The sequence below is a fragment of the Parasteatoda tepidariorum genome, chromosome 11 (assembly GCF_982258835.1).
Source record: "Parasteatoda tepidariorum strain Cologne lab strain chromosome 11, Ptep-v5.0, whole genome shotgun sequence".
Taxonomy (NCBI): domain Eukaryota; kingdom Metazoa; phylum Arthropoda; class Arachnida; order Araneae; family Theridiidae; genus Parasteatoda; species Parasteatoda tepidariorum.
In genome coordinates, this window is record NC_141765.1 from 62,199,739 (window position 1) to 62,332,488 (window position 132,750).

At 28.9% G+C, this 132,750-nt stretch overlaps 3 protein-coding genes across 5 annotated transcripts in view; 1 reads left to right on the forward strand and 2 right to left on the reverse strand.

Moving 5' to 3' along the window:
- Hr83 (nuclear hormone receptor 83) overlaps window positions 1–20,028 on the reverse strand; it is a 21,174-nt gene extending 1,146 nt beyond the window's left edge. The window contains exons 1-6 of the mRNA XM_087154500.1: window positions 20,025–20,028; window positions 16,971–17,111; window positions 12,179–12,274; window positions 8,395–8,613; window positions 6,527–6,753; window positions 3,667–3,769 (exon numbers count right to left, since the gene is read on the reverse strand). Of these exons, the coding sequence (XP_087010626.1) occupies window positions 3,667–3,769; window positions 6,527–6,753; window positions 8,395–8,613; window positions 12,179–12,274; window positions 16,971–17,111; window positions 20,025–20,028 (790 nt within the window). The remainder of the gene's footprint in view (window positions 1–3,666; window positions 3,770–6,526; window positions 6,754–8,394; window positions 8,614–12,178; window positions 12,275–16,970; window positions 17,112–20,024) is intronic.
- Window positions 20,029–47,275: 27,247 nt separating this feature from the next.
- On the reverse strand, window positions 47,276–97,984 carry LOC107440620 (tubulin epsilon chain). 2 transcript variants are annotated; one of them, XM_087154845.1, is made up of 13 exons: window positions 97,335–97,984; window positions 87,066–87,134; window positions 86,725–86,801; window positions 75,212–75,295; window positions 72,096–72,211; window positions 69,907–70,028; window positions 69,439–69,505; window positions 65,077–65,197; window positions 56,381–56,544; window positions 51,152–51,280; window positions 50,218–50,361; window positions 48,697–48,871; window positions 47,276–47,680 (listed from the first exon to the last, which is right to left on the reverse strand). In XM_087154845.1, the coding sequence occupies exons 2-13, from the start codon at window positions 87,088–87,090 to the stop codon at window positions 47,528–47,530; spliced, it is 1,377 nt and encodes a 458-aa protein (XP_087010971.1). In that variant the 5' UTR covers window positions 87,091–87,134; window positions 97,335–97,984; the 3' UTR covers window positions 47,276–47,527. The 2 variants fall into 2 exon arrangements, with proteins under 2 accessions (XP_087010971.1, XP_087010972.1); XM_087154846.1 differs by lacking the exon at window positions 97,335–97,984 and adding an exon at window positions 94,433–94,456.
- A 134-nt stretch (window positions 97,985–98,118) lies between these two features.
- LOC107440618 (protein neuralized) lies at window positions 98,119–120,588 on the forward strand. Of its 2 annotated transcripts, none has more exons than XM_087154844.1 (7): window positions 98,119–98,154; window positions 101,515–102,027; window positions 104,705–104,867; window positions 112,215–112,501; window positions 115,175–115,291; window positions 116,979–117,083; window positions 118,548–120,588. In XM_087154844.1, the coding sequence occupies exons 2-7, from the start codon at window positions 101,550–101,552 to the stop codon at window positions 118,733–118,735; spliced, it is 1,338 nt and encodes a 445-aa protein (XP_087010970.1). In that variant the 5' UTR covers window positions 98,119–98,154; window positions 101,515–101,549; the 3' UTR covers window positions 118,736–120,588. The 2 variants fall into 2 exon arrangements, with proteins under 2 accessions (XP_087010970.1, XP_087010969.1); XM_087154843.1 differs by lacking the exon at window positions 98,119–98,154 and adding an exon at window positions 98,220–98,546.
- Window positions 120,589–132,750: the final 12,162 nt, after the last annotated feature.

Here is a 132,750-nt window from a genome sequence, read left to right on the forward strand (position 1 = left end):
AGTGCCCGACGACCTTTTTCTTTGATAGCGTGTGGACGTCCAACACCATGTCGTCTACTGCTGGTTTCACCGTCATTCGTCCACTTTGCATAAGTATTAACAACTGTAGATCGCGAACAACCCACGAGTCGTGCAGTTTCGGAAATACTTGTTCCGAGCCTTCGAGTCATTACAATCTGCCCTCTATCAAAGTCGCTTAGATCCGCAGCCTTTCCCATCACACACAAAAGTAAGTGAAAGAATGATTCTTCAAACACTCCAGCAGCAGTTAAATACCACTTCCACCTGATCACCTGCCTTCCACGTCATCCAGGAGAGTTCATTGCAAAATGTAGGGGTGGTCATAATGTTTTGGCTCTTAAGTGTATATGTAATCGTATTTTCCATACCATGTGTGCAAACACGATTTAAACACATTTTTTTAAAAAGTTTAACTTTACTATTTAGTAAGTGAATAAGTTTAGTAACTGAGTAAGTTCATTAAGTAAGTCAAACCCTTCTCTAACTGGTACGCTTAAAAAAATTTCGGGATCTTTTATTTAAAAAAAAAATTTGTATCAAAATTATAAAAAAAAATTGTGTTTAGGAGTTAAAGTAATGATTTTCCTTAATCAAGGTTTAAACATTTTTCGGGCTTAATTTTTCGCGCTTTTATATGTCTACAACACATTTTTTAATCTTATAATTTTATAAATCAGAACGCGCGTATCAGTCTGTACTGATCGAATCCCATCCCGGCATTTAATTAATAAAAAAAATTATTGACACAGGATTTTAAAAAAAAAAAATAAATAAATACATTCTACAGGCAATGAAAACTATATTTAAATACTTCAATGTTTAATTTTGAAAAAGGTTGGATGAAAGTTAAAAAAGTTATATCTGTGAGCCTTTCGAAATTTATGTTATAAAATTAATTCCTATTTTTAATAAAATGAAATTTTAAAGATGAAATATATCAATGCCTCCCAAGAGCTATCACATTTTTCAATGGCTAAAAATACATTTATTCAGATTACTTACATCCACAAAATTAAAGTTTTGATAATTTCTGTAAAGTATAAAATGACATATAATTTTTTGTAAGAGGATGAAATAATTTCAGAGAAATTTCTTTAAAATAAATTCAAAATTTTTTGCCAATTTAGCTAGAAGTAATAAGTCAGGAAAACAGGCCACAGGCCAGGTTGAATGCGATTCCGTAGTGAATGAGAACAAACAACACAAGGACAAAAATTACGCAATTTTGTTCGCAAATGAGAGATGACGCAAATGAGAATTTATTTCGGAAATCAATATTTAAATGAGGGAAAACAAAAACGCTTTCAAATCTAATTAAAAGTAGTAGTAGTACAGGAACTGCACAGTGGGTAGTTGGCACGGTCTGGGAAAAATCCCTGAGGATGAACCGAAGACATGATATCACAATTTTGATCCTCTTCAGAGGGAATGTCTCTCACGCTTTGGTAGCTCGAACCACATTTTCTCGGTTCCTTCGCAGGCTGATCAAAGCGGTAAATATGAGCAGTAGTAGAACTTTACTATTAATAGTAGTCGCTAGAGCTGCAGGATGGGCTATTCGTGACGGTCAAGGAAACATTCCTGATCCTGAGGAATAATACTAGAAAGAATTTGCAATGAACAAAAAAGTAAAAACTGGAAATTGGAAACTCGTATTCTTCTAAATAGAAAGTAGTATTGTTGTACTATATTTATGTCACTCTAAACCTGCATAATGAGCTATTGACGACGATCTAGGAAACATTCCTAAGGATGATCCAAAAACATACCATCACAGTTTTTGCAGAGGGTATGGAGGGTAGCCCTATGACCTGGGAGCGAAGTTGAGCACTTTACGGTAGATCAGTTTTACTTGTGGGCCAGTGTTATCGACAATGTTAATCTTGTTTACAGTTGCAGCACTTGGTTGGCGTTTCTTTGGTCTTTTTGCAGTCATATGAAAAGCGGCTACCGGTACACTTAACACATATTGGCTAGTAGTTGCAAGTTCGCAGCGTGTGGCCGAAGCCTTGGCAGCGGTAACACCGAATCTGTAGTCTCCCTCCATGGAACCTAACGACTCTAATCTGATGATCTTTGAAGTGAGTCGACCGGCGGATCGTTTTGTTGTCCTCCATGTCGATGTCGGGGAGAATTTAACAACAAGAAAAAGAGGGAGGAGCTTATAAAGCGCTTCCACTCTCTCCTTAAATTGCGTGATCTTATTGGCCGAAATGAACGTAGAAGATGAAAATGAATACGTAGAAGATGGTCCATGGTTTTTTTTATAACAAAAAGATGCTGATGGCAAATTTATAATGATTCAAATTCCATAAACTTTAGAATCTCGAAAATGTTTTGAATATTAATACCGTAAACCGGGGCGAGTCTACCCATCCAGGGGCGAGTCTACCCATTTTAGTTTTATTTAATTTTCACTATTTTAAATTGCAAATAAAAAATTTTTTACCGGAGGACTTAGTTCAGACTCTAAGGAAGATGGCGCTGTAGTAGTTTGATCTGTTTTTATTTATTTGGTGTCTTTTTAACCGACCTGTTCAAACGTCTTTTGTGAGATTTGTATTGAAAATCAGCAAACTTTTAGTTGGTGCTTCGTAAGTATATTATTATTATTACTATATTCACTTTGGTTAAGTGATAAACTTATCTAAGACTAAGATTACATTAATTTTATATGAAAAAAAAACAAAAAGAATGTAAGTTTTGCTGTTGTAAACAAAAAGCCAGAATTCGCGGGGCGAGTCTACCCATTCGTATTTAGTTTTAATAAAGCATAATAATATAATTTAGAACTTTATTTATATTAAAATGATGTCATTTTAAATGAATTTGAGTATATTATTTTAATTCTGCATTGATAAATTTATCATTAATAAGAAAATTTATAGGTTAAATATAAATGTAAATATAAAATATGTTTATTTTACCTATTTTTTAAATTTTTATATTACAAAATTAACTTTTTTATTTAATGCAAGTTAAATAAATTATTATTTATAAATTATTATTACCTCCCAAAAGAATGGGAAAGGATTTTTCATGATTCCCAATGTTTGAATTTCGATTTTGTTAATAATCTTTAATTATTATTATTTATTATTTATTTAATTGTAAATTTATATTAATTTTAATTTATTTTTATCAACAATAATCAGAAATTTTCTTTATTTTATAATGTTAATGATTATAAAAACAAAACTGTGATCAAAATGTGATAATCGATCAAATACTCAATTTGTGTTATTTTATGAATAAAAAAATGGAATTTGTAATAAAGTTATGAATTTTACTTCATAAATATCCTATATAGTAACTAAAATAACAATTTAATAGTAAAATTTGATTATTTACAATGTTAACATTCATTTTAGTAGAATGGGTAGACTCGCCCCATACGAGAGATTTGTCAGCAGTTCTATAAAAATATACAGTAACAGCGTAACTGTTAATATTTTCTAAAATCGATTTCACAGCTTTAAAGAGGGATAAATAGCGATTCCGAAACACCTATTAAAAGCCTTTTTTCTTTAATATTTACAAAAGTTTGACCACTTTAAAGTTGACAAACTGAAAAAATGGGTAGACTCGCCCCGGTTTACGGTAATCATTTAAAATTTTGATGAAATAGGTTTGTAACTTACATACCTTTTCTGGCTAAAATAATTGTTTCCAGTAAAGATCTTTCCAAAAGATCCAACTGCAACTGTCGACATTCTATTATTGCTGACACCATTCTCCTTGGTAGCATCTGAAAAAAAGAAAGAGAGAGAGAAAGAAACGATATTAACATTTGATTTAACATATATGTCATAAGTTAATTAAATAACCCGGTTCTTTGCAAACTACCACAGTCATTTTGTAATTTGTCACGTTAATTAGAGAAGTCTCCAATGCTTTCTAATCAGCCCGACACTTTTTTAGGTTTTTTGCAAAGAGACATACATATTTAGGCTAATTAGGAAAAAATAAAATATATTTTAAGAAAGCAATTTTTTACACAATCTTATTAATTAAAAATCTTGTATATTATTTTAAGCATTTTTACAAAATCGCTTAATATAATCGTTACTAAGGTTCAACATCACTCCAAAATTTCAATAAATTATATCATTACTATTTTTTACATAGTTTGAGACAGTGGCCCCCATCCCCCCAAGTTCTTGGGCGCATTCACAATTCGTGTCTAAATTCCCCCCCAAACTATTCGTTTTATTTAGTGTAAAAATTCCCCCCCCCCAAGCTTGAAGTGGGCGCATCGTGCGCCCACCTTCCCCCCTGATGGGGGCCCCTGGTTTGAGAGTAGCTAACGTGAGAACATTGATTTAAATGTAAAAGTCTGAAATCACAATATAGGCTTTACAACGGTTTTCTCACTGTCGCACGTAGTATGGACCAAATAAGCTTTGACAAACTTTAAATGGCGTTTTTCAAGCTCGCTGACATAAATATCTCGTTTTAAATTTTCATCTAATTTACTTAAAAATTTCTCAGCGTGTTTATGTCGCAAGCTAATTGTATAATCCAATTCCTTGGGAATTACAACTCGCCAGTAATTTTACAATCGCCAGGCTAAATGGAAAAGCCTCCTGTATTTTATTTTAACTAATCTAACACTTTTTAGCTTATTGCACTTAGCCTACGCCTACATACCTTTAGACTTTTTAGAAAACATATCGTTCACAGTTCGATTAGCCTGATTTATTTCGGGCAGTTTGCAGCAAATCCAGAGTAGTGAAAGCTTGTCAAAAACCTTATTAAAGGTTTATTACAATGATCATAAGTAAATATCGGTGTGACTGAGTAATTCTTCGGACATTTCTTAAGCTCTAAGGCATATAAGCTGATTGAAAAATTGCCTAGAAGCTTTTAGGCAGATTAGAAAATACTGAAGATTTTTCAATCAGCCTGGTGCGTTGCAAAATGTCAGCAACATTTGTAACGAGTCATATTTTTCTATTTGCCTTCATACATTAAATATTACATACATGACGTAAATCGGAAATTTTCGAGGAAGAAAAAACGAAATTGAATAGAAACAAACTCAATTGATATATTATGAGTGTTAATGCGGAGAATGATTAGTGTAAGACATAAATGAATGAGAATGTTTGAGCTGTTGAAGATGTTTTTTGAAACGCAGAAAAAATATCAGTATTTTGGCTAAAGAAAAGAAGTCATATGAGAGTACAATTGTGGTAAAAAAATGCAAAAACTAATTTAGAAAGAGTAAAAACTGGTCCCCTCGAATTACGCTTACAGAGAGTAATAACCACTTTCAATAGATATTTTTAGAATGATTTTTAAAGCGAAGTCTTTAGAATTTGCATACCAGTTAATCTACAGTCAATTGTTCCACATTCAGAATAAATTTATTAATTTCTTGAAAAAAGAACTTTTTGTTTAAAATAACATAAAGATTTTGGTATCAAGCCCAAAATGATTCGATTAAGCATTCCTTCTGAAGATCGGGAGAAATACTAAAGTCTTAGTATCTAACATCTACCGAAATCATTGACTACAAAGCCGTATTGGGTTAGAGGCATGACTTATAGCTTCTTAACTTTGCTTGCTCTGTTTTCTTCTGAATATCTACTTCTCTGTGGGTACTTTTTTCCTACTGCTGCTCGAGCAACACCTTTTAGAAGAAAGGCCTCCACGCGGATCAATTATCAATTTAGTAGTCCGACGTAATGAACATAAACTGCACAGTTGGGGTTAATAAAAAAGATGTCGCTACTAAAAAAAAAGATTTCACGTTTATAGCAACCAGTGCGAAGGGCTTCTCTCTTCTAGAAGATGTTGGTTCAAGCCAGTGTTCAATTCCTCATACTAAGAGCTGGCTGATTGAATTTAACTTTCTCCAATCATATCATAGTAGCTCGGAATATTCTATAGTAATGACCCCAGAAGTAATGACCCAGAAGTAATTCTATAGTAATGACCCCTTTTTTCGCCAGAAAAGTCCTTGCACAGTGGTGAAACTTGGGGAGCATATTGGAAAGTTTGGGTGTTTATTGCCAACTTCTGATCTAAATTGCAGTAGTGAAGTGTGCGCATGCATTTCATGACATCATAAATGCTAACTCTCAGACCGTCACCAATATCTCATAAGTGTGGATCCAATGTGACGATAACAACTTAAAACATTTTTTTACAAAATTTTGAAGTAACGATAGATGCATAACTAAAATCAAGAAAACATTTTTATTCAAAGTTCATTCATAAAAGTATGCTATTTATAATTTTACGGCGAGTAGTATCTTTACTCCTTATTGGTGACATCAAATAGATGCAACGTGCAAAATTTCTTGTTACGCTACTCCATCCTGTATTAATTAAGTGTAATTAGAAGCTAATAAAAAGAGTTCTAATATTTTTCTTTTTTTCTTTTTTATTTTTAATCAGTGCTTACAAACGTTAAAATATCATAAAGATGCATTCCAAGAATATGTTTATGAACTAATGAGCGATACGATAAATGTTATTGAAATTCAAATATCAATACCTTTCCATAGTTCTCTACGTGCTTTGCTACAGTTAATATATCTACTGGCCAATATGCTGCTTGTAAGAGAAATAATTCACCCCAAACATCTTGTAAAATCACTGACTGATCCACAGGAGGTAAAGAAGAAAACATTTCATTACTTCGAGCTCTTCGGAAGCTTACCAGAAGTATATGAGCGGCTATCTGCCTGAAAACTACACTGGCTTCTGGGAATACTTCAGAACCTAGAATATATATGAAAAAAGAAAGGAAATGGTAAAAAATTCTTATGAAAATTTTCTCACCTTGCTGTTCATAAATGAAGTCGCACCTTTTTTTTCCTCAATATTTTTGGCCTTCTCCTGCCTTATTACTCTGACACATATTACTCTATATTACAAAAACATATAGTTCAAAAACTAAGTAATTCGTAATCGATAAGTTTTCAAATAATTTCTAAACTTTAAATAAGTGTTTTATGCTATTTGTGAGCAAAAAATAAATAAATAAATAATAAAATAAGAAAATAAATAGCAATGATTTCATCATTAAACAAATTTTTGTTCGAAGTACTTGGTGGAATAAGGTAAAAATAATCAGGTAATTCATGTAACATGAAGTGAGCGAGACTTTATTTAAATTTGATCGATAAAAAGTATAATACGTTCTAAGTGAACGACATGTCATTTTTTTTCTGCAATTGTCCAAAGTATTACTAAACATTAAATACGAAACATTACAAACGTTTGTAACCTCATCATATTATGCTGTACCTTTGTAACTCTCGTTTTTGAATCAATCTTCCATTTTAAAATGTAACAAGTTATTTTTCTTTATATTTCACATGTGTTGGATCACGTTTACCATATAAATATCTTGGCAAACATTTTTGCGATTACTTTTACACATAATTTTTGCATGCATGAATGTATTAAGTTTGTGTTACCTTGACATTAATTTTTATTCCGTTCAAAAGAAAAATCACGTGAAGCGAATCACGCGTGATACGTGTTGAGATGATTCTCCCTTCGCGATTCACGGTATCATATACGAAACGAGCCTCTCTAACACTAGCAACCCATCATCATACGGACGTGATTTCAATTTGGAACGTTTTATTTCAATTTTTAAACGACACTGAATTGTGGTTGAAATCTATAATAATTCAATATGCCCTTTGGGTTTCGAGTTTTATTTAATTTTTTTTCATTTGATTTGATTCGGAATATTTAAACATGCAAACAACTGCGTATGTTCGGGCACTTGAATTACGCTCTGGTTTCTGTTTACATTTTGATAGAGGGGGAAAAAGAATACTTATTCGTTTATATGGGTGTAGACTTGTTAACAGTTTGGGGTTTGCTAGATAGTATTTTGTATGTTTTGATTTGAGACAGTTTTTGAAATAACGTGTACATTTTATTACAGTATATTCAGGGACTACCACTTATAAAATTTTTTTAAATTTTAGCGTATTCAATTACGGTAAGGATTTTATAAGATTTTCTGAGAGAAATTAGGCTTAGCGGGAAAAATCACCCGGTCCCGTACGTGCGTGTGTTCTTCGGCTTTTGGAGGAAGCTAGGAAACACTTATTTTCCCCTTCGCTGATCCTGAACCAATGAATATTTCAACCCAACAATGATTATATGTATACTAATTTTGATGAAAAAAATTTAAAAAATATGAAAATATTTGGTCTGTTGGATTTGAATGTTCTAAATTTAACCAAAATTTGTGATGTCTCATTTCTGACATTCGTGGAGGGCTCAAAATTGATTATTATTGTTATTCGTTTATTTATTTATTACAACTTTTGATTTGTATTATAATTTATCATATCATTACTTCTAAGAAACTTCGACATCAAATGTATGGCCTCTTACCAATCATGAATCTAGTTTGAAGAGGAGTGTGAGTCATTTCTAAAAACCTAGGACCTGGTAAAACTGGTCGAAATGCACTCATTGGAGCATCACATCCGTTCGAAATGCTTGATGTCTTGTTTACTATTTGTGTAGAATCTGGTTCAGAATGACGTCTTACTACTGAGCTATCCTTCGATGTTTTCTTGTTGCTGCGTGGTCCTCTCTCTTCTTGCACCGCTGAAATTAATTTTAAATTGTCAAAAATCAACATTTGGCAAAATATTAACATAATTTTTTTTATAAAAAAAATCACTTTTTTCAAGTAGACTGACTAATATGCAGAAAATAGTGTCACATAACTTCATCCATGATTAATGTTACTTAACTGTAACCAATACGCAGACAAACACAAAATATGTAAACAGAAAGACGGATTAAAGAAAGTTCCCAGTATAGCGATTCAAAATGAAATGCAATGCATTTTCAATAAATTCGGAGAAAGAAATAATTTTAAAAAAGTTATTCGAAGTGTTTCAGTGGTCTAGAGTTTTGATCACTGTGGAAATCGCAAAAGATATTTAAAAAATATTTTACAAAAACTTTTATAAAAGGAATCAAAACGTAAATTTTGTTTTGTGCAAAGTTATAAGTAGGGGGAAAATGAGAGCTACACTCCACCTTTAAGGTTGATAACCCCTCTTACTATAGTGCTATAGGATGAGCGCTTCACCCACTTCGGATCGATGACTTCTCGTCTATAGGATGAGCGCTTCTCCCCACTCACTCAGTATGGATGAGAGTTCAACTCCACTGATAAACTTAGTAGGGATGACGCACCATGGCTTTTTACGTAGCACTAAGCAAATGCTTCTTAAAAATTTTGGGTATCTATTTCCACAAAACTATGGGCATATTTAAAAAAATTGGCACTAACTATTAAATCTGAAACAAGTTTCAAATGATTTCCTCTTTGCAATTAATTATAAAACTAAGCAAAGTGTCCTCAATTATGTTAACCACATATTCGCTCTTAACGTCGCATGGTTCTTAACAAATGCTTCTTAAAAAGTTTCAGTGTTTATTTTTTCACTTCTATTGGTGTTTTTGAAACATTTGACACTTATTTTCTAATGTGAAACAAGTTTCAAGTGAATTCCTCATTGCAAAAATTATAAAAAATTTGCAAATTATCCTTTTTTATGTTTATTATATTAGTACTTTTAACGTAGCATGACTTGGAGTAAATAAATTCTTCTTAAGAATTTTGGGTATTTATTTTTTCACATCTATGTGCATTTTTGAAAAACTTGACGCTTACTTTGCAATCTGAAATAAGTTTCTCATTGCAAAAAATTATAAAAAAATTCGCAAAGTGTCTTCCATTATGGTATCGATAAATATGCTCATACTGTGAGTAAAAAATTTCTAAAAATTCTGAGTACTTATTTTTTGAAACATATTGGCATTTTTGAAAAAAAAATGACGCTTACTTTGAAATCTGAAACAAGTTTCAAATGAATTACTCATTAAAAAAATTTATATTATATATACTGTATATTATATTATATATTATATTATATATTATATTACATATTATATTATATATTATATTACATATTATATTATATATTATATTACATATTATATTATATATTATATTATATATTATATTATATATTATATAATATATTATATTATATATTATATTATATATTATATTATATATTATATTATATATTATATTATATATTATATTATATATTATATTATATATTATATTATATTAGCCATATATATGTTCGTAACGATGCATGGTTTAGTTGCTGGCAAGCTCCAGAAAGCGTCTAATGCTTAAAAAATACTCATAGATGTGTAAAAAATGAATACCCAAAATTTTAAAGAGGCATTTGCTTAGTCTAAACCATGCTACGTAAAGTACTTTTATATAGTTAAAAAAATGGAAGACATTTCGCAAATTTTTTGAATTCCTTTAAAGTCACATTAAAAATTGAGCGTTAACTTTCTCAAAAATACCCATTGATCGGAAGAAATATGTACCCTAAATTTTTAAGAAGCAATTTTGAGTTCAAACAATGCTACGTTAAGAGCATGTATATAACTAACATAATGGAGTACATTTTGCGAATTTTTTGTAACTTTTCCTATGAGAAATTAATTTGAAATTTTGCATCAGATTACAAAGTAAGCATTAAAATTTTTCAAAAATACCCATATATGTGAAGAAATATAAATACTAATACTATAATAATGAATATAATATAAGTATAATAAAAATAATAAATATAATGATAAATATAGATATTGTTTGGATTAAACCATGTCACGTTAAGTATATTGTTAACATAATGGAGAGCACTTTGTTAAAATTTTATAATTTCTTACAATGAGAAATTCATTTAAAACTTGTTTCAGATAAAAAGAAAGTGTAAATTTTTTAAAGAAATACCCATAGCTGTGAAGAAATAAGCACTGAAAATTTTTAAGAAACATTTGTTTATTCCAAGCCATGCTATTGAATGAGCCTAAATTTATTAATTTATTAATCATAATAAAATTTATTTTGGGAATTTTAAAATTTTTGCAATGCGAAAATTTTTTGAAACTTTTTCAGATTAGAAAGTGAGCGTCAATTCTTTCAAAGATACCCATATTTGAGAAGAAATAAGTACTCAAAGTTTTAAGAAGGATTTGTTTACTCCAAACAATATTACACGTTAAAAGCATATTTATTGTTAACATAGTGAAGGATGGTTTGTGAATTTTTTATAACTTTTGCCAATAAGGAATTAATTTGAAAGAGGTTTCAGATTACAAAGTAAGTGTCAAATTTTTCAAAAATATTCATGAATATGAAGAAATAAAAAAACTAAAATTTTTAAGAAGCGTTTGTTTAGTCCAAATCATGCTACGTAAAGAGCATTAATATGGTTGAAACAATGAGGGATAAATTGCTAACATTTTATATTTTTTACTGTCAGATTTTTACCAAGCTGTACAAAGCAAAAGTATTGAATTACAAATTAAAATAAGAAGTAGATTTTTAAAAATATTTAATTGTTATTAATAATATTTTTAAAAATATTAAATAAATAATAAAAATTCAGGCTACAATAACTTTAATGTGCACCGATGTATTAAACAATTAATGTGCAACAGATATCAAATTGTTAAGATAGAAAACTTTAAAAAGGTTGATATTAAAACTTATATAGTAGCACACAAAATATTCAATGTAAAAATTGAGGTTTATCTGCTGCAACCACCAGAAAATAGGTATTTACATTTTAAATTTAAAATTTGCAAATGTGTGTGTAAATATTTTTGTCCAAAGTGAATGGTTTCAAAAAGTTAAATCGGAGAATTTCTTCGAGAAAATTTCTGATACGCACATGTTATATTATATTCACAAAATACGAAAAAAAATTAAATAGAAAAGAGCAACATACGCGATTATTTTTGCATTTGAATAAGTATTTTCTTGGATGCAAAACCTGAGAAATAAATTTTTTTGTACCGTTGGTATGTTAAATTTCACAGAGTTAAAATTTAACGAAGAAATTAGGTTTTTATTAACGAGAAAAGTATTTTAAACCCATGTAGATTTTTTACGAAAATTGTCCGCAAAAAAATGACAACTAATATATTTTAGTTCGCGGGTTACAAAAAAAGGCTTCGTGGGCCGGAGGCGGCTCCCGGGAAGCCAGTTGGTAACCCCTGGTCTAAAAGAATCATGATTTCTCATTTCATTGCCTTTTATTAAATTATAAAGTATAATAATTACCATTTCTGTTCATACTGACACGGAAACATTTTTGGAGGCGACAAAATGGACACCAGTTTCGTCGTGCTTTGTCAACGACACAATTTCCCGTCCCAGCTGTAAAAATTGGAAAAGTTAGTTTTCAAATATTAAATAGCATTCTTATCAATACAGAAAAAGTTTAAATACAAAATGCATATAAGACTTTAGGGTGCTCAAATAAAAACGAAAACTTTAAGTTCTAAATAAAGATTTTTTTCTATATATTAAATGTACCCGTATACACCTCTGGAAAATATGCATTTCGGACTTCCTACATTATGCATTATTTTAATGGAATTTCTAATTATAGTTTAACATAATTTTGACCGGATCTCCATGATACAGTATAACATTCTTCTAGATTCCAGGTGATCACGTGTTCGTTAACAGAGAATTTTTAATTTTTTTTAAAACTAAAATATTGGAAAATGTCCGTAAACACACTTGCCCACTTCAGATTTGTACTCATTTGCTACATATTATCATTCTTCATTCTTATCATTGAAATTTCAATCACATCAGAATTGTGACTAATAAGACTTTCTAGACTTTTAAGTGATCGCGAGTTCATTAGCATAAACGTTTGACTTTTTCTTAAATTAAAATTAGCTTCACCATGTTCGAATTCAAACTAAATTTTGGTTAAATGGTCACATTAAAAAATTGCAATGAGTTTTTTTATAACTAAATATAACCTATTTATAAAGAGTTAAATTTTCTACTCTTAATGAAACATACGGTTATAATCTAATCGTATTTTTTTGAAAAAATAGGAGTCGGAAGAATGTTGAGATTCATGTCGCAAGAACTGGAAGCTATATTTAATTGCTCCATATACAAACGATATTCTATGCAACAAAATAATGGTGTTATATACCACGTGTGACTCAAAAACATGCTGTGATATTGAATCGTCCTAGTGGTTTTCTAAAGCATACTCAATTGCGCTTCGAATATCTAATCCATTCTTGACATGAGTTTTAGAATTACGCTCAAAACCTCGCGCCCATCCCTCTCTCTTTAAATCATCAGGTAGAACGTTTTCAGATAAATGTTCTACCTGATTATTTATGATCACATTCTCATTCATGATCGTGATCAGGATCACTTATTATCATTTTCTGATCACTTATTCACATTTGCGATTACATGATTACGTGATTTACGATCACATTCGCACCAAGAATATTCGCCAGAAATGAAAGAAACTTTTGTTTATTACGGTCTTTCAAGAAAAATACTAAAATAAATTCAAATTATCTTGTTTACTTTTCTTATTTTTCGTCAGAAATATTTTTTTAAAAATTTATTTCTTCATTGCGTTATAGTCTTATACAAATTTCTTTTTTTTTTCTTCCAATTTCTTTTTACTGTTTTTTGCATGCTCATTATGTCAAAGCTTTATTTATACCACCGAGCTACCAAAATAAAAAAAAAAAAAAATAAAAATTAACGTTTCCGCTGCACCATTTTATATTAATAATATTTATTAAAAGTAATATGTTTATGATATACTGTAGTGTACAAAATCCGTACGAATTTAACTAAGTTGGCAATAAAATTACGTTCTTCTGGAAAACAAAATATTAGAGCTGGTTGAGGTATGTCGAACGTTTTTCGAACAGTTCATTTTTGAAGCCTTATAAGAAAATTTTGAATGAAAAAATTTATTTATTAACTTATTTTACTTTAGACTTCATTAATAAACTAAATTTTATCATTTTTTCTTAAAATAACGCTTAAATATTTTTAATTATTATTTTTTAAGAAAAAAAATCAGATGGAAGTCCCACTTACTACACAAGAAGGGGTAAGAGGGCGGTTAACTCTTTATTTAAATTAAAGAAGCATATCTAAAAAAAGGATACGTGAGTTTTACTTGATAAAGTTTATAAATTTTTAGTGTGAAAAATTTATTTGTAAATATATTCATTTATTAGTTATCTATGGACATTAAATCTGAATGACGGGTATTTATAGAATAAAAAACAAAACAATTGCGTGTATGAAATTTATTGAAAGCTATAGTAATTTTGCATTATAGTAATTTAAGGCACCTTATTTAAGCCATAATGGAAAAATTTATTCAAATTTACTTCTTGGGGTAACTGGGATTCCTTAAACCCGTTTGCTTCTGGTACTGAAAAATTACGGCCTAAGTGGAACCCCTACTTTTAAACACTTAATAATGCTTCGAAAAAAAATTACAGTATGTACTTTAGGTTAAACTATATTTAAAAGTATAATAAACATTAAAAAGATAATAAGAACTAACCAGGAAAAATGTTGCCTGAAATCTTTCCAAAAAAATATTTTTCTGGAAATTTATCTTACATTGATTTTACAATCAGGAATAAAAATACATGAAGCAAAACCAATCACTTTAGTAAAATGTGACATGATTAACAGAAAAAATTTACATGCATATTTCAATTTGGGGGGTTTAATCCACTTACCCCAGTGGTCCACTTCTCTCAACCAATCCTACTTTAAATAGGTTTTTCTTCAACACTTTATCTTAAATTGATAGTTTTAATTAACATTAATACAATAAAAAAATTTTATTAGACGTTACTTTTAAAAGAAAATTTAAAATGCTAAACCATATTTACTACATATTAGAGTTTATCTCAGAATATATTTGTCATCCGATTGATTAAAGGGCTTTTTCAAATGTCTCCCTCCAAAATATAATTGACATGTTCTTTCGATTTTTTTTAAAAATTGTACTAACTAAAAAGTTGTTCAAGGTAGCAAGTTTTCGGAGGAATAATGCTCTTAATGAAATTTTTTTATTTATCATTGCTAAAGAAGGAAAAAAAGGAAAAGTCAAATGAGAATTGTAATTAATTAAAGTTTACTTAATAATTAAGATAAGTTCGTAAAGATTTTTTCGAGAACAGCTGTGCGGCAGTGACTGGTCTAAGAAGCATTTTTTAAAATTTTTTTTAGTTTTTTATTTTTTTTATTGGAGCTATAAATTTTTAAACTTAGACTGAAAGTTTATATTTAATATTTTATGGAATATTAATTTGGTGTTCCTCATTTTCTATGATTATGGTCAGCTATGCAGTTAAATTTATTTAAGTTAAAGTAGATAGAATTTAGCAGACTAGCTTAGTTTCCAAACTTCGCATTTAGTTTCAAAGAAAGCAAAAAAGATAAAAAAATTAAGTCGACCAAGTTTCGTACCGTTGTCCTTACTCTGTTGTAATTGATATTTTCTACACGCGAGACGATAGCATTGTTATAGAATTTAGCTACTAAATCATGGATGATCAGGCTATGGCACGGTATGCTTTTAGCAGCGGAACGCAACGTTGTTTTATCGTATCATTGTACTGGCGTCAGCACCGCTTTCTGCCACGGCTGTATTCAGTAGCTCATGAGTAACGTTTTTACAGATTTTAAAAAAGTTCTTGAAGAAATTTTTTTTCTTCAATTTTTTAAACTTTTTCTTTAGGTCTTCGCGTGGCACTGCTGAAACTCCACCATGCTATACTATGGTGCGTGCCGTAGCTTGGCCATCCATGATTTAGTAGCTAAATTCTGTATCAATGCTCTTATCTCGTAAGTAGAAAATATGAATTACAACAGAGTAAGGATAGCGGAAGAAAACTTGGTCTACTAAACTTTATTCTATTTATTTATTATTTTTTTTTATTTGCTATCTTTGAAACTAAATTTGCTATCTTTGAAACTAAGAAAACTTAGTAGACTTAATTTTTTTTTGTTGCTATCTTTAAGACGATTCTAAGGTGAGCCCGATATTTTGTGTTGATTTTCTGTTATGACCATAATAAAATCAAAATATAGTTCAATAAAATCAAATAACGTTAATTGATATTTGTCTAAAACACCTAATTTTGTTAACATTTTCAAGAACTAATTCTGATGCAGTTCTAATAAATTAACTGTTTAAAATTTAATTTTCAAGATATCAAGATATTAATTTTTGTTTTTTACATAACCAACGTTCAACGTTTTAAAATGTTTATTAACGTTAAACCCAAAATTTAAACAGTTGTTTTATTTATTATATTAGTTTTTAAATTTCTATTACTCTGAATAATTTAAACAAAATGTACTATTTGTGCGAAAATCATATGATCAGATTATAAAGAGCATTTTTCACTTTATTTTATTTTTATAACCGTCGTTGAACAGCCAATTTTTTGGGTTTACGACTGCTAATGTTCAACTCCGTCACTTTGTAATTTCGAACCCAATGCAGAAAACAAGGGATTTCTTGAATCACGTTTTGGGAGAAATTTACTTTCATGGAGGACTTCTTGATGAAACTAAACCACATTTGCGTTACATAGAGAGGAAAACCTCGAAAACCTCCCACGATTAGCTTGACAACAAGGGGACTCTAACCCATGATCTGTCTACCACTGAGGATAATTTACGTCAGCACTGTGGTTTGTGCCAGCCAGATGCGGAATTCGTATCCGCCAGCCATCGTTGGGATTCGAACCCAGTTCACCTCATTGGAAGGCGAACGCTCTATCCCTCAGCTTTCACAGCTCTTTCACTCTATTTCTAAAAAAAAATTTGGCTCCTTAAAAAAGTTTAAAATGGCACCCATATTTTTCCTTTTTTTCATTTTAGATAAGTTACTTTCCTCCAATAATATTGGCCACCTCAGCACCAGATGAGGGTCGTAAGTGGTTATATTGCTTTTACTACTATTATTTTTATTATTACAGCTTGACTATGTTAAAGCATTATTAAAATTTTTTGCAAGTGGTAAAGAATGTCTATTTACCAATACAGCTATAAACAATGCCTCTTCTTATACTGCGTTTAAAGAAGCAACTGCACCCATCGCAGCAAAATACACCATAATGTTTTCCATAAGATTTATCTCCACACACTAAACAAGATACAGGAACAGGTAATGTTCGCCCTGAAAAAGTAATTATATTAATTAATCACTAAATGGTGTTTCAGATGCGGGTAAGACGTAATCACTGTCTTTAATGTATATATTCAGAATTTTCGTAAAAATTGAAGTAACGAAATACACAAGGGAGTCGCAAGTTATTATTTAGGACAGAGAAAAACAAAAAAAGCCATAACAGAGGACAAATCATTAACGAGAAAGGCGAGATTGAAAACAACCAAATCTATTTATAACAGTCAGTGAGTTGAGATTAATTGTGAAAAGCAATTAATGAAAAGTTTCATGCTTAAACAGGTATTTCAACTATTTTTTTTTCTCTTCTGCTTATTTCACTCTTAATTCGTCAAATTTTGAAAGTGTTTTTCCTCGTTAAAATATTAATTTAATAACCTTCATGTGTAGGTTTTTTTAACTTAATTTCTGACAAAAATTTTGTATATATTTTCCATTTAAATACTGAATTAAAAAGGGATCATTTAATTAGCTTAGAATTTGATAAGTGCACTATTAAAGAATATCTCAAGACAATAAAACAAAAAGAAAAAAATTAACGAAATTTTTTTTGAATGTGTTTAATGATGTTCTATTTTTGGAACATGGGTGTTTGATAAGATTATTTTTTATTTATTTTCAAAGAAGAAACGAAGTAGTCAATGAATTAAATAAATTCACAAATTTTTATTACTCTAAAAATATCGATGATACATAGCTGAACTAAGGTGGTATTAATGGTGATTAAAACATGGAGATTTTCTAATTCTAATTTATTTTCACACCAGCCCACCGTGGGCCAAAAGACCATGGATAACGGGATTCCTAAAATAACAAAAGAATTTTTCTTTTCTCAGGATTAAGATAACTTGATAGACTTGAAGGATAAACAATGCACGTTTGTTTCATTAACATTAAAGATTAAGATTGTAATAACGAAATAAGGGGTAACTATATCTTTGTTTTTCCCCTTTCAGTATTCCCGAACGACATTGCAGCAGAAAAAAGAACTTCCCTCATAAAAGGGGGGGGGGGAAATATCGTAATAGAGGAAGGCTAGTAATTTTAACTTGTTAATGCATGCGATTTTTTTCTTTCGTCTTTATCATTAGCATTTTGAAGATGACTTAGAAGCTTGTCGTAATAGCGGACTTCACTCTCAGAAATAAAACTCTCACTTTTGACGATACAGCAATCCTTGAACTGTATTACGTTAATTTTAGGAATAATTTCGTCATGAAATCAATCGATTTGTGACATAATGTGAATTTTCAAATCTATGACAAAAATGTTTCCTTTTTTCGGAACCTCATCGCAGTGCATTAGAGAGATTGCTAACTAAAATGACGAAACTGGAATGAAGACTACTACATCATCAAAAATAAAGTGATGAAATAAACCGACCGTCTGTATGGTGATCAAGGAGTTTGCCTCATACCAAGAAAATCCCAGGTTCGAATCCCGCTTCGAGCAGTCTTCTAGCTGTACTTCTTGTGTTGTTTTGGGTGTCATTGGTCCACCTATATGGTGCCCACGATCAAGTGATTATTGGAAAAATTAGATACATAAGGCACTGCGACGTTTTTTCTTCTTCTTTTTTTGGAAATAATAGATTGAGGAAATGTTTCTTTGACGTCACTTTGACGAAATTTTTGGTCGCAGCATATACCAGGAAACGGTTTCGTCAGAAACAAAAAAAGTTTCGTGAACTTTGAAAATTCATATTTTACAGTGTTTTCGTTAGATGCCGAACTCGATAAATCGAGCATTTACTGCAACAATTAACGTAAATCAATTGTTCCAAATTGAATCAACGCACTTTTGTTTGAGATCGTCGATTTGTTACTTTCTTGAACTAAAATATTTATTTATTATGTCATTTTTGTTTCGTTTTACATCTTTGAAAATGATTGAACTGTAAAAATCCGAATAACCTAATTTTTAGATAATCTTATTTGTTTCAATTCTGGAAAATTTAAAATTCAAAAGCTAAGGACTTTGTTAAATTTATTTAAGTAGATATTCATTCAAAAAGTAAATTTAAGATATGGATAGAATAAACTTTAATTTATAAATTTAAAAAAAATATTGAAGAACTATAAATTGTGTGGGCTTTATTAGCACGAATCATTTCCAAAAAAGGGGTCTGAAATTAATATGTAAGTGATAAGAAAACAAATATGTTATCAAAATATGAAGAAGCATTACTAACGCCAATTACAGAAAAGATGAAATTTATTTAACGAAACAAGTTTATTTGATTAGTGAAACTAAAATGATATTTCCTAATAATTGTCCACCAGGTTAATAAAACTTATTAGGAACCTCTTCCACTTTCCTCCGACAAATAAACTGATTTCTTATTATTTCATTTTTACATTTCATATGATATGCCTTGATGCTTCGTCAGATATGAATACTTTTTTGTATTTTTTTCCTTTAAATATTTAATTGACACCCTCTAATTTTTCATCGAATAATCTAATTAATCATAAACAAGCTGAAAAAACATTACATCAATGAAACAAAGGAAAATTTGCATAGTTTATGGAATGTAAAATAGTCGAATTTAATAACTTACAATTTTTTAAACATGATACTGAATTTAAAAGCACACACACAATTCGAGAAAATTTATAATTTGACTAACTGTAATCAACAATAATTCAACAATAACAGTTAATTGTGCTCGTTTTTAGTTACGTCATTATTTATAGTAATAATTTTCTACCATTTTTAGCAAAAAATTCTTTTAAAAATGGAACATAATTTTAGTTTTGAATTTAATCATTACAATTAGCTATGAAGTAAAAGATTATTCGACATTTAACGATATTCCTGCGAGGATCATGTAGTAAATATCTATTTTTGGAATATATATTTGACTAATAGATCATAATCAAATTAAACGACTAGAAAACTTACCCATTTTAGGCGGAAAGCTGATTTATTTGATTATAGAACCACTTTTGCCGTGAGCAAGTAACTTTCCTACAGGTGGGACTTCCTGAGTTACCCCGCCCACGGCATTTACCATTGGTTGATCTCAGAAAGGTAAGATCATATGAACTAGCGAATCAGAGGTCGAAATATTTACACCTTTCCTATGAAGACAGTCTATCATTTATTTGTCGAAAGATTTTTTATGTGATTATAAAGATATTTTTTACTGCTTTTATTTTTTTTTTAAATTTTCTTTTCTTTTCTTAACCAGCAAACAGCACAATCAACAATAATAAATTCACAGTAAGAGTTAAAAAATAAGTAATTTTTAAAGATAATTTATTTCTTCTTTTAACCTACTCACAACGTAATCCAAAATAAGGAAAAATTGTGTTTCATTAAAAACAACGCTTAAAAAAAACAAATACAAATTTTTTTTTAATTAAAACCCATGTACATTTCGGTTTCACATTGATACACCATCATCAGTATGATAAGTGATAGTGGTGATAAAACAGAGTTGATATCATTCGCCAAAGGCTACGACATATTAAAAAGAAAAATATACAGTCAAAGGTAACAATAATAAATGGACACCAAGAGTTAAAAAATAAATGATTTCCAACTATTTGACATATATGGTATAGCAGTAAGATCATTAACACTATATTTTTTTATTTTTGATAAATTTGAAACTCTCCCAGAAATCTAGATCAATATATGAAATCCAGTTATGAATGATATAAGGTGAGGAAAAATCGAACCTATAGCCCTTCGTCTAGAAGTGTTTTGCAATAGTTGAGCAGTGGAGTTCTTTATTCTTAAAGTAGCTTTGATGTTAGCTCAGACTATATTTGAGGGCACTTTTAGTTTCCTTACGCATAAAAGTTCACATTGACATGAAATTTTGTAAATTTTCTCTGTTGAAGCATTCAGTTGATTGTTTGAAATACGAGAAAGCAGTTTTATTGTTCGAAGAAAAGATAACTTGAAATTTATGTTTTGAATGAATTTTTGATATTCGAACGCTAATTTTCGGAAAAAGTGGAGGCAGAACCCTATTATTTGTGTCAGACTTGACATATTCATAATTAGGATTATAAACATATTTTTTAACAATTTTATCGATTATCTTGGAATAGAAACCTTTATCTTTGGTCGTAATGAGCTCTCAGATGAATGTATCAGATTTACAATTATCTTCATTGTAAAACAAAACATGGAATATTTTCCGCAAATTCTCTCTGTTATAGGTAAAGAACTGTGATTCATGTTTTCTTTCATTTAACATGGGAAATAAATCTTCTTTTCAAATTAAATAAAATAAAAAAAAGTTCAAAATGTATTGTAATTTCAGTTCACCTTAAAAGATATTTTACGTCAAGCGTGAATTAAAAGTATTTAATGCTAATGTACTTTTATACGTTCAAGTAAGCATTCGCCCGTTTGCTATTTGCTAACGATTTGACAATAAGTTCACGTTAAATGAAATTCACGTTAAGCGTGTTTATGTAAGCGAGGTTGTTCATGAGTATAAGGATTAAGGATAATAATAATTAATAGTTCTTTTGTTAACTAAATTTAACACAGAACATCGATTCTAAAACTTCAAAAAGTAATATTTCGATTTTTTTTGTTAGTTATTTCAAGAGTTTTAAAATGATATTTTTTTATATGTTCGAATAAAAGAAGATGGAAAATTATAATAACTCAATGTATTTTTGTTTCTTTACAACTTATAAATCACAAGTAGGAAAAAAAACCAAAGAAAAAGAGGAAAGGCTAATGGAATCAAGGATCAAAGAAAAAAAAATCAGTATTTTTCTAAAATTTCAAAATGAAGAAAATTAAATTTCTTGGCATAATATATCACATGAAGAAACAAATAAATGATTCAAAAGGTAGGAATGGAAATATATGCACGTGACAGAACGCAAATTTAGCACTTTATACCCAAAGAAAGTGTGTGTGTGTTAGAGAGAGAGAAACACACATATTTTGAATAGTCAATTCTTACTCAAACTATGTGAGCCAACTGCATATGTAGTTTGGGGGTAGATGAATAATAATTTAAAGCATAATCAATAGCATGACAAAATGATAGAATATTAACATCAATCATGAAACATTTCAAACATCAAAAGAGCTCTACAAGGCCGGGATAGTATGATTGGCAGGGCGCTGGACTCGCGTTTGTGAGGACGGGAGTTTGAATCCAACGGGCCAAAGATTCTTCGCTCAGTAAATGGTGACTGGTGCAAGTTAAATCTGTCGAGTCACTAAGTCCTCCATGTTCCCATAACAAATCAATACCTCTGGGGATACGGAGTTGGAGATTGATGGTTCTCTGGTTCAGGTCAAACTTACGATCTTTGGACGAATGAATGGATGTATGAATGGGACCTTAATGGGTCATTCTCACAAAAAAGTGATTCTTTAAGTCCCTTAGTAATAAATATTAGGAAATACAGAAGATTTCTAAATATTTTTCTTCATCATTTTGCGTAAAGTTCTGACTAACAAATCATATGTATTTCTGCTAAATGTATTTAATATTTCATTCTTATTTTTTAATAAACATGTCTTCAAAATCCCCTCCGTGGACGTCCCTACGTCTGTGGCACAAAATAATTTTTAATGGCTGTTAAACAATTTAAATGTTATTTTAATGATTTTTGTAGTTTTACCTAGTTAAATGTTTATAGTAACTTTATATTTAATATTTTTTTTAAAAAAATTTATTTTTATAAAATAAATGACTAGTAAACTTTGTCCATCAAAAATGAAATCTCCCTCCGTGGACAATTAATATAGTTGGTAAATATGCAATAAAGGGCAGCATATGCGAAATCCCTATAAGACAGCTGGTGGGAAAGGTAACCATTCCATTTTCTAATGTTAACTATCAGTTGTTTTTGTTCTCTTTGGTGTCAGTTTTGGATTGTTGTGTTCAACTGGGGTTTGGCAAAGTTCTCACCGTATACTCCGTGAACATCATAAAGAAGGTACGAGAAAATTATTTTATTTTTGATAGATGAATTTTAGATTGCAAAAATAGTATATTTAATAAAAAGAACTGCCCATTTTTGTAACTTTAAAATTAAAAATCAGTAAAATTCAAGAACTAGTCTTTGTCTCCTCCGTGGACGTCCCCTCCATGGACATGACAAGTCCACTGAGGAGAAGACACAGTCAATGGAAGAGACAATGTGTTAGATAACCATAATACAATTTTAATAATGAAAAAACTATTTTCTTTTAATTGATATTTTTTAAAATGGAACAAATGTGGTAATTAGTTTGTATTTTTAAAGAAAATCAATTAAGTTTAACTTTTTCTTATATGAGAAGTAAGTATTGGCAACTTTTCTAAATAATTTCTGTGATGTTTAAAATTTTTTTTCTCTTCAAATTTTAGGAAAAAAAATGGTAAAACCAAAATGTAAAAAAAGAAAGCAATCAAATGTTCAAATGCAAAAGAGAAGGGAACAGAAAAAGCTTAGAATGAGACAAGCTAGACAGAAATTAAAAGAAAACCCTATATTGTTTGAAGAAAGTAAAAAAAAAAGGAGCAAAAAACTTTAAAATCTGTATCAGAGGAAGATTTTACAGAAAAATCGTGATTAAATGTACCTACATTTCTAGAAATTGATAGAGCAAGCCGTTTGTGCCCAGGAAAAAAAGAAACAATAACAAGAAGAAAAGAGAAAAAACAAAAACGTTATTTGGATGACAGTATGTTTAACTTGCATGAAATGTTAATAAAAGAGTACTCGCAACCAGGGCTAAAGAGAATAGAAGGGCTGGTTTACTCCTTTGAAGTAGCTCTCGCCGCGCCAATCCTCCGATTTTCTCTAGTGACGTCACTTTGGCGTAAAGCTCGCACTTTTACTTCAAGAACCGAGCGTTCGGCCTTACTAGCTTTAACTAATATTGGAGCATTTCTTTTTGCGAGATATTCTAAGACATTTGTTATTTTCTATAACGACTTTCCTCAGTTTTTGCAGTGAATTTACAAGAATTTCAAACTATTATCGAAATGCCAGTTTGCGCGATTGCAACTTGAAAAAATTTTGATAGAAAAACAAAAGGAAAAAATATAATATATTCCGCGTGTAATATATTCCGAATAAATATATTCCGCGTGTTCCCTAAAGTAAATGAACAACTATGTAAAGAATGGATTCCGAAATGACACAGTTAATATAAAACAGCAATACGTTTATTCTGCCGTTAAGAACTTTTATAAAAATTCATTATCTAAATAGAAACCGCCTCGTTACTTCAAAAAGAAAGGCAGGTGAAAAAAATTAAAAAATGGATAAAGCCAAAGAAAATTAAAATGTAAATAAAAAGTATAAATAAAATATATAGTATATAGTTGGAATTCTCCTAATTTCATAACATATTTTTTAATGTAGTTATTCTAAATATTTATGATTTTTTGGTGTAGAACTACAACTCTGCTATTTATGGTAGCAGATTATTTTTCTTTTTTTTAAAAAAAAGTCTGCACCCAACTCACGTAATTTGCATGGATATTTATACCAAATGTACAGACAAGATACTTTATTATATTTAATTCCTATACGATTAGGTTTTTATAAATAACTACTTAGACAAAAGAAGAAGATATAAGACAAAAAAAGAAGATATCATGGGCTGATTGACCTTGATCGAAGCGTAAGTACAAGTTGATAAGAAAATTATTTTATCTACTGATAAAGGAAATCTTACTACAAGGAATTTTACTGCAAAGGTAGATGGAAAGACATTGCTACATCATACCAAAGAGGTGATCCTGGCCAAAATATGGAACACCTCATTCGACTTAAAAAGATCACACAAAATGGATCACACAAAAGATCACACAAATGATTTCCAACTGAATAGTTGTAATTTAGTTGGAAAGAGATTTTGCAGAATTACCATATACTCATGTGAAAAATTAAAAAAAGTATTTTTCTAGTTGAGAAATAAATTGAAAATTAAATTCAAATGTAAGGGGGATGACAGAATTAAATCATACCGAAATAAAGTTATTCATTATGAAGTGGGACAACGATTAAATTCATTGTAATTTAAATGTCGTTTTAATGATACCGAAATAATTACCAATGGTAAAAGAATAATCCATCAAAATGGAGGTAAATTTTTTATTGTTTTTAATTATTTTGGAAAATAATACGTATAAAAAGTTCAGATATCGTGCAAGTATCAATACATTAAATAGTACATCTGGAATTTATAAATGACGACGTATCACACTTGAAACAAATGATTACAAAAAAAAAGAAAAAAAAAAAAATCCGCTCTGATATATGACAATAACCGCTATTAATTCAGATTTAAGGAAAAAATATATGGTAACTCTTGGGGAAGAACTTTGGTTTTACTTTTTTGTTTCATATTGCATTGAAACAAGGAATAAATATTGACTTGTGCTATCTTTATTTAATAAGTTACCGTTAAAAATAATTTTAATGTTGAAATGTTTTGATACGATGTAAACCTTTACTATGAAGATCTACAATGAGCTCAAATAAGTTTAAAGTTGACTCCTTATGAACTGTCCCATGCGGGACACTGCCTGTTTTTCCTCCGTGTCACACCTATGACGAACCAATGACAAATTTAATAAATAATTGCAATATTACAATGACTTATAATATTATTAAAACGACTGCAAAGCAGCGAAGCAATTGCAAATGTTTATATTTTATGAAAAAAAATAATAATAATTATTATTATTATTATTTTTAGTTAGCTTAATTAATGTATTTATTACCAAAAATACACTTATTAATTTTCAGCTCCATTCCGCATGTATCACTTGCTTTAATTGCTATATATATTTTACTTTTAGTCTTTTAAAAAAGACATTACTCTTAAAAATTAAAGAATGAAACGCAATTCATAAAAACAAAAAATTTATATTTTTTAAAAATTAAAAATTCTTTAAAACTTATTTTATAAGTGAATGCACTAAAAAATGTCTTGCACGTAACCTTGCACGTATTCATAAAAAAAGAAAGAAAGAGTTCTTAAATAGTTGAATACGGACTAGAATAGTTGAATACAGAATAGCTGAACATGGAATAGTTGAATACTCCAGGAACTATCATTGTTTCCTGCTGTAGTGGAACACCACTTAGTGAAAAGTAGTTGCTACCATTTTTTGTGAATATTTGAGAGCGAAAATTTGGAGGGAAAAAATTACAACTTGCTGAATATTTTTGAAACTGATGTTCTGAAAAACATCTCGACTGAATTCTTTGTCAATGTTGTCTTGCCTTTTTTTTTCTTGCGTACTTTCTGAAGTCAGTTGATGACTAGTTTGAATTCACTTGTTAGCTACAGATTTTGGACAAAGTTAAATCTATTTTTAAAATATTTGTGGCAAACTTAAAATGTAAAAAAGCTATGTAAACGTGTTTCGAACAAATAAAAGCTACCCCTTAAGGGTGGATCAGGAGAATAAATTCGTTAAATAAACTCTGTAAACACTGAATAACGATAATTAAACGTTAAAATTCCTAATATGCGCAGTTGTCACAATTCGTCCCAAGTTATTCATATTATTTACTTTATTATTTAAATTTTAAATAACCTAATTAGTTCGGAGCAAGCTTTATCATATTGTTTAAGCTTGTTCATTAACTATTGCCACTATGGTACTGTGGTTTAGGTAATAGGCTGTCATTGTGAAGAACTGGGGTTCTGTTCCTTGTGGTGATCTAAAGCCCACTCAGCTTTCGATCAATAGGTACCAGCAAGCTGTGGCGGCATCAGTGGGTAGAGAGTTCGCCTTTCAATGAGGTGAACCCGGTTCGAATCCCAGTGATGGCTGGTCGATGCGAATTCCTCACACAGCTCGCACCGATCACAGTGCTGGCGTAAAATATCCTCAGTGGTAGACGAATCAACTGTTAGAGTCCACTTACCGACACTAACCGTGAGAAGTTTTTGTGGTTTTCCTCAACATGTAAAGCAAATGTGAGGTTAGTTCCATCTAAAAGTCCTCCTCGAAGGCAAATTTCTTCCAGTATTTGATCCAGGTACCTTTGTCTTCTGGTTTGAGTTCAAAATTACAAGGCTACCTAGTTGAACATTAGTAGTCATAAACCCAAAATTGGTTAGGCTAATCAACGACGGTTATAAAATAAAGTAGATACCAGCTTCTGAAGGAAGCAAATGCAGCCGGTGTCCCTAGCATGCATTTGGTCTCGAGATTGTAGAGCCTAATTTTCTATGATCCCCTTGGCCCCACCAACTGACTGTTCAGAGCTCTACGTTTTTTGTTCACTAATTTTGGTTATTTTGTCTTTCAAACTGTTTGAGGCAATACGTTTTTTGCATAAGAATTTTTCCGTTTGAGTATGACCTTATTCTCCAAAAGTAAAAAGTAGTGGGGTTATGAATTTTTTTCGCTACATGCAAATTAGAATAAACCACGACGCTAAGTTAATTAGTTAGCTTGGAGTTTGGCTACATCACACTTGCAACTTGGTTTATATCATGAGATTAGGTTGTGAGTTAAAAGCTAGACTGATGTGTCGAAACTAATATTTTGAAGTATGAGAAAATGTTATAATAAGGATTATCTCTAATTAATAATGATTAGATTGAATGGATTGAATCTACCAAAATGGCTTTAGCTCTGAATTTTAAATAAATTGCACTGGGTCAAAATGTATTTAATAGTAAGCGGTTATTTACATTAGGGACCTCAATGGCTTAGTGATTAAAGATACTGAACTGAGCTGTCATTACGCAGGATTAGGTTCGATCTGGAGGGGCAGCTCTAAGCCCATCCAGCTTCAGATCGATGTGTAGCTTTTCTGGGAAGTAAAGGCGGTTGGTGAGTCATGCTGACCACTTTTCCACCCTCATGCCGTTGGTTCCAAAATTGTGTAGCCTTAATTGTGTAGCACACAACAGGCTAATGCGGGAATGCTTTTTACAAAATTAAATGATATTTTTCCGTTCGCCTTCCCTTTCGTGGCATACAAAATTAAATACGCAATAATAAATAATGCAGGAAAAATTGGAAAAGTGCAAAATTTATAAATCCTTAGTCGTAACAATAAATACTATTTTAAAGTATACATATACATAGATTATCTTTATGAAGCTCATACCTCTTAAACGAATACCTTTTTGTTTTTTTATTCTGAATATAAGTATTTCGTTTTGTAACTTTCAGCATATTTAATTGACGAAATGACTTAAACAATTTTCAAAAAAGCAAATGGTAATTTAGGTCGACACTAACACACATCATCACGCATACGTTTTAACGGTTGAATATTTTATAAACAGTTAAGAGCCGTCGTTTAAAAAAGGAGAAAAACGATAAAAGTCTCTTTCCCTGTATGAAAGCAAAAGTTCTTAGCGACTTGTCATAGTAATGCGTGCGATCAATAAAAAACGAAAAGCATCGCTCCAGTAAATTAGGGACGGTATATAAATAAAAAAAATATTTCGTTTCGCGCAACTTGTTACCTTTTACGTTTCCAAGTATGATACATTTTTATTCTTATTTATAAATAATTTGGGCACACATATATCTATACACAACTTAATTTAAGCAAAACTTGTAGTTTTTGAAAACCTTCAGGACACACATGTCTTCAAAGTTCTGAATTTTTATTTTGCAGCAATCCTCTCAATACAGCGCGTATTTTGATATCAGCCTTATTACTTAAATTTTAACTGTATCCCCTCGTTACATCGCACATTCCGATAAATCGTTCTTATTTTCCTTTATATTCTTTAATATCTAAAAAAATATTTTTCCAGATTACTATTTGTTTCTTTATGAAGTAAAATGACAGTTTCAAGAATCAATAAAATCAGTTTTCAAGATATTATTCATTATCAATGTTAGCTGTTTCAGCTTCGGTGTCAAAGTTTGACTTAACCAAATGTTCTTTTTGCAATAAATTCTTTCATATTTAGAAAAATCAGGCTATTGGTTGTTTGGGAGATTAGACTCTTCTGTCAATGTTGCTTTAAAAATTTGCAACCTATGAGATTTTATTCTCAAGCTCTTGAAGAAATTGTGCATTATTTTCGAAGTATGTTTTTCGTTGATAAGCCTTCTCGCTCAGTAACTCTTTGTGCCTATCTTGCATGCATTTGTTTAAGTCAACATTTTCAACATCAAATGGAGAAATATCACATTTTTTAAAAACATTTTAAACTTTAACTTCATCAATTGATGCCTCAAAAACTTATTTAAAAATGGGTGAAAAATTCTCTCTACATATTGTCTTATAGCTACTCTTTTGCTTTCAAGATCTAAAGGAAGATTTTCATGAAGCTTTCAAAGCTCGAAATAAGCCTACATCACAAGGTTGGAATACATTAGTAGCATTAGGTAGAGATATAAAACAGAGAATTTGTTTTGATGAACAAAACTTGCTCAGTTTCAAAGTGATATAAGATTTATGCCCAATTGATATAAGATTTATGCCAGAAACAAAATCTGGAATTTGATATCATTTTCAATTAGTCATGGGTAGAAGCAGTTTGCAATAAATTCGTAAAATGCCATCCATTCTCAATCACTCTTTCCTATGAACTACATGCACTGTAAAAAATTTCGAGCAATGTTGCACCAAATATTGGTATTCAATTGCTGGATGCATAAAGTGGTGCTCAGTTTTACTATGGCGCTTTCACTAACTGCTCCAAATATCGGGAGAAGGTTGCACCAAAAATGGGTAATTTGAAAGGGCCTAAAAACAAAGGAACGCTGCACCATTATTAGGTATTTTTAAAGTGATAAAAAGTAGGGTACCGTTGCACCGTCATTACGTATTTTTAATAAAAACGAGGAGAAGATTGCATTATAAATTGGTATTTTATTAATCCCAAATTATTTTGAAACCCAATAAAAAAAGGTGCTAGGAAAGTTACACTATAGTGTAACTTTTCCTTATTATTTAATAAGCAAGTAGAGCAAAGAATTTATATAAATCAAATTATAATTTAATTATTTAAATCTGTAAAAATAAAAAAAACTTTTTTTAATTTAGATTTGTTGTGTAATATATATATTAAAAATGTTTTTTGAGCTGATGATATAGACTGCTTTAACATAAAAGGTACACAGTTAAAAGGGCTTTACAGCTTTGCAATTTCAGATTCCAACTATAACATATATATATATATATATATATATATATATATATATATATATATATATATATATATATATATATATATATATATATATATATATATATATATATATATATATATATATATATATATATATATATATATATATATATGTTATAGTTTGTTATAGTATGTTATATACACAAAAATTTTATTCATATTTAATTCATATTTAAATATTTATTCATGATCAAATAATAAATGTTCTGGAATGCTGACACTGTCTTTCCAATATTTATAATCTGACAGAGGATAATAATTTAAAAGGTTTTCTGGAACTATTATTTTAACTACATCATATTTTTTCAGTTGCTAACCCCTTACGAGAAAAACACAATAAAAGATTACACACACACAAAAAAAAAAAACTTTTTCAGCCTTTTCACAAAATAATAATTATTTTTCCAAACACAGGTTCTTCATTTTCAAAACTTGAAACCACACACATTCCTTGTTTGCAAGCTATTCTTGGAACTTGTGCTTTTGAAGTTTGGAAAAAACTGTTAATAACCTTCTAGAATTCTGGTAATTTCAACAGAATAAATATTTTTATCAATAAGCTTTGCACTGGTTATAACAAAATTTTATAGAAAAATCTGAAAAAATATTTCATGACCAACTGTTCATATGGGCGGGGGGGGGGAATTTTATCTTAAGCCTCTTTTTCCTCACGAAGATCCTGGAAAGGAAAGGAAGGTTCTGATATTTTAAATATTATTATAATTATTTTTTATTGATAAAATGTGCCTAAGCACCCAAGTTGAATTTCTCCTCATGAGAATTTGTGAATTAAATTTTATTCAGGGGGACCCCGCAAAAAATTGCGAGAGGAATTGTCAACTGTTAAAATATTAAATGAACAACATGATCATCACTTGGATAGGTCAAAGAGTTCATGTTGAGTCTAAGAGGGCGGGATATGGCAGCTGATAAACACACAAGCAGTATTCATATGGATGGTATTAAAACTCCACAAGTATACTTTTTGTGATGATTGTCGTTTTTACTAAAGTTCTTTTGCTTCATAGAAGCAGATATATTTCAGAATAAAAATAATTACCTTTATAATTAAAAAAAATCTCTTAAAATAGTTATTATTTTTAAAAAAAAGAAAAAAGAACAATAGTTAATATTATAAAGAATACATATGACCTTTTCCATGATCAATGAAAACGCTCGATTTCATGCTTATGTTGACTTTACCCTCCCTCACAAAACCCCAATGTGGGCTAATTTAATATACATCAATCTACAATAAAATAAAATTTAAAAAAATGCATAAAAAATAAGTATCTAAGGCAGAGTATTTATGAGCATCTAGTTATTTTTTAAAACTTAGACTTAATAAAAAAAAAAAATATTTTTTTTAACGTTTTAAATACGATATTTTGTTTCATTTAAAATTTGTTTAGCTTAGTTAAAAAATATCAATAAGAAAATCCGTTTTTTAAAAAATCATAATAAGAATTCAGCTTATTTCTAAATGCTCTAAACAAATCTTGTTCCTGTCGGTATTTAGTTCAAATTTTCAGTAAGACACTTGGCGGATAAAGAAATTTAGCACTTTGTTTTTTTAGCTCCAATATTGACCACTTTCTTTTGCTTTTTCCTACCTCGTGCACCCAACCAACTTAAAGAGAAACCCAGTTTCCATGACAACGGCTTTCCTGCCTTTCTCTCCAGTGCCAACTTGAGGTGAAACGGAGTGTAATTCGCCTTGAAAATTTTACTACAAAGGCAGTTAAGAATGCATAGACAAAAATTCGTGTAATTATGTGACATTACAAACAAAGATGAGCAATATAGAACATGAAATTTAAAACAAAAGCACAGATATTGATAAAAATTTTAATCCTAACAGAAACTCGCTTTTTCTTTTTTCTTTTTTTTGTAGAATGCAAGTAAAACATGGAGCTAGAAAAGTTTCACCCGCTGTTAATTTGGTGGAAAGCTGTGCTGCTTATGATTGCCGTATTTACCGTTTATTTGTCACTAGTATTGCACTTTCTGTGCTCATGAAACGGATGTATCTCCTTATTTACTGAAAAAGAGCTAATATAGATTTTTTAATATTTAATTATTCATGCAACGAATGTAGTTTCCTAGAAGAAATTTGAAATTAAGTCTCTCAGAACAGATAACAAAATTTTGAACTGTGATTAATGCAAAAAAATAAGAAAGGTTTACTTACCTGCAAAAGAAATTGACAATTTCAACGACAACTTGTATGCGATGATTGCAAGCTTCAATATCAAAATCGTCCATCAGTCAACAGTTAAAAAATAAGTTATCGGTCACAGTTAAAGCTTGTGCTTCTCATAGTACGAAAGTTTGGTGCAATCGATTGCGTCATGAATGTATTTCTCGATCATATTTACTCATTTATGGTGCAACCTAAATAAAGCAATTTTTCATTTAACCAATCTATGGTGCAATTAGAAACTTTTCATCAAGTATTGGTTAAATATTTACCGAGTTTTTTTTACAGTGTAGCAGGGACTGATTTTGTAATACTTTGAGAAATTCTTCAGTGAGGAAAAACTACCATTGGAGCTACTTTTTTTCCACTAGCAGAAATGTTGGTCAAATCTGTTGTTCTTTCTTTCTCATTCCTAAGTACTATAGAATATAAATCCTTGTAACTTTTAGGGCCTAAGATTTTTCCTGTTTAAGGGCAGTATTCAACTCCTGTTTCGTTCGCATTGTAGATGCGATTACTTTCTAAAAAGATGTCAGGGCTACTTTTTTCTTCAAGATTTCTCTAAAGTTCTTTAACCCACTTTCAAATATTATTCTCTGTAAGGGAAGCTTTGCTTTTTGAAATTATCTTAGTATTGCTCTGAGTTATCAGTAGATTTCGCCTTAAAAAAGCTTCACTAATTTTTCATCTGGATGATTGCCTTTAAATAGATTTTAATAGAGACCGCATTAGGAAAATAATTTAGCTAATTATTAGCACAAAAGCCAGCAAATAAATTCTCTATTCAAGTTTTTATTATTATATTTATTTAGTTTTCGATTAGTAAATATAGTTTATTAAGCTGCCTAACTTATGATTAACTAACCACTACATTTACAAAGATAAGTAAATGTAAAATCATATTTCACACACACTGTTCATTCACTGGAAAATCTATTACCAGTGAAGGAACATGCCTGTTCCTTTACTAGTTAGAAGATGTGTCTTGCATTTCTAACAGAATTTTCTAACAGATTTTGAAATATGACTAAAGGTTTAAGAAAATAAAATTTATTCTTTTATATTCATTAACATAGGAAAATCCCAGTAAATTAGCACTTGTTCATTCATCGTTTGGTAATCCAGTTAATAATCACCCACTAATCTCAGTACTTGCTTCTGCTATGATGATTAAAATAAATAAAACGTAACTTCAATAGCCATATTTTGAATTCTCTTCTTCACAGTGAGAAAAATAAAACAATTACCTGCAATTAATTGCACTTTAAAAGCATAACTACAAACACTAACCTTATAATTTTGTCAAAGAGACAAAGTGTTACCCAGATGCTAAAAAGTTCAAAAAACTTTCCAGAGAAGACAATATGATCAGGTAACCCAATGCATTATTAGATGACTTTCTATTGTTAGGTAGTAAGTTACTGTTACCAATAAATCTGAATAAAAACTTTAAAAAAATTTTTTTTTTAAAAATATTTATGAAATGTTCATTTACTCGAGTGTGTTCCTTCACTGATTGGTTTACCCTATATCTTAGAATTAAAATTTTTATCGTCTATTATTAAATAAAGTAATAAAAATAATAAATTATAATAAAATTATTCTTTCACAAAGAATTTTCTTTGGATAAACGAATTTTATAATTATAAACAAACATTTCTAATTTCGCTTTAAAAGTTCTCCAGTTATAACGAAAGATGTGATAAGTAAAATTAACATTAAGGGGATCAAACAATCCGCAAAATTAAAAAGCATAATTAGCAAATTAACTACAATCTGGGGCCATTCTATATTTTGAGTATAATAAGGAATCCAAATTTATAGAAAAAAGGTATCATTATTCAATGCAAGTTCATTTTTGCGTCTGATTTCGTAGCTTAAAATATCATCAACACAACTTCATTAGCATATTTGACGTTATCCCGTGCACCATTAAGTTTGAGTCTTGGCATGTGAAAATCCAATCATTCAACCAAAAGTTATTCCAGGTGTTTATTTGTTTGCACACCTTACATTAACAGTTTCGAAAGCAATTAGAATAAGGTTTGAAATTTAAAATTATTTTCTAATTGATTTAAAGTTAAAACGAAGAGATTGACCTAAAATGCACTGAAGGTAACGAAATCAAACGGTGTTATAAATTCAGTAGTTATTTGGATGCCTTTGAAAGGAGGTGTGGAACCACTTAAAGGGAAAAAACCATTTTAATTAAAAAAATTATCCAAATCCGTATTTCATATTCCTTTTTATGTAATATAAATGGAAATTATTCTAAGTTATAAGATGGATTATTATCAATAAATTATTCTTAATTTGAGTTTCGTTAATGAAAGGAATGTCTAAAGATCTAAATCTTCGTTAATAAATTTGTTTGAAAATCATATTTCATTTTTCATGAAAATTTTCTTAAAACAAGTATTTGCCTGAAAATAATTAATTTCAGAACAAAAAATGACAATAGATTTTAAGTTTTAGTCGTCAATTAGATGTCCCCTTTAGTTAAATGCTTGGGAGCCGCAGCCCCCCCCCCTTCTCTCTCTCTCTCTCTCTTTCTCTCTCAGTAAATGAAAAAAATAAATAAATGAATATATTCTAGAATCTCCTATGATAATTATCTGACGACTACAATAATTATCACTATTAAGATATTTATTCTAACATTACTATTCTACAATTTGATTATAAAAAAACATTACATTTAGTAAAACATTTACAGGGTGTTTTGCAAAGACAGCTCTTAATAAGTATTTTTAGAATTTTAATAAAATGTTGAAGTTACAAAACAATGCACATTATTCACACTTATTCATGAAAGTATCTTTTTCTAGCAGCTGAACTCAACCGTAAAAGACATATGAATGGTGTGTAAAATCTTAAAAATGCATTTAATAATAATTGCATTTTTAAGATTTATCTACCCCTTTTATGGACATATTATTATTACTGAGGGCATATTATTATTATTATGGACAATTTATTTTAGAAATTCAAAGGATAGTTCTTTATTTATTTTTTTTTGGAAAAATTTACGAAAATACAATTTTGCATCGTGCATTTTCATTAAGATAATTTAGTATAATTTGCCAGTTTAAAAAAAATGGATGAATTTTCGCTCAATTTACGTTCATGGACTTACAATTTCATCCAGATCAGTGTTTGTGAATTTCAACAAAATAAAAAGAAAATTTTTAAAAATTAAAAGACAGAAAAAGTTCAGAATTGAACTATATACATACCCTTCAAAATTTGATATTTTTGTGATACATATAATCTTTTTTTTCAGACTAAATACTGCATCACACTAGTACTGTAACAGACTTATACAGCCTAGTAAACTAAGACAGAAATTTTTGGAACAAACAGAATTTTTATCAGAACGACATCATATGTTTATGCGAAATTATTTATGTGAACAAAATCCTTTTAATTCTAACCTCTTATATAAAATGTATTTACTCTATTCTTGTTTCATATATATATATATATATATATATATATATATATATATATATATATATATATATATATATATATATATATATATATATATATATATATATATATATATATATATATATATATATATATATATATATATATATATATATATATAATATATATATATATATATATATATATATATATATATATATATATATATATATATATATATATATATATATATATATATATATATATATATGTATGTATGTATGTATATATTCATTTAATAAATTTTCATTTTAGATCGGTTTTAGATATCCAGTTGTATCTTCTACGGAGTTCAAATATTAAAAGAAAAAGATTTAAAACCTTGAAAATAAATCTATATTGATGGCTCATTCATTAGTCTTTAATACGATGCATCATTTCATTTCAAGGTGTAAAAATAAATCTTGAATTAATTATATTTAATCCCATAACATTTCTGAGAGACACATTTATATGTGTATATAGGAACATGCATTAAAGAATGAAAGATTACTATTTCCGATTGTCCTTAAAGTGAAAAAAAATTACCCTATATCTAATTAATTGTGAAGTGCTTATTTCAATTAAGTGTTAAATTTATATTAGTACAACCCCTTATTTTTCAAAATAACGCCTTCTTTGAACAGGTATTAGATAAAAAAAGATGAATTGACGCTGCCACGCTTGCCAACAGGTACCCGCTGATTCGGGAGCTTGTCGACTGCATTAAATATTCAGCTTTTCAACTTTGTCAGTGGCGAAGATTGCGGACCATTGTATCTGTGACATAGAGCCCTTTCCATTTATTGACACGCGACCCAGCACTTACTCCGACCGCCTCATTTAATATTAAAGAGACGCTTTTCAAGTGGTCCTATTGAAATCGCATAAAAGCTATCCTCTTATTTACTACAAAAGGTGTAGAGTCTTGCTCTTATTCTCTAAAAGGCTCTCTAATACTGCGACGCATCCTTTTTAACGTTTCATTTGGCGGTCTTTGTAAAAGATATAATGTGAGAAACTCGTCTGTCACGAATCGTCTCCACTTTGTCCTGGAGCTTCTTCGTGCTCTGGAAACTGTCACCGAATCCTAGACTTGTCAAAAGACTAGAGGGAGCAATTGTTTCTTTCGATGTACTACACTAACAGCTAAATGATTTATTTGGGATGTCTTTTAAAAGAAAATAGATTTTTTTTTTGCTGCCCTAGTAATAGGAAAATCTAAATAAATTTAAAAATTTCGTTTGAAATACTGCTGTAACGAATAATTTTTACTAATAATAAAATAACTCTTTAGACCCAGGCCGGCCAGAGCTAATTTTCAAGTGTAAGCAAGAATATTTTTGGCTTCCCCCCCCATTAAGGATTATAAATATGAACGAAGGAAAATATATGTTATTTACAATTTTAAAAATAAGTCAAAATCGGCAGTTTTTATATTTTAATAAAAATGCGGCATTAACTAATTTTAACTAATTATATAATGTATTTTTATTCTAAATTCCACAGAGCAAAATAATGGAATTATTAAGGTCTGTAATGATTAGTAAGACATAAATGCGTACAGTACGCAAAATGCGGGATGATCGGATCTTCACGTTCTGGGCTCAGAGTGGATGTGATGAGGGAGGGTGATCTCAAATATGCTAATTAATAAATGCAGACGATATTTTAAGTTACGAAATCAGTCACAAAAAAGTAATATCTCTGAATAATTCCTTTTCTTCCGACGAAATATGGTCCCAATAGTAAGGTCAGGAGAGCGATCCAAATTTTGAACCTCCTTAATGTTAATTTTACATTTTGCGTATTCCATCATATCTCGATAATAATCAAATTTTAAACTTTTGTACACAGTTATAAAATTCATTTATCCAAAAATAATACTATGCAAGATATAACTGTAAGAAGATATTTATTATTTTGTACAGTTTTATTTAATAATAGTTGAAAATCGGTCGAATAATTCCTGAGAAAGCAAATTTTAAAAATACGACTTTTTCAAAATTCTATTTCTTAGGATCCACTGAATCGATTTCGCTCAATTTATGTATTTTGCTCTTAAAATTTGTAGTCTTTAAAATGATATAAAAAATGCATACCTTACAATTCAAAAGTTGTTTTGACTATTATTAAATAAAAAAATAAATAAATATATACTAAAATTTATGTTTGCATGGAATTATCTTTGGGTAAACAAATTTTACAATTGTGTGCACAAGTTTTTCAATACTTTTTAAAAGTTCTCGAGACATGGCAAAATACACAAAAAGTAAAATTAACTTTAGGGGTCCAAGCTTTGAATTGCTCTCCTGATGAAACCATGGAAACCATACTTCCCAAATTGCGGTTACCCCGTATATTTTGGGGGTCAGAAATCCAAATCCACAGAAAGAAACGGTCTGTTTATTCAAAGAAAGTACGTTTTTGTATCTGATTTCGTAACTTAAAATATTGTTTGCACTAATTAATTAGCATATTAATAATTTGTTAAGATTGAGTCCTAGAACGAGAAGATCCAATCATTAGGTCAAAAGTTATGCAGGGTGGTCCATTTATTTATTGTGGTTTGTACATGAAATCAATACATTTCTCTCAAAAACAAAAGTCATTAAGTATACATAATTTTGAGAGGGAAAACTAGGATCGAAATAAATGTGTGTTATGCTCTTGCAACAAACTTCATAGAAATTGAGAAAAATTTATTTCGTTATTAATTAATTTATTCAGTTAGTTTGCCAAATAATCTTAAGAAACTAAAACTGTAAGATATTTACTTGATTAAAAACATCATGAAAAAAAATTACAAATTGGAAATAACAATCGACATGTTTCAAGCGCTTAAAAATAGGCGCCCATTTTCTGAGCACCTATTTTAATGAATTAACAGGTTTTAATTATTAATTATGCATTATCTACGTCATCAGAAGTCTTTTGTCAGCACGTTTAGATGCCTATTTAATAAAAACCAATCGTTTCTTGAGCAAAATAATAAAAGAAGGCATTTTGAATATCATCCATATATTCCTTTATTTATTTATTTTTTTTTTGTCACGAAAAAAATGTAGCGGTCAGAATATATAGAAATCTGATGGTGCAATGTTGGGCAAATATGGTGGGTGATTGGAGAATCCCCCCCCCCTAATTCATAATTTTTTTTAGACTTTTTAAAACTACAACTGATGTTTATCAACTGATTTAAATTTTGTAAGCTTGATGCAAAAGATTTCTTAAAACGTGGATATTTACATCATTGACTAAAATAAAAAGTTGTTAAAATATATTTTTATATAATGCATCAAAAAAGATATTGTTTTCCGGTTCACCTAATATATTTGTAAGAAAGATTCAATTAATCACTAAAAATTGAAAATTAAAAATAAATGTAAATTTAATGCTTAAAACTGGAATAAAAACTTGACACTTTGAAAAATATTTCAAAATTTTTATTCATCATTAGAAAAAAGAACTAAATTCAGTGATACAAATTTTTATTTTTTCAATATTTTAAAATAATTAGTATTATAAAAAAAAGCAGTATTTATATATATATATATATATATATATATATATATATATATATATATATATATATATATATATATATATATATATATATATATATATATATATATATATATATATTTTAAAGTATTATATAATTGAAGAATAATCAATTAATAATTTTAATTTGAATTGGAAATATTTTAAATCACAAAAAGTGAAAAAAAAAATCGCAATAGAATGGCATATTTCGAAGAAAAAAAAATCGATGAAAATCTTACAGTTCATATTATATTTTATATTCATTAAAAAGAAAACAAATGTATGTTTTTTAATTTTTTTAAAACTAAAATGGAAGAGTTTTGATGAAATCACGCACTAAAAAAATAAAAGAAAGCAAAATGATAATAAAACATTTAAATGAATTATTGTTACAATAACTGAAAGAGAGTATTAAATTTTGTATTTACAATAAAGATGAATTTAAAAACAACTTGAACCTACAATTGCTGATATACACTGGTAATATAAATTAAGAGAATTTGCATATTTTATCGAGTTTCATGAAAAGAACTGAACTGAATGTAAAACCTCTGCTTCTAGACAAAAATGCAAATCTTGTACGTCAAATACGTAAGCGTGCACGTGTGTGTAGGCGAAGCCAGTAGACAAACATGCTTTATAAGTGCGCGTAAGTTAAGACGCATTTCGTTCGCTAGCACACTTTGGTGAATTTCTTAGTGTTATTTTGTAGCAATAGGTTAAATTCAAATTGTAACAGTAAAAATGAGTAACCACCAACGTTTAGATGATATAATGAGGTGGGGAATTGTGAGGAGGCTAGAACCAGGTCAATCTCAGATCCAGGTTTGTAGCGAATTCAATTTAGCGCTCAGCGTCGTGTGTAACTTATGGAAACAGTTCCAGGATACCGGATCTATCAAGAAAATGCCTGGGCAAGGTCATCCAAGAGCCACGACTGCCAGAGAAGATAGCCATATGTCCATTACAGCAAGGCGTAACGGAGGAGCTACAGCTTCTCAACTCTCTCGTGACTTGCATGCAGTCACAGGAGCCCTTGTACCAAAGGTGACTGTTTTCAACGGCTTCATGAGAGAGGGTTGTTTACAAGAAGAAGAAGACCTGCTGTTTGCGTCCCTCTCACTTATACGAACAGGAGAGTCCGTTCAACATGGTGCAGAAAGCATAGAGATCGGAGTATGGATCAGTGGGTGACGGTTCTCTTCGCTGATGAGTCCAGGTCCAGCCTAAACACCGAATCTCGCCGTACGTTCAGATGGAGAGAACCAGGGACCCGTTACTTATCCTCTAATGTCCGTGAAATCGACCATTATGTGGCGGAGCAGGTTTAATGGTCCGGGCAGGAATCATACTGGATGGCCCGCGCATCCTCCATGTCTTTGAAAGAGGCTTTGTGACTGGTGTAAGGTATAAGGATGAGGTCTTGGAGCTCTATGTCGCTCTTCACTCTTTTAGGGGTACAGTTGGCCTTGAGTTCTTTTTAATGGACGATAACGCGAGGCAACATAGAGCTCTTCTACTAGACGAATTTCTAGAGAGTGAGGAAATTTGTCGGATGGATTGGCCTGCCAGATCTCCAGACATCAGTCCTATGGAGCATGTCTTGGAATCTCTGGTGGGTGAGGGCAATTGCAGCTCGCTACCCCTCCGAGAACCTGCCAGGGAATGAAAACAGTCTTGCTGAACGAGTGGGATCATTTGCCATAGGAAACGATAAACTGCCTTATTTCAAGTATGAAATCACGCTGCAATGCTAGTATATCTGTAAGAGGGGACTATACTCCCTATTAACACATTTTTTTTTGTTTATACTGCAACTGTTATCTCATACCTTCCAACTCCAACGAGTATTACACACGATAATGCGTGTGTATATGTTGAATGGTTATTTGTTTTATATTGTATCAATGTATGTACAGATCAAATTTAGTTAAAATCGGTCCAGTAGTTCCAGTGATAATCCACCAAGTCTGCAAATTCTCTATATTTCTTACAGTGTGTCCCACAGTGGACTGGTCGCTAAGACACGGTTCCCAGAAGAACACCGATCACTGCACACCGAACACCGCATCACTGGCTGCGGTCAGTGTGCGGGTGGGTGACCACTTGGATCAGTCTGTATAGGGACCGAGGGTGTGCGGTATTGGTCCACGTTAAACTGTTCTACCGTAAAGTGCTCGACTTCGCGTGCAGGTCCTCGGGCTACCGAAGCGGGGGTGCTATCCCCTCTGTAGAGGATCAAAATTGTGATGGCATGTCTTCGGATCATCCTCAGGGATGTTTCCCAGACCGTCGCCAATAACCCATTGTGCAGCTCTAGTGCGACGTAAATTAACTACAACAACACCAGTGTACTTTTAGAATTTGAGAAACAAGTAAAAATTTTAGATAGATGATTTCTCAAAAAGCATTGTGCTGCAGGAAATTCAAAATGTGTCTGTTATTCCCTTTTTCTAACAAAGCAATTTTTTAATTTTTTTGACAAATTAAAAACCACTTTTAATTCTTTTTTCTTATAAATTTTGTATTAATAATTTTTATGGATAGGTCAATATTACACCAATAATCACAACTTCCTATTTTACCTACCTTAAGAAAACAAGTTTTTCCTAGAACATAGCGGGGCGGGACATTATTAAAGGTAGATCAATTTTCTCCCTCCCCAAAAGGGTTTTCTTGAAGAAATGTTAAAAATAAAAAAAACTCGATAGTATTTAACTCAATTGTCATCTGTATTTGCTGTTGTTGTTATTGTTATTTTACGTCGCACTAGAGCTGCACAATGGGCTATTGGCGACGGACTGGGAAACATCCCGGAGGATGATCCGAAGACATGCCATCACAATTCTGATCCTCTGCGGAGGGGATGGCACCCCCGCTTCGGTAGCCCGACGACCTGCACGCGAAGTCGAGCATTTTACGGTAGCACAGTTTAACGAGGACCAATACCGCACACCCTCGGTTCCTACGCAGACTGATCCAAGTGGTCACCCACCCGCACACTGACCGCAGCCAGTGATGCTTGACTTCGGTGATCTGCTGGGAACCGTGTCTTAACGATCAGTCCACTGCGGGACCATCTGTATTTGCAGATGGTCAATTGTCACAAGGCAGGATGTCATCGACACTGTTAAAACAAGGGATGTACACGGTTTGCAGGGTTATTTGGTTGCAAAACTATTTTCAACATTTCATTTTAGGAAAATAAGTGCGTTTTATCTGTTATTTTTAACATGCTGGCAAGGAAAAAAAGCTTTTAAAAAGGGAAAAAATAAGATCGTAAAAAGCTTTTGCCTATTATCTAACCTTACCACACTTTGGAGCCATACATAACTGTTGCCAGCTTTATTCCTCGGACCGGCCCTGTTCAGACCACCATTTAATTTGAAAGTACAGTAGGGAATCGATTATCCGGAACAGTCGGGACCATCGCTATTTCGGATAACTGATTTTTCCGGTTTTCTGAATCGCTACAAAAAGCCGTTTTTTTTTATTGTTAAACCCAACTAAAAAAAAAATGTTAGGAAATAATCTCAAAAAGAAGAAAAAACGATGAAGTAATACAGTAATGATTATTTCTAAAATGATGGTACGGTAAACATCTTTCGAAAAAGAAAGAAAAATCCAAAAATCTTATGAGGAAAAAAAATTTTTTTTTTAAAAAATGGCGGGGAAACTTTATCGAATTTCGTTCCGGTTTTTTGGTTTTCCGATTTCCGGATAACGGGTTCTGTACCTCTTTTCTGTAAGGCGAAGGTCATTTAGAAAGCAAAGAACTCATCAGCAAAGCTAAGTTAAAAGAGACAACAACGCAAAAGTTTATTTACAAAGTCATAGTACCTTACTTTAATTTACAATACTGTCATTATGACTGTTTAGGCACTTATTATAAAGTGAAACAATTTCGATGTAAAATTCTCTCTAATTTTTTGTGCCTTCAAGTTATCCTTCACGAATGATTCTCATGGAGGTAGGTAAGGAAGGGGTTCAAACATCCCCATCATGCATGATAATTTTTGATTTTCTCTAACTACTAGTTTTTGAAAAAAAAAGCTGAAACTCTTATTAGGTAAAAAAAAAAAAAAACACTTAAAAGCTTCTTTTACCATGTCGATAAAAGTCTGTTTTTCCATTCAAAAAATGTAAAACAATTGTTCTTTCATTACTTAAAAGCGCAATACTATAAGGTCAGTGAGGTAAATCGATATCAGAGCATGTTCAATCTATTTTACTTCGGGAAATGTTCACGGTTTCAAATTGCCATTCTCTTTCCAACATTAGCTTCGTGTCTGAGGGGGAATATTTGTTTTAACAATAAATGGGATATCTATATTGTAAAGAATGTAGAATAATATAACTTGCTTGTCCGTAGTTTGGTCAGAAATGCAACACGTATAAAATTTTCTGAAATATTCCGGCGCTTGGACGTAGAGTTTTTAAGAGTGATTGTAGCTTAGGGTAGGGTGTATGCTACAAGGGGGCTGACTCTCAAATCACAGTACATGTTGTAGAGAGCCGTGATGGTTCAGGGGATTGAGCGCGGCTTATATATATGATGATCCAGGTTCGATTCCCAGTGATGGGTGGTCGATATGAATTCCTCACCCGCCTTGCTTCGAAAACATAGTGCTGACGTAAAACATCCTCAAGAGTAGAAGGATCTTGGGTTAGTCTTCTTGCCGCCTGGCTAACTGTGGGAGATTTTCCTCTCCATGTAACGCAAATGCTGAGTAGTTCCATCAAAAAAGTCCTCTATAAAGGTTAGTTTGTGCCAATGTTTGATTCAGGAGTTCATTTTTCCTCTGGATTGGGTTCGAAATTACAAGGCTACGGAGTTGAACATTGATAGTCGTAAACTCAGAAATGGGTCGGCTGTTCAAAATCGATTATCAAGTAAAATGTTAAGTACACGTTGTCCAAAAACTTTATGATGGTGATACTAACGAGCGCTCTGCTTTTCGTTCATTTTTCTTTTGTCTTCTTCATATCTTTAGATAATTATTTAGATGGTTCATTCCAAATGAATAAAGAATTTAAAAAAAGTTATTGAAGTAATTTTTGGGAAAATTTTTTACAAGGAATAAATCACGACCTTTACTACCTCTTTTTTTAAAAAATTTTTGCCCAATGTTAAATATCATACTTTTAAACATAAAAAATAAAGTTGTTTTTTGATATTAAAAAATAATAAGTGGCTCTTAGCCGAAAAATTCCGTTATTTTTTAAAACAAGCAATCAGTTTCTTGACCTCAACTTTTTTTTCATAACATTAAATTTTTTAATATAAAATAAATAGAGTATTTAATATTTTGATTGAGATCAGGAAAGTTAGTAATATCATCTTTAAAAAAATTTGACTAAAAACCATGAATTTTTTTAATCACTAATAAGTAAATATACCATTTAGTTTTTTTTTTTGTATTGAAGAATATGACATTTATCATTAAGAGAAAAATATATATTAAGAAAGGGCATTACGGAACACGTGTACTATTAAAATTATTTTGTCTTATTTTAGCTACATCAAAATCGGAAAGTGAGATGACAAGATTGAGGATAAATGGGATAATCATAATCTAATTCTAATGGTACTTTTGATTTTTTCTACACAACAAAAGCAGTTATCAATCATATTTCACGATCTTTTCAATAAAAATCCACCGATCCTCTCGCTAAGGATTTTATTAACGCCCCCGACTGTTTTTAAATAAAATAATAACTCACAACAAGTTTTTTTTTTCTTCAAGGAATTATCTTTGGATAAATGAATTTGATAATTGTGTGCAAAATTTTTTTCAATTCGCTTAAAATGTTCTCGAGATTGAAATACTCACAGAATAAAATTAATATTAAGAGGTCTAAACTTTGGAACACTTTCCTAACCAAACTATTGGGAACATATTTCCCAGAATGCGACTATCATCTGTATTTTTGGGTCAGAAATCCGAATCCATTGAATATAAGGCATGTTTATACAGAGAAGTGTTTGTCTGTATAATTTTGTATCTTAAAATTAATTAGCATATTTGAAATCATCCCTTCTAACCATTTTGATTGAGACTTAGAACGCGAAAATCCAGTTGTTGTCGTAGTTAATTTACGTCGCACTAGAGCTGCATGATGGGCTATTGGCGACGGTCTGGGAAACACCCCTGAGGATGATCCGAAGACATGCCATCACAATTTTGATCCTCTGCAGAGAGGGGATGGCACCCCCGCTTCGGTAGCCCGACGACCTGCACGCGAAGTCGAGCACTTTACGATAGAACAGTTTAACGAGGACCAATACCGCACACCCTCGGTCCCTACGCAGACTGATCCAAGTGGTCACCCACCCGCACACTGACCGTAGCCAGTGATGCTTGACTTCGGTGATCTGCTGGGAACCGTGTCTTAACGATCAGTCCACTGCGGGACTGAAGATCCAGTTATTGGATTAAAAGTTATTCAGAGTGGTACATAATTTTTTTTTTGCGCCCTGTTTACTCCTGAAACACTAATAGAACACAAGCATGTTATTCCAATGGAAGGGGACAGATTTTACTTTATAATTTTTAATGTACTTTATTTCTTTGGGAAAATAAAAGAGCATTAATCATTTAACAAAATGATTCCTAGTGATAATTTCCTAGCATTTCTTTCAAAAAGTCATAAAAAGTTGAAGGTTAAACGAAAAAATTTGTAAAATATCCTTTTCAGCCGATGCAATTTTATGCCAGAAAACACAAGAAAATATTAGTGAAAGCAAAGTCAGTTCGCGAATGCTAAAAAACTTTTTCAACACTTAACAGTTGAGAAGTCCACATTAACTCTAGCTTATGAGTAGTTATGCTACTAGTATTGTAATTATTACTTTAATTTTGAATTATTCGATTGAAATTTGAGAAGTATATAGATATTTTCATCACGTTTAAAATAATATAATAGTAAAAATTTCTTTGCCTAATATTTAAAATTTAGTTGAAGAACATTTATATTATTGTCAAAACAAAAAATTTAAACCAATGTACAGAAGAATTTTGTTTATATTTTCATCTGTAAGGTTGTGTATACTCTTTGAGAAAACAAGCTTTTTAAATGCATTATATAGGTTTTTTATATGGCTAGTTCATAAATACCAGAAACTTGACTCCAGCATCTGGTACATTTCTTGAATTTCTTTTCTTTAAAAAGCTCTGTTTAAAATGTTAACATATTACATCTACCTTTTTTAAAACTTATTTATGTTCATAATGCATAATCTATAATCAGCAAAATACAAGCAATGGAATTGTTTTCAACAAAAATCTATTTTGTTATAGTAATTGATTGTAGTAAAATTTTGATCATTCACACTAAGGCAGCTTTTAAGAGATGTAAAAATTTTATATCTTTTAGTCTCATTCTTGCATGCAATTATACGTTTGTGCAAATTTAATTTAGATAAAATATAATATTTACTGCATTTTTTGGTCTTGAAATTAAAGTGCTCTGTAACTTTTTTGGCAAGATTGTTGGTTTAGTACATAGCACCTTTAAATAATTATCAAAAAAATAATTATCTGATGTGCCCATGTAAAGTTATTTTTACATTATAAGAAATTATTAGCAATTTTCATAACATTAGATGCTTTCCTGGTTCCATTCTCTGGAAAAATTTCTACATTGTGCTTAGGTTTTGCTAAGTAAAATTTCAGATACTAAAAGAATAAAGTTACATAGTATTTCTCCATTTAATTTCAGTGATAAAAGAAGAAAATATTTGAAGTTTTTGATATTGAAATATTTGAGAATTTGAATAATTTTAAATTATGTTCTTTATTGTGTCAAATATTTCAAAAAATGACAATTTAAAAATTGAACTCTTTTATTTCAGGATTTTTTTTTTAAAGTTAAAATTTCCACTCAATATAAATGTAAATATAACTTATGTAGTGTGATCAATGATCTTAATAAAAGAGTTGACAATGAAAATCCCCAATATTGTACTTAAATAACTTATCTTTTGTATAAAGTTTGAAATTACCTTACTAGTTATCACAGTGAAAAAATATCACAGAACACATAATAGAGATCACAATTAAAAAATATAATATTTAATTTATAGTAAAACATTTAAGCGTTGTAATTCTGTTTTCTGAGAAACATTTTCCATTGATTTGTATTCTTCGATAAGATCTTTTAAATCAGCAAGTGATGATTTGAAGTTATCATTCTCCATTGACTCTACTTCCAGGAAATGATGTAAATGAGCCTATTAAAAAAAATTAACATTTTAAAAAAACTTAAAATTTCAATTAAAATAACGCATACAAAAGAACAAAATTAGTTAAACTACATCATAGCATACAATAATTCCCAATTAATCCAATATAAATTTTAAAAGTCATGCGCATTTTTCACCGCATTTCATTAGTAGTATGAGAAATTTTCTTCATTATTGCTCTTATATCTGTGCAATATATTTAATGATAACTAATAACAAGGTAGCTAGTGTTTTATATAAAAAAAAAGAAAAAAAAACTGAATAACTCAGTAAAGGGGTATCAGATTTTTAATTGTTATTATCATTAGATTTCTGACAAAGAATTAGACTATTCTAAAGAATTCTAATCTTAGTTTAATGTACCTCAGTGAAATAATTGGAAGTGTTGCTTCTGAATAAAAAGTCACTTAAGACATTTAGCAAAAATCTTTAATGCAGTAAATGAAGCACTGGTAGACATGAAGTTTAAAGTACCATTATTTTTGCTCAATGCAACATCCTTACTACCTAAGCAAAAAAACATTTCTCCTTGCCTGAATTTATTTCTCCCGGTCGCAGTACCAATAGTTGCAAAGTTCTTTGTGAAACAATAGCCGCATTGAACGCGGTGTGCTTGAATCCATTTCTTTGAATTACTTAATATTTTTTGTTTCCAATTTGCAGTCTTTTCTCTTCAGTGAATATTTTTCGAAGTTTAATACAACCACAAAGCTGCTTGCATAAATTTGTAGTACATAATATTACATTTTTTTAAATAAATATTTTTCACATTCCTCCATTAGAATCATTCTAAATTTCTTAAAATTTTTATAAATACTTACAGAGAGAGAGAGAGTAAGCTTCAATTCTACCCATAAGGTGCATAAAAGTACTCTCAACAAAATTTCATTATTTTAAGTAACTATGATTACAAAATTGCATGTTTCTGAATTTTTCACGTTTTTTAATTTTTTGTGTCACAACAGCAATAACATACAAAAGTTTGCAAAATATTGATTACATACCTTTTTACGATACATTTTCATGAAGTTTTCTTTCAATAAATTCAATGGTTTTGATATTGATGATGTATTCGAAAGCATAAGAAGTGAGTGATGAGAATTAATATGAGGTACATCACAAAATCCTATCTTAAAACCATCTTCATTCCAAGGTACAAATTTTTGAGTATTTTTTAATCTAAAATGATCAAAAAGTGTAATTAAATAAAAAAAATTCTATTAACTAAGACATAAATGCATAGAAAAATATATTTTAAGAAACTTTTTTTACTAGTAAGGTTTTAACCATTATTTAACAAAAATTTGAATAATTATTCACTTTTTTACCAATCTAATTGCTATTCTATTAGAGTTTATTGTATTTTAACATAGTACAACAAAGAATGATTAAATATTAGGTTTTAAAATTATTTTTATAAAAGGAAAATGCTGAAAATTTTACAATATTTAAATTTAATATAACTGTGTTCCTTATGGCAAACTTTGCAGTGACCTTCTCTGTTGAAACAACCTTACCCCTTTTCCTGAATTAAAGATGTCAGGATAGCACCTTTGTCCTTGGAACTGAGGTGGGGAGTCACAGTTAGTTTACACCAATCTGCAGTTGGTGATGCGACCAGCTAAACTTTGGAGGCGGTGTGGACTTTTGACAATGGAGTGAGTGACATTGATGGTGATGCAGGAAAAGAGATATGAATTGCATTGTTTTCCTCTTGCTGATGTAATTCTTTTGTGAGAATTTCATTTGGTTGCAAGCCTGTGGTTGATTCTAGTTTTATTAGATCCTTGATTGTGAAAATAGCCTCTTAGCTTAGAAATTAAGCAGAAGATTTGATATAATGTAAGTGATGGGTTTTTTTGAAAAAATCAGTAATTGAAGCAAACTACGAATTACCTGCTACAGCTCTTTTGAAAATTATTAAAATTTTTTAGCAAATATAAAATATTTTTGCCTCACACTTGTAAATTACCATGGAAATCTCATAAGTTTATTGCAAAGTATGTATCACTGGAAATATAGCATATCAATCATTGTGAATAAATGAAGCCCAAATGGCATGTAGAAATAAAAATCACATAAATAAAAAAGTGACATAATTCAGATTTTCATGATTAAATCTAAGTCCCAAATCAAAAATAATACTTGTAGTAATAAAAAGAAATATGAAAAAAAAAATGTCAAATGATTGTAAATGTTCATGTGTAATCAGAATTCCATAAAAGAATGGTTTTGTGACTGGCGAGATTGACATAACAATCAAGAACATGGATTTAAAAATAAAGGGGTTGGGACAGAAAAAGATAGTGTTTAAAGTGATATTAGAGTTATCATATTTTGAGTTATTACATCTAGACTGTAGTAGGTTGTTATATATACTATAGTCGAAGAACTCCATATTAGCAAAAAATATAGATACCTGTATTCAGAAAAAAACTATAATACATTTTTCAAGAGCATCGTGCCCCTTTTACCCATATATTTCAAATGAGTATTATGCTGTAAAAAGATTACAATTATCTCACCTTTCAACATTGCTTAATGTATCAGACATAGAAATTCGACCTCGGCAAAGAATGGCACACCCAAGTAAAACTCCTTCTCTCAAAGGGCACTGAAATAACTGATGTGACATTGAAAAGGCTTCACTGAACATTTCATCAGGCTTTCTAAGAAATAAAATAATTATCACAAAGGAGAAAACAATTAAAATTTTGTAATTACTCTATGACTCAACTACAAAATGTAATTCGTTTCAGTTTATTTTTGAACTATAAGCATGCTTTGGAATTTCTCATTATATACCCGATTGATTCTGTGAACAACAAAATTGTATTTACCAATGTTATTCAATTTAAAAGGGTTGTTTAAAAAGAAAATTTCAGATAAACATGTCTTGATGCTTAAGCTTTTGACTTCACTAATGTCAAATTATATATTAAGCAAGTAATGGGACTAAATAATTTTAAAGAAAGTTTTTGTTTTAAATTGAAGAAATATGTATGTTTTCAAAGAGATTTAAGTATAAATACTATTACAGAATAAAAAAGTAAAAATGTAGAGTTTACAGCTAAAATTAGATTATAATTCAGTCCCACAAAAATTATTTAGTCCTTTAAATGAAGCAAAACATTTAAATAAAAATAAATCACGATCAAATGCAGTTTATAGATACTTTTAACTTAATTTACATATTTTTAGCACAAGCAAATTATATTGATTAATCAATTAATTAAAATCCCACTAAAATCAATGCAAGTTTATACAGACATTAATCAATCTGTCAAAGTGTTGCTTCTCTCTACCTTAAACAGTAACAGATAAAAGTTAACAGAATAGTGGTTATTGATAATTCAAAATGTTTTTTAGTAGTGAAAATGGAAAAGTTAAAATGTTGATAATAATGTACATTTTTATGTAAACAATAATCTTTATAGTGAGCATAAATTTAATACTTACTGACATAAGTCTTCAAAATAAAATACTGGAGAAACACTTGGTATAAGATAGTGCAGACGAGGATAAGGTGCCATATTCATTACAATTTCATTAATGTCAATATTTAGGCCACCAGGAAACCTGGAATAGCTGAAATAAACTGAATTTCAATGAAATAATAAAAGTTTTTTTTCTTTGCATTGAACTTAAAAAAAAAAAAAAAAACAGAAAAATTTATAGCATAAATAAATTTACAGAAGTTCATGAAATGTCATAAATTTTAGACTGTACAATAAGCAAACTTAGTTTAGAAAATTTAACATTGATGAGCAAAAGTTAGGAGGAATATCTAATAATGGGTACTAGTCAGTTAAGGGGTGCTACTTCAGACGCTAGAAGGGCAAATATTTTAGTTTTAAAACAGAGGTTTCATACAAATATTATAAAAAACTTTTAAGACAAATATTTTAAAATTTTCATGCTGGCTGGTCTAATTTCCTAAAAATGTCATATATATGTGACATAAAACATTTAACATTTTCCTTTTTGTTTGTAGCTTGAAATTACCTAAGTTTTCTCAATCAATTTATACCTAGTAATCAGCAAACTTTATATCTTGTAAAATAAACACAAGTGATTTGTGGCTGGATTCACAAAATCATTTAATTAAGTTTAAAAAGGAGTGTAGTGTTTCTAAAACACCCTTTTTATTTAAATTCTACTACAATTTACATACACAGTTTTTCCCCTGGCTGCACGGCTATATTAAAACAAAATTGCATAGTTCCTTTTTCATGAGTCTTAGCCTGCTTCTTTCCGCCTTGGAAGTTAGTTTTGAGATGTTCTTCTTTAAAAAAAAATAGGCAGTACTTGTCTACTGAATGTTTTGATAATGGATTAGCCAACGAGACAACAGAAGAGGGTTTTGGAGGGAGTGAGGAAAGGGAGTAGGAGAAGAAGTGGGCCTACAATGAGAGATAAGATTTAAATATTCATTCAATTTCATATGACTTTTGTTAATTTTCATTGCAGTGCAATGAACTTTTATAATTCTAAATTTACGTGATCCTTCTAATTTGCTTGCTATATATGAATTACCTTGCTTGACTTGATATATAATATTACTTTTCCCACATGGTCAAATATATACAATGGCGGTATGAATAGTCAGGGCTAAAGAGAGAATAGAAGGGCTAGGTGTCACTCCTTTGAAGAGACTCGTGCCGATCTAAGCTTCTGATTTCAGTCAGTGACGTCACGGCAGCGCAGCATCAACCTCTCGCTTTAAAAATAAATTGTTTCAAGTGTAACTTCTCTTAAATTTATTTCAATACATTCATTGTTGTCCATAATTTTTTATTTTGAGACAATTCTCGCATCTGATTGCAAAAATTTAACAGTCAAATATCACTGGCAAGAATTATTGTAAAGCACAAAATAATTGAATTATTATAAAACACAAACGTAAATTACTATAAAATGTACTAGAAAAATTTCAGTGAATAAAAAAGCAGTATGTTTTTTGTTTAGACGTTTAAGAACTTTTATTAGGTCATTGAAATTGATACTATCTCGTAACTTTAAACAGAATAGAAAAAGGTCAAAGAAAGAAAAATCCTGAACTTTAAAACTAAAAATTATTAACACTTCCAATTTCATAATGCATTTTTTAATGTCATTATTCAAAATATTTATGTGTTTTAACGCCTTAATTTTAAATACTTATGACCAAGTGTAATATTTCCATTATTATATGATCAAGGATTATTATATTTTTTTAGTAATTAGCATTTGAGGTTTTTGTTTCTTAGTGGTAATGTATAAAAAAAATTGCTATTACATATATATATGAAAATATATCAAAATTAGGCACCCTGATTAATAAACTATTGCTATCGGACAATATGTAACTATAAAAGTGCCTTTCTACACGTTTTTTTATTTAACAGCAAAAGTTAAAAACTGAAATTAGAAAAAGATAAAGAAACGATGACGACGACCATAGAAAATTTTTTCTGACTTAAAATGTTATTTTTTAATAATTTGAGGAATACCAAGAAAATGGATGAATACTATAGTTTTGAACAGAAATAATTTGCTAGCAATGTAAAGTTTGATAGCTATTGCCAGAAAGGTCTCAAATATGCAATTCATTTCTTAAGGAAAGTGTAAACAGCAAAGTTTTCATATAATTTTAGTTGCGATTTTTGAGATCTGTGGATCACAAGGTGGGGAATCGAAGCTTCAGCTTTGAGTAAGGAATGAATTAGCCCTTCTTTAGCCCTGATGAAAAGTAGACAAATTTCTTAGCATTAAAGTGATGTAAAATAAATTAGTAATTCTTTATGATTTTTATTCTACACAATGTGTTTATTTTTGTGTATGCATGCGTTGTTGCTGGTGATCTGGGCAAGGCTTTAGTTAGATAACTATTCTAAAACTTATTTGTAGTCAATTTTATTATGCTACCCTTCATTAAAGATAATTCACAACACTATTCTTAATTATTTTATTCCACTATACATGATCTAGTTCCCTATATATTGTCACCACAGAGATATTTATTTGTAAAATGGGTCATTATTGAAAACAATGTTAAATTCTGTGTGCACTATCTTTCATTAGTGTTACATGCCATAACAATCTCTTTTTATTAGCAAGAGAATAAAAATTTGATAGAATCCTTCATCAAAAATATTTTATAGAATACGAAAAAATCAAAGTAAACAATGTTATACATCAAGATTATTTCTTGTTATTATTTAAAAGATTGAATACTGCTTAAGAGGACCCAGTACCTAGAGAAGAAATTTAAATTAATTAACACTTAGGAAACATTGTCTTTAAAGAGGGGATAATTGTAAGAATAATGTCAAAATGACAGTGATATATGATAGAGGGCCAACTACACTGTGTCATCGTCACATGACATATGGTCAAAGGAAAACTGAACAATGTAACTATATCATTAGTTTCAAAAAGTGATTCTGCTATATGAGGTCCGGTCTTTATTTTTAAATTCGTTTTTTTAGATTCCTTGCAAACTACACAGAATAAAATATGAAATAGTGATCTAGATAAACTATAAATGTAAATATATAATAGTAATGATAATATATAAACGTAAATAGGCAATTTATAAATAATATAGAATAATAGAAAAGCGATAAAAATGGAAATATAATAAATTATAAAAAAAATTTTAAAGAGAAAAATAAAGAATTTTGTAATGACATATCTTTTTTACATTTCATCATGGGTATAGTTTTTATTTCCTGTAAAAAGTAATAATAATTTCATAAAAATTTTATAATTTATTTTTATTGTTTTGTAAGTTTAAGTTTGGTGCTTGCCTGAAGTTGCTTTCTAATTTATATATTTTAGTAGTGATATAACGATTAAATTTACAATTGTGAGCAGTAATTTTTTTTAACTCAGTACTTTTGATTTTGAAGAACATTGTTAGGGATATGTATATTTTTATTTAAATTATATGTATGCAGTTGTAGTCAAAGTCATTATAAATCAACTTTGTTAAACCAAGATAAAAATATTTAGGTATACATTTTGTTATTGATTATTTGAATCAAAATTATTACTCAAAATTATAATTTTATCTTAAACAAAAAAAGATAACAGCCATATTTATGTTTTTACAAAATGTTAAACACATCGTGAAATTTTAATGCAGTTTAAGTAGACAAGAATCATTTTTGCTTATTAATAACCTAGATTTTGCATAAATTTTTTTTTATTGCTCTCTGTACTTTTGCATCAAAAACAGGTAGGTGTATTATCCATTTGCATAAATAAAGTTGTGACATTTATGTTTGTATCTGTTGTTTAAGGATTTTTTAATGTTAATTTGTAACATAACGTGACCCTGCCTCAATGGGTTTTGTACATTTTTACTTTAGCTATTTCTTGTTATAATATTTGTATGAAGAAAGATGAAAACAGGTACTAAGAGTACATTAGTAACTGAAAAAAGAATTTGACAACAGAGAGTTCAATTCAGTTTATAGTTTACACAGTGTTCCCCATAAGCTTTTTTTGAAAGCCCACCCACCCTGCCTGCCCTTTGATAACAATAAATGCACCCTCTATGCCCTTTGTGTAAAAACAAGCAGTCATCCCTTAAAAACACTGCCTTTTTTCATACACCATTTTGAAAAAAAAATTAACTCACTATTTAAATAATAATTACACACTGTTATAATTCTCTGTGTTTTTAGTTTAATTCTGATTACTATCACAAATATTTACTTTGTTAGGATTATTAGCAACAGGTAAAATTTTTATAAGTCTCTTTTTTTGGAGGGAGGAGGGGTTGAGATATTCATAAATTAAAGTGATTTTAAATTTTAAAACTATTTTTTCAATAAATACCTTTTTTTATTAAAAAAAATACACATTTAAATGTTAATTTTCTAATAATTTTCAGTTTCAATTATAGAAAAAAGCTTTCAAGTAGTTTATCAATTAATCATTATTTTGTTACTTTACTTTTTTGTGAAAAAAAATTATGCTCTAAGATTGTCTTTTAGCATGTCTTTAATTATTTTCATTAATTAAAAATTTCTCTTCTTTGAAATATACAACTAAAATAGTATAAGAGGGTAGTCTAAAAACTGTTGAGGATAAAATTCAGTTCTTACACAATATAAAAATTTTTTTACGGTCTTAAGTGGGTGCCCTTTTCAAAGAGGAAGCACCCTGCCCTTTTTTTTATTCTTAGGGAGAACTCTGGATTATGTGGCAGTGCAAGCCCAGAGTGTTTACTTTTTATGCATGGAAAAGTTTCTGTGATAAAATATACCAAACTTTTAACTGTATATAAAATGAAATCATCTTAAAGTTACAATTTTTCTTGTTATCAAATCATTACTTACAAATAACCTATGAAAGAATAAAATTTTTGACAAAAAAATTAATCAAAGAGTACAAGAGAAGGCAATAAAAGCATTAAGGATTTCAAATACTGAATATTTTTGGAGGTTTATAAATTCATTAAGAATTTAAAAATTTAATCTATAAATTTCTTAAAGAGATTTTCAGTGAGCAAAAGGCAATTAATTATAAACGCATACAGCATCTTTTGATATTTTTTTAAAATATTGAAACAGTTGTAAATATGTAACTACAAAGTAATGAGAAATAATTATGAAAACTACAAAGCTAGATTAAAAAAACATGCCAACTCTAAAATAATTAAAAGTAGTTAGAGTGGATAAAGATAAAATGGTATACCATGTGAGGTTTAGGATAGCATTAGAAACTATATCATTCATATCTTCAAAAGGTCTTGCATCTTTACCACTAGTGTTAGCAGAGAATGGACGAGATTTTACAGCATTCAAGTGAGATTGTGAATTCCTTATTTTTGAAAATTTAAAACACATTTCTGTTAAAGTCTGAAAGGATAAAATTTTTTTTTATACATAATTCATTTTTATTTAATATAATTCACATTGTATTAAATAATTTTAATTTCATATTTTAAAATTTCAGGGGTAATTGTGAGCCCAACTCAAAAATCCGGAAAATTTCTAGAGTAAAATCATTAATGAGGCATTTAAAAAAAAATTAATGTCTTTATAAATTTAAATCATTGATATTTCACAACATGTAATTCTAAATAAATTATATGCAGCAAAATTTAAATTAATAATTATAAATAAGTTTACTTTTATCTCTAATCACATTTATTACTCTACCAGAAAAAAATATTTACAAATAAAAGAGATGCCAAGCATAAATTCGAGTTCTAATATTTTTAAATAAAATATACAAGAAGTTTTATACATTAATGTGATCGATGATTTTTTGAAACTTCTGAACCTTGGATTTCCGGAGCACAATCATCTCTGAAATTTGTCAGAAATCACATAAAGCAAAATACACCTCTGAATTTTTTTAAAGACCTACTACCATATTAACATGACATATTTTGAATTTTTGCATTCTGCAGTTGACATTGAAAATTCGAAAAGTCAAAAGTATTAGATTTCAAAACATTAAGAAACGGGTAGTACTTGTATTCTCTCAAAAATGCTTACAAACTAATATAAGCTTTATTGATATATTTTAAGAATGAATAAAAGCCGTTTTAAACTAAAATCCTTCTAGAATAAAATATAATAAAAAAATTTCAAGTAGTATTAATCATTTAGGTATATTATAATTTTACATTGTGATGAGATGTTGCTATAAGGCTATAGTGCAACAAAAAAATGGTTTAATGTTTTATATCAAAATATAGTTACTTCATTATATTTTTAATGAAATTCTTTTACCTATTTTCAATTTTTGGGCAGCTTAGAAGATATTGGTCTAAAATATTATATAAATATGCCACACCTTGTTGCTTTTTTAAAACTTAAAATCAAATTATTTTGAATCATTATCATTGCATAAAATTATTCTCAAAATTCAGTAAAATTATACAAGAAAATAGACATTAAGATAATAATCCTGGATTGAACCCTTCATAGTACACCATATGAACAATAATTGCAATATAGTGCTGAAATGGAATGGTTTAATGACAAAAAGAAAAAAATAATAGAAGAAGCATTCTTAATATTTGCAATTTTGTTACTTAATAATGACAGTATATGACAATAATAATGACAGTAATAATAATAGACAATAATAATAGTCAGGCTTATTGCTGTCCCTTGACAGAGTCACAACAGAAACTAAGGATACTGAATCCCCGTAAATATTCAAAAGAAACAAACTTTTTCAACTTAATATTGACTACACTAACAAGAAATATTATATAAACAAGATTTTTTTTTCTCAAAACATTTATCTAATATAATTTGAGTATATTCAAGAGTTTAGACACATTCAATTTTTCAGGATGGCCACAAATCAAGGAAAGACATCTTTCTATAAGTTAAACTTATAAGAGGTAATTTTTACTTTCAAGAAATTAAATCAAAGGTAGCCAATCTATTATTTTAATAAACATTATTCATTTAAGAATAATTTGGGGGCACTTAGTGCTGATATTTAGACTGTAAGCAAATTTTTAAGTTAAGAAACTCACTGATTCCAATAGACTGATCTCATATTTTGAATATGATTATTATCCAAACAATCTCTGTTACTTTCGGTGAAAATCGGAGAGAGAAGGACTATTATTGGGAGAACCAATTGTTTTTGAATTGAGTGCATATTTATTTTTCAGGTTATTTAAGTTTTTTTGGTCAATAAATGAATATCAAATAAATACCTTAGTTTGAATGATTTATTCTTAAAGTAAAGTAAAATACTGTACATACTATTTTAAGCAAAAAAAGGATTGATTGAACTTAAAAATAGACAAAAATTTGAAAGGTTTCAAACATATTTAACTTACTTTTAAAAATTGCCAGATTGGTAAGAAATTTTTGTTTAGATAAAAAACAATAAATAATATTCAAATATAAGAAACTGGATAACAATCATTTTTATCCTTAAAAAATGTGGATCTTCTTTACACTAGAAGTTTGTAATCTTTTCATTAAGAATATAGAGAGCTGGGCAGAAATAGACAAGCTTAACCTAACAAGCATAACAATTGTTATGAATTCATAACAGTTATAAAAATAGCATGTTACTTACTAAAAAGTACTATACCATGGGACAAAAGAATCTTTGAGAAACCGCCTTAACTGAAGTTAAAAAATACAGAACTTGATGTTAAGGTTTGGAATGTTTGTTTTTCATTTCTGAAGAAATTTAAAAACCATTTACTTAAAGAATACTTGTTGTTATAACTTGAGGATATTCCTTGTTACTTGTAAACTCTCCAAGACGATTCACCAGTGGGCAAATTCATGAATGTAGACAGTTACAAAATTGGTGTCACGGTAAACCTGCCCCAGGATCCTACCCCTAATTTTACCACCTGGGGATAATTACAGCTTTAGTCCTCTCTCCATCGTTCATGTCGGAGTCTAGTGGCTGATAGGGGTTGTTAGGTTTGGTGAGCTATCGCTTACATTTCTCGCCTTGGTGATAATTATTTAACACCAAAGCACTGTCCCACCACATGGAAGCGTTTATCACAGCTCTATCTATGATGATTTCGCCAATCAACTAAATAAGGAAATAAGATATTCGTTAGAGCTCTCGCTTGAAATCTTGCGAATAAAATTAAGTAAAAGTTTTACTTATTTGAAATGTGATGGCTACGCTATCAGTATTAATGTTACGAGTGATAATGATCAGTATTAATGATATTAATAATAAATATTATTAAAAAAATAAGTTGTTTTTATTTATTCTTTTTGTCAAAAGGAATTTTTTAAAATTTATTTTCTTTGATTGTGCAGATTCATTCATTTAGATATTTATTTATTAATAATAAATATTATTAGAAAAATAAGTTGTTTTTATTTATTCTTTTTGTCAAAAGGAATTTTTTAAAATTTATTTTCCTTGATTGTGCAGGTTCATTCATTTAGATATTTATTTATTAATAATAAATATTATTAAAAAAATAAGTTGTTTTTATTTATTCTTTTTGTCAAAAGGAATTTTTTTTAATTTATTTTCTTTGATTGTGCAGGTTCATTCATTTAGATATTTATTTATTAATAATAAATATTATTAAAAAAATAAGTTGTTTTTATTTATTCTTTTTGTCAAAAGGAATTTTTTTTAATTTATTTTCTTTGATTGTGCAGGTTCATTCATTTAGATATTTATTTATTAATAATAAATATTATTAAAAAAAAATATATATATATTTTTTTCCTTTTCGTCAAATGGAATTTTTTTTATTTAAACTATTCATAAAGAAATAATAAAATAAATGATGCTTTTGCTCTTTTGACTCCTAAGAAAGTTTTCGATTCTTTCGAGAATATACATTTTTCACATCAGTGTTTGTGAATACACCTTTTAAAGTTTTGAATTTGCTTTTTTGTTTTTTTTATCTTGAAAAATTTTTTAAGATTCAATTTCCTCTATTCAATTCCCTCTTTGACTGGCCTGCTTGGCAAAACTCTTGATCTGGTCTGTTCTGGATAAAATGGATACAACAAATGTAATTTTACCTTAATTTAACTTACTGCTAATAGACAGAAACAACATATGATTTTGTTTAATAGAGCAATGAAATCAAATGATCATCAGCTAAAAAAAATTTTAAACATGAGAAAAAATTTTTTTATAAGTCCTGTATAACTAAATTTTCCATGTTTTCCCTAAATCTGAAATATGTTTAATTTGTAAAATTATATTTCGTACACGAAATTAATTTATTTAGTTAGCTTATGACTTTAGTGTTTTTTGATCATATTTGTTTCTATTTTTAACTCCTTTTTGTTGTTATTATGTGTTTAAAGTTAATAAGGCTGCTCAATTTTTTTATTAATAAGGCTTTTAAATTTCTTAATCAAAGTCGAAAGAATTTCTTAAAATTATAAATCGAAACTATATATGAAATTTTGACAGCTTTGTTTTTATTTCAAACGTGTGCATTTAATTTAATGAAATAAAAATAAATAAAAAAATGGAAAAATATAAATAAATGACTGAATCAAATAAAAAACTTCGTTGTCATATCATGGTTAAAATAATTTGAGTATAAATAAATTATTTAAAAATAAGCAAATTTTTAGTTTAAAAGGCAAAATTTTTTTTTATTTGTTTAAAAGGTAATTATGGTCCATCATTCGATCATGAGACTATTTAACATCTGTTCCTAAGGATCAGAATTCTTTTTTATTTTACTTTATAGGAAAAATGATATATACTTAATACTTTCATGTGATATGCTGCAATTTTAAATACCTAAAAGATGATTGAAATTGTCAATTCAAAAAACAATTAATACTTTAACAATTAATACGCAAAAAAGTAGTAAAAAAATAATTGTCGCAAAAAAAAATGATATTAAGTAAGACTGAAACAAAAATGATATCAAAATATGCTGAAGCACTAGTGAGACAGGTGGGATGAAAGACATCGAAAACAATTTGATTGAATCGTAAAACTAGAAGGTGTTTTTAAAATCCGGAAATCAATCAGGCTTCGATTTTTTTGTCACGAAATTTAATAGGGGCTATTCGTTAGATTTCAATATGGGTTATGTTTTTTCTCTTAGATTAAATATTAAACATTAACAAATATTTGTCTTTTAAAATCTTACTCTCTATAATAATTATTAATTCTATACTCATTCTATAATAATCTTATAACAATTATTCTATAATTGTAATTCTAACACTAAATGTTAATTGATATAAAGCTTCAGTGTGTTCCATTGATATATTAAATGTTTTCCATAGGCGGAGCCCCGACATTACGATTAAAGTTTATTAAGGTAATTACGAATATTATAACCTAAAAAAAGACTATTTTTAAAATATTTAATTCGAGGAATGTAGATTTTTCATCGTTTTATCATTTTCAGTCTTAAATAAGGTTTTATATCTGACAGTTAAATTTGCAGTCCTTGTGTTATATCTAATCTAGTTTTGAATTTATTTTTGGTGCATATACATAAGCTGAAAACGAATAAGATAAGCCGAATTATGGTTTACTTCTAAATGAACTGAAGATACTTGTTATAAACGATAAAAATGGTAATTTGGAAAGCATTTTTCAAGAATGTCAAGTATCTAAATGACTTAATTTATTAAATTTAAAAAATTTTTTTTTCATATATCCTCAAGGCAGGTGTGTATATTTGGGGCTGATGATTATGAAATCTAACACAAAACTGTGATATCGTGGGTTCTATTCCAGCTGAAGACACTTTTTAATTATTATTTTTTAATACTGAAAAATGTTTTTCTTATTTTTTTAAGTACGCATGTTAATAACTAATAATTTAGCAATTATATAAAAAACTGGAAGGCTCCGCTACCTGTTCATTTTGCTCACTAACCCTCGTGGTTGCTTCTGCATTCATTGCAAGTTAAGAGGAAAAACGGTTTATTTCCTTTTTTTTTCTACAAAAATTCCGATTGAATTACCATTTACATTTTGAAAATGACTAAATTTGAGGCAAATCAATAAAATTGGTACCAATTAATAAAATTAGAAAATTGGTACCTGAGTTATTACTCAATAAAGTTGGACTCATGGGATAGAACATTCTCCTCCGAATGAGGTGCACCGAGTTCGAATCCCGGTGATGGCTGATCGATATGAATTCCACACCCGGCTTTTACCGACCACAGTGCTGACGTGAAATATCCTCAGTGGTAGGCGGATCATGGATTAGAGTTCCCTTGGTATCAGACTAACCATGGGAGGATTTCGTGGTTTTCCTCTCCATTATGGCCTATGCTAGCTCTTCTTTTATTAAAATCTATAGGTTATCATCTCATACACTCTGAGATTTCATACATATTGCCGCAAACATAATTTTTATACAATGGCAGCTAAGTTTATATTTTGAATAAATATTTAGTTAACTCCTATGATTATGTCAATTATTTGAATACAAAATATAGTGAATTATTATTAATACAGCCAGACCTCGATATAAGGTTACCCGCATATAAGGTCACTTTTCCAAAGTCCCGGCTCACTGAATAGGAATTCTTTGTTACAGATTATCGGATATATGGTCAAGTTTTAAACATTGTTATCGCTCATAAGGTCATTTTTATCTGAGGCGAGGGGAGCTCTTTTCTAACAAAAGCCTATTTAACTTCCTTACAAGGCAATTACCTCTCTCGAGTTCAAGGAAAATGCTGCAGCCAATGAACAAGTTGCAATTTCTGAAATTGTTTCATAAGTTGTGGACAGTGAAGACAATAAGAGTGATCCTGAGCCAGTAGCTGTAACCCAAGTGGAAGCCTTCAATGCAATAAATGACATACGAAATTTTTTTAAAAACCATGAGGGAGCTGAGGAACATTTCGAGAAGTTACAATATCTAGAAGACATTGTTCGAAAAATGAAACCAAAAACGAGACAGACCTGCATAAATGATTATTTTAAATAAGGTAAGATGCAAAGTATGTATGTACAGTTTGAGGAAATTTGTAAACAGCTCTATTTTTAATTAATTTTTTTTTTTGAAATCTAACTTTCTTTTAATTCTTTACTAATTCTGTTAAAATTCATTGAATTAAGTATTTAATTTATGACCGATCGTTTTCGTTTGTATTACCATTTTTAAAAATTCATAATGTGTACTATTAACGTGCTTAGTTACGAACTGCTAAGGAATCGGTTAAAAGGTCTGACTGTAGTTATATTTAAAATACTCTAAAAACTTTCATACTTTGTGTTCTTTTATTATAAAGAATAGTATCATGATGACAAATAAACTAAAAATGATGTTTACTCTGTTGCGTATTTTATTTTGTAAACAACTTAAATATTGAGATCTGCGTAAAATATAAAAATGACAATATCAACTATTTGAATTGCCCTTTTACGTGCCAAATTCTTTCAATTAAACATAATTTTTTGTGTGGTAATATTAACATATACTGTAGTAATAAACATTTCTTAATGTAGCCTATTTTTTTTCCTATAGTGGTTTTTCCCTCCTTGAAAGCGAGTCCCTCATATTTAAAACAATGTGCACAGTTATGGTTATTATGCAAAAATAAAATTCTTACATTTCATATGAAGAATCCTTATCAGCATATGTATCTACAACATAATCGTGCATCTTAGTAGTGGCGATGCCTACAGGAGGAAATTCGATAAAATCGCCAAATGTCCGATGTGAGTTTTGGCGAAATTCACGACGAGCCAAGATCAAAATTTATGTTAACCTTTCTTGCTGTAAAAATCCTTCTTAAGTTCTTGGCTACTTACAAATAAGCCAAGCAAAATTTGAAAGCAACCCTTATTAAACCCCTCCAGTTGACTATTACTCTTGTCAAGTCTTCTATTCACACTTACCCCTTCGTTATCCTCCCTCTAATTTCGCCTTGGGGGGTTTGGGGCAGATCGCTAGTGGAATCACAAAATTTATATAGATGGTTTGTAAAACTTAATTCATAATTTTTGAAAGCAATTAGTCTGTTTTCAGAAGTTCATCAATATTACAATAATATTTAGTTTAAATATTTAATAACCATCAAAAAAATCATTGCCTTCTTTATTAAACTGGACTAAACTAGCACATTCTTTACTTACTGGAAATCAAAATACTAGACCAAAACATTATTTTGTAACATATTGGGAATTTTCAACACAAATTATCATAAAGTGCAAAGTAAATAAACGGGTAACTAGTTTTAGTGTTAATAACAGAAGTAAAAACGTTAAACATATAAAAAAAAAGAATTTTTTTTGCCGTCCAATAGTTTACTGAAATTTGAAAACATGTCAAAAAAAGAAACTATAATTTAAAAAAAAAAAAAAACAACCTTAGTTACATTTCAATTTTAATGTGCACCATTTTAGTTTTAGGTTAAAACTTTTGAAGAAGAATTATATTTTTGTATCTAGCTATTTGAAGTAATAAATTAAAATTTTAATTCATAAATAAGAGTTAAATACTAAAAAAAATTTACAATTATTCAAGTTTTTAATGAAATTAGTTTAATATTAATAAATAAAAACAAGTAAACATAAAAAATATAAAAACACTATTTATGTAAGTTTTTTGTTAGTGTTGTTTTATGAATGATAAACTAGTAAAAGAAAGAGATTAATAACTTGAGTTTAAATGACAACAATTTAAAAAAAAATGAACAATGCTCTTTAACAAATAAAACATGAAATACAATCAACATTAACTGAAAAAAAAGAAGAAAGAACTATTGTTCAAAAAATTATTGTTTGAATTACGAAAATAATTATTTAAACAATAAAAAAGTTGGGTATTCACAAGGCAAAAGAGGTTATTTGTGACTATTCCTTTAAGTATAATAAAAACTAACAAAAATAAAAACTAATCATGTCATTATTTATTGTTTAAATTTTGGGAACATCTTACACTCCAGCAAATATTCTAGAAAAATGTGTACCTTATTATCAAACGGGAAAACACAATCAGCATACTTAATTAGTTGACTGTTTGCAAGCAGGGCATTGTAAGGGGACGTTATCACATCATCTTGATAGGAAGGAAAAGCCGCAAAAACAAATCTAAATAAGGTTTAAAGATATCATTGACGAGGAAACTACTTTAAATACACACACACAAAAAAAATGTGTTTTAACAATCTTAAATTTAGTTTACAAATTTTGAGATTTAAGACACATATTTTAACATTATATAACATGCTAACATGATGTGATAAAATTATTTGAAACGGCACATTGAGTGTGCAAATTAAACTTTTACAATGATTCATAGCAGCTTGTAGTTTGCGGGTTATAAATCTAGTGAATTATTAGGCTATTAATTTTTTCCAAACATTCTAACTTACTCAATTAAACTTTCAGCGCATGGTAGTGTCTCAACTGGGAAAATACAAGAAATTATTACATATTCATAATTTTTTCATTCAAATTTGTGTAATTTTACTTTATTTGTAATGTATTTTAATTTAAAAGGTGACACTAAATAATTATTATTTTCAACAATTATTATTTTTTTAAGACATCTCATCAATATTTCTTTTCTAAATCTCTTAAAAACCAAATGCCACTAAAATATAACCACTGGAATCATTTAGAGATAACTTCTTTAACTAGGATGAAAATTATTTTTAATTTTTCAAAATAACCTAATCCAGAAATAGAATACTGGTTGCCTTAAGGTTATAAAATTGCAGGATTTAAGTTTTACAATATCTACAAACAAATTTTTAATCGCTGATATTGTTGCTCATGGTGCTGAATAAAGTCAACTAAATTAAAACTGTTACAACTTCTTTTGAATTTTAAGTGCTATGCTAAATAAGTATTGAACCTTTTTATTGTGCATCTTTATTTAAAATAATTTGTATAAATGGTATAATGATAAATGATCAAATGAATAAACTGTCAAAATTTTAAACTTTGAATTATGAAATGTATCTTTTGACACGATAATGCTTTCATGCACTGTAGGAATTTTTTATATGCATTTATAAAACTTAATTGCTTATTTTGTAATATAAAATTTACAAAGTAAGTTACAACATTTATTGAAATTTGGAGCTTATAATGCTGATTGTAAATTAACATTATAAGTAAAATCAGTATTTTATTTGCTTTAGAAAATAAAATTCTGATATTAACTGGTCTGAATAAAAAAAAATAATTTGTAACTTTAGGTTCTTGTAATAATTAAAATTTCAAAACTATAAAAAATATGAACATGACTAACAAATAGGAAACTATTATCTAATAATATTTATATTTAATTTCATAAGATACTGAAACAAATTTTATTAAATACCTAGATAAATGTTTGTAATGAAAAAATATATATTTTTAAATTAATTTACTTTAGTCATAATAGTAGTCATTTAGATATATACATACATAATATAGTATGCACATTATATTAATATAGTATACACATTGTGTCCATGATTATTTTTGTGTTACTATTTGTCATAAGTATAAAAATGGAAATAAACTAAAAAAAGGCAATAAAATAACAAAAAATAACTTACGTGCAACATATTATAATAATTTACAGAATATGATGTTTATTGCAGGAGCTTCAAAAATAAATAAAGAAAAGAATGAAGAAAAATTTAAAATACATTCATTCAAAATAAATAAGAATGTTAATAATATTTAATGAATTATTTATTTTAAGAATGAGTAATATGCATGTATGTGTGTGTATATAAATACATATATATATACACAGTGGAACCCTTTTTTTAGGTTTTCATCAGACTAGCATTAAAAAATACACAAAGTAGGATACCGTAAAATCAGGGGAAAAAAAGTATATTTTTTCGAAAAAATTGACATGAGATGAACTATTAAGAAAATGTGTAATTTTTACATGGTTTTTGTATCTTAAATAGAATTTCAACAATATCCCTCTCAATACTTACTACTGTTTGCGAATTTTTTACTAGTTTTTAATACTAATACATACAATGATTTTTATATTTTGCTTATCTCCATTATTTTCATTACTATCATTGGGAGTAGGCCTTTAATCAGATATTGAAGGAATTGAAAGTAAAGGAATGTGAGTTACGGTCAATATACACGCCATTGACTCTGGAAGAAATTCAGGCACGCAATTTTATTCCAAAGGGTCAATGCTACTGTTAGATTATGAGAAGCAGTTAATCCCGAGAAGTTTGTAAGGCATTTTAATTGACACTGTCCACTGCTCCAAAAATCAAATTCAGAATATCCAGACTTTTTGTTATTTGTGATTTAGAAGCATCTTGCAGCTCACCGGAATCAAGAAAAAGAAAAATGAATAACTAACCAGTTGTGCAGTGTAACATTCTTTAAATGATTGGATAATTTTAAAATTGATAAATAATTCCACTCATAAATTTTACAATTTATGCTCCCATACTTCCTTTAACAACCATTTCCCTGCTTTGCCCATCCCACCACCCTTCTGATTTTGAATCAAGGAGGAATTCCTCTTTCACAGATAAAAGAGCAATTAGAAAGAATAAAAAGGATGTCAGAAAAGCTACTGAATAAGTTCCTTATTTTAAAGACTAAAAAAAAGAAAAAGAAATTCAGAACAAGTTTGTGCAAAGCTTTATGGAGACAGAATTATTTTGATGTGCTAGGAAAACGGTTTAAGTGGGATTTTCTTAAACATATCAAAAATAGAGTTTTGAAAGCCAGTAACAAAGTATAAGTTACCTAAAAACTTTTTAGTGCATATTTACTTATTTTAGCTCCCACAAGATCAAATCAAAGAGAAAAAAGATGCTCATAAGATTTTGAAGCCAATAAATATTATTCTGAAGAGAGAAAAGGAAATCTTTTAACCATTGGTTTAGTATTGAAATGTTTATTAAAGTATTTTTCATTCAAAATTAAACTTAAATTGTCACTTTTGACAGAGTTCTAATTACACTGTGAACCCTGTTAACTTATATTTGTATGGCTATCATTAATATGAAAAAGTAGAAGAGTGTGTTTGTTAGAAAGATTCATTTAGCGCATATGACAAAATTGTCATATGCAAAAGCATGCAATAGTTTTCTTTTTGTAGTCTATTCACTTTTTACTTAAAATCCTTTGAAATAATTTCTTACTTTACATAGATATGCAACTTAAAAATATAGAGAAAACATGGAAGAAGATACCGTAATTTTGCGGAGATATGCCATGGCGTTATTGATTTAAAACTTTAAAATTTAGCAGAAAGGCGTACATAACAGGGTGGCCTATATAGAATTACTTTTTTTTTTTCTTCTTTAGAAATTTTTGCTTTTTAGAAGCTCCACTGGAAATTTCATCACAATTTTTTCCACCTGTTACTAGTGGTTTTTATTTATTTTTTCATGCTTAATGTTACTCCAAAGAATGGTCAAGGCACCTGGAATTTTCCCCTCCTCCATTCTTTCTTGGCATCACTTTCTGGAGACTGTAGTAAACAAGAGAACAAAGTCTCTCTTTCCCTTCTGCCATATGAACAGCTGTTGAGTGTAGGTAAAGGAATGAATGAAAGAAAAGAATGAGGTAAAGGAAAGAAAGGAATGAATGAATTTTAATCAGGGTGGTGCCAGTAATAAAATCAGCAGCAAAACAAACACTTTCCCCCTGTTTTTTCCAGGAAATATGTCATGGCTTCTGTCATGGGATGCCTCTCCACTCCCCCTTTTTCTTCAGCTGGTTGTTAAAAATACATGAATATTTGATGAATAATGGGTGTGGATGATCTTGGGATGACTTTGAATATTCTTACAATTAGAATGTTCAAGAAGAATTTCAAACTTTCAACTGAACGTCAGTGAAGATGGATGGGGAAAAGCAATGTGTGATAATTTTACACACAGATAAAAGAAAGACCGTCATAGGCAGAATCAGTAAAAAAAAAAAAAAAAAAAAAAAAAAAGAAAGAAAAAAAAGAGCTGTTTTCTGAAGCCTGAACATGTAGTTTTCCATTAAAACATGTATAAATTTTAACATGTAATATGATAGAAAACACATAGTTTCTCTTTCAGCTCAAAATGAAATACAGCCTTTTCTAATTAAGAAAAGATTAATAATTAGCACTATGAAAGGTAATAAAATATTTTCTGAGGATTTTAAGCCATTCTGAATAAAATAAAATGAAACTAAAAAATAAACTGCAATTGTTCATTCACATCTTAAACAATTTTGAAAATTAATATATTAATCTAATGCAATTATAAAAATGAGGCACAATACAGAAAATATATATTTATATAACACCAGATGTTCATGTTTAAAGAAATTCAACATTGAGGATATATTAAAAAATATAAACATACTTAGGAATTTTAGGAAATTCATCACATAAGTACTCAACAATAGCAGTACCAAGACCAGAGCCAGTACCTAAAGAAAAGTTTGTGAAACAATTAAAGAAATAGAATGAAAATATTTCAAGTCCTTATAATAATTAATTATACATATTTTATCATATTACTTGGAGGTTGTCCATAAAATAAGCTTCTTAAAATTAAATGGTATAAAGCTAAACTCTTTTTCCTATTGAAACACTTTGTAAATTTTTTTTTATTAAACAATTCAAATAAATAAAAATTAGACAGTGAATTTTAATAAAAATTTCAATTTCCAGTATATTTTAATTGGTTTTTTTATCTATAAAAATAATATTTATAATAAGATGAAGAATACAATGCAGCTAAAATAGTTAACATCGAACAAATTTAGAAATGTTATTGTTAGCAGTACAAAAGAAATAAAAAAAGTAAGAATTAGTATTAAAATCTTACCACCACCAAGTGAATGAATTACAAAGAAACACTGAAGATTATTGCATTCTTCAGCTTCTTTTCTAAACAAGTCAATAAGTTCCCTCTTGTATTTTGTACCATAAAATTTATTTCCAACTGCCCTGAAATGATAAATATTTAAAAATATCTAAAAATATTTGAAAATAAAATAGACACGAGAGAAATTGGTATTTAATGATGGGAATTAATTTAAGTTAGGCAAATTAATAAAAATATGTATTATTAAAAAATACTAATACATAATGCTAAGTTGAACAGCAAACATGAAATAAATTTTTTGTTTTCTTTAAAATTTCTAATTCTTTAAGAATTGTTCTATTTTTTTAATGCAATTTGTAAAAAAGAAAAAGTACCAATATCCATATTAAGTTACATTACTTTTTCTTTTGATGTTTCAACCTGTTTTTAATTGCTTTTGTATGCTCATTATAAATAAGTTTTGACATTGTAAACAATGTAAGATTAAAGCATCATTTCATCATAATTTGTTAGTGAAATTTGATTGTTTGCATTTAATTTTTAAAATTTTGTGCATTTTATAAAGTTATGTCAATTTTTAAAAAGGCCCTTTAGGGCAAGTTGAAAAAAAGCTCTCTCAAGTTTAACATAGCTGCTAATTTAAAAGAGTAAAAAAATGTGTTAAAAAAAAAAAAAAACTCAATATGTAAAATAACGAACAGCCAACATTTCACTTATGTATCTACAGAAATAGAAAATTTTCAGTCTAACACAAAAATGTTGTTTTATTAAGTGTTACTTATAAGGAAATAAATATTAATATATCTTTTTAGTTTCAGCAAGCAGTAAAGAAATCCTAGATTTTATTGACGAATGAAGGACAGAAAATTTTAAAAATTTCAGTAACAAATCAGGATAAACAATACACTTTCTTACGAAAGTAATTATAGAATATTTTCTAACGATAAATAAATATTATAAAATTATACATTTAAACTATTACATACACATTATACATTATTAATTAACAAAAAAATTATCTTACAATTTTGTAAGTGCACTCTTTATACTATGATTGCATTCAATTTATGACTTAAAATTGCACTATTCTAAGTCTTTCAAGCATCTTAAATAAAATTAAGATTTTGAACAGGTGTGAACTGATTCTGCACGTTTTCATTGCTTAATAGATGAATGATATAAATTAATAAACTTGCCACTCTGAGAAATGGTAAAATCACTATGGCAAATCTGACAGAATGTATACTTTTCTCCAAGTTCACATGTTTTAAAAATGGAAATTTCTTAAAATATTTTGCATCCGAGGTTTAGCAATAAGACTTTTTGTTCTCCACTATCACTTTTATCATAAGTGAAAAAAAAATTCAAAATTTAATTTTAAAAGCTATGCTCTCAATTAGCACAATCTAAAAAACACACTAAAAGTTGAGTTGCATTTATGATGCGAACTCCTTTGAAGGAAATTCTTAAGCCCCGCTCGCATAACCGACGATAGTGGAACAAAATTTTTCGATTGAAGGTTGTTTTTCCTGTTATGCATAGCTGCAATTCCCGTCCGTAGAGGGGATAGCACAATCGGGAAATTGATTTCATGCACAAGAAACACACGCATTCATTAATAATATTTAATTGGCTTGTAGAAAATTTGTTAGAATATGGAGGTTGTTTTTCCTGTTATGTATAGCAACAATTCCCGTCCGTAGAGGGGATAGCACAATCGGGAAATTGATTTCATGCACAAGAAACACACGAATTCATTAATAATATTTAATTGGCTTGTAGAAAATTTGTTAGAATATGGAGACCTGCTTGAAAAATGCGTTTGTGAGAAAATAATGTTCAGAATTTTAAAAGTTAACAATGCAGGCTAAAAATTCTTTTAGAGATTAGAGCTTCATTATAAAAATTTAGAAATAATATCCTACAGAAAGATGCAAAGAGTATAAAAAATTTGTAGAAGTCATGACTGAGCCAAAACAAGGCCTTTTTATTTTATTTTTAATACCTTTTGCACTGAATTTTACTACAAATAAACTAAGCGGCATATCTTTTCTGCATATTATTTGCTATGAAAAACATAAACCTATTTCCTAGAATAGCTTTTTGTAAGAAGTAAACTAGTGATAAAATTGACTTATCACACAAAAACAACTATGAAATTCTAAGTATTTGTCATTATATGCCCTTACCAATTATTTCCACAACCTGAAACATCGGTTACTAGTTTTGCTTTATCAAAAAGGTTTCGAAATGGCCCTCGTAGGATTCTGGAAACTACACTTTCTTCCATGTCAACTAGTATGGCCTGCATAATGACATTTTATTATTTATAACATATTTGATCAACATTTAAAAAACATGTGACTTCAGCATGTAAATTAAAAGCTTTAAAGTGACTTAGGGAGATATAGTTATAATTATTTCACACATTAAAAAAGACAATTTGTAGATAAAAATGTAATTGATAAAATATCAGTAGGAAATTTTAAGAGAGTTAAGTATCGCAAAATTAAAAAAAAAAGTATCACCCACAGAATTATTTTCAGTAAATTGTTGCAAGTTTGCTTTGAAATTTTTTATAAAATTAGACAACTATACATTTCATGAAACTTTTTATTGCCAAATTTGAGCTTTGTTCATCAATTCTTCAACAACTATCTTATAAATAGTGCCACCTTAATAAGAAAATCTGCAGGTAAAATTAAAAACTGTTATTATGAAAAAAAGAACAAAAAATTAATAGGGTTCAAGTGCCAATATTTAAACCATTTTTTCCTGGTGTTAAAACTTAGGGAAGTTTTTATTTTTATTTTTAAAAAGGGTGCAAGGGATTAGTCATTGTCAGCATTTATCAGAACCCTTTATAATTATATAATACATATTCTCCTCTTATTCTCTTTCTCTCTCTTTGTATATATATATTTGATGTGCTGCCATGTATGTCCAAAGATGGCAGCACATTTTCAGACATAAAATGGCAATAAGAAAAGTTAAAATATTGGAATTTATAAAGTAATAAGTAAATATTTATTACAAAATTGTGCAATATTTTCAGAAAAGTTTTACATAAAATCACGTATTTACACAAAAATTTTATTTTAAAACAAACAATAACATTGAAGATGTTGAGAATTAGGAAAATATTTTATAATTTTAGAATATTATAGAGAATATATAATTTTTATTTTTTCATTATTACTAGAAATGAGAAAACAAAAGTCTCTCTGAAAAGATTAGATTTTTTTAATGAAATGGTCTTAAAATGAAGCTTTGTAAACAAGGCATGTGTTATAAAAATTTAACACGATTAATTTCAATAATATCTGAACTATATCTATGTACATACGTAATATGGTTTGAAACAAGAAATTCCTGTTTCATAAGTTGCTTTTTGAGGATTTATTTTTCTCTAAATGTAAATGCATACTGTTGTTCAATTAAACCTAAGAAATAGTGGTGGTGTTTAAAGCAAGAAATATGTCGAATGTATTAGGAAGAAGACCACTTTGTCAAGCCAGATGGGGCTGAGCTTATGGGTGGATGAACTGGACGACTGCCCAAGGCTGTCAAAAATTCTGGACAGGTTAATACTTATATGTAAGTTTTTCTTTACATTAATTAAATCTTGGATATATTTTTCCTATTCCTTTTCCACAATTCATGCAAATTATTTTAATTTATTTTTGAAATGTTTCTAATTTCATTTCAATTAATGTTCCTTTTTGTCAGAAGTGAAATCTTTAAAATAACACGAATTCAACTATTATATTATATAAATTAATTATATTAAAAATTTCAATTATTGCACATTTGCGAGTGTGTGAGGAGGGCAATCCCTTAGAACTGCAATGGAAAATGTCAAGAAAAATAAAAAAAACAGGGTTGGAATGATTTAAATACATTTAAGTAAAAAAATTATAGATTTAAATCATGTGATTTTTTTAAATAATAGAACTATTTAGGAAATACTATTTACACAATACTGCATTATTTAATATGCATATACTTAAAGCTGTGATAATAAATCATTGATGTCAAATCTCATTGACAATAATTGTTTTATTCATAGAATGAGGGATAATTTAATTAATTGAAAAAATTATTATTGTTTATTTATTTATTTGCTTAAGAGCTTAAAAGTAGATAAGAATGTAACTTTCAAATTATACCATTTTGCATTATTTATTTCATATTTTAATGTGCTCATTGTAGTATGTAAAATAATTTGCTGTTTTACTATCAATAAATGTATTTTAATTATACCCATTTAATTTTATGCACATTTATTTAAATAGAAACAGTTTTAAAACTTATTAATGTGTAGTTAGTATATCTACCAGTAAATAAAGACTTGTTCAGAGTCTGATTAAAAAAAAAAGACTTTATTCATTCTGCTACTAGTTTGCAATAATTAAATGATAATATTAACATTTTTATTATTATTGGTATTAACAATTTAAGTTGCAGTAAATAATATAGAGAATATTATTTATACATTTAATCAGATTTTTTATCATTTGGTGCAAAATGAATATAAAAAAAAATTTGCTTCAAATAAAAAAAAATCCAATGTTTAATATATATTTGTTAAACAAAACAAATTTAAATAACAAAACAAAATAAACTTTTTATCAAATCTGATAAAAGGCCTCAATGTTTTGACCAGGGCCGATAAAACTATATATCCTGGTCCAGATAGAACTACTACTAAAACACGTCAATCAAAGTGCAACATTCCTTTAAATTTGATGAGATTAAATATGATTCCTTTAAATATGATGAAAAAAAAATAACACAAAGAAAATATCAATATCAAACACAGACAAAAATATCATTTTCTGCAATGAGTTATAGATTCATGCAGTTTTTCTTTCTCATGTAGAAATAAACTTTGCAATTTTACAGTTGTTGTGGGTATTATCAAGATTTAAGGTTAAAAATAAAAGACTTCTATAGATTCTGAGAACCTTCATTACAGTTGAATAAGTTGCTAGTGCAAAAAAAGTAAATGATATACAATAAGACCCACAAAATGTATTAAAGTGTGCGACTAAAGTTCTTATAAAAAAACTTAAAATTTGATCGAATTTTTTTTTTTTATAACAGAGATACATCTGCAGATACATAGCTAATCTTACAGTAAAGTTCTGATTTGCTAAGAATTAGACACTAGATTTCTTTAATGTAATATTGTGTTCTTAGAGTTTCAGTGTAAGATTGAAAAGTGGATATGATACAGATCTATCATGCATTAAACTGTAAATATCTTAACTGTAAATTCATTCTATTGTAAATTTATATATACCCTCGCTTTAAGGCAGTCAGAAATACTTGAGTATGATTTCTTTGGAGTTTCACATACTTTAAAGAAACAACTGGGATCATTCACCTATTTAGAAAAACACAAATTAGAACATATTAATTTCACTGAAAATAAAATGCAACAGTTATACATTTTAAAATTGTAAAAAAATAATGTTTTATATAAAAGGTATTAATTAACCTTCAATAGCTACTTATTGGTCAAAATGACCTAAGTATACTATAGATAGGTTACTATTAAAGATAAAGCCTGGAAAAATATATTTGTAATGCATAATTAAAAAAATTATTAGTTTATTATTAACTGCATGGCATTTATATTAAAAAAAAAACCCTTCTCCAAAATCCATTTCATAGACAAAGTTATTTGATAGGTCAAATATAGTGAAACTCAGTAATACTGAATCATCTGCAACACCCAACAAGTATATAAGCAATGGTTCACTACATTCAAAATATTTAAAAAAAAATATTTTTAGCATATTGCAATAGTATTTTTGGAAATAGTGATTGCAATAGTATTTTTGGAAATAGCGATTGCAATAGTACATAATTTGCTTTATGAATTATTAACTAAATATATATATACAGTCTCCTTGCAACATGGTTTCTTTATACAGTAAATTTCTTTCTATAACAAAATTTTGAATTTCTACATTCAAAACATTTAAAATAGTCTCCATGTCACGAAATGGTAGTCTCTTTATAACATTTTTCAGATGTTTATCTTTCTTATTCTCATCATTTTTGAAAGAAGTTGCATTTAAAAGCTGAAATTTTTGAACAACCGATTCCATCTCCCAAGTGCAAGTTTTTGGAGAATCATTCACATTATTCACTTAAACAAAATAACTATTTTAAAGCTCTCCTTATAATATAACTTCATTATTACTAAAAGTCGTTAAGTATATATTTTGAACTTATCATATAGACTAAAAAATTTTATAACATTTATTCAAATAGCAGCAAAAAGTAAATTTCACTATTACTCACTGGAAGTTCACTATAAATGAACTACCAGTTTCTCAGCAGTTCACTATAAGTGCATGAAATAACATTAGTTAAACAGCAACTCAGGTGGAACCATAAGAAAAGTTCACTACAACCAAGTGTTCATTATATCTGGGTTTCATAATAGCGAGGTTAGACTGTAAGTCTTATGGCTAAAAGCAGAGGTGTTTAGTTAGTAGTTAAAAGTGTTCAACTGTGGACATTTATAGTTACAGTATGTTAGATAGATTAGTTTACTCTTCCACTCCAACTTATTTGACATTAAAATTCTTACTGAATGAAAAGTATTAACATTATCATTAAAATAAATACTAGTTTCGACATTTTGTAATTCCAGTTTTCATTTCTAATTATGTATCATTAGAAATATGTATATGGTAATATTTCATTTAAAATAAATTTACTCAATAATATAACTTATGAAAATATAAATTTTAAAAAATATTTTTATAGAATAATAAAATTATTCATAACAATTTCAGAAAATAGATGCATATCAGTTTTACACACTTATATATAACAAGTCTAATAATGGCCGAAAAAGAAAATTAGATGGATTTTTAGAGCATACATTATAATGATATGAAGAAACAAATTAAAAAATTATGACTCGTAGCCTACCGTTAACTAGGGTTACTTTTACTTTACTTTAAACCACTTTTCCAATTAAAACATCTAACTTCATAGTACAGTGTAACGTCTCATATCCGGACGTCCCTTTTCCGGAAGGATCGATTTCCCGGATTCTTTTTAACAATCAAAATAAACAAACATCTCTTCATCTTCCCCTTTCTTTAAAAAAAAAAAAAAGGTCTCTTGACACGTTTTCTCTTCTAGCTTGCACTGAGCCCCTGATTTATGCATTGAACCCATAAATCACAAAGGGGAAGAAGAGAAGATCTACCAAGACCATTGAGTGACCGTCAGCGACGCTCCTACTCTGTAATGCAGGAAAAGAGGGAGATTTGTTTTCAAAAGACGGCAACTGCCTCCCTTCCCCTCTCTTTTCCTATGCTAGTAAAAGAGGCATTTCCTGGAAACTTTTTATTGAAAGAAAAGGGTAAACGCTGCAAGCATTAAAGTGGAGGGGGAGTCAAAATGGAACATTTGAATAGGTCTAAAAGGATACATGTCCTTGAGAAACATTCATTCTTCCCCTGACCATGTAATATTTAGGAGGCGGGGGAAAAAAGGGGGTAACATTCTTTCTTTAGCAGATTCTTTCAGTCATACAAGAAAAAATAAAGAGAACTCCATCAGCATGCCCCACCTTTATGCTTGATTGATAGCCAATAATTGGAGAGAAAACAATAATTTGTCACTTCCCCACCCTCAACTTTAATGATCTCTCTACACTTATTTTCTTTCACAAATAAGGAGGAAATGAATTTTTCTCCTCCACCTACCCACCTTAATGAATGAGGGGAATTTCCCTTTCTTGCTTGAATCATTCTAGTTAAAAATGGCGGATTATTATTTTCATAACTGTCAATTTTTTTTCGTTATCAATATTTTAAGCAATAATTTGATTTATTGGATAATCTAATACTAGAACATTATTCCCCTTAAAAATAATGTTTATTTATTTTTGCTTCTTAGATTTAGATCATTTTAAGCTTTGTTCCAGAATGAAGTGAATTATCCCTTCCTGTTTGAATCGTTCTAGTTCAAAATGGCGGATTAATATTTTCATAACTGTCAAATTTTCGCATTTTCTATATTTTTAGCAATAATATTTTATTTTCCAATTCATATTTTATGATTGATTAATTAGATATTCTAAAACTAAAACATTATTCCCCTTAATAATGTTTATTTATGTTTTGTTTCTTAGATTCAGATTGTTTATTAGATCATTTTAAGCTTTGTTTGCCTTGGGGGTCAATTATACGGACTTCTAGAAGTCCCACCGATTCCGGATACGCGACTTTACACTGTACTTACTTTAGAGTTCAATTTATTGTTGTAAAACTTGGATCTACAGTTACATACTATGTTTACTTGTATGACAGTTTTCTAAAACATGATTGCTTAAGTTTACTCTCAATATGCAGTCCCGAAAGCTAGCATTAAAAATTCAATATTTCACTATGTCAGATGGTGATGTGGTAACAAAATGCTAAAAAACTACTTATACATTGTTCAAAATTTAAATAATAAAAATAAAAGTGATAAAATATTTCTTTTGCATTTTAATTTTTCGAGTATTTTATTTTAAAAAGTTAAGAGATCAAGATTGTCACATAACTGTTATCGATACTATGTATCTGTAACTGAAATTACCGTATGTTTCGGCGGAAGAGCCGCGGCGCTATCGAAAAAGAAGTTGTTTTTTTCCTACATGCGGCGCTTCCGACGAAATATTTTTTTGTAGCAAAAAAATTTGTCAAGGAAAGTTATTCAAAATGAAATAATTTTCTGAGAGAAAGACTATTAAAAAAAATTAATAAAGAAGTCGACGAAATATTTGCCCGTATCGCGATCTACTGCAGAACATCGCCAATTCTTAGCAAACTTTCGCCAGCAGCCTGTAAGAAAATAAACGAAATAATAATTTAAAAAAAAAAACATCGCATAAGGAGAAAATTTAAAAGGTATGCATCTTGTATCCACCCCCAGCTTAAGGAAAAATCGCAAGATAGAAATTTATTTAGCGCCTTGGCAATTGTAATTTAAGCGAACAGAAAATGAAGAATAGGACCCTAAATCCGACACTCACGGGACTGACGAAATGCCGAACTTCGGATCTCTTACGGAAATTCCAATATGGCCCCCAAATATTACTATAATTCAATTCCACTGTTAATTTCAGAAAAACCAATAAATTTAGTCAAGTTTCGATCGCAGATTATGATGGGGTGAATTTAAAACTGGCCCATCTTAAGAGAAATTTTGCTAATCAAAATAATAATCTATATAATATAATCAAGAAGAAATAATCAGAATCCTATGAAGAAGAAATAATCGTTTCTTCTTTGGAGCGAGATCATAGTTCTCGTTTTTTCTTTTAGATAATATTTTGTTTTAACAAAAGACGCTTACCTCGCAAGAAAAAAAAAAAGCGAGCAGGGAACTACAATTTTTTTTTTAACAACTAATGCTAAGAAACTAACAATGAATAACAACAAAAAACAAGCCAAAAACTAATAACGATAAAAAAAAAAAACAAGCAAGCAACAATTAACAAGAAAAAATAAAAAGCGACAAAATAAAAAAAATTAATGAATCGAATAAAAAACCGCAAAAGGAATAAATTCATTTTATTGTCCACATGGTAGTTTCAATGTCAACTGGGTGTGGCCAATTTATGGTCAAAGAGAGGAGGGAAATTTAGGGGCAAATCAGTAGAGCACAAGCACAGCTGTCAAGATTGATTGATCAGTTTTTTCCAACTTCCATTTCTTTATTTTGTTCTATTGGAAATGCAGGTGTTTTTAGTTCTCACTTTATTTTAAACTGCTTTAGAAACAGATGTTTCCTTTGATACAGATTTATTTTTTTTCTTTCTTCAAGCTTCTTTTTTATTTTTAAAAGATAAAATAAAGTAAGTTACTTCAACAGAATAAAATTCAAAAGAAAAAGAAAATAGCTGATTTTTTTTGTCTTATCAATATAAATTTCTTTAAAAAAAAAAAAAAAAACGAAAAAGATTAAGTGCCGAATTTTGGGATACTGGATTAGGGGTCCCATACCCTTTTCTTTTCCCCAACCCCTTTAAAATATAACTGATTGATTCCTCCTAAACAGCTCCAATAGAAATGACACGCGGAGGAGGTGGGGTACACCTCTCTTTTAAACACTTTCTTCTCTCCTTCTAAGTTGAGTCACATTGGGTTATTTGCATTGAAGGAGAGGGCATCATTCTACCCACTAAAATTCCACCCTCAAAGATTGTGAAAGTGAAACTTATCTCCCCTTTGCTCATTCCTTCAGAATTTTTTTGGGGCCTGCTTAGTTATTTCTTATTTTTGTTATTATTAGTTATTTCGTTATTATTAGCTGTTTCGTTATTATGTATTAGTTTTTCCTCAAATTCTTAACGGTAATAAATTTTAAAATCTTTCTTATTACATTGTTTTACGGTTTTCTGTAATCAGTTCAGCCTTAATTCAGCTACTGAACATATAAATATTTTTTTGCTGTTCTTCTGTTTTTTGGCGCGGTGCCAACTGGTAAGAACAACTTTATTTTATATAGTTTTGTTGTTTTCTTTTTTTTTCTTTTTGCTGAAGGAGAAAACTTTTTTGTTGCTTTTTTTTTTTTGCTGAAAAAGAAATTTTTTATTATAATTTAGAAATTAAAATTTTAATTTATGAAATGCATAAAAAAATTTAATTTTTTTATTATACAGATACTCTAAATGGTAATTCAAAGGTCTCTTCTAAATGGATGCTGATACAGGGTTCATGCTCTACTATAAAAATAAAATTCAAGTACTTTTTAAGACTTATTATAAAATTCTCAAGGACTTAAATTTTAGTTAAAGATAGACTAAATTTTAACATTTTAAACTAAAATGTTTTGACGATAAATGTTAGTCGATAATAGCAGTACTGAAAAATAAGACTTCCATTGCTCTCTCTTGATTTCGGAAAGTGATCTAAGTAAAAAAAAACAAGGGTGATTGGCATCAAGTCGAGAATAAAATTCATGATGCATAAAAACGTCAGGTTTGAATTTTGCATTAAGGCTTATTTTAAGCTAGGTATACAACCTCTGAATAAGCAAAGATTCGGGCAGAAGACGGGGTAGGGGGGAATGTTCTATATAATACTGTGATATCAATTAGATATTTAAAAACAACTCTGCCGGGAGACTTTTATTCAATATTTAAAGTGGCAAAAGCATTTAGACAGTGAAATTTAAATTGTTCTTAAATATAATTTTGAAATTTCGACCACTTTTCTATTTAAGAAAATTAATCAATTATTGGATATTGCGGCTTGATTATCATTTTAAATTTATTACCAGTCAACCATTTTAAATTGAAACAGTTGCCAACTACCACCTCAATACCTTCTGATAGATTCTTAGTAACAATTTTGGTTACTTTGACTTTTTTAATTAACCACTCATACTTGAATTAACTTTATTTCAGTAGCATCGATCATACGCACTTGACATGGTCACGTGAATATGAACTGCAACGAGTAGTTTTCAAATCGAGTATAAATACGAAAATCGATGTTTGATATTACAAAATCGATGTTTGATATCGCAAAATGCGTGAATACGAACAGCGACATTGGATTTTAAACTCGCGGAAAAACTAATTGCGCTAAAAAACCGCTTAAGTACAAATCGCGATATTAGATTTTTGAATCACGCGAAAACGAATTGCAACACCAGGCATTAAAGTGGACAAAAAAAAAAAAAAAAAAAGCTGAACCTTTACAACGCAGGTCACTAGGAGGAGGGGGGGGGGTGTGCTCTATATGATACTGAGATTTATAAAAGCAACTTTTAACTATGCTGGGAGATTTTTATTCAATATTTAAAGTGGCAGAAGCATTTAGACAGTTATCTTTAAATTTTTCTTAAATATAATTTTAAAATTTTGACCACTAATATATTTAAAAAAATTAAGCAATTATAGGAAGGCGCAACTATTAAATTACTTACTAATGAAAAATATATCACATCGTTCAGTAACTAATTCAAGAGAAAGCTTACTTCTACTTCTTTCAAGAATCGCGATATTGGGTTTTAAATTCGTGTGAATATGAATCTTGATATTCGATTTTAAAATCGCATGAATATGAATCGCGATTTTGGATTTCAAAATCGCGTGAATATGAATCACGAAATTGGATTTTAAAATCGCGTGAATATGAATCGCGATTTTGGACTTTAAAATCGCGTAAATATGAATCGTGCTGTTGGATTTTAAAATCGCGTGAATATGAATCGCGATTTTGGATTTTAAAATTTCGTGAATGTGAATCATGCTATTGGATTTTAAAACCGCGTGAATATGAATCGTGCAGTTGGATTTTAAAAACCCGAAATACAAATCACGATATTGGATTTTAAAATCGCGTGAATATGAATCACGATATTGGATTTTAAAATCGCGTGAATATGAATCGCGATTTTGGATTTTAAAATCGCGTGAATATGAATCGCGATTTTGGATTTTAAAAACACGAAAATACAAATCACGATATTGGATTTTAAAATCGCGTGAATACAAATAACGATATTGGATTTTAAAATCGCGTGAATATGAATCGCGTTTTTGGATTTTAAAATCGCGTGAATATGAATCGCGATTTTGGATTTTAAAATCCCGTGAATATGAATCGAGCTGTTGGATTTTAAAAACACGAAAATACAAATTGCGATATTGAATTTTTAAATCGCGTAAATAAGAATCACGATACATAATTTTTAGATCACGTGAATACGAATCGCAGTGAGTAATTTTTAAATAGCGTACAAATACGAAAAACGATATCTGATATTACAACTGCGTGATAACGAATCGCAAAATTGGATTTAAAAATGCGTGAATACGAATCGCGACGTTGGATTTTAAACTCACGAGAATACAAATCGCGATATTGGATTTTGAAATTGAGTGAATAGGAATTGCTAGTACGATTTTTAAATCGCTTAAAAAAATTGCAACACGCAAGTTTTAAATCAGTTAAATACAAAAATCGATGATTGATATTAAAATCGTTTGATTAAAAATCGCGATTTTGGCAAATTCCGGTGCAGTTCCTAATATTTAAAATTCCAAAAATCAGCCAAACAAGAAAAAGAAAAAAAATATCGGCGCTCGAAACGAAACGCTTAGACTCCTTTCCACTCTATAGCAGAAGTCGCGGTAATCCGACTATCGTTCGGGCGGCTTGGGTTACTCCAATAGGACTTCCCAAAAATTTTAGTTTTTGGAACACGGTCGGAAATTTTCAAAATTGGGGAAAAAAAGCGGATTTCCGCTTTTTCGCGGAAGTCTTTCATCCCTGCAACACATAATTTTTAAATAAGTCTAATACGAAGATCGATGATTGATATTAAAATCGCCTGAATAAGTATCGAGATTTTGTCAGAATTTGGCGCAGTTCCCAATATTTAAAATTCCTAAAATCAGACAAACATACATAAAATCCTAAAATCAAACAGTACGTGTCATCATCTGAAAGATGGGGAAGTCATTCTCTCACACTTACGCGCGTCAAAAAGTTAAACATAGAAATACTGGAAATAGGGCTGTTTTCCTGAGTTTTCGAAGCTTTTCAAGGTCATTTCGAATTTTTCAAGGATTTAATATCATTTTCAAGTACTTCTAGGGGCCCTTGAAAATCAAAATGAAATTCAAGTACTTTTCAAGGCTTTTCCAAGGCCGCGGGAACCCTGTGATATGCGCGGCTTAGCACCATTGCGGCGCTTACTATAATGTTTTTTTAAAAAATTTCATTTTTATTGAGGTGCGGCGCTTGCGACAAAGCGGCGCTTTCACAGAAAAATACGGTAATATAGAAATGAATACAAAAAGTGTAATAAAAGACACATTAAAAAAAATTCTGATATTTTCTCTAAGCCTCATTATGAATAATTAAATCTCATTTACAAAATTAAATATGAATGGATCAGATAATGAAACTATCTTAACACAGGGGCAGCAAATGGGGCAGGCAAAGCAGGGGATCACCCGAGACCTAGGTGGCACTGAATGTGATTCTGGTTCAATGTTCTCTGAATTCTTAATTTCCTCCTTTTTTAAGTATTGTTTGTTTAATAAAATATATTAATAGGTTGCCTTTTTTTAAAAATTATATATTCTTTGATTAACTTTATTTATGGTTACAGTTTTCAATGTAAAGTTTTACTAGAGATGGAACAAAAAATGTGTAGCAGAAAAACAATTTGTTTGACACTGAATAGATTTAGTTCTGTATTTTCCAGGAAGGATCTTTTCTCTATAAATTTTTGTTTCGGCCTTGGCCATTCATGCAACAAGGAATGAGAAGGGGGGTTGAATGAGATTTCTCTCAAAGAGTGAATGTAAGACAAAAACAGGGGGAGGGTGGACTTGGAGAATGACTACTCAAATTCTGGTCTCTTTTCAGTCTTTCATTCATTCTTTTCTATTTAGTGTGTCTTCTAAGCTTTATAAAAACAGGCAGAATTTTTTTTTTTATAAAACATTAACTTTGGAATTTAGGCAAACAATTAAAAAAATGTCTTACTTCAATTTATTTTTTAACAAAGATAAAAAAAATTGTAGAATAATGATTTTTTAAAATTATGTTTTGATGTGCCATTCATTGGTCTTTTCAGCTGCTTTTTTTCCCACTAAAAATAAATTTTTTTATACACTTTAAAAAATGAACTATTAAAAATATTATTATTTGTACAAATATGGCAGAATAAGAGGAATTAATTTTCAAATAAAAAACTGTCTGTTTAATTAAGTGCTAAATACGAGTCCTAGATATGTACCTATGAACCTGTGTGTCGGATATACTCTTTATGTAATGTAAATTTGTTTATATAAATTTCAACATTTTATGTAGAAAATACTCCTATTTAGTCTTAAAATCTAATTCTAATTATAATTTCTTGTCCAAAATTTGGTAAATTTTTTGAGAAACAAGGGCTATTTAGAAACAAGATGAAAAGGTTGATTTCCAAGAAAATTAAGATTAGATGATTACCAAGGTCCTTATAAATTTTATGTTAACAACAAGAAACGTATATTCATTTTTAAAATATTTTATATATTTTGACATTTGATATATATATGAGATAGTTATTAAAAGATTTTTTGGAAAACTAAAGACTTTTTTTCTACAAATATTTGCTAATAGAGGGCTTCACAACTTCTGCTAGAAAAGCAAACTTGTATAGTTTTTTTCACAAACATTCAACAGCTCTGCTCAATGAATTTATTTTAACACCAGTTAAATTAATACTGAAATTTTTATTTGACCACAAAGTGGACGCAGTGAAATAAAGCAGAATCTACAGAATTCTGATATTTTAACCAAAATAGTTAAGAAAATAAAAAACTGTAGACAAAAATTCAAAGTTTTCTTAAGTTAACAGTTTAAAGATAAATTAAGATGAACTACTAAAAGAAAACAAAATTTTTTTAAAATCTAAATTATTAAAACTTCTATGACAAAAAAACGTGCTTAAAAGCAGCAGAAATTTCACGAAAAGGATAAATGTAGCTGTCGAGAAACTGCGACGAACAGTCTAACTTTAAAATTTTAACTGTAACTGTGGCGTGGCGGAAGTTTTGTAAACAGAAGGGGAATGATCAGAGAGAAGAGGTTGATATGTTATGCTCATTTCAAAAAAGCTTAATGTTTCGTTTTCAATTATGTTTCTTGTTACGTTTTGTGTTAAATATTAAATGTTTTAAAAAGAAATAGTTAATTCCTTTAATGGCAGAACTTGTTACTTTTTATTATTGACATCTTTTTATTTTTACAAGAGTAGCGATCCTTTTTAAAGCGAAAGAAAAGCTTTCCATCTTCTCACCCGGAAAATCGAAGAACAACAGAAATTGCAGGTAAGGTAATTTTGCCTTTACCTTTAATTAAGAATTATTATTGAATTTATTTTGAGTTGATTGAAAAATAATTTATTACAGTAGCAATAAAGGATAAATGTAGCAATAAAGGAAATAAAAATACGACCATCGAAGCCGACGTCTTCAGGGGGTACCGGCCCCGGTAGCCATAAAACAAAACCTTTTCCATTGAGGGGGAGGCAAATGCCTAAAGTAACACCCTCAGTACCCCGAAGGTTTTGTATAGAAGTCCAGGAAAAAACATGGAAGACAAAGAACCAATTTAGAAAAGAAACTCAAACAAATTCATCAGAAAATAAAAAATCACTTTAACCAGGTCAAACATCGATTTCATAAGCACACTGAATGAAAAGGAAACACTAAAACTAAAGAAAACAACGCCCTCTATTACATTGCGCAGATTGAGAAAAAAGAATTCAAGAGATATGTAACAAATTACAGTTTTATTAATTTGTTACGTATCTCTTTCTTGAATTCTTTTTTCTCAATCTGCGTAATGTAATAGAGTGCGTTGTTTTCTTTAGTTTTAGTGTTTCCTTTTCAATCAGTGTGCTTGTGAAATCGATGTTTGACCTGGTAAAAGTGAGTTTTGAGTTTTTATTTTCTGATGAATTTGTTTGAGTTTCTTTTCGAAATTGGTTCTTTGTATTTCATGTTTTTTCCTGGACTTCTATACAAAACCTTCGGGGTACTGAGGGTGTTAGTTTAGGCATTTGCCTCCCCCTCAATAGATAAGGTTTTGTTTTATGGCTACCGGGGCCGGTATCCCCTGAAGACGTCGGCTTTGGTGGTCATATTTTTATTTCCTTCATTTCCTTTATTGTTACATTAAGATGAACTACACATAATTATCAGAAAAATGTTACATGTTCCAAAATCATTAAAAATGTAAAAAAAAAAACCATAATAATATCAGTAGAAAAATGTTTACGTACTAATTTTTGATGCAAAAGATATTCCTGAACAGCTAACTCCCAGAAATGGTAACCAATCTGATTTCCACATTGGCCAACTATAAAGGATGAAAATAATTAAAATTATTACTTATTAAACTTATTTGAATGTTTTTTATGGGAGTTTTTTTTTTTTTTTGGCTAATTTTAAGACTTAGATTTAAGACAAAAACTGCAATAATAAAAATTTACCAAAATATTTATATAAAAAATCATAAAATACTATTTAAGACATTGACTTAAATAAAATTGAAAGTTTTATTCTTTCACTGGACACATCTTTTTATTTTGAATATTTTATAGGTACATTTTAATCCTCTTACCTTGTACAAAAATTGATTCTGGCATTTTCTGTTCCACATTACTTCATGAAACAATAAGCTTTAAAAGATCTGAAATGCAAAATTTTAGTTTAAAATATTAGAAAAAAATGCTAATTTGTATATAAAAATTAGGACTCAAATTATTGTCATAAAGATTATATAAATTTCCAATAATTTTAAAGAACAATTTATATAGCTGCTTTAACACTATTATTTTTTTGCTATATTTATTTTATTTTATATTTTTTGTAGCATTTCCCCCAAAATATCTTAGTTCATTTTGTTTTTATATACACACACATTGTATATAAGGGCTCGGGAATTACATTGCCCAACATGACCTGGGTACATAAAAATTCCAGTCATATATTTTAGTATTACATGTCTGACAGAGTATATAAATATATATATAATCAGAAATATTATAAAATACAGATTAAGCACTCTTCAAATTTAGCTGAAAATTCGCAAGAATGGGGTAAATAAAAATTCATTATACTTATTAAGACATGAATATCATTCAATTCAATTATATAGATAAGAATTTATTATATAAAGTAGGTTAACTTTTTTATTCACTTAGTAATGCTTATTTTTATGTATTAAAAAAAGCTTACCTTAATTGCTATGCATAAGAAAATAATTATATAAATGTTTGTAATATTATTTTAAAATAACACATTGAAGGACATGTACTTGTAATAATAGGTAATTTGATAATATTAGGTGCTTTTTGTTGTTGCTCTGTCTAAGCTATATATTTCGAAAAGTTAGGTGTTTCTTTGTTAAAAATAATGCTCTCAATTCATTCCCTCAATATTTATTCTTAAAATAAAAATGTAAAATATATCTTTTTTTTTGTGTGGTTAGATTACTAGGGATACATTCATATGTTTTCATTAATATGCAATTAGTAAAGATGTTTGGACAAGTAAAATTTTAATATAAGCATGTAAATCGAAAATTAACACACCCGGGTGGGCATATAAAAATTTCTGAACCCCGTAGGAAGATAATCTAAACCCTGGTAAGGCAATGATATATATATATATATATATATATATATATATATATATATATATTGAAGGGTTCGTTGATTTAAATCAAGTGATTTTGTTTTTAAATATTGATTTTAACATACAGATTATACAAAATACAAAAATAGCTTAAAATTTTCAGTGAATTTTTACCCATTTATTAGGTCATATGTGCTACACAGTGTAATGTTGACCACATAACAGCAGAGTAAGATTAAAAAAAACAAACAAAAAAACTATCAGTACGCACAATTTAAAAGAACCTGCAAAATCATAACATAATATTCTTTATATATCCTGTAAAATCATTCATAATATTCCTATATTTTTCTCACAGATTCGAGTCATTCTTGAATAATAAAAAGTAAATAAAATATCTTTTAGGAAATTTATCAACAAAATTAGAAAAATAATATTTTTTAATTATCTGCATGAACATAGAATTTGAACGTTACAAGTATGTTTTGCATCATGAGTAAAATACAAAACTTATTCTTCCTTTGCTTTTATCCAAACAATTAATTTTGAGAACTCTTTAAACAAAATGAGTTACTATAAATAACATGAATACCAATTGAGATGAGTGGTTTTTAAAGTGCATGAATTTGAATTATGATATATAATTTTTAAATCATTTGAATACAAATCATAATGTAATCATGTAAACATTAAAATAGGTGCTTGAAATTAAAATTGTGTGAATATGGATAGCAACATTGGAATATACAAACATGTGAATAGAAATCAATGTCAAATTTCTAATATATACATGAATACAAGATATGAATCTACTTAGATTGGTCTCTACTTTAATGTTAATCAATATGACCAACATTTCTCAAAATGGTAGATAAAATTGGAAGTTATGAAACTCTATTAAAAAATAAGTATTTAACCTTAGTAGTATAATCTTTGTGATAAGATTCTAAAGTTAAAATTAAAGGAAGTCAACAAGGAAAAATTGAGTTGTTAATAAAAATGTTAATCTTTGTTAACTTCTTATAACACAAAAAAGTTGCAAAATTTTTATTCACATTAATTTTTGTAGTTTACTTTTTCTTTTAGTTTAGAAGGAATCTGTAGATTAATGCATTGCTGCTAAAATAGATATTACTAATAATTACACACTCATACATATATATATATATACACTGGTGTGCAAAACTTAAGCAACAAGTGGTTTTTCGGCCACAGCTCCCCCACAAAGTATAAGATAGCCATGAAATCGCAGTATAATATGCACATAATTCAGTAAAAAGATTATTTGTATGCAAATTTTAGAAAAAAAAAAACGTCGTAGGTGATGTAAGTGTACTTTAACCATGTGGGTCGGCGCGCGCAGTTCAAAGCTATGATAAAAGGATGAAGAGCACCGTAGTTAAAGACATTCGCTGCAAGTGATTTGTTTCGTGAAACATGTCTTCAAGAAATCATTTAGACGACTTTACTCGAAGAAGAATGATTGGGAAGCTTTAGGAGGGGCGTAGTGTGACCATAGTCGCCGAAGAGTTCGGGATCAACAAAAGAGTTGTTTCTCGTGCTTGGAATGCCTTTAAAACTACTGGTACAGCTGTTCGGAAGGTTGGTGGTGGCTGTCCAAGGAAAACAACACCAAGAGATGACCGTTACATTGTCCTCCAGACGAAAAGAAATCGTTTTCACTCAGCGAGCGCCATATCTCAGCAACTGTGCACAGCCAGAGGACGACAAGTATCAAGATTTACAGTGGCCAGACGCCTCTTCAAAGGTGGCTTATTTGCTAGACGTCCAGAACGTTGCATACCTTTAAAAGTTAGCCATTGACGGCCCCATTTAGAGTGGTGCAGAGAACACGAAACCTGGACACCTCATCAATGGAGTCGCGTCCTCTTCACAGATGAGAGTCGTTTTAGTGCTACAAGTGATTCTCAACGCCAGTTGATCTGGAGAGAGGTTGGAGCTCGATTTCATCCCAATAACATAGCGGAAAGAGATCGTTACGGTGGTTCTGGAGTTGTCGTCTGGGGTGGCATTATGCTGAACGGTTGGACTGAGCTTCAGATCTTCGACCGAGGTTCTGTAACTGGAGACCGCTACTGCAATGAGGTAATCCTACCCCATGTGCGTCTGTTCCGAGGGGCCATTGGACCAGACTTCATTTTTATGGATGACAATGCCCGGTCACACCGTACTGCTAATGTTCAAGAGCTACTGGAAAGTGAAGATATCACACGAATGGATTGGCCAGCTTACTCTCCAGATCTAAATTCCATTGAGCATGGGTGGGATGCATTAGGGAGACGTCTTGTGACACGACAGTATCCTCCTGGTAACACCCATCAGCTGAAAGATGCGTTAAAGGAGGAATGGAGACGCTTACCCCAAGAACTCCTGGATAATCTGGTGCTTAGCATAGAGAGACGATGCCAAGCAACAATTACAGTAAGGGGAGGGCACATCCCATACAAGGGAACATCTGCTAGTTGTACTTACGCTTCTTCAGGCAATCATGTGTAACGCCACTATAGGTCAAATAAAACCTTTTTTTGTTCCATACCCTACTTTAAGCTTTGTATTCATTTCTGCGCCATTATTCTTTTACCATCGTTTAAGTACAAAATAATGCACATCATATTCAAATTTCACGTCAATTGGATGATTTCTTGTAGAGTTATGACAAAAAACGCACTTGTTGCTTAAGTTTTGCACACCAGTGTATATATATCTTGGCCAAAGAATACCTAAGGAGGCCTTTTCATTTCAATTCCAACCTTCAGTAAGGATAGGTTCGAAAAGGGACGAAATATATTGCACCTCCAAAACCCGTTTCACTGTCTCCCCTACATTTTTTGTGGGGGTGCGTGTGTTAAGTAACCCGAAACTAATCACTGTCACAGAAGGGGAATTGCAACCTGTGGGGGTCAACTAGCTTTCAAAAGATATCAGAAGAAACTCACTCTTCATCTTATATTATGCTTTTTCTCTTTCTAAGATAAACTTAAAAAATATTTTTTTTAACTCTAAAACGACTTTATTTATTTTCAAAATAGTTTTATCATTTTATTTAACATGCACTTTTTCTAATTATATCTTGAATTGTTTATTATTTTGATTTGATTCTTAACAAATAAACACCGGGGTTATTTGTTATTTGTCACAAACAAATTGAAACATCAAAATTGAAAATTATTCGATTTAATTATCACAAAATTTTAAATTATATTAAGACAGATCTAAATTCCGATTATATCACTTAACTTATTCAAATAATTTAGCTCGGATACATTTAAAACTTCACCCACAAACTCATATTCATCATTTTTACTTACATTATTTCTACTCAGTTATAGTTACTTTAAAAACTTATCGCCAAAGATATTATTTAACAATAATACAAAAGAAATTCCTTATTGATCTAAAGCAGTTATTTAGTATAAATTTATTAAACTGCACATTTTGAAAGCGCAGTTTTATATGAAGTTTATTTTAAAGGAATAAAGGAAAACATAACTTATTAAAAAGCGAAAATATTTTATTTATCAGCTTTTGCTTGTTAAAAGGTATTTATATTTTATCAAATAATTTTTATCAAGTAATATCTTGTGATTACTTTAATAAAGGAACTTCATTTTTAATTTTAGGCCTTTAACTTAAAATTATTATAACCCTAATAACAAAGAATGATGGTAAAAGTGGGTAATGAACGAATTTTATTTGTAAATGTCGTAAATAAAAGGACAAATAAATAACTTACAAAAGTATAACTTATTTCTAAGAAATTCCTTAAAAACTATCTTTGATAAGCTTTATAATTTTCTAAACGTAGAAGTAATATTATAAGAAAATTGATGTAACTCTTTCATTTCAGTTTTGAGGATTCATAAAAAATACCATCATTTCTGTCGTAAAAATAAATTATAACATTTTCGACTAATAAGCTGAAGTGACAGTTTAAATTTATTTTTCTAATAGATCATTTCGATGGATCATTAAAAACAACAAAATAAAACAATTCTATGTTATTTTACATTTTAGTACATAGATTTGTGAGACTGCTCACTGTAATTAATATAAAGATTTATCAAAATAATCGAAATTAATTTATAAAAAAGTACGATAACGAAATTTTTGAAAGAAAAGGCATTTATTGGTTTTCATTAAAACCTACAACATAACAACAGATTGAGACAAGTTTACTTTACAAAATTTTATTAAATACAAAAATACAGAAAATTATGGTTATCTGGGAGATATATTCATATAGATGGCATGCTGGCTAACCCTGGGAAGTTTTCGTGTTTTTCCTCTTTATGTAATGCTAATGACGGTTAGTTTTCTTATATTTTAATTAACTATAATTACACTAATTAAAGTTTGCAGTATAGAAATTTCTACTAAAACTCTTCTCCATGAATGGCAAAAGAGGGTCAGGGAAGAGAAATTAAAATAACACATTGATTACATACTTTGTTCTAGCAAAAAATTATGAATAAAAGTTACATTATACACTTTTAATATGAATTCGAAAAATTTCTCATTATTAAATACATAAGATATTGCATAATTACTACTCTTAATATATATTTTTAGAATATTGCGAAAAAAAGTTTTAAAAAGTGTATTAATTAGGAATTACCGATTAGGGAATCAACTAAGGAATCAGGTCTGAAAACATCAAAACCAGTTTGACTGTCTGAAGTAACAAAGAGTAACTTAACTTTTTAAAGAATTTTAAAATACATGCGTGTATTTTCATATTTTTCTTCATTTGCTGATTAAAATGAAAATTTCATAATACTTTAGTGTTCTTGTGTATTTACATTAAAGCCCTAAAAACAGGGTTAAGTGCTTGTTCATGTTTGGATGATGCGTGGTCTTGTGTACTAGCTATTTTTTTTTTCCTTACCGTGAAAAAACATACTATCCCAGCTATTGGAGTAATTAAAACTATTTACGGAATGAAAAAATTGGAAGCTTTTAAATTTTTTTAATGTGAATGTTTTTTTAAACCTACAAATGAGTGTACGATATATTTAAAAAAAAGAAAAGGAAAACGGCGGTTTTGTGATGCTTTATAGCATATTGGAAGATCTTTACGACATTTATTCGATTTTAATTAATCTCACTTTATTCAGCAGCTAATTTTTTTAATTCTGAAACATCTTTAAAAAACAAGAAACAAAGTTTAAAAAAAGGGGAATAATGTATTTAAAAAATAAATTCCATTCTCAAAATGAATAAAAACAAGAAAATTATTACTACTAAATAAATAAAATGTATATAGAATGAACGAATTATCAGCAAATATAATTTTCATAATAAATTACAAGCTTATAACTAAAGAGAAAGCTATCGGTTTTTAAAGCGTTCCCCATATCAGTTCTTCAGAAGGACAGAGAGAGAGAAAAAGATTTTCAAAAGGGGGCAAGACCTCCCACCGAGAAGATTAGTGAACTTGGGGGTGGAAGTTGCCTTCCTCCCTTACTCAAAGGTAGAAAGTGACTTGTGTTTCAAAGGCAATATTACAAAAAGTAATAAAGATAAAAAAAATTAACCTACATTTTCGTGGATAGGAAAGATTGAAAAAATTATTAGTATTTTTTTTTAATTAATCACTCCGATTCTTGAACAAGAAAAATCGATTCAAAGTATGACAAGCCCGCCATAGACTTTACATGTTAAAAGCAGAATTGAGGAGTCTGCTTGGTGCAACACTTTTCTCCCGGCAACCACGATTCATGACCCTGATTTTCTGCTCTTTTGAGCGCGCCCCGTGTTCTTTGTTCGCCAAGATATATATATATATATATAGTAATTTTACAGGCATACATATTAATGCATTGGTGCTAAAATAGATATTATTACCAATAATTACACACTCACAAATATATAGTAATTTTACAGGCATACACTGCAGCGTTATTGATTTTAATCTTTAAATTTTAGGGGAATGGTATATCTCACAGGGCATGGTATGGGGCAAAACATTTTTTCTCTTTCTTCTCTTGAAAATAATTTTACTTTTTTAAAACAGCACTCTGAGATTTAATTCCCTTTCCACCTAATACTAGCATTTTTTTTCATGCTTAAATATTACTTAAAAGAATGGGGAATGAATGTGAATTATTCCCCAAAGCTTCCCACACCCTTTCATGGGACCACTGTCTCTGGGCTGCTTTTGGCAAGAGAACAATGCTTCCTCCCTTTTTCCATTTGAGAGCCAGGTATGAATAGTTACTGAATATAGGGAGTAGGCATGGGAAAGAAAATAAATTAGAAGGGAATGAATGGAGAAAATCAAGAATGTAAGAGAAGGGTGATGCCAATGATGACATCAAAAGCATGCTTTACCTGCTCTTGCCACAAAATTTGTTTCTTCTACTTGCTATGGTTTTTGTCAGTAAGAAAAAGTTAATCTTTCCTCAGCTGATTGTTAAAAGCATATGAATGTTTGATGAATAAAGGCTGCCGATGAGACTGGTATGATCTTAAATATTGGTAACAATTAAAATGCACAAGAAGAATTTCTAACTTTCAACTGAAGGTCAGTGAAGTAGGGAAATTAAGAATTATGAGGATGGGTAAGAATTTATACATGCTAGATAAAAGAAAGACTGTCTTAGGGACTTAAAAAAAGAGCAGTTTTCTGAAACCTTATTTAAGGAGAGAAAGTAGGGGGAGGAAATGGAAATATATAAACTTGTTTTAAATTATTGGGAAAATGCTTATTCTTTTTTACTTTTCCTCATTGCTCGTATTTTTTGTTATAGAGTTTGTTCATTGTCTTGCTTAGCCTATTTTTTTTTCATTTAATCTTTCGTTACATATATACCTTTTTCTGCTTAAATATTACTATGATTTGAATGCTAGATATTCTAAATATAAAAAACCTAGCAATCCATTAAGAGGAAAAGTTATACAGCTGCATTTACATTGGCTGCCATTAAAAGATCTTAAATCATCCCCACCAAAAATGAAATAAAAAAAAACATAGAAAGTTTGATTGAAAGGGGTAATACCGAAATAAACGAACTTATTTTCTTCTGATATGGAAAATTCAGATTTTAAAGGCTTTTAATTAAACTATACAGTGATACAATATTATTCACCTTATCTGTAGGCAGAGCTTATTTTTGCTTGCAGACGTTATGGTCCGCATAAACTTCCGGAGCAACCGGAACTTATTTCTTTTCTAATGTTTTTACTTAGGCTGATTCAATCATCGTTGATTAATATGAAAAATTCATTTTTAGGAAAAATACATAAAAGTTAAAACAGAAATAAAGGTTCTTTGAAGTGTGTTTGTTTTTAAAGTCTCTAAATAACTCAATATAAAGATCTATATGCAAACATTACCTGGAATTATTACAGAATAAAGCTCTACACTATTTTGTTTTTTAAACACTGACTATATTTATTTCTACTCAGTGATAAAGCCAAGGGCCCATATTGTCCTTCTCTGAAATTTTTATTTAAAAAAATTAAAAAATATATGTAATCTCAAAAAAATATATATGAACTCAAAAAAATTCTTTAAATTTCAAGATTTCAAGCGTAATTTAAAATAAAATTGGTACTTTCCCATAATGCAATGTAAAATTTAGGGTAATATCTAAATAAAGAAGCATGACTTTTAACACTAAATAATTCAGATTCGTGTGTGCTATATTTGACATACAAAAAATAAAGTTACTTTGAACCAGAGGTGGCATTTTGGCGTGGCACACAAATTCAATTTAAATTGAGAAAAAAAAATTTATTTTTAAACAAATTTTTAATATAAAAGACTTAGTTAAAATTAAAACAATACAGAAATCACATTAGTGTTTGCATCCTTGTAAGTTTGCTCCTTATTATTTGTAATTGTAAAATTGTTTCTTTTTTAAAAAAAAAGAAGTAATTACATGTAATTTTCTGTTTATTATTTTCTTGCCTATTTAAATATATAAAAATGATGAGCAAAAAATTGTGATTGGTTAAATGTTAGCCATTGTTTAAATTTCACTAGAAACAATTCAATTTATTCAAGATTTTAAAGGTAACATCTGTGATATTCACTAACTTATAGCTTAATTTGATCTAGAAAAAAAAGTTACTGTACGTATAAAATTCAATGAACAACATTAACACGGTAGCACTTATTGACTTGACATAAAATTTATATTAATAATTGCCATGTTCAAGATTTTTTACACTAAAAGTGGTGCACAAGATGCTCAGTGTTGACCACGCCTGCTTTAAACAATTAAACTTCCTAAAGAAAAAGAAAATAAATGTATTTTAAGAAAATTTAATGAAGTACATATCTTTTGTTTTTGTGTTTGCGGGCGGGAATTGAAGATATTGCTTTTATTTAAACAAGAAAAAAAATATCTCCATTATGAAATTTAATTTTTTGAAGAAAATAAAATTTCTGTAACAAATTGACAATTAAGTCACATTTTGTACTTCTTTTATGTCATAATTTAAAGTTACAAGTTTTAAGCTGTGCATGTTTTTAGAATGCCATGAATAAGTAGTATATCAGCGAGGTGAATATATCTTAACTTAATATTTAGCAGCAAGAGACCAGTGTCTTCTAGAAACTTAATTGCATTTCATATTTTAAACTTTAAAATAACTCTCCAGAAAAAGGATCAGACAACTGAATATTATTATATGACAATTTTTTTTTGCTATCATCATTCAACTTGTGATAATAGGAAAAGCTCATTACGATTTAATAAAACAAATTTTTATTTCCAAACAACAAACGCTGTCAGGATAAGAGAAAACGCCAACAGTCTAATTCAAATCGTAATAATAAGAAGGCTATAGCGATGTAGCAGAAGTTCGCACGGACCGGGGGAAGTTACTTCTGCTGAACCAGCTGTTTGTTTATTTAGAAAACGAGGTGAATATATACAATGAATTCAAAACAAATATTTTTCTTTAGACAAAATTCAATTGCCTTTTTGCTTATTTTTAAAAAAAGATTTTGGATAGCAAATTATGTATAAATTTAAAATTAATTATAAGGAAATATTTATATTTTTTAACAAAGTTAGCGTAAAGTACTTATGGCACCAGGGTAGGATTTTTGCTCGGACCGTGACAAAAAGAGGAGAAAAAAATCAAGCAGAAGGATGTAAAAAATTAAGATGGCTCATATTTGCATTACAAGCCTTTGATCATAGTTTTTTACTTTAAACACATAATATCCATTTTATCAATTTTCGCTAGTGGTAAAAAATTTAATCAAGCTGATTTTTACCATGTCTTTTCTCTCCACTTCAATAAAAATATACTGGCTTGTCTGGGATTACAATCTATCTATCTGGAGTTGTGGTGGCTTAATGGATAGTGCTTTCGCCTTCCAATGAGGTGAACCGGGTTCGAATCCCAGCAATGACTGGTCAAAACGAATTGCGCACCTGGCTCGCTCTGACCACAGTGCTGATGTAAAATATCCTCAGTGGTAGACGGATCATGGGTTAGAGTCCCCTTGCCACCAGGTTAGTCGTGGGAGTTTTTCATCACCATGTAACGCAAATGCAGGTTAGTTCTATCTAAAAGTCCTCCACGAAGGCAAATTTCTCCCAATACTTGATCCAGGAGTTCCTTTGTTTTCTGAATTAGGTTCAAAATTTCAAGGCCACGGAGTTGAACATTAGTAATCGTGAACCGTGTTCGAAAGTGATGATGTAAAGTGGTAGCAAAATATATCTTAAAAGCATATATTTTGCTACCACTTTAGAGAACTGTGAAAGGGATCTGCAGTAAAAATAACTTAAAATTAAATTGGACCTTTGAATTTAACACATTGATTGATGTTGATATTTGTTTTGATAATTGTTTTCCGATTAAATATTTCTGTGCAGTTCCGATCGCCGACAAAAAAGGGCTTAAGAACCTATTTCGTCCAAATATTCATTCATGAAAAACTCACTAAAAACGCTCTCCGTTTCTCTCTACAGTGATTGGAGCTGCGAGAACTATATGCAGTGTGAATGGTCCGGATAGCTTTGAAGCACTTGCATTTTGAAGAAAGGAGAGATTTGTTGGTAGCTCCGTAAAACCACTCGGCTAGGGAGGTCCCAGAATTCTTTTTTTTATCTTTGCATGTTTTTGGTTTTGTACCGTGGTGATCATATTTAATGTTTTTTATTGAGTTTCGAATGTTTTAAAGTGCAAGATTATTACAGTGTTTCAGCTTTTAGATTAACTATAAAATTATAGTTTATTTATTAACTTAAAATTATTAACATTTAATAATTAATTGTTAATATTTAATAATTGTTAACATTTAGTACAATTTTTTAAGTCCAAACTTGTGAAACTATTAACTATCAGCTGTTGACTTAGTGATAAGTGTGCAATAGTGATTGAAAGTGATTTTTAACATGTATCAGCTTAGGTTAACTTTTTAAACACTGACTATCGGAGAACATGGGAAATGAAATAAGTTTACCAAAATTACGAACTGGTAAAATTTATTATATCTAATATATTTGTTTGCGTGTCTATTTTTGTGTTGACACATTTGTGTTTGATACATATATATTGAATTAGGATAAACAATATAAGTGCCTACAAAAAAAATTTTTTTTTTGATTTAAATTGACACTTAAAAATACACACAAGGGCAATTCCGTGGTTTTTATACAATAGTGTCATAAAAGTAGAAATTCAAACCCTCCAAAAATCAGTTATTTTACTTATTTATTTTTGTTTTACTTAATAATAAATGCTATAGTAATAAGTGCTGTTTTTTATGTTATAATTATTTTTCTACCAAATTTTTTTAAAAATTTTTTTGTAAGCTTTGAATTGGAAATTTCAATATTTTGCTGTTGTGGAGGAGACACTGTGTTAAAAATGTTAGCCTGTGAAATTTAATTTGTGCTTTAAATTTAAAACTGTAATTCCATTTTAATTTTCTCTTATCTAATGGTCATAATGCTCTATATGTTAAAAAAATTTAATTGGCAATAATTTTGTGAAATAGTCTCTTACACAATAAATGTAAAATTTTTTTTTAAGTTTGTGGTGTGATATTGATAAAACAAACTTTTTTCCAGAACATTTTGAATTTAATTTTGAAATGTACATTGAATTTAAACCATTGAAATTATTTTGAAAGAACAATAATACATTGTTGACTATTAAACATCACAGATTAGAGTGGAGAGGACATAAATCCTGTCATTTTCTTCATAAATTTGTAAAGTATTTTAGTTTGATTGTATTTATTTTAAAAAGTAGTAAAAAATAAACAAAAATTTGTGTAGTTTTCTTTAGGGTTGAGTTTTTACCTGAGAAAAACCATTTTTACCAGGACATGGTAAAAACTATGGAAAAAACCTGGTAAATAGGTTCTATTAACCCATGTTTATTTTCAGATATTGTAGTTTGTTATTTATAACTGATAAGAATATATATTTCGATATTATAGGTAATATTAAGAATAATTAGATGATTTATATGTATGTATATCAGTAAGTACCAAGCCATTGGACAAGTGATGTTATGTGAGATAGTGGTCCCTGGGCCTCGAACGTGTCCATAAAACAAATGGTACCGTAGCACCCAAGGAATATTAAATTATTTTCATTTTATTTACTGTGGGGTATTCCTCTCTGATTTGTGTGACTTTCTATGGACGAGAGGTTAACTGGGAGACATCACCAATACCACGAATGTAACTGTTGTTTTGAGAAAATATTTTGATTAAATTTTTTGAAGTAATGTAATATACTAAAATTAAACCAAAACCATCTAAAATATGAATAATCAGGGTTCGTCTCACACTCATTGGACCATAGAAAAATTTTCATATGTTGACCAGTTCGCTGTTGTTAAATGGTTGGGGAGGTATGGTATCTCCTTAATTATAATAGTTTTCATAAAACCAGGTGAAGGCAAATCTTCTCACTATTTAAAGCTGACAAATTAATACCATTTTCAATATGAGCCAATAAGGATTAATTAAAATCGTTTTTATAAATTGAATAATTGTATCATATCATTATATACTATATTTTTATTACAGCTGCATTTATATATCAAAAATAACAAGAAAATTTTATTTAAAAAAAAAATAAAATTTTTAAATTTTTCTTTAACAAAAGAATCGTTAGAACCTTAAAAAAACTACAGTAGTGATAAAACAAGTATTTATCTTACCAATCTTTTGTCATTTATTTTTATAAAATTAGAGTAGTTAAAAAATTATTTTACTTATTTCGTGCACTTTAAAGATCGAAGTTTTATATGTTCAAATGTATTAAAAGAATTAAAAATAATTTTTTATGTATTTGAAGATTTCAAAACTCAGAGGCACAATAGAAAGGAATATCAATGATGTATACATTAGAAATTAAGATAAAAACGTTGCTATGAAGTCATAAGACCAGGCCACTGACAATGTATTAATACGCAAATATTTTATTGTGTACTAAAGTTAGATAAATTTATCATTATATGATAAGCATAATGTCAGAAACAACTCTCCAAATAATTCAAGAAAAAAAAAAAAGACTAGACAAAATCAGGACAATTTTAGCACTGAATCTTATTTTTTTTTTTTAAAAAAAAGAGCAAGAAGAAAAACTAAGAAGTTATAATTTACACACTAAACACCTATCTGAAAAGTTATCATTTATAGTCTGCTTAAGGTAAAATTTTTTTTCAACTTTATCATTACTGATAAATTAAAATTTTATGCCAAAAATTTAATAAACTTTTTATTTCAGAATGACTTTATTATATAACAAATATATGATAGTTCTTATCATATTCTAATACAATACAAGGCCCTTTTTTGTGTTGGATGCCAGGCTGCCCGTTTTGTGAGGATATAGTGCCCTTTTCAGTTTCTTGCACCTTACCCTTTTAGTGGTCTAGAATGAATACTGTTTACAAGTGAATTCGCATTTTGAATAATTAATACTAACTTAATAGAAAGTAGCAATGTTATCAAATTTTTTTTAACAGTGAACTGCTACTTGATTTCTGTTTTAAAGTTTTTTGATGTATACATGTGTTATCCTGTAGGTAACTAATCATCTTCAAATCTTTTCTTGAGAATATAATCAAGGAATAAAATGTAAATACTAATTTTTAGCAAAGCATTGTGAAAAATAAAAAGTTATTTTTAAAAAATATTTTCCATTTTTCAAGAAAATTTTTTTCTTCAAAAAAATGGGCCCCTTAAAATAAAACCTGAATTGACCCCTGTGAGTTATTCAAGGAACTAAATTTTCAAACTTTTTTTCTCAAAGAGGAATACATGTATAAGGAGTAATACATATATAATAAAGAGAATTTAAATTTTAGTATGAAATAAAATATTAAAAATATGTTTCAAGATTTAAATCTCTATTGTAGATTTAATTTGTTATATTTTCATAATATACATTAAAACTAATCAATGCAATTCATTTTTATTGTAGTTTCTCCTTATGAAGGAAGTATAGGAGGCCTTAGAATGCAGAACAACTTTCATCCTTTACATTTCCATCAAGTTCACGGGGATAATATAAAATTAATGAAAAATGGAACTGTGGCATGTAGACATGAAGGTTTCTGCAAAGGTATTGCATTTAGTGACCGGCCGGTTTTAGTTGGTGAGCCTGTGTACATAAAATTTATAGAAATTTCAAGTAATTGGAGTGGAGCTCTAAGAATTGGTTTTACTATGAATGATCCTATATCAATGAAATCTAAACTCCCAAGATATGCCTGTCCAGATCTTACCTCAATAAATGGAAACTGGGCTAAAGCTATTGCTGAAAGAATGGCTCAAAAAGACTCTATTCTTTTTTATTATGTGGATCAAAATGGTGATGTTCATTATGGTATTGATTCTGAAGAACATGGTATATTTTTTGGAGGAGTAAATACTTCTGAAAAATTATGGGCTGTTCTAGATATTTATGGAAATACCACTGCAGTCGAGTTTATTGGTGAGTTAACCCTACTGTACATGCTTTCTTAATTTAAACTATGAATGGTTTCCAAAGTAAGACAAATAAGATTTTTATATTTATGGAATCCTGCTGAAGTGAATTTAAATAGAATGTGTTCATGTTTAATTGGAGCATGAATTTCCTATATAAATAGCAGTTATAAACATCAAAAAGTATTATTTGAGTTTTTAGAATTCAGAAATTTTAATTTACATATTGTGATGCATGTCTTGGAAAAAAAAAGAAAAAGATTTTTGGTCTTTTATTTGTTTGTTTCAATCACTGAAGGGGGAAGGGACCCCGTCTGAAATAAAGGGCAGTTTTTATTAAAACAAAATATTTTTCAAAAACAGATAATATGAAAGAACCATAATGCTATGAATTATAATGATGTGGTTAAATGATGGAAATAATATGGAATAACAGTTTTGCACTTTACAGCTGTTCCTTCAAACTAACAAGTTTTGAAATAAAGAAGTGTTAAGAGCAATAACTTTAAACTACTTTTAATTATAATACTCAATTTACCAACTTTTACAATCGAATTAATTTTATCATTATTAAATCAGCAAGAAGTAAATTTGGAAAATGATAATAAAATAGCTAAACTCTAAATCAGCATATTTACATTTTATCAACTTAGAAATATTATAGGCCAGAACAATGCATGCTTCTTGCAGATAATAATTTTATAGAAATTTTAATGCTAATAACAAATTTAAAAGCACCAAACTTATTAAATTTGTTAAGTACAATACACAAAAATAAAATGTAACAACCTAAGTTACTTTTGATCTAGTGATCATATTTTCGCACTCTAGAACTCAATCTTAATAGTTTTAAGGAGGGATCCCTTCAAACCATTAAACCTAGTGCGAGTGATATTTTAAGTAACAAAATCTACACAAAAATGTACTTGCTCTGATTTAACATCCCGTTTTTTCGATAGATTTGAATATCCAATCCTAAAAATAGGGGCGGTACCTGCACTTTGAGAAGTATGGCCTCAATAGTTTGGTCTGGAGGGTGGGTGAAAATTTGGGTCTCTTAAAGTTAATTTTACTTTTGCGTTAGTCCCCATGTCTCAAGACTTTTTTATGTGAATCAAAAAATACTTCTGTATTTTTCAATTTTGTAATTTTTTATAAGCGAAAAGAACTTTAGTTATATATGTGTTTTTATTATTTTGCAACATTTTTTTAAAGATAATTTCTTATGGGCTTTATTCTTTTATCTGCACTTTTTTTTTATAAAGTAGGAACTTGATGTTTTTAGTATTTAAAGAATTTAGCACAATTGTTTTTGTTTGTCATATTTTTTTAAAACGATTTTTTAAATTAAAAGCTATATTATACACTTTCATTACTTTCCAATTTGTTCAATCAAAAAAAGTTTGTTAATATAGGAAATTGATATTTTTAGCATTTAAAGAATTAAGCACAATTGTTTTTTTGTCATATGCTTTTTTATAATTTTTTAAATAAATTTTTAAATTAATGATGCTATACACTTGCATTTTTTTCAATTCATAGTTTTAAATTAAATTAATTATTAAATTACTTATTATATTTTTTTATGTAATACATTAAATATACATTACTTGATGGCAAGTAAAATAAAATGCTAAATTTTTATTTTATAATTGTTGAACAATCTACCCAATTTTGGGTTTACGTCTACTAATGTTTAGCTCCGTAGCCTTATAATTTTAAATCCAATCCAGTTGACGAGAACTACTGGATCAAATATTGGGTGAAATTTTCCCTTCAGGGAGAACTTTTTGTTGGAACTAACCTGCATTTGTGTTACCAGGGGTCTGTCCAGACATTTTGTGAAAGGTCCGTTTTTCGTGAAATTGTGAAAAAATTACTCACATTTTTTCAATCAGGGTCCGCTTTTATGAATTTGTGCAAATAGTGTCCGTTATTGCAAAAAAAAACTTTTTCAAGTAGTTTTTGAATTGTAAAGACATACATGATAATGCTCAACACTGTAAAATTATAATTAAAAAAATTAAATTTTAAAAAGTAAACAACAATTGCTGCTTTTAAATTAGAGATGCAACATACAAATATTTGGTATATAGCCTATACTGCTGAACGCAGAATATTCATTTCGGACGAATAATGGAGGAATCGTCTGCCGAAGACAAAACTTAATTCGTTTACATCCATCTTTCTTGTTTTCTGCCCTGGAAAGGGTTTATTCAATTGACAAAATAATAATGAAGATAAACAAATTTGTGAAGGGTCCGATTGAAAGAAAAATCATTTTGTGAAGGGTCCCTTTTTAAGTTAAAATATTTTGTGAAGGGTCCGTTCTTATGGAAAGATATTTTGTGAAGGGTCCGTTAATGGACCCAAATTTCTTCTAAACAGACCCCTGTTTACATAAGGAGAAAAACCATGAAAACCTCCCCTAGATAGCTTGATGACAAGAGGACTAATCCCTGATCTGTCTATCACTGATGATATTTTACAGCAGCACTCTGGTTGGTGCGAGCAGCATTTGTATTGACCAGCCATCGCTGAGATTTGAACACGGTTCATCTCATTGGAAGATGAATGCTCTATCACCTGAGCCACCATGGCTCAATAAATAATCTATAGTCATAATCACAGATTGTCAAGTTGTAATCAATCAAGATAAGCACATATTTTTTTTGTTATTCCAGAGCCAAGATCATCAATTCAAGATTTCATTAGTGAATCTGATCATAACATTATACCCGTAAACAGTGATTTTCAATTAAGTCATACAGAGAATTCATTTATAGTAGGATCAAGGATGTCCTTTCATACTACGCATGGGAAAAATGCAGTATTGAAAAGATATAGGTAATTTTTTCATTGTTTTTTCTAATATTTTTTTAAAGGAATATCACCTAAACTGCCTTTTGATAACTGTTACTTTTGCTCATTTTAAAGAAATGTTAATCCTTGTCTTAAAATGTTCAATGATGAAAATGAACCAAGCTTTATTTTTTTTTATTATATATTTTTGAAAAATTAATCGCACTAAATTTTGTTGTCCATTTAAGAGAATGTGTCTTCTCTTTCAAAATACATTTTTCTAAATAATATTTTTTTTCCAATTACCTTTCAGAATTGAATATTCAAATACTGTAATTCTTTACCCTGAACTTCAAAATTTCTGCTTTTGTGCAGTTTTTCTTATGTTAATTAATTAATAGAAAAATTGGAATGTGTGTGTGTATATGGGCAGATCTCTAAAACCTTTAACTTTTGATAATAATAGAAAATAATAGGCACACTATTTTTACACCTCCAGAATTGTTTGAAAATGTATAAAATATCAGAAAATAATTGTGAACATCGAAAATTTTGATGACCTGATAAGTATCAACAAAAAATATAAATTTTTGAACTAATTTTTCTAGATTTATATACATTTCATTAAAAATCATAAAAACGACAAAAGTATCATTTATTTAATAAACATGTAAACTTATTGAACCTATTTTTCTTTCATTGAGCAAATTTTTTCTTTTTAATAATTTCATCCATATTTACCCTTTATTTTTCATCAAAAATTATTAGTATCGTAAATGAATTGAAAAATTTTAATATTAAGTTAAATTGTTATAAAATGTATAAAAAGGCTTACTTTAATTATTTTCAGTCAAAAAAAATCTTCAATTAGTAAAACATAGGGAAAAAACTAAGTTCTGATATGTTAAATTCAATTAATTAATCCTGAGGTTACGGTTTGACAGGGTTACGGTCTGGACAACCTAGAGAATAGATCGAAAACTTTACTCAGATGCAACGCAATGGGATGCACATAACACAGAAAATAAATTAGGCAATGACAAATGTGTGATCAAAATTTTGATTGATTTTAACATTTACTTTCTAGATCTGTGTCTGATTACGGTCTTGAGATTGTAACTGTAACCTTACCGAATGACAGTTTGTGATTATAAACCTAGAAAAATTAGTTCAAAAATATTAATTTTTTGTTTATACTTATAAGGGCATCAAAGTTTTTGATGTTCACGATTATTTTCTGATATTTTATACATTTTCAAACAATTCTGAAGGTGTAAAAATAGTGTGCCTACTATTTTTTATTATATTTTTTTTATTATTAAAAGTTAAAGGTTTTAGAGATCTGCCTATATATATATATATATATATATATATATATATATATATATATATATATATATATATATATATATATATATATATATATATACATATATATATATACATATACAGTGGTGGCCAAAAGTCTGGACACTTTTTGAAAGTTTCATGTTTTTCAACTTTATGTGCTTGTAGAATATATTAATTTTCGCTTAAATGCAAACGTTTATATATCAAATTGAAGGTAATTTAATGTAGAATTCAATAATAAATACAGTATTTCAATATCTGTATTACAAAAAAAGTTATGCAACAAATAGTCAGATCTATCTTAGATTTGCATTTTTTTAAAGTGATACTTACACAATCAATACTTAGTAGGATAACCCTCATTTTTTAAGACAGCTTCACATCGTCTTTTTATCGAGTGAACGAGTGTTTGGAGTTAATCTTTCGTAATCACATGGTGCCAAGAATCAATTATAGCTTCAATAAGTTGTCTTTTATTGGATGGACGTTTTTTTCGTACAAAAATTTTCGAACGTCTACACAAATTTTCAATTGGATTGAGATCAGGGCTGTTTCCCGGCCATGGTAATATATCTATGCCTTTATTTTGAAAGCATGCTTTGCATACTTTTGCTGTGTGGCATGGAGCTGAATCCTGCTGAAAAATAAATGGTGCGTTGTAGGGGAAGAGATCCCTGATGGAAGGTATCAATTTTGGTTTCAGGACAGTTTCGATGTATTTCTTGGCATTCAGGCTGCCATAACAGGCCGAAAAAAATGCACAAGTGCTACTACCGATAAAAAAATTAAATGGCTATGCCTAAATGTCATCAGATGCCATTAGATGTGAAATGAATGTAGCTGGTATAGCAGTAAGTTCAAGAACAATAAAAAGAAGGATATCAGGATTTGGACTACAAGCTGGAATTCCAAGGAAAAAACCATATTTCAGTCAAAAGCAACGCAAAAAACGAGTTAAGTCGGCAAAAGAACACATTAAATGGTCAGAAAATCAATGGAAGCAAGTAATCTGGATTAATGAGTGTAAAATATCGCTCTCTGGAAGTGATGGTAGAAAATACGTGTGACGTAGAGTAGGTTAAGCGCTTCATCATGATTGCATTGAAGCAACTACAAAAAATCCAACAAATGTCATGATTTGGGCATGTATGTCTGCAGATGGTGTGGGCCAAATTCAAGTGATTGATGGCATCCTGAATGCCAAAAAATACATCGAAACTGCCCTGAAACCATAATTGATACCTTCAAACAGGGATCTCTTCCCCAACAACGCACCAGTTATTTTTCAGCAGGATTCAGCTCCATGCCACACAGCAAAAGTATGCAAAGCATGCTTTCCAATAAAGGCATAGATATATTATCATGGCCCGAAAACAGCTTTGATCTCAATAAAATTGAAAATTTGTGGCGACGTTTGAAAATTCTTGTACGAAAAAAACGCCCATCCAATAAAAGACAACTTATTGAATCTATAATTGATTCTTGGCACCATGTGATTACGAAAGATGAACTCCAAACACTCGTTCACTCGATGAAAAAACGCTGTGAAGCTGTCTTAAAAAATAAGGGTTATCCTACTAAGTGTTGATTGTGTAAGTATCACTTTAAAAAAAATGCAAATCTAAGATAGATCTGACTATTTGTTGCATAACCTTTTTTGTAATACAGATATTGCAATACTGTATTTATTATTAAATTCTACATTAAATTACCTTCAATTTGATATCTAAACGTTTGTATTTAAGTGAAAATTAATATATTCTACAAGCACAAAAAGTTGAAAAACATGAAACTTTCAAAAAGTGTCCACACTTTTGGCCACCACTGTATATATATATATATACATATAAATATATATATATATACATGCACATACATACACATCTGTGTGTGTATGCTTGTTATTTTATCAATTTGTTGTCATTTGCATTCTTTATTAATATTTCATTAAAATATTTATTTTCATTATTTAATTATTTCGTATGTTTTTCTAAAAATACTCACAAGGAGTAAGGAAATATGCACTTCACATTTTCTATCTAAAATATATTTTTGAATAAATAGAATATAGGTAAAATGTTATTACTGTCCCATGTCTCCAACGCACATTTCTAAATTTTCTAAGTAATTAACTATATTATGAAAAAATTAGTGATAAATCCGTACATATTCTGATATAGTATGACTGTTTACTTGAATATCCAATCAAAGAATGAAACTGATTTGAGCAAATTAAGAAAAAGGCAAATTAAGAAGATAACATTTAGGAGCAAAAAATTCATTTCAGGAACAAAAAATCTTAAATTTCACTCCATAAGCCTATTTATTTATGTGGGCTTCAATATCGGCTGAATTAGTTGAACGTCTTTATAATACATTGAATTAAAAAATTCTAATTACAGAAATTAAAAGGAAAATTATTATTTTCTAAGGTAATTTAGAAATACCCAATGGCTGAAAGAAAATCTGTTTTATTATTACAAATTTAAACCTAACAATTTAATCAATCAAAGTATTCTTAAAAATGTCAAAGTTGGAATTCATATGTGTTAAACTAATAACATTAAACTTAAAATCTCTTCTTTTATCGTATAATCCAATTAAAAAATTTTTTTGTTTTGAAGTTTAACATCAGGATCTAAAAAATTAGCGTCTTAATCATCTGATTTAGTCTTCTTTAAATTAAGATCATTAGTATAAATATCTTTACAATCAAAAATAATTAAATCGTCAATAAATCTAAACCCAATTAATGAATTATGTTGTAAAAATTACTGTTCATAAAAATGTAAGAAAATATTAACAAATGCACTTGAATAACAATTTCCCATTGAGATACCTTGAATTTGTCTGTAAAAACAAATACCATTAAATAGGTAAATTTCAAAATGTTTACATTGCATAAATTAATCCCATCTTTCCTAATGTCTTCATTACTCAAATATTTATCAAGAACTTCTGAATTCCTTAAATTATTGTGGGTTATACTCGTAAATAAATTTTCAAAACTACATGTAAGAATACTATTAATTTTATTGTAATTTAAATATTTAATAACGTCTTGGTTGTTATTTATAATAAAATATTTATCACAAGAAGTAATTTATTTTAAATGATGTTTAAATATTTAAAAAATCTTTTACCAAAAACAGAATTATAACATCCAGTACTGCAAGTAACAAATCTAAATTTAATAATTTATTTGTCGAATTTAATTGTTGGAAATAAAAAAAGATAATTAATGCTATTGATTTTTAAGCCTATTTTCTTGGATAAAGCCAAAATTCTATTGTCAATTTCTTTTTTAGAATTATTAATTTTGACAAAAGTATTATTGTTGTATAAATTCTTTACTCATTAAATGTCAAAATTTTTTGAAAATAAAGCAAAAAATATTTGATGCTTTGTCAACAACACACATAATAAAATTATATTTCAATTCCTTAATAGATTTTATATTATTAGAATTCAAATGAAAATCGTGGTATTTTATATTATTGTTCAAAATTCAAAATTTTTTTTTGTAAAATTTGTAACAAAATTTCCATTGACTAAATCCCTCTACAGGCCATTTAAATTTTCTAGAGCATTTTGCAGTAAAACTATCCAAATCTTTACTAATAGAAACTGGAATAAATTTTAAATTATATTTTTTTCTTGATCTAAACTTAGTCCCAAGTCTCATAAGAAATCTTAGATCTTCATTTTTGATTAAGTTAAGATCACCTGTAACAATGTGTTTAAAATCATTCTTAACAAAATCCTTATAATTCTCTAGTTCACATAAGGATTAAGAAAAAGACTTCTACACTAGTAAAAAGTTAGCGAAAATTTTACTGGACAGTTTGAATGAAAAGTTTTATTGGTTGCATGCGCGAGGTAAACAAAAAAGGAAATTATGTGGCCTTTAAAAAATACCACCAAAGCCAATTTCTTCCAGTTTCTATGATTGTATGTTATATTGAACTGCTGAATTATTTTATTTATAGATTACTTACTGAATGTCATTTCAGGTAGATATTTTATACTGATTATGGATGAACACAATTGTTTATTGATGGATATCATAGAGGTGGTATAAGGGGTTAAAGAGAACATCACAATTTATTTCGTGGAAAGAAGTGGGGCAGTTTGTAACATATACGTGTAACATATGACTAGTTTGCAATGCTTACCACGTTTTGCACACGTCTTTGAAATTGCATTATTTGGGCACATTATCACAACTTCGTTTTTTCAGTTTCTCCTTTGTCAAATATATGTGGATCTACAAATATTTATTTTTATTTTTTGTTTAAGAAAGTAAAACTGAAATTTCTTTTTAATTATTAATTATGGTATTTCTGTGATGCTTGACGAGAAATAAAAAAAACACTTAAACAGTTTTATTAGAAAAGGTTTAAAGGTTAATTTCAATCAATGTTTATTTACATTTGTACTAAACAATAAAAAAAATAAGACCCTTCTGTTTAAAAACCAGTTAAATAAAAAAAAAAATATGCACATTGAAATAATGATAAATCACTTCATCTAACCATGTGAAACTTTAATACATAATAAACATTTCAAAATTAGTTACAATTATTCACAATTTAACATTTTTATTTTGGTATTTGAGTTTTTAGTAAGGTACCACAAACTAAAAAAATAAAATTCTATTACTACATATTTATTTATCTGTTTCTAAAATATTCAATTGATGACAAATCCATTTTCCATTTTAGAACCTAATTTATTTTTAATAAAAATGAGGTTTTAAAATTGGTGTGATACAATATAATTATTTTAATACCATTTTTATAGATAATTTAACTATTAAATTCTACAGTACATAGTCAGAATGAAATTTTAAACAGTGACAGATAAAATATTTAAATTACAGTTAGCTTTTCTTCCATTTCTTCTTGACCAAAATTTTTTACTTCATTATGACAAATAGAACTGCTATATGAATATGTAAATAAAGAAATGTATTACAAAATACGCCGACCGGCTTGTGTAGGGGGCAGGGAACTGTCCTTTCATTAGAAAGGTCCTGGGTTCGAATCCCGGGCAAGGCATGGATGTTTCTTTCTCTCTCTGTGTGCTCTATGTCCTTTCTCTTTTGTGTGTGAATGTGACCCGCCCTATAAACGGGTTGTGGTTGTGTGAATGCCATGGCAGAAGTTAAATTCCTGGCCATAGATGGCTCCACTGAAAAACAGGAACGTTCGCACCCCCCACTGCCTAAACAAGCATACGACAAAAAAAAATTACAAAATATAGCTCAATAATTTTGAGTTAAGTAAAAAACAAATGTTTATGTTTAGTTTTGTGGAATGTTTTACTACTAAAAAAAAAAATTTAAATTTCTCTTTTAGTTTTCTAAATCTTTGTTTTGAAATTATAAACTATATGTCGATTATTTTTCCCACCAGTGGCAAACTTTTCTATGACTAATTGTTTCATTTCTGTTCTCCGAAAGTAAACAATTCACTGGTGAATAAGTGTAGAATGCATAAATTATCAAACCTTACAAATTATCATAACTATTACCTTATATTTTAAAATTACCTATAATTATTACCTTAAAAATTATCAAACTATGAAATGTGTATAAACTAAAAAATATATCTGCAATAGATATAAATAATCTTAACAGTAAAATGTTACATATCCCCCTTATGGATTTTTCTTTACAGTTAAAAGCACAACAGTATGTTTAACCATTTTTAAGTAGGGCTTTTAACTAAACATCACTGAGCTCCATGTAAAACCATACCCCAGTTGAAAGAAGTGTCTCCTAATCAATGGTTAAAACTTATACAGCAGTCCAATCTGTAGATCCCCTCTTTAGAAAACTGATGCTTCCTCTAACCCATTTATATCATTTCCATAATAGATATCACATAAGTTTGTTGCTTTATTATTATGATTTTTTTATTATAGACAAATGAATATCATATTAGAATTTTCATTTTTTTGCTTATTTTATATAATGCAAATAAGACTAGTTATGTTCTATTTTACTTTATAATTTAATTTCTAATTCCTTTAATACAGGCTAGTGGCATCTAGAAAAAAAGGATCATCTAATTTGTCCTATGTGTTTACGGATCGACCATTAAATATTAAAGAAAAACTTCAAATTAAGGTCATTAATATAGAACCTCAAGCTAGTGGGACTTTCAACTATGGCATTACAAGTTGTAATCCATCATCTCTTCTTCCTGATGAACTACCACCCCTTGCTGAGGCTTTAGTTGATCGCCTAGAATATTGGGTTGTCAGAAATGACACTAATGCATATAAAATACATGATATTATCACTTTTAGTATTAATGAGGAAGGTAATCCTAATTCTAAAATTTTTTTGTTATATTTACCATTACATAGTATATTTAAAGTTTTTTTTTCTAATTTCTTGTATTTGATAAGAAATGTATTTTTGATTTTTATATAAATCAGCTTACTGTTTATTATGTGGGAAACATGGAAAATTGATTTTATAATTTTAAACATTGTTATTGACTAAGCTTTTTCTTACAAGAACTACTTTTTTTATTATTTTTACTCATATCATGAGATTATCTTTAAAGATTACCAAATTAATATGATCCACTTTATGTTAATTTGGTAAAAATTATTCAAATTCTGTCACTTTATGTAATGGTCAGAAAAAGTCATATGTATAAAAAAATGGTATAGACAAATTTTTAAAATGTATTAATTGAAATTAATAGGTAATGAAAAAGGTGGGAAACAAGTGAAATAAATGAATAAATTAAAAATGATAATGTCCAAATATTCCTTATTTTAGTATGTGTTTAGTATACTCCATTTTCTGAGAATACAAATGAAGCTTTTTAAAAATATTTAAGAAATTGAATCTTTTATTTTAATTAATAAAAATCACTAGTAGAAATCGCAAAATTCGATAGTTCCTATTAAGAAACCGTCTAATAATAATACATAAGATTCAGTTATTGATTACCACAGGATTCATTGTTTAAATCTTTTAGAAAATTCAGTCTTTCTATGTAAAAGAATCTCAATTAATGATTTATTATCAAATTTTTATGGTGATGAACTTGAGGGGAGGGGGCTCATATGCTTATTTATTATTTTAAGCAAATCTTGTAGGATAGACTTTCATAGTTGCAAAATTATTGACTGTTCTCTTATGTGTGATATTAAAAATTGATTTCAATCAACAATACAGTATTCGCACCATAGAATTTTTAAATGATAAATTGAGAAATTATCTACTATTGCTTTTGTACATGGCTTATTCACTTTACTTTCATTCGAGATAATTGAAACCACTGTAGCCTTAATGAAGGAAATTTCTATTACAAATTTTAGTTATATATGAATATGAGGGAAATATCTAATTGATACTGAAAATTTTTTTTTGCAGCAGTATTTTAAAAATTTTGCATTCATTGATTATGAGTTATTCAGTATTGATAAAATTATACTGGAAACTTAAAACTTTCTGTTCTAAGGAAGGTAATTGTGAAATTAAAAATAGTATATTTTATTACTCTTTTGTGATAAAATTTGCTCTTATTATATTTCAGTAAAGCTAATTATACTTTTTTTAGTGTGCTGTTTACTTTTTTAAAAGTAGTCTGGTCTATGCATACTGTTCCAAAAAATGTCTTTATTTTTTTCCTTGGCCTATTACAAAGTCTGAACTATACCACTTATATTTTGTATTAGTTAATATATGAGTCTTGTCCATAAAATAAGGTTCCCAACTGATTTTCACAGGGGTGTGCGGATGAGCGTTGTCCTGATGGAGACGCACTCCATTTGTGAGCATGCCTCTCATCTTGTTTTGAATCGCGAAATTGTTGTGCCGGTAGGCAGGAATTCGCACAACAGCAACCCTTTCCTGTCCCAAAAGACACTCGTCATCACTTTGCCGGCAGACAGAATTTGCTTAAACTTCTTCAGCTTCGGCGAGCCTTGATGTTTCCACTAACGGGATTGTTATTTTGCTTCCGGTGTCATGTAGTGGACCCAGGTCTCGTCCCCAGTGACAACCAAGTCCAAAAATTCCTCGCCATCGGTTTCGTAGGCATGAAGAAATTCGTGGACCACATCTACACGCCGTTTGTTGTCATCCGTCAGCATTTTCGGGACCCACCTTGCGCAAACCTAGGCATATCTTAAACGGTCTCTCAAAATGTTGTTAATGCAGGAATGCAGGATCATCTCACTGAGATCCTGAACCGTCACCCTTTGATCTTTCAGCATTGCGTCTTCCACTTTCGCAGTCGCTTCGTCCGAAAACAATGGCCAGCCAGAAGGTTTTCGTCATGGACGTCCATACATCCGTCTTTGAATTCTCTGTACCATTTGCATCCTGTACACCTTACACAGTTGGGAATGAATGTCCACCGGTGGAGCCTTTTTTACACACAAAAAATGAATCATAGCGTATTTCGCACCTGGCGTGAAAAACAAAAGGAAGCTCCATCTTTCACGTCTACCAAGACAAGAATAAACATTGTAGATAGCTCGCCGGGGGGGGGGGACTGGGGAAAAGGGAACTAAGCTACACGCCAGTCTCGCCAAACCCCGCCTAACAGTGTTCCTAGCGTCCACAGCTCCTTGGGAACCTTATTTTATGGACAACCCTCGTATTTACAATGATTGTGAAAGCTATATCTATATATATATCTATCTATATATATATATATGTGAAGACATTATATGCACACAATAATTTTGTATTTATATTCTTATAAATTTAAAATTTGTTTTGCTAAATTGTTTGCTGTGAATCAGTTGTATCCTTTGTGCTATTTTGATTTATTTTCTAATTTCTTGAAATTTCTCTAATTGAAAAAAGATTTTTTATTAATGGAAAAAAAGAGTTTCTAAAGCGATTTCAGTTTTTTTTATGTTAGATTTACATTTTAATTTTATAAACTAATTAATTTGTTTTCTTAAATTTTGAACTACATTTTTAATATTTTCCTTTTTTTAAAAGTAAATGCAATTTTTTTTAGGTGAAGTACAAGTTTTAAAAAATTCTGTAAGATCCTCCAGGTTCCATGTAGATTCAACATTGCCACTGTGGGTTTTTTTAAATTTATCTGGTATTGTGTCTGAAGTGCGTATTATTGGTGAGTTTAAACAGTATTTTCTACTTATGCATTATGTTTAAACAGATATTACCTACAACTTTAAATGTATTAGCTACATAAATTTAAAAAAAAAAACCCTTCAGATTTCGAAGAAAACAGCTTCGCTTCTGATTTTATTACTTTATTACATGTGAGTTTTAATTGTTAGTTTTAATCCATGTTTATATTTTATCTCGGTTGCAGGTTTTCATCATGAGACAAATAGATCTATGCAATTTCAAATATGTTAAATTACTTAAGCATGAAAGGTTATAATCAGTGCTCTCTTATAATAGTTTAGGATCACCCAGTGCAAATACTGTTTCATATATATTACATTTGAAGAAAGAGATATATGAAAAAAATTGGGAAAAATGGCAATTGTCTCTGCTTCAGTCGTCCCAACCTTTGTGCTTCATGTCTCAATTTTTTCACAGATGAGTTCAAATACGCCATGTAACTAGAGTCCTTTTTTTTTTTGCATTCCTTCGTATAGGAGAGAGACGGTTAGAGTCGGCTTCGTTTTGGGCAAAGAAAAGAAACAACTTAATCAGTCTGTTAAATTAATTTATGCTATGCTAATGATGCACTAATGTTTGATAGTCTGACAATTCGCCTACTTGTTGCTTGAAGATTGCTGAAAATCATATCTGCTTATTTGGTTTATGTCATTTAAAAATGTCCAAAGACTGTGTTTGCTAAAAATGTTAGACTTGTTATTTGTCAACTCTGCAATAAATTGAAGTTTCCTATTTGAAATGTTGGAAATGATTGATAATCTGGACACATTAGTTAATCTAGACTCACACCTTACTTCCACATCTTTGAAAGTAGTAGATTGTTTTGAATATTTTCTTGTCTAGTAATATTGAGTAATGCTACTAAAAAGTTTAAAATTGTTTAAAAAAATCCCTAACAAATGTTAAGAAACTAATGATATATTAAGTAAATATTAAAGTGAAGTGAAATTATTTAGGCATTTAAAAATAAAAATTTATTTCATAAAATCAGTTTTGCTTAAAAAATGCATGTTTTTAGCAGAGCTGTGGAGTAGGTCGTTGAAATGCTTGACTTATGAATTTTCTGAGGACCTACTTACCTTGTATTAGAGTAGAAAGTATTGGTATTAAGTAAATGCTGATTTAAAATTATATATTTCTATTTTTTATACTAACTAGAGGAAAAAATAAGTTTTAACAATGATATTTGTACTAAATATAGAAATTGTTCAAAACCATCGTATAAAGAAAACTAGTTATCAATATCTCACTTCCACGCACATTAACATATTATAAGAATATTCTTAAATGAATATTTATGAACTAAAAGGCTATTACAAGTTATACATTAAATTCCTTTACATTATTTTCTTATTTAACCATTTAGCAAAATAAATTTATTTTAGAGTATATAAATCAAAAGATAATTTAATTATAAAACATGGTATAAACATGATTGTAAAATTATAAAACATGGCATATGTGTGTAATCATGCAATATAGATGATTTTCAAAAAACTTTAACTTTTGCATTCAATGCAAAAACATTAATATTTAAGACAATTAGGTTGATAATTTTTATATTAAGTCCATGTATTTAAGTATACAAATCAATTCTTCATTTCTTATCACTTCTAAGTTAATAGCTTTATTAGCAATTACTTATATAAGGTCTAATTTTTTCGTAGGCTCACCTGACGCCTATGAATGTGATATTACTGATCAATTTGGAAAACTTACTGTTACTTTGCCATCTAACATTCCTTCTATGGATGAGATTGCTGGTCCATCAAGTATGTCTCGTTATTTAAAGTTTGTTTTGTTTATTTTCTGCGTGTATGGACTTTTATGTATTGTGAAAATACTTCTTACAGTTTTTAAGACTAAATTGTATATTTAAAATTTTTTTTTTATTTATTTCTGATCGCAGATAAATATTTTTTAAAAAGGATAAAATCAGAATTGACATTTACCATTCTCAGTTTTTATATTTTAGCAAGTTTTGCTGTTACCCTGATATCTTTAATAAAAAAATATTTTTTCCCTTTTTGTGCTGATTTTTATCTTTTTGTCCCGATATTCTTGATTTTTGTGCACTCAGAACATTTTATTTTCTAAGAATACACAAATGTGGATTAAAAAATAATAAATTTGAACTTTTGTTTCAATTACTTTTTACTTAAATAAATAATGCTAGTAAAAATAGCAAAATTCGATTGTTTGAAACTTTGGGACAATCCACTAATTATATACATGGTTCAGAAATATAGCCTTTCCTGCAAGATTCATACTTTCAAATTTCTTAGGAATTTAGTCATTTTATAAAAAAGAAGCTCAATTAACAATTTATATAGTCAAATTTTTTATGGTGATGAATTTAGGGATCTATGTTTAACTGTTTTTTTCAGCAATTGATAACTATTGTTACTGCTATACAATAAGTTTACTGTTATTTCTGCAGTAACAGATTTGTAGGGTATAGTTGTATAGTTCATAATTATGTCTCTGTCATCTGATTTTAAAAGTAATAAATTCCAATTGACAATACAGTGATCACATCACGGAATTTTTTAATGTTGAATTGAGGGATCATCCTCTTAATTACTTTTATAGTAATATGTGAAGTGGCATATTCACTATATTTTCATATCGAGATAATTAACCTTATTTTAAAATTATTTAATTAAGGAAGTTTTGAATTTAATTACAAATTTGAATTTAATATTGGTTTGAGGGAATATTAACTAATTGATACTGATTATTTTTTTTTACAATAGTACTATAAAAATTTAATTATATTAATCAGAAACTATTATGAGTTGGTCAGAGCTTCATTAATAAAGTTATACTGAAAACTGTTTAAACGTTTTATTTTCAAAATATTATCAGGAAATTAAATTGTTTTGCAGTAAAATTTGCCTTTATTTTAAAGTGAAGCAAACTATTTTATCTTTTGTCTTTTAATTTGTCTTTTTAATTTTTCGTATGCTCATTTTATAAGGAGTCTGGTATATGTACACTGTTAAAAGAATGCCCTATTTTTTTCCTGATCTTATTGAAATTGCCCTGATTTTTTTTTCTTCATGGGTCAACTACAGTACCTGATGTTAATTTAACATTTGGTTATAGATTTTGAGATTGCTATGAATCATGACATTTAGTGTGATATTGCTTAATTAGTTGTATGATATTTTAAAGATGCTCCTGAATATTTTATACTTTTAAAATAGTTTTACTTGAATGATTTTTTTTTCTAGGTGAAGATACAAATTCTGATAAAATATGTGTCGTTTGTTTTGAAGAGCTTGCCAATTGTGCATTATACCGGTGTGGTCATGTGTGTATGTGCTATGATTGTGCACACAAAATGTGGAATCCTGGTTCTAATGTTCAATGTCCTATTTGCCGTGAACCTATACGTGATGTAATAAAAATTTATACTTAATTGTATAGTGTGAAAGACATTTGATCTGAGTGTGTTGTAAATATTTTAAAAAGTATTTCAGTGTTTTAAAAGTTTGTAAAATTAATTAAAAATACTTAGATTCAAATCCTTTTATGAAAAGGTTTCTTTTTTATTTTGAAATCTTACTTTCCTATGTAAGTTCCTTACTTTTTATTAATTATTAAATATGAAAATTCAATTTATTAACTTGATAGAGAAAAAGAGAAGGAAAAGATTTTATTTTGACATTTTCTTTGATATTTTAAATTTATTGACAGCATTTACAAATAAATTTCCAACAAAAATGACAAAATCTAGCAGTTTTGAGTAAAATCTATCCATCATAAATATGTATGAAGAGGTTCTGGTGATGCATTTTTATTTATGGATTGCACTCAGATATTGTTGGTTTTATTAAGGTTATCCTACTATATATTGTAATTTGAAAAGTAAATGGTTTCTAAGATGACTCAAATTTCAAACTTATTTTAAGTCATTTTAATAAACCAGACTTTTGTTAAAAAACATAGAAATTTAAAGTATTTAAATGAAAGGAAAACAGGTAATTGAATTTAAATTTAATTGCGAAGAGGAAATCAAATTATTGATATTTTGTGTATTAAATATTTTTTTTGTGTAGATATATTTAGCAGAAACATTGGTTGGTACTGACATTAAAAATTTTCTTCTTTTTAATTTCATCCAAACAATTATTTTTCTTATTTTACTATTTTTTTTATGTTCAGTTTCCGAGCCATGTAAATCTTATGAATGAGGGTCATTATTTTAATAATTTTCCACTTGGGATTATTTTTTTCATATTATATAACTATAATGAAGAAAATTAGTCATTCCAAACCTGCTGTGTATAGAGTTATTTTTTAAAAGTTACTTTATTCCTTATTTTCATTTAAATGTGTTGAAATTCTTTAATATAAAAGGTATTTCAATGAAAGATATATTGCAAATTATAGCTGTGTTAATATGTATGAGACCAAAAAACTAAAGCGGAACTAAATCTGTCAATGGGAAAACTTCATTATTTTCAAAACCTAGAGTGGAAAATGCTGACACGTTTCTCAAAACGAGACACTCACTATCAAGACCCACTAACACAGGTAATGTATTCATTATGGGTGTCTTGTTTTAAATTGTTGAAACGTGTCTAACTTTTCCACCTTAATTTTTCCATCAAATTTTAAAGTCTTAAGATATAATTTTTGCTCATTACTACTTTAAAACGCAAAATTTGTGCCAATCAACTAAATAATTAAACAAATCAATCAATCAAATAATTAAGCAAATCAATCAATCAAATAATTAAGCAAACCAATTAATCAAATGAAACAAATCAGCCAAATTAATTCCTCAAACAAATAGTTAAACAAATCATCAATATTATTAATTAATCAATCAAATAATTTAGCAAATTGTTATCGATCAGATCAATCAAACAGATCATCATCACTCAGAGATATCCACTTGTTTCTCATCATAAATATTCTCACATCCTTTAATGAGACTTCCTTTTTACCTCTTTATTATTGTATCATACAAGTGTTATAGCCGTAATCCTCACAAATCTGTTTGGGAACTTCTATCGGTTTAGTTTTTCTTGCATTCAAAAAGTGAATATCTGGTTGTAGCTCATATGTGGTACGATACTTGTTCCGTTAATCTGTTTAATTGAAAGTATGAAAAACAGATAAAGAGATCAGCTGTCACTATACTTCGTGAAGGTAAACAGATCAGCCGACACATTGGTGATCTCTAAAATACTTTAGACGGTAAGCAAATGAGTTAAATAAGTGAAATTACTGGTGGGAAAATGTGAGGGCTGCAAAAATTAAAAATGGAATTCAGTTCTTAAAATCTTATGCTTTTCATATTGAGCTTAATTAAAAAAAAAAGTAATTTTTTTCCATCAATCTTTTTTTTTAAAATGTGCTTTTAAGCTATGATGCATATCTTTTGGAATTTTATCTATAGTGATTATTACAGATTTATGACTTCAATATTTAAAAGAGTTTTTAAATTTGCATGCATTATATTTCAACATGCCAATGTAATATGATAATATCCCATAAGTCAGATTTCTATATTTATTGTGAAATAAAACTAATCATGAATTATCTTCTTTTTTTTTTTAAATAAGTGAACCTTTTTATTTGTTATTTTCATGTTGGTTTGATGTATGCATTTTTCCTCTTTTCATTTTATTCACATTTCTGCAGTAGGATTTTAATAGATATTGAATAAAGTTAATGGTACTGATTTAAAAAGTTGCAAATAGAAATAATTCTATGAAATTAATTTAATGAAAAGAGTTCTATGGAATTAAATTTTATTTGTTAATTTTTGACATAACTGTTTATTTTAGAATTTAATGTGCAGCTATTGTACTAAACTTTATTAAATACATAGGACACTTCTTTTCCAATAAATTGGTTAGAAACCTAGCTGCCATGTATATTATTTGTATTGCCATGTATATTATAATGGACTGCACTCCATAATAAATAATTTAGATTCATAAGTACTAAATTTTATATTATTGCAAAATAATAGCCACATAATTGTGGCCCTCATAATGAAAAAAAAATTTAAAATGGATTTAGGTAAGAGTAAAAAAGAAAGTAAATTTTATATCAAAAGAAAACCATGTAAAAAGATAGGTTTTTTTTCTTGTATATTATTATGTAACTAATATTTCAAGTGTAGTCCGAAAGCATCAAAAAGTGAGCAAACAAAATATTTCTAGCAAATGTATTTTACATGTATAAGTTTAAACATATGGTTATTATAATTATTAGTTATAGTTTTGTATTTGAAGAGGGGAAGAAAAACTCTCTACATAGACACAATCCATGTGTTATATACTAAATGAACACAAACTTTTTGTGTGAGCAAAAATGTCTCTGTGTTTATTCAAGGATTCTAAAAATTTGGATTCTCACTGCTTCCAACTTTTAAGCAGTTAATGCTTTTCATAAAAGTACTGTTGAAGTTGAAATTTATATTAATCTATATAGTGCTTTGATTCTTTTCAAAATAATGTATTTTCATTTTGATGAATGTACAGTATGCGCGTTGCAAAAATTATGCTTGAAATTCTTTAAATATTTTTCAGAAGTTAGTGGTGTAATTTGAACATTGTACTGCTCAAATAGAAATTTTTAACTTGGTATTTGTATGTTTTTATTCTTTTTCATTCAGAAACCTTTATCTTTCTCTCTTATATTTTTGGGGCCATTTATTTTTATTGTTAGTTTCTATTTATTTTGATTGTTTGCTACAATATTTTGAACTACTATGTATCAGTTATTTCAATTACTTGATATTTTTAAATAACTTGTATTATTTTGCAAATTGATATTTATTCCAGCTTTCTACTGTTGAGGTTTTCTTTAGTTAATATTTTTTAGTTAATAAGTTCAATTAGCGGTAATGGCTTAAATGAAATTATTTAATGATTTTTTAGCTTATGAAAACCATTGTGTTAATTGAAATGACTGACATTTTAAAGACATGCCATGTAGAGTTCTTTATGCTGTGCAGAGTTCAATGTGGACATATTTTTCTCTTTAAAATTTATGTCTATACTATTTAGCTATTTCAGAAGTTTATGTTATGTGAAGTTTTGATGCTTTGTATATAGCTATAGTACTTTTATAAAGTTTTCATCAGAAATTTTCTAACAAAGAATGTTTATTTAAAAGATATTATATATTTCTGTATTGAAAACAAAAAACTGTTGCCTATTTTTTAATTGAAAATCAATACTATATATTTTTTAGAAACACCATTTGTGTGTAACATATACAAGTCTGTCTTTCAAAATGTTATTAATAGTTAAATTACAGATGAAAAAAACATTTTTATGTATTGTTTAATAAGCAAATTTAAAGTGCATGCTATTTTAAGAATTTCTGTAGAACCTATTATTTTCTAATTGCGTTTCTTATATATTTTTATATTTGTTTTCTAGCTTGTAAATACGTGAGAAATTCCATTACTTTCAAATCATATAAATATTTTAATTACATATTAAAATATTCTTATTTACAAAAAGAAAGAGTATTATACAAACTTACATTTAGAATAAAATTAATTACACTTGCATAGCTAAATACTTGTATTGTTGGGTAAGAAAAAAAGAATTAAAATGATCATTTGATCTAAAAATTTATACTACCTCTCCAACATTTAAAAGCACAATTGCCTGTTAAATTTTTAATACATTTGCTTAATGATTTATTATGGTGAGTTAAAATTTTTTTTTAAAGCTATAAAAACTTTATACATTAAAACATTGTTGCTTCCAATATTTTTGGAATTTATTTTGCTCAACTGTTCAAGATGACAGCTATGCACCTGTATTAATGTATTTCTAGCATTGCTTATTAATTTAGCATGTCATAAGTGAAAAAAATCTGTAATTTTCATTGTGATTTTGGGTGAAATATTTAGAATATTAATTTTAACTTTACAAGAGAATTTTCTCTAATTTCAAGAGCTAGGGAATATTTCAAAAATTAAAAATTTTGTTTTGGAAAATTGTAATTAATGTTTTTGGAATAAGCAAGTTTTGTACTTGTGCAAAATTTGTACGAGTGTAAAACATAAAAAGTTAATTTATTTTTAAATTACGCATTTTGTAATTGCTATTCATCAAGCTGTATTTATTATTTCTCCCATTAAGGTTTGTATAAATTTTACATCAGCAAACTGACTTTATTTTGAAAAACATTCACAGGATAACACAAAGTATCTGAACAATTTAATTTTTAAGGTTTCAAATGCAAGAGGAAAATTTTTTTCTTACCTTAAATGATGAAAGCTTGCTACATTTTCTTTATAAGTATGACTGCTGGGATTAATTAAAGAAACATTGATTTCCCACAAATTCTCTTAATTTAAAAAGTTTATTTGGACATCAATAATGTAACAAGCTATATTTTTAAAAAAATATTTTGTCTCTATGGGTTCAGTATAAAACCCTTAGAGTACTAGGCAGAATGCCAAATTGTAAAATAAATAATTTATACAGGTTTCACAGTTATTTAAAATTTTCTAATACCATCTTACTATATCCTAATAAATTCCTTCTGTGACTTGGAACTGTGTTCATTCAGTTATGTCATTAGTATTTGTCAGTGTGTCTGACATAATTAACCCCTTAACTTGACAACTATCTCCGGTTGAGTTATTTCGGGCTTTTGAGCTAAGTGGTTAATATGGTGACAATTGTTACATACAGCTTTAAAATTGTCCAAAAGTGAAAGATATTTGAAACAGTTACCACATTTCAAGCTTTACTTTTGTACTCATTATCAAGATTACTATATCAAGTTAAGTTCCTATTTTTTTTATCAGCCAAAGGGCATGCCAAACTACACCAAAGTTTATTAACTGATTCTGCTGTTTAAATATACTTTAATTTCTAGAAATAACTTTAAAGAAAGAAAACTAACCTTTTATTAAAGAAATTTGCTCTTTCTTTGTGATATAATAGCATAAATAACTTGACAAAAGTGCCAAGTATAGCTATCATAGTTTTTAAAAGCTAATTATTTTGTTTAATTAATTTTTAAAGCGTAAAAAAAGTACATATCTGTAATTTTGAGATTCCAACAGATACTTTTTCAGTAACCTCATGCCATATCTATAAGGAAATTTTTCTCTACTTTTTTTACAGTGAAATTTGACTCGTAGCCAATCACTGATTTTTACTTTTATATCTTGTTTTAAATATAGGGACTTCTATTTGTAGATATTTGGTTTTTAAGTATTTTTTGAGGTTGGAAAATTTGCCACCCGTAAAAAAAACTGCGTTTAGTACAAAATCAAAAACGACTGATTTCATTGTTTTTAGAGTATTGTTTATTAATACAGATCAACTATTGGTTTCCACTCGATTAATTCGAAAAATGTTTGTTACCCGCTTCATTTGTAACATTTCAAACATTTATCACATGACCAGCACGATAGTTTAATTTCTATGACTAAGTTCAATCGAACTATTTCTAATCATTCACATAGCAGGTTTCTCTGTTTAATGATGGTGGTGGATAGTTTCTAGGAGAGAAATCTAGATGATAAAAACTTGGTTATATATTTATTTTCAAGCACTCTGTGATAATTTTATGTAAATAATATGCTGATTGATCAATGATACTAGTTTCTAATAGAGATATATTTTAAAATTGTTAAAAGATTTAGAGCTTCAAATTATTAACTAGTATAAATGTTAAAAAATACTTTTATCATGTTATAAAAATGTAAAATATGTAATCGTAAGAGCTTAAAACTTTTAAAAAAGTCTTAAAAATGAAAATTCATCGTTACATCCCAAATCTTTTAAAATAATGATTCTCAATCAAAATAATTTGTTTAATTTCATTTTAAAAGCATAATTTTTAAATAACTTTAATACTTTCAAACATTTAAGACTAAATAATATTTCAGTGATTATAGACATATATCTATGATAAGACTGAAACTCCTCGAATAGAATCTAATTAGAAAGTCACTCTTAAATATTCACCCTTAGCTCTTAGATGAAAAAAAGCTTATGAATTTTTTAAATTGGTAGGAGAATACAGTACATGTGACCTACCAAAAATGCTAAGTTTCTTCTATGGATAATCCTTTTACTTTAATAGTGACCTAATGTTAATACAGTTAAATTACAGAAACAATCCTATAGTGATCGAAGGGATTTAAAAAATATGAATCGAAGGAGCGTGTTTCGGTTTCACAAGGGGGTTAATGTAAAGTGCGACAAAAAAAAAATGGACCACCCTAAATGACTTTTAATTTAATGATCGAATTTTTACGTTCTAGGACTCAATCTTAATTGGTCTAAGTGGTGACCTCAAATATACTAATTAGGAAGTGAGACCTTATTTAAATTATGAAATCAGACGCATACTTTATCTGAATGAACACCTTTTTTTTCCGACGGATTCGGATTTCTGACCCCTAAAATATAGGAGGTAGCCGCAATCTGTGAAATAGGGTCCCCATAGTTTGGTCATGAGAGTGATCCAAAGTTAGGACCCCTTAATGTTAATTTTACTTTTTGCGTATTTCGTCATATCCCGAGAACTTTTTAAGCGATTAGAAAAATTTTAGCGTACAATTATAAAATTCGTTTTTCCAAAGATGATTCTATACAAAAAATAAATTTGAATAAATATTTATTATTTTATTTAATGATAGTTGGAAGAATTTTCAATTGTAAGGTATAAAATTTTTTACTTTTTAAAGTATGTCAGTTCACGTGACAAAATACGAAATTTGAGCGAATTCTGTAGAATAGTTTCTGTGAAATCGAATATTGAAAATATGACTTTTTCAAAATTACATACTTTAAATGTATACCTTAGAATTCAATTTTTTTCTGACTGTTATTAAATAAAATAACAAATATTTATTAAAATTTACTTTTGCATGGAATTATCTTTTTTATAATTGAGTGCAAAATTTTTTCAATTCGCTTAAAAAGTTCTTGAGATATGGCGGCATATGCAAAAGTATAATTAACATAGAGGGGTTCAAACTTTGGATCACTGTCCTGACCAAACTATGGGGACCATATTTCCCAGATTGCTTCTACCCCCTATATTTTGGGGTTCAGAAATCCGAATCGGTCTTTTGAAAGGTATGTTTATTTAGAGAAAGTACGTCATTGTGTCTAACTTCGTAACTTAACGCCTGCATTATTTAATTAGCATATCTGAAACCGCCCCTCCAACCATTGAGTCCTAGAACATAAAGATCCGATCATTAGATCAAAAGCTATTTAAGATGGTCCATTTTTTATTTTACTTATTTATTTTTTTTCTTTTGGATTGCTGTACCTGAGTGAGCTCACATATTAATTCAAAATTGTCTATTTTATGATGAGGAAAACTTATAAGTAAACTGACTTCAATCAATGCTTAATATATCAAGATTAAGGAACAATATCTTTATCTTATGGATGTTGTATACATTTACATTGGGTTATTCTTTCCAATTGGGTTATATGTCTCAACTTGTTTATAGTATCAAAACATCTGTCTGACTTTTTAATTGTTTTATTTGGACTTTGCACAGTGTTATCTATGTTATTGCAACTTCATTGCTTTATCTTGAGACTTGTCATTGTTTCAAGATATCATTTAAGTAATGCAGAGTTAATATTGTACTGTTTTAAGAAATTTACAATTATTTAAAACTGAACATTGTGATAATTCCTTGAAAATTGTAAATATTCAATTTAAAAGATGTGTTGTTTATATATTTCAAATAAATTTATATTTAAACTTGAATTGCTTTTAGTTAGTGTTTAAAATGTTAGTTGCCTGTGATTTTTTAAACTTTATTTGAACCAGTTGTGTTGAGGTGGTATAAGAAAAATTCAGTTTTTAAAAGCTACTTTAGCAATAATTTAGTGCAGTCCTTAGTTTGGAAATATCTTTGAATAAACTAATCTTATATTTGTGTGTAGAAAGTTTTTGATTCGCTTGGAAATCTCGAGATGAGGAAAAATACGCCGAAAGTTAAATTAACATTAAGGGGTCCGAGCTTTTCGATCCTTCTCCTGACCAAATAATTGGGTCCATATTCCCCTGATTGCAGTAGCATCCTATATCTTGGGGGTAAGTATTCCAAATCTGCGGAATAAAAGGTATGTTTAATCAGAAAAAATTGTTTTTTTTTTAGGTCTGGTTTCGTAAGTTAAAATACTTCTGCACTAATTAATTACCATAATTGAGATCTGATATGTGAAAATCTGAAAAAAAACAAACAAATTTCTACGAAAACAAAAACATAACTCAGTAGAAAAATTCTTTTTTTAAAGGAAACAGTATATCACAGTTATATAAGAAAATTTGTCTTTGAAACATTATAAAAATGGGTTCTATTAAAGAATTTGCCCATCCTATAGCTGGAGTGCATGAATGGCATCGACTATCTATGCTGCCAAATTGTCCCCCGGGGGGGGGTCGAAGAATGGATAATCAACAGGACGTGGAGTAATACGATTTGCTCCAGCTCATGTAACTAACAAGGAGGAACTACACTGGACAAAATTAAGAGATGGAAGACATTTTCCGAAATATCTCAAATACTGAATATAAATAAATGAAATTTGGTATGGATATAGCTTATTCCATGATAATAAAGTATGCAAAACAAAAATGAAAGTGCCATCCATTGGCAAGACCTATTGCCAATAAATCCAATAAAAGTAAGGCTTGTACAGTGTGTTGCCTCTAGTATGGTGTATGGTCACCCCTGACAGACAGACAGCATGCACAATGAGTATGCATGCTGTTAATAAGGGAGTTAAGGAGGGCTTGTGGAAGACCCTCTCATTCTTCCACCAGTGCAATTTTTAACTCCAGAATGGTTCTGGGGGGAGGTTGGCGCATCGCAATAGCTCTCCCAAGAGCATCCCAAGCATGTTCGATAGGATTCAGGTCAGGGGATTTGGCTGGCCAATCCATTCGTTGAATATCCTCGCTTTCCAGGTACTCATCAACCATGAGAGCCCCATGTGGTCGCACATTGTCATCCATAAAAATGAACTCGGGGCCAACAGCGCCCCTGAAAAGACGCGCATAGGGCTCTAGGACCTCCTGCCTGTACTTCTGGGCATTCACGGAACCATTGTCAAACACATGGAGCGGAGTACGGGTATCTTGCATGATGCCTGCCCAAACCATGAGTCCACCAGCATAATGGTCCCTTTCGATAATGTTGCTGGGATGGTATCGGGTTCCAGGTTCCCTCCATAACAGTAACCGTCCAGAATCAGGTTGTAGACTGAATTTGGACTCATCATTGGTGGAGAGAACATTAGCCCATTAAAGTGTCCAATTCTGATGTTGTCTGCACCATTTTGCAAGCGCTCTTTTGTGGGATGCAAATAACGGGCTTCCTGGCATACAGCCCTCTTTCATGGAGTCTCCTGGAAACTGTCTTACTCGAAATTAATGCTCCTGTACAGCCGCGAGTCCCCTAGACAATTGAGTGGCTGTAGCCGTCCTCTGGCGCTTAGCTGAAAGGAACAAATACCGGTCTTCATTGGCCGTTGCAGCCCTCGGGCGACCTTGTCCTGGACGTCTGCATACTGTCACACTAGTTTTAAATTGACTCCACAAATTGGAAACGACGCTTGGTGTTATATCCAATTTCCTAGCAATCTGAGCTTGGGACTGACCTGCCTCAAGTCTACCCACATTTCTCCACCTCATACCTTCGTCTAAACGATGATGTTCACTCATTTCACCTAAAAACCAGCAATAAACAACAAGATAATTCAAAAAATGCACTAAAATCTGCAACTGTGTTGAAGAATGGAATGAGATGAACAGCTCGATGCGGACTTTAATAACTCCTGATGGCTTAGCAACGCCCTCAAGAATACGTAAACTTATCTCGGGCCAATAGCGCTGCAGTGACCATATATGGCAATCAACTGCCCAGGTTTTGTGCGGTATTTTTAGAGGAATGTGCGAAAATGCTTTCCATCTCTTAATTTTGTCCACCAGTGTGTTAAGGCAGCAACTTCCCAAACATTCTGTATCGGATTCAGATCAGGAGATTTGAATGGTTAATTCCTTTGGAGAATATATTCAAATCTCCGGAAATTCTCATCAGGATGAGGATCATCCGTGCATTGCTGTCAATTAAAATTAAATCAGAACCAACTAAATCACTAAAATAGCACATGCATGTAAGTAACACATGGCTTTAAGAACACATCTTTCTACTCAAATCAGTAACAGTACATATTTTAATGAGATGGGACCATCTGCCATGATGCTCTTTCCCTGTCATCTCGCTATTACTTCTATAATGGCGGATTTCTCAGATATGAGTGGGCTGTAAGCGTATTGGTTGGTACTTTTATGTGGAGATTGCCAGAGATCCTTTACCTGCCCGTCACTGTCAGAGAAATAAACCATTATAAAAGTGAAAGCATGTCTTGTTACTGGTTTAAGTATTGAGACATGTTCTTGGAATCTTATGTTTATTTTTTTGTGATCCCACTGTTTCCGATTTTATTTATATTTGAACTCCCATGTCCAGCTATGTAGATTTCATCATGCCGAGTTTCCTGGAATGTAAAGATAATTGCTACAAGTATAAGCAATTTAGACCTCCAGACTTGAATCTAATAGAATGTGTTTTTATTTTATTTTATAATCGCCATTGAACAGACGACCAAATTTCTGAGTTTACGACTACTAATGTTCAACTCAGTAGCCTTATAATTTTGAACCCAATCCAGAAAACAAGAGAACTTTTGAATAAAGTATTTGGAGAAATTTGCCTTTGTGGAGGACATTTTGATGGAACTAACCCGCATTTGCGTTACATTGAGAGGTTCCCCGCATATGCGTTACTCCTACGGTTCGCTTGACGGCAAGAGGACTCTACCCCATGATCTGTCTACCACTAAGAATATTTTTCGTCAGCAGTGCGGTCGGTGCGATCCTGGTGCGGGATTTGTTTCAACCAGCCATTGCTGGGATTCGAGCCCGAGCACCTCATTGGGAGGCGAGCGCTCTGTCCCTTAAGCCACTACGGCTTAATAGAGTTTGTTTGGAACTACCTTGACAGACAAGTTTTCATTATGAATTCTCTTCCTCGATCGTAATGTTAATTGAAACAATGGTTACTCGATGTCTCCCCTTCGTTTTCTATTTCGTCTCTTAACAACCTTAGAAATTCAATGCTATGTATTGTAATTAAAAGTTGGCGCATTTTTGCTAAACCCCTTTTTGTAATTTCAATGACATATAGGTTATAAAAGATTGTGATTTTGTTTTTCCAAAAACATTATTCCAAAATAAACTGTGATGTACTGTTTTCTCTGAGAATGGACTTTTCTTCTAATTTTTTTTCTTTCACTTTTCTCACCCTTCCCCTTTTCTTGTTTTAAATCTTGGGTGTGTCTGAATAAATGTAAGTTACTATGCGGCAATCAGGATAGAACTGTATCGAACACATTCTGCTTAAATTTCTAGTTTCTATGTTCATACCTAAAGAATTCGATTAAAAAAAAACAATTAGTCTCTTATTTTTTGGAGGCAGTGCGGTATGTCTCCGGTAGACCAAAGCTACTTCAGTCCTTACGAAGTTACTGCAACCAAATAATCGGGAACAGATCTATAGCTTTTTTTCATAGTAGTTGAAGTTTTAAGGCAGATGTTTTTTTTACATTAAAATAAATAAAAGACATTGATTACAATATCAGTATTATAAAATCTCAATGTAAAACATGCTAGTTTAGATAACGATTTTATAAATTTTCAACTTTAACTATTTCTTTAACACAAATAATTTAAACTAGGCTTTCTATCAATAAATTCTATCACTAGGACGGAAATTTTTATTTTAATACAAATTAATTATTTTAATACAAATTAATTTGTTACAAATAGTAAATAAATTTTGTGTTTCCCGTGAAAGTTTGTTGATAAAACTTTATGCTACAGTCATATGACGCTGGTTTAATCATGAAACATTGTACGAATAGTTAAATGATAGAAATTTATTTTAATTGTAAGGTACATAAATTTTTACAATTGTTTAATTAATAAAATTTATAATTTCAAAATTTAATTTTTTAATGAAATTGGTCAAATAGTTTTTTAATAAAAAATTTCGTGTTTTTAAAATTTCATTCCTCAAAAGCTATATAACAGATTTTGTTCAAAATTTGAATTTTGTTGAATAAAATTTAATTTTCGTACAATTGAAATTTTTTTTGATCATTTTAAATAAAAGTATTATTAAAAAAGAATTTTTTTGAATGGGACAATCTTTAGATTAACGGGTTTTATAGTTTTGCGAAAAATCTTACGAAATTATAAGTTTGTAAGATTACAATTTACTTTTTATAATTGCAAAATACTTTAAAAGTAAAATCTTCCAACCTTTATGGTGCACAACCTTTTTGAATGGAAGGCTGCGAGTCCAATTATGTAAATACGATGAGGCAATTATGATAATTGTAATGTAAACATTAGTGTTTCAGACAAAATTTGTTTTATCAGTCAATTTAATAATCAATTTGCGTAAAATTAAATTTTTTTAAAAGATTGTAATTTTTTTATTAGCTTAATTCTTTTAATTATTTATTTTTTATCTATTAGCTTAGTAATATATTTGCATAAATTAAATTCTTTTAAATATTGAAATTCATTTAACACTGAAGAATACCAAACTGATACTTTTCAAAATAAAAATATTTCATTTTTATTAAGAAATAGATTCATCAAAAAAAGAATATAAAGATAGGGAAAAATATAGGTCTTATTTAATCTAATCACGTAACACAAAAGTGTTTCTTAAAATAAATTAACTTTGATATTTTTAAATGAAAGTAAAAATTAGAAAATAGTTAATATTTTATTGAGCAACGCAAATGCAAATTAAATATTTTAGTTAAAGGCGATTGTATAGGATGTAAAATGTTTGAAAATAAAACGCTCATTATAGATCAAAATATGATTAAACATTTAGTTGAGAATCAGTTCAGTATATTTTCTATTTAGTGAATTATAAGAGATTTTATGAATGTTAAATCTTAAAACGGTAAATTAAATCTTAAAAGCACTTTCATAAGCTAAAAAAAAAACTGTTTAAAAACCCACATTCGTACCTCTCGTTTTGTAATAATAGAGTATTAAAAATATCAAGATCGAAGAAAAAAAACACACGAATATAAAAGTAAAAACTACAAAAAAAGAAGAAAAAACATGGATTGACAAAGAAATCGGCAAAAATAAAGCACATCAAAAGTGATGATTAAAATACCTGTTTCGAAAATCGCAAGTCGCTATAATACCAGATTAAAAATACCTGGATTTTGGAAACCTCGTGAAAAAGAGTAGTAATGGCAGAAAGAACGATAAAGAAATTCTCTTAGACTTGCGGTAATCGGAAGCAATAAATCGGAGCAAATAAAGAGCACATTCAGATGCACAATTCGAGTGTCGTATTAATAC

Coding starts and splice junctions, on each gene's coding strand:
- LOC107440620 (XM_087154845.1), bottom strand. CDS start 87,090: ATGCCAGAATCAATTTTTGTACAAG. Junction 75,296..86,724: donor ATCTTTTGCATCAAAAATTA/GTACGTAAACAT, acceptor TTTTCTAAATAG/GTGAATGATCCCAGTTGTTT. Junction 50,362..51,151: donor TATTTTGAAGACTTATGTCA/GTAAGTATTAAA, acceptor TTTATTTCTTAG/AAAGCCTGATGAAATGTTCA.
- LOC107440618 (XM_087154843.1), top strand. CDS start 98,510: ATGGGAAATGAAATAAGTTTACCAAAATTACGAACTG. Junction 104,868..112,214: donor GCAGTATTGAAAAGATATAG/GTAATTTTTTCA, acceptor CCTTTAATACAG/GCTAGTGGCATCTAGAAAAA. Junction 112,502..115,174: donor TTTTAGTATTAATGAGGAAG/GTAATCCTAATT, acceptor AATTTTTTTTAG/GTGAAGTACAAGTTTTAAAA.